This window comes from Astatotilapia calliptera, chromosome 4 (assembly GCF_900246225.1).
Source record: "Astatotilapia calliptera chromosome 4, fAstCal1.2, whole genome shotgun sequence".
In the NCBI taxonomy this organism is placed as follows: domain Eukaryota; kingdom Metazoa; phylum Chordata; class Actinopteri; order Cichliformes; family Cichlidae; genus Astatotilapia; species Astatotilapia calliptera.
The window spans coordinates 12,281,651-12,404,224 of record NC_039305.1 but is presented as its reverse complement, the minus strand read 5'-3'; the positions used below and the strand labels follow the sequence as shown (position 1 = coordinate 12,404,224).

Below are 122,574 nucleotides of genomic sequence, written 5' to 3'. Positions count from 1 at the left end.
AATGTCAACTACACAATACCTTATTGTTTGACACCAGCCTGTGGTGGCCCCCCCAGCGTGGCTTGTAGCATCAGGCAGTCTCTGTTTCGTCTGCTGCAGAACAGTTATAGAGATGGAGATAGAGCACCTGCCCTCGTGCCTGAGCACTGTTCCCAGCAGCTTGCTAATGTCAACCTGCCTGATACGCACAGCAGGGTGGGGGCTCCAAGACAGCAGCAATTTTCCACTGTATGCGAATGAGACTGGAGAGCAATCTGCTGGTCTAAGAGCCTCATAATCAGCACATCATTATCAGGAGGGGGTTGGTGCATGGGGTGGCAGCGGAGGAGAGAGGAAATAAAGGGAGGGAGCAATGGATGACACAAAATGAGCCTGTGGTAGCAATGAGACATTGTATTACATACGGGGGGGGGGGGGGGGGGGGGGGAATAGAGAATTTTAGAAGCATTAGAATAAAGGACAGTGAAGCAGATTCACAGCAAGACTATATAAAGCAGAGAGTACCACCTCTGTTTACACTTCAGCTGGGCTCTTTGAAAAGCAGCAGCGGGCTTTACTTAGCTCACCGTAGCTGGGATTTTCAGTTAGTGAGTATTAGTGCTGGTCTTCAAAACTCACAAAATCTAATGGGACACATACAGATATATTGTGACAGCTCTTTAAAGCTTACCTTGACCTGCATGCATTTTTCAGTGAGTTCAAAAGGAGCAAGGACAACAAAAGCTGATATCACAGCCCATATGTACTCTTCTCTGTTTCCAAAAGTGCCCACCATTTCTGTGTACTCAAACTTGCCTTTAATCCTTTGTCTGGTGATGGAGGAAGCATTCTGGTGGGCTGAGAATTCACAGATGGCAACAGCCTGCCATTCTTTTTGATCTCAGACTAATTCCTGAATCACATTTAATTGCTCAGGTGTTTTTGTTAGCTATTTCTTGTGCTATTCTTTAACGCCTTGGCTGCTTTTAACCTCACCATCAAGCCAGATTTAACTGGGACCAATGCAAAGTAAAGAGATTTACTGAGCGGCACCCATACCACTTTTAGACTGTGACCCAGTTTATTCTTCCTGCTTGGCAGTAAAAAAGAAAACATCCAAACAGAGCTATTTGGAAAAAGCTTTAGTTGCCATCAGGTAGTTTTGTAATCCGTGCTTTAGGTTTTAATGTGTCAACAATCAATCATAGCTGTCCAAATAGAAATCCCCTACCGCTTTTTGCCGCAAGGTGGCAATAGCGCACAGAGCACTTGGCCTGGCAATACTTGGCTCGGGTTGGGTGCACTGCTATAGTCTATGTGATGGGCAATTCATTTAAAAAATGACTGTCCTGTCAGAGGCCTTCCTTAATGGCAAACTCTGAGCAGCATATGGGTCTTTTTTTCTTTTCAGTGTTTAAGATGCAAAGAAATCTTGTTAACCTATATTTAGTCTATTCCCACTGTCAACAGCTCATACACAAAAGCACACGTACAAGCGAGTTAGTGTGAAACCTTACTGCCTGCCACCGGTCGCTAAAGTGCCTTGCTTAAGGACAGCTGTAGTGAGAATTGAGGCTGTTTAGAAAACAAATAAACAAATACCTGTTTTTTTATGTTGTTGTTGTTTGTTTATTTTAGTTAGGAGGGGCTAAAAACTGTCCATTGTATCACAAGAACTTGGGAGGCTGTGTGCAGTTTCGTCAGTCCCGTCATTCCCTGTTATTTATTTCACTGCTCTCTGTGATATATTCAGAGGCTATTCGGAGCAGTAAGAAGATGATGTCAATACTCTGTCTCGCACACTTGACAGCCGAGCAAATTCAATTGGACTGACTCCGCCTTGCTCATGCGGGACTTGTCCACAGGCTTTTCATACTACCGCGTGCCTATCTGATGCACGCCTGGTGCTCTCTGACGAAGTCTCCCCGTTCTCCTCCAGTCACTCAACCTCATCACCAGTGAGGAGCATTCTGACGCACAGGACCAACGGCAAACAGGACTCTTCCCGGGAGTGTGTGCCCACGGAGCAACATGTTCCCAGCGTGGAGACGGGGAAACCGCACCGGGAGCTCGACGGTACCACTGCGGACCATGACTACAGCTGGACGGACTGAACCGGTCGGACAGGTGTGGGTGTCCTGCTGGGTTCTGCTGCTGACGACTTGTGTCCTCGGCGCCAAGGCGCAAGGTAAGACGCGCAAGTCAGTGGTTTTTATTCACACCGGACTGCTGCTGTTAATAAAAGCAAAGAAGCGCGCAGGAAAGTCTGTGGGAGATGTAGGTATGTGACTAATGTCAGTCAAACAAAAACTGTGGCAAAACTGTGTGCGTTTTCAGTTGAAAAAGTCACATTTGTTACAGGACAACCACACTTCAATTCGTCACTCGTTAAATTAATTGCTTCAGACAACGCGTAAACTGTCGGGGTTTCTTCTCCACAACGTACCCCCACTGTGACCACGGGGCCACTCGACTGCTCCAAACGCTCAAGGAGAACCGCCTGGCTTCTCAAAAAGAAAAAGAAAGAATAAAAAAGTCGCTAATATTTAGAGTGTAATGTAGATATGTTTTGTCTTTGTGTCATAATAGCTGAAAAACACCAGGTGTCTGACTTAATATTCATGTCATAACGTGTTGTATTCCATGCTATAACTGCTTTACAATGTATTATTTATAAGATTAAGCCTCATAAAATCAATCGGTCCTGAAAACCTCAGAACATTTCACCGTTGCTGAAGTTTGATCTTCCCCATCCGCCTATAGGTAGTTCAGCAGATGCTGTTATTAACGTGCATGAATATGGCTTTGGGACAGTAATGCAAGGCCTTTGTTTGAAGGCTGTGCTGCTGTGCTGTGCCTCTTTTGGTCCTTTGTAGTCTCCCACTTAGAGAGTGTGTGAAAGTAACGGGCTTGACGCAAAATGAATCCATTACAAAATATGTGGTGTTCATTTCTTCCTTCCACAGTTAAAGATGTAAGGAGGCAGGGAGACTATATCTGCACTAATTAAACAATTACTGTGAACTGGTATGACTTCTCACTTTACATCTGTTCGTGGATGTCCTCTTGGCCAGTGAGAAGATAATGAGATCTATAGTAAAAACTAAATAAAGACAGAAAATCAGAGAGAGCATTTCCACCTTGCTTTCTAATTTCACAAATGGAAAAGCCAGTTATCACAAGAACGGAAGATAAGTTTCTAAATAATAAAATGTACTTTGTGGGCTCACTTGACTTTGAATTTCATTAGTAATCTGAGTATATTTGTATTGAATCGTGTTTAACCTTACTGTTGGAATTCAAACACAGGATCTTTTTTTGGACAGCAGGTCTCGCAGAAAGATTAATGTTTGACATACAGAGCCGTGAAGAATTTACTTCTATAGATCCCAAAGGATGAAGAAAGTCTTGTTTTGGAAGTTAGTTCATATGAGAAGTGGCTCTCCTATGCGCGCGCCATCTTATAATCACAATGCTCAGTGAATCAAAGTGCTAAAAGCAGCATAATCCCTTTGCTTGTTTGTCTTTGAACAGGTCGCATTGCTCTAAAGTGCTTCCAACCTTATCTGAAAAGAGTCTCAGGCGTCTCTTATTATGCAGAGCACAGTTCCTCTAACAGTTATTAGCATCCTTTTCTCAAACTAACATGCCTGGAGTCTGTGAGGATCTGTTGAGCGCTTCTAGGCTACTTGACAGGGCCATACCTTTTCTCCCCAAATGGACCTTTTTCTCATCTTTGCTGTTGGTATTCTGGCCCCTTGAATGTTCCCGGGTGTGCATTAGCATTGGTGAGAGATTCACTCTTCAGTCTGCCTACTCTTTCAATTGAGAAGGGCCTCCTCTATTGCGCACAATTGCTGCTTTTGGTTCTTTAGTGAAGATGCAGTCGCAGTCTTTGCAGGGGGTCATCTCAGCATCCAGAGAGGTCTTGTTTTTCTGAAGTTGGAAGCAGATCTCCTCCTCATGGGGAATCCTTGTTTGCAAATGAGTGGCAGTGCAACAGTGCCTCTGGATAAAGTTAGACATGCTGTAGTCATTCCCTGAGAGGGGAGAACCTCTGAGGATGTCATAAATTAGGTGACATAGATGCACGTGCTTTTCCCCAGGGAGCCATAGGTGGTGTGAACTTGTTTTTCAGCAAGTTCCTAGCAAGGCTCCAGCTGTGTTATAAAAGCTGGTTGCTTCAGTGCACAAGAGGATACATGATAGATCCATGGGGGAACCTTTCTACAGGCTGCTCTCAGCAAGCCATTTTAAGACTCATTTAGAGCCCCTCATCAAAATACCAAGTAAATTGATGTGAGTTTTTGTCTTCCCCTCTGTATCTCCTCATTTTCTCCTCAAAGCCCCTGCTGCTGAAATCTTTCTTGCAAGTGATTGTGTTTTTTATGTGCATCTTGTCGTGCATTTGTAAAAGTGTGTGTGTGCGTGTGTATGCTTAGTGGTGCTCATGTTCCTGTCTATTGAGCTTTAATCTAGATAGCAGCATTGACATTCTGCCAACCGGCAGCTGCTATAATTTTCTGGACGTACGTTATTATGCAGCTTGACAGCTGTCAGCCATTTCCAAATCTTTAAATCTTATGATAATCCACCATGCTTACAAAAAAAGCGTTTGTTTAAAACACTCTGAATCCTTGTGTGATTAAAACTCCCTGCTCTAATGCGGGCACCAGATCATAATTCATCTACATCAGTGACACACAACTACGCATGCATGCATGCAAAGTGCATCCACAGAAAGATACAAAAATCAATATGTACAAGATTACACAACTCCATCAAGAGAAATATAATACAGTTTTAATGGAATCAAAGTCATCTTCCCACAAAGACGGATGACAGACCTGTTCGTCTGCACCCACACATACAACCCTCCATCACAAATAATAGAAAGCTCAATCTGTTTCGCATGTAGCTCCATAACAGTAGACCTGCATAGTCCCATTGTTTCGACATTGGCCTCTGGCATCTGATTTTGTGATATGACAATAGATCATGAGATCTATCGGTGACAAAATCACAGCATATTCCAAAACCTGAAGCTCTTTGGATTGTGTTGGGAGTCCTATATGTGGCTTGGTGATTTGGGAGTGCTGTAACTTCTCAGCTGCCATTGTATAATTGCACGGTGTACATATTTATGACATATGTATCTCCCTGTTTGGTGAAATGCAGTTAATTAAACATGTTGACTGCTCCTGAGAGCTAACAGCTGCTGAAATTTGGACTAAATGCTTGTTTACTTCTCAATTTGGCTCATGCCAGGAGAGACCTGCTAGTGGCTTGCACAGCCTCAGGTGAAATGTGGCGGCAGCCTTACGACTTCCAAATCAAACAGCTGCCTTTTTTTTCTTGCCTTCATCTCTGTTTTTTTTTTTTTGTTTTTTTGGGTGGGGGTGCTTTTTGTTTCTGTTGCCACAGGAGGCTTTATCCTCCAAGATAGAACATATCACAGCTTAACTGGGGGGGGGGGAATGAAATGGTGCTTTCGAATGACTGAATGAAAAAGACAGACTTTTTTCCTTCTAAATTAAGGGTAATATTTTCCCCCAAAAAAGAAAAAAAGGAAATACAAATGCCTCAAATGGGTTTAAGTGTGACAAATGATTACAATCAAGTTTATTGTTGAAGAACAATGGGGCTGTTGTGCTGTCAACGCTTTTTAGCTTCAGGAAGCCTTTAATTGGCTCAGTCGAGCAGCAAAACTGTGTTTATAGTTCATAAAGGAAATGTAATCAAATTAACTTGTACTGCAGGGTTTTGGCATTCGCCCCTTGCCCAGTAATTGCCATTTGCCCAAAGGGCTATGGAAATGGCTATTTGCATGCAGGAAATAGTCTTATCTCCTTCCATGTGTGTGCTATGCTGATGTCTGCCTATCAGCATAGCAGAAATCAATACTTTCTATGAAGAATGAAGGTTTTTGGGTTTTTTTGCTTTTTTTTGCTTTGTGAATGTTTGGGACTTAGTGTGAGCCTGAGAATACAAGATGTGGAAGAACCTGTGGGATCTTCACTCAACAAAATTGTGTTATCCAGATTGATTCGTTACCCACAGAGAGTCCTTCTTGTCTTACTGAGTCAAAAATACAGTTTGGGCAAGGTATAGGGTACTCAAATTAAATTTTTCAATAATAACGGCATTGATCTGGAGGCAAGCTCTTCTTTTGGGGCCCATTTTAATCACATAGCTGAGAGTAGTTTCACTTCCATGTCTCCTTGTTTACAAATGAGACTTGGAGGGTGGAGTGCTGCAGGGGAAAACAGGCAAATTCTTCACATATTAATTCTCCTGGCTAAACGTCTAATCAATTTGACACAAGGCTGAAAGGCACCTCAACTATCAACAACAACAACAAAAAATGTCTCAAAAAAGGCCCTGAGCTGGGACGTAAGCTCAAAGAGGATGTGACCTTGAATGCTAAAGGGAGGGGAATGTGAAGGGGCACTTTTTGGTTAATTTGTGTAATATCATTTTGAAAAGGCAGCAGGATGTTGTGCATGCGTCTTCATCAAAGTATTATTGTAAGGAGCCATATGAAAGCCTTTAAAATTGTGTCAATACTTTTGTCCAGGGAAAAGAGAGATTGTACTTACCGACTATTCTTGGACCATACATCTGCCTTCAAGCCCCCAAGCTGTTCCATGTAAACATTTAAACAACACAAAGGCAACTCAAGGAAAACCATGGTGAGAAACAATGCTTTTTACAGCATAATGTGCTCACTGAATCTCTGCTCTCATCCAGCGTGCCCCTCCTGGGGACTGGTGAGTGTATTCTTGTGTTGTGAATAAAATGGCAAAAGAGACAAAGACATAGAGAAATGGAGGAAAAAAACTGTGGCGAGGCGGGGGTGGCGGGTACATTTTTTTCCTCCTGTCCTCATAAAAACAACTGGCGGTACAAGTATCTATTTTCTGTGTCCGTTCACATGAACGACTTCACATCTTGACATTCTGCTCCATTCTTGTCCTGACTTCAAACCAAGCCAATAACGGCGCTACTACCAGCTGTGAGTCCCTGCAGTAAGTGATGACATGAATAGGCACGCCGATATTGCTGTTAAACTTGGTACAGACACCCAGAGTCTGCTGAACAACAAGCTCCTCAACATATGAAGCTAAAGAGGTCCGAAAGAGTGTGTATATTCCTGTCTTTGCTTCCAGTGCATTTTTTTGTTTCCAATGAAAGCTGTGTTTTTCAGGTGATATAGGCACCTTTCCTTTTATTCTTCTTGCTTCGACCATGTATGAATGCAGGGTCAGTTGGTAGCTTTTAAGATTAGGCTTAAAACGTTTTTGTTTTTGATAAAGCGTATCCTCCCTAAGTTACACTACAGTAGGTCTAGATTATTGGGGGATTCCCAGGATGCATTGAGTGTTTCGTTTTCACTCACCTTTTCCCACTCTCTGTGTTTATACACCACTTTGCATTTAATCATTAGTTATTATTAATCTCTGGCTCTTTTCCGGAGGGGCAAATGGCTTCCCCTCCCTGAGTCTGACTCTGCTGGAGGTTTTTCCTGTTAAAAGGGAGTTTTTCTTTCCCACTGTCGACAAGGAGTTGGGGGGTGTCATTTGATTGTTGGAATTTTCTTTGTATTATTGTAGGGTCTTTACTTTGCAATATGAAGTGCTTTGAGGCAGCTGCTTTTGTGACTTGGGGCTATATAAATAAAAGTGAATTGAACTGGTTGGGCAGACTAGTCCAAGGCAAGGTTTTGTCTGTAAAGAAGGAGTCTCAGTGTTCCCCAATCGCAGGGCTGAGTTTGCTGCTCTGCTTCGCAGCAGTCTTACCAGACCCACTGGTGGGCTGAGAAAATGTATCTTCATGCCTTGTGCTCATTATTGATTAGGGCCAGAGCTGCTCCTCATTCGCCATTGTCCCGTTCTTTGACACATGGGATTTCACTTTGTGGCTGATTTTTCTTTTTTTCTTACACCTGCCATTTTGCACTTCTCCAAGATAGTAGGGAGCTCAACATCAGGTCCTCCCCCCTCCCCCCCCCCTCTCATGTCATGGCTTGACAGTACTCCACCTTCACTAAAAAACAAATGGTGTGCTAGAGAGTATCTCTCTTGCATCAGGGGTATCATTGCAGATGTTAAAGCATGGAACAGCCAAAGGCATCAACTGAGATAAATCTACAGAAACTCATACCTACCATCACATCCAGCAGAGCTTTTGTGTTTGTTGATAAGGAATTCTGAGCTGGTAGGCATGGCAGAGTGGAGCAGGTTGTCATTGTAGTATGACGGCACTTTAATGTACATATATCTTTGATCGGCGTCCTTGCCTGTGACATCAGCAGAGTGTCTCATAAGAAGTGTGATGGTGACAGGCACTGACAGTGGTACTGCTGGCTTCTTCTCTATGGCTTGTGTCACATCTGGATTCTCTTTTCTTGGCCCCTCAGTACAAGCCACAAAAGCGCTTCAGGTGCAAGACTAAAAGCATAAGAAGGGGTTCAACTTCAGATGAAAGCTGAGACAAATGCTGTTTACTCCTTTTAAGGAAGGTTGCATGTAGGTAGATATAGTCACACCTAAAATACAAACTTCAACGTGATCAAGTCCTGGATAAATATGTTTTTGCTGCCATTTTTCCTGAATATATTAAGTGATATTGTGTTTGACCATGTCCTTGATCATTGCTTTTTCATTTATCTGCCAAGGCAAGCAATGCCTGGTAAAACCTTACAGTACTTAATCAAAATACACACAATGAACAAAGCCTCCGGAAAAAAAGGTGGCCTGAGAGTTTGACTGTGTGAATGATACAAATTATGCAAGTGTACCGTACATACAAAATCAATACAGCCTGGCAGCTCCTATTGAAATTGGCAAATTGAGAAACTTGTGGTATTCATTCTTTTACATGCTTACAGGATTAATGGGCGCAGAGCCATGGAGAGCCAGTGTTTGACAATGAAGCATGAATCTGCCAATACGCAAATCGAGTTGGCCATGTGTTTCTGCCTGGAATGATTTAGGATCAGTTTGGGAGAGCTCCTCAGAGGTTAAGTGGGAAGTCTGTGGTGCACTGCACCTCTAAAAGCAACCAATACTGACAAGGATGAAAGAGATCCTGCGTAGATACATTTGCCTATTTATTTTAATTTCAAAGGCAGCTTGAAAGAGGAATCCAATAAAGTGTCTTTATTGCTTTAATGCATGTTAGCAGATGCACAAGCATGCACACGGCAAAAGTGTGCAAGTATGCTAATAACCAAACACATTTCCTTATTCAAACACATGCATTGACACAAATACATGTAGATTGTTTCATTATCGCTAAATAGAGCTTTCTCAAAAGACCAGTATTTGAATGCTACTTTCGGCACAACTAATGAAAGTGGGGCACAGCCATGGTGTCTCGTGTGAATAGACAAAATCAGAATCAGCTTTTTCAGTGTGAGGCGTCATGTTCTGATGGTCCTCTGTGCAAAATACTTTCCAATTTAACCTGTCTCATTGCCATGTCGCAGTCACTGCCAGCTGCAGTGAGGTGGAGGAGAAAGAGGAACAGAGAGAGAAATGAATATTACTAAGGATGTTGATGCTGGGTGGGGTATTGATGGAGGAAAGAAAGGAGAGCGCTGCATCAGTGGGGCAGAGATTGCTGTGGTGTACAGTAGCACAAATCCTAAATTCTGTGCAGATCCGACGGTAGCTAGGAAACAGCTGACAGTAAAATGGGGGGATCAAAGGGATTAGTGTGCCCAGTTTGAGCCCAAACAGTAACCCTTCCACTTCTCCTACTGCCAGCCTTTTTATACATTTACTGTTGTATTTCAGCACTTTACTCGGCTGATTAGACACAACCAATTTCTGGTTATCCCCCATGAGTCTAATTTTTTAATTTGGAATCACCCTTTTACACACTCTTTAGGTTTTGCGTACTCTCACAGACAGCTAATATTTATGAAAAGGTCACGGTTTCAATTTTAGATGAGGAGCAGGCTGAATGGACTCTTGCACACGCATGCACATGCACATCCGTAGACATAAACACACAAACAGAAAGAGGCTACACTAAAATACAAATGCCTACACGCAAGTAATCCAGACAAAACAAAGACATTGCATCTGAAGGAAAAGGATGCACATGTCAGACGCAATCAGTGCTGCCTTTTGTGATCTGAGTGAGATTTCCTGTCACTGGGGCTTGAGACGCAGCCTGTTTAATTCTGCAGGGGACTACCATATCCCAGATGCCTCGGTCACTGTCTCCTCTTGTCTCAAAGCCAGAGTGAAGTAGCTAAACAAATGGGCCCCAGTGTGCCCTATTGGGGACATGCACTGTACTGCACCAGCAGGTCTTCTGACAAAATTGGACGTCTGTCTCTACACTGGAGACTCTGCAACCTCTTGTATGCACTATGGGCTGAGACAGAGCTTCACTCAAGAGAGTAAAGCCAAATCAGATTTGCATCACATACGACACATATGATAGCTCAAAACTGATTTGTGATGCCCGAATTAACCGAAAGCATTACTGCAGCAACAAAAGAAGGGCTGGCTATTGTTGTCCCTCTTAGTGAGTAGATTGTACACGTGGAGGCCTCGGGCTACATTTCCACATCACTGTCCCCAAATCTTTTGTCAAACTGCTGGTCAAGCTGTTTGAATTTGTAAGTGGTGGTGGGGTGGGTGTGCTTTCAAAGAATAACTTCCTCATTCGGTGAAAAAAATGTTTGAGCACATATTTTATTGTAACAATACTGGACATGCTCCTTGCCTGTGGCACCTACAAAAATGGGGAAGTCAGCTGGATTGTATCAGTTAAATGAAGTTGCTCTGGCCAACATGGAATTCAGTAAGTAGTCTTGATTTCCATTTCTGTGATCACTCAAGGGGTTGTCATTATTAGATTAGTGAGCAAATTGTGAGAAGAAATGACCAGTCAAAAATGTGTTCTCTTAGTCTTTGTTACACCAATCTCCAGATGCTTTAGAATGAATATGCTTGCTCTGTTAGGGGAGGAAAGCTGCAACTTAATTGTCAAGCAAAGAAACAGAAAGGAACAAAGGTAGTGTAACAATAGGTTTGCATGATACATGAGTACAGGATGTAGAGCTGCTAGAACTGTATCCATCACTGTTGCACAGCAAGTACCTTTCTGCTTTTATGTTCCTTTGTGGGCTTTGCTCTTGATGTTCCAATTTTATTACTGAATGTTGCTTTATTACTGTGTATGTTAAAGTGGACCTAGTCTTGGCCTTACTGCATTAGTGAGAAATAGGGAAAAAGGAAAAAAAAGACATGATAAGGGAAACTACAGAGGGAACATTTACCCTACCAGCCTTCTTGCAAACAGACTGCAGAGCTGACATATGCAAACTCAAAGGGTGGCGGTGTTTAAAAGCTTTAATCACACCACTGCTCAGAGCCCAATGTGGCGTTCCTCGCTGCATCATTGAAAGCCTGTTTTATTTATGTTGTCCAGAGTGAAGTACAGTGGAGTAATGGGGGGTGTGGGGGGATGGGTGTGTGTGTGTGTGTGGGGGGGGGGGGGGGGGGTGCATTGTGCTGTTGATTTAAAGCAAGGTGGAGCAGAAACAATGGCCATGAAAAAAACATGGCAAGGCTGTGAGAAGCAGCCCACTTCCATCACTTAGGAATGCACAGTGCCCATAATGGTGCAAGAAAAAAATGCATGGGCGGCATACAGAAGAGCATCCGCAAATGAGTCTTCATGTAAACTTTATTTTATTTCAAAAAGTACAGTCGTGTCGGTCTAACCGGGAGAGCCGATTTTCCCAGCTAGTGCAGCGAAGGATCATGCGCTCATCATGTGCCCTATGTGGCGCATACAAGCCAATCAAGCCAAAGTGTGGAGTCTTTGAGCAAGCGTTTGAAGTTTTGTGCGAGCCTAATGCCTAATTGCTCTCATTAGCAGCCAGCGTTCACACAGTTATTCTGCACAATTAACCGGCTGCCACAAAGATGTCATGACGCAGAATATTGCGGTGGGTCAAGGGGAAAAAAAGGCTGTAATTAATTCTCACTTAAATTAATGATTTCATATTTCAAAGGCTTTTACAATAGCATTTTTTGGTGTGATTCCCTGAGGGAAAACCACTGAGTGGTTTTTTTTTGTGTCATCTGGAAGTGAGGAAGTGTGCATAGGTGATGGAAATCAGTAGCCATTGTTGTTTGACAGTAGGCACCTTTGCAGTGATTGCCTGTGTTATTAATTTGTGCGATGAGAGGAGGCAGGCTCCTCCAGCCTCTGATGGTTACGCACCGCATTAAAGAACTGCTGCTATGAATGACACTCAGGACTAATGAATATGAATACATTTATAAAAATAGGCACAGGCTCCCCTCTCATTGCAGATTGGGAGTGACAGTCACATTGGCTGGGCATGGTTGATGAGAGAGGGAACCGGTGCCCCTGGAGATGGAAGATGTTGCAGGGATCAGACAAACAGCCACACACACACACACACACACACAGGTGAATGCCCCGGCATGATCATACTTAAAAAGGCTCCAACATTTAAGAAAGACACGCTTGTCATTTCATTGTTATTTCACGATAGTGTTTACTCACTGGATGCAAACAAACCCATGTATCAAGCATCTCTCTACCTCGCTGTTATATCACTGAAATTATAATTATCACAGCATCCATCATAGCTTATGCCTCCATTTGTGCACGATGTCACTGCACAAAAGATCGGTTAATATTATGTGTGAAATATTGAGCAGTTGGGAGGCTTGAAAGAGGATTTCTTTTACTTTTGAAAATCCACAGGTGTTGCATTGTTAGCTTGTGATTTATGCTGCACAAACAACACATTTACATTGCCTGTCAACCAACTTATAGATTATATCCTGTGGAAACAAAGTGCAGCAATTTATTGTCATTACCGCACGATTCATTTCTTTGAGATTGACTTTGGGGACATGAAGATATGTTAATTTATCTCTCTGTGGTTTGGCATTTAAGCACAGTCATTACCGTACATGCCCATTAATAATGAACCACTGTTAACTCAACATGAGCGTTCATATTGCATCCAGTATATAAAGCAAGGAGAAAGGCTTTCAGTTCTGCACTTGGCTTTTTTGCTGCAGCTGCTTGAAGCAGATTTTTTTTTAATTCTCAGTATGAAATGTATTTTATTTTTCTTTTCATCACTATCAAAAGCTCTGTCTGTCAGTCTTCCCATCCTAAACACATAAGAGAAACTGAATAGTGTGTGCTTCCCTTTACACAGATGAGAGGTATGACAAACAAGGATATGCAAATGCTTTCATCTGTTTCACTTGGTTGGCAACTATTTTAATTGATTAATTGAAGATGTTTATTTGATTGGTTGCGGCTTAATAATTCAAGATGTTATCTGTCAAGCTGTTCAATTTAGATGCAACAGCGTGACTGTTTCCCCCTCATCAATAAGAGTTAATGTCCTTATTTTTTTCCATTTTTGAAGCACAGGCAGAACCGATTCCTCAAAGATTTGTGAAGGACTTTGATTGAGATAAGTAGGATATTCATTGCCATTGACAGACGTAACCTTGGTGAGTGTTCTTTGGCAAGCACTTGAGGAGCATGGCAGGCTTTCAGTGTCGGACACTGGGCATGACTGACATCATGGTGCTAACCTTGGGCCAGGTTCCTGTAGAGAAGTGGTTCAGTATTTAAGGCCCAGAAAAAACTCATTGAGCAACTGACTTAACTGGGTTAGACTGCACCAATGGATGCAAGCCATCAAGTTGAACTAATTAACAGCCAAAACAACCTTGGGAGCTGCAAACAACAGTGTAATTGCAGCATTTGCTCACCCTTCTACATTCATTCCCCAAATATTTTCTGCTGTATGTTTTAGGTGTTGTGCTACTCAGTTCATTCCTTTTTGCTCTTGAGCAACAGTTACTTCTTTCTGTTTCTCTCTCATCAGCTGAAATAAGGTTAGAAGTTCTTTTTCATCACATTCTTTCTGCTGAAAATTGGAGGATCATAACAGAAAGAAGAAAAAAAACAATATCTGTTGTCCCAGAAAAAAAACCACACACATTGGTTTGCAGGGTTGTAAAGAGAGCGAAGAAAAGAGCAGATGCAAAACCAATCTTAGAGAAATGCTCATCACTTAGGATGCCTACAACGACTCTGCTTATTGGGGCGACTCACTTATTTACTTGTTATTTCTATGTCGGCATGTCTGTGTTGATGGTACTGCCCTAGAAAGTGAATGTTTGTGCTTCTGAAACATGTTCACATAAATCAAAAACAGCAAAAAAGGAATTACTCAAAAGGGAGACTCATCAAATTCTGTCAGATTTGAACTCTCATACCACTGAGCCCCAGGGATTCTGTTTGATTTCCTCTCGATTCAGCAATGCTGCGATTTTCTTCTGAGGGTAGTTTGGCGTGAGCTGCTACTGGGGGTCAGGGGCCAATTCAGCCTTATTGAATAATAAATAAATAGAAATGTGTTCCGGTCGTAGCTGATCCCTGTTGTTTCTTCTCCTCTCGCTTCCCTGGGCGGATAGACAGCAGCTGGAGCCTTGTATTCTCTGTAATGGCCTGTATATATGCAGGGTTTCATATTTCAATCACCAGCACGGCAGTAGAAATTGGTGCTTTAGGATGAAGTTGAAATTGGAAAGTGGCTATCGTGTCTGCATGAGGAAACACATTTGAATCCCAGTGGAGAAGGTGCTTGGCAGCTGCATCTGGAACACAAGCGGACAAGTTCTTAGCATGGGGAGTTTAAGGTGGAGCCACAAGTGCTTCGGTTCCTCGCAAGCCATAGAAAAATCATTTTTCAGTGGAGATTGCTTCAGGGACACGTGATTTGAGGAAGTCTTTCATAATAGCACCATAATCAGTGATTCATCATTCAAAATGTTATTAAGCCATAAGTGATGTATTAGATTCTGATGATGTAGATGTACAATCACACCGTTAAATGCCACAGAGCTGTCTGTTCATGGCAATAAGATACATGTATTAATTTGTGCTTTAAATTTATTGGCTATAAAGTCATGTATGGAATGCTATGTGCATTTAAGAGATTTTAGTAGTTGTGCTGTGGCACCATCTGAAGAGATTTACCTTTTGCTGTCACTTATTTCTGTTCCTCACACACTCTCCTCTCTGCTACATTAACTGAATATTCATTATGTGGCTAATAGTGGAGCCTTTGAAGAGGAATGATCATATTTAATTTTCTCGCCTGAGAAGGAACAAGTCAGTGAGGAGAGAGCGTAGGAGAAGAGTGTATGGGAAAGATAAAGGCGAGGGAGAAGGAGAATTAGATCAAGCGATGAATGGAGCAGCACTGGGGCATTGAGTTTGGGACATATGGAGGGAGGTGAGATGAGTCTACAGATTACAATATGATTATGTCACCCTACCTGCCTGCATTAAATTGACCTACACCTGCATCTCATAACTTTCCTAACTCTTAATGCAAGTAGAGTGTATCAGGGTGCATTATTCTCTCACCTACAAGAGTCCCCTTGGAAGAAGGGGATCTTTCTCCTTTACTTTTTTTCTTTTACTCTTTGCAAGAGACGGATCAGATTATGAGAGGGGGGAAAAAAACCTCAACCAGTGGCCGCAGTGGTATTTCTTCGCTCCAGCAGCTTCGGTCCCCGGCTGTGTTTATCGCTTTATCGATTACCATCACAAGGCAGTAATTTGCCAGGACTTGCAGGGACATGATTAAAGATCCGCTAGCGATGCATGGTGGCTCAAGTTGGTGCCAGGGTGTCATGTTGATGAACACATGCTGACATACATACACGCGTACACACACACACACACACACACACTACTACATTGGTAAGCAGAGAGTACTTGAAGGAGGAGGTGTAGGGTGCATTGCTGTCATAGACATCAATGGCTTTAAATCTCCTGAGCTAACCTTTTAATGCTCTCAGATCCTTGTGGCTGGCTGGATAATTGATTGTGTTTGGTCTAATGGGATTAAGAGGCAGTAGTGGCCTTGGGCTGGACATAGTGGCAGTGATGGCAGCGTTGGTAGTGGATTGGAAGATGCTAGATAGGGGCATATAAAGTGAATGAAGTGTGGATGGAATTGAGGGAGCGATATCCTTCGAAGAGTGAGCATGTGAGGAAGAGAGGGAGACAGAAAGAGAGTGAGACAAAGAGGGGCAGGATGGAGACAGAAAAGCATCACTTTTGAAAAGGATTGAGAGAACAGAGAATAAAAAAAACAGGGTGTATAGATAGCTGCAGGTTTGCTTCTCAGTCCATCCCTAATTAGCTGTACGAGAAAACCAGGGAGCTGATGGTATCCCCAAGTGAAAAGCTTGTTAGCGTAAGAGATGCTATCTGCTGGCTATTGGTTTTGGCTGTGTTTTGCTCACTGGGTGACTCACTGGGTCTACGCTGTTCAGCAAGATGAAAGCAATGGGAAAATAAGAGCCAAGGTGGTGAGACCCATCCCCCTCTTATCACCTGGGACAAAGCCTGTCCCATCCTAACATATCAACAGCACTGTGCTTTCGCTTCATCCTTTACACCAGAGCTTGTTGGAGTGTGTCAGTTTGCTAGCCCCCTCTTTCTACTCTGAATTATTTTTAACTTTCCTTCACACTTGGGATGAGATAAAAGCACAAGTTTGTGTGGGAGAGTAGTCAGGGATGAGGCTGCAGTTAGTAAATTTTTGCTGGAGTTCTCCCTGACTTGTCGCTCAGTATATTGCAGCTGTTGTACTGTGTGTGGCCATATCATGAGCGCACATTAAGCAGCACGAAGCTGTCATCAGTGGGTTCATTTTTTCTTAAATACCTACCCTGTCTCTAGTACAAAACACGTGCGTCACCTCTTTCAAACTATGGCACATATACGTCAAGGCAGAACCTCACAGTAAAAAGGTTAACGGGGTCTGCCATTGCTGGATTGTTGGATCTATTCATAAGTCCAGCCAGCCAGACCATGCAACAGATCCAGGTTTTGTCTCCAGTGAATAGAGAGGCCGCTGCAGCCCACCGGCCCTTTATAGTGGGCCAGATTTCCACTTGGGCTCGGAATATGCCAGGTCAGGATAAATGTTGCCATTTTTACCAGCTTCCTCTGGCACGAGTAGTAATGCTGAAATGTGTCATTGTGTGCACGTGTCTATGTGTATGTCGGTGACAGTACAAGTGTTAGTTAATGAGAGGCAAACAGAGAGTGGAGAGCACAGCAGAGAACAAAGGGAGGGTATGAGAAAAGACAGATGATAAATCTGGTGTGCATAGAGTAGGCTGTATGTGTCTGCTCATGTTCTGGTAGGAATAAGAGAGATTATGAGTAACTGCACAGCACATGAAAAATCACCCTGCATGTTTGTGAGTTAGAGAAAATGTGTCACTCTGACCTGGCTCTGTGCTTATTCTTGTCAAGGAGACGACAGGTGATGGGTTGCTATGGTTACCCTGAGTAGGGGTAGGGTTGGAATGAATGTTTTTTTGTGCGATGCCCTCACAATTTCACGGTAAGAACTTTTTTTTACGCCTCACATGTTCTAGTTTTGTTTAGGTGATAAGGTGATATTGTAGCGCCATATGGGTGCAGCAGGTGTTACTAGTAGGTGTGTGCCAGTCTGTGCACATAGTGGGTGTTAGAAAGAGCTATCAGTCAGACCCTTTCTCGCTCCATAGAGACTTCCCAGAGAGCTGTGTTGCCCCTACAAGGGCCAGATGCTGCCTTGGTGAGCTCTGCTGCCCTCTTTCCTCTCTTCCCTCATTCCGCAGCCTGTTTCCCCCACAGCTCTAAATCTCTTTAATTCCATCATCTGTTGCCCATTGAGGGCAGCAATTTAGTCTTTACGCAGCATTTTAGTGTGCTATTAAAAAATCTGTGAGGTTGGTGGCCAGGCCCTCAAGCAGAGAGGTGGGCAGTCTTCAGTGTGTGTTTCTGCGCTCTAACCTCTGCACTGCTGTCTCCAGGGACACATTTAACCATAAAGATAGTATTGCAACAGCTCAGTCCGGACACATAGAATACATTACATCTCCTGCATCACCACTGCAGCCATGCCATGACTACAGTATGATTGTCTCCACATCATTCATGCATCCCGGTAACCACAGAGGCACAGCAAAAGTAGTTTTCAGGTGTTATTTTTCTTCTCTTTTGCATTTAATTGTCTTACATGTGTGAAAGTTAGTCACTGGACACAGTCTTTGAGCTCTATTATATGACATCTGACCTTAAACAAAATATGGGCAGGAAGGTTATAAGTATTGCTGCATGGATGCTAGTTTTATGCAATTTCCAACAATTCAGTGATTGGAAACGGTCTGTGCAGAGTTAATGACTTCCCTATCTCCCAGATGGAATGCAACACCCACACTCAAAACAATGACAGAACAATAACTTGCAAAATAATTGTCTCACAGTATTACCACTATGAATTGTTTACATCATTACAGCAACAGCACTATTGTCTAACCTGAAACTGCCCAAGCTTAATAAGCTGGCAGTATTGAGTCAGGGGTCTCCAGAGGTCAAATTTCACTGATTTGCTACAACTAATGGGGAGTTGGATGAACTGGTGTTGGTGCTCTGGCAAGCCACTCATCTTCTATGAGGTGAGAGAAAGGCTGTGTCCTTAGCAGACCTGACACTAAGAGTGATTGGCTTCTCTTAATCAGTGGAGTGCCTTGCAGCAGCAGGGAGTCCCTGTCCTTGGCGCACACCTAACCTGCCCCACTGCCCTGCTGCCCAACTCAATTTGTGACTTCCCTTGAGTAAGAGGGTGTTTGCAATTTCTCAGTCAAGTTTAACTACTGGAAGAGACAGCTATAATCCGAAATGCTAAAAATAAATATTTTATAGTGTGGTGGTTAACACGTTACCTGGGCAAGTGAAAGATCGCAGGTTTGATTCCAGCTGGAGATAAAAGTTGTCTTTGGGGTTCTATCAGGAAGGGCTTCCAGTGTAACACTCTATCAAAACCAAGCATGTGAAGCTAAAAGCTGTGGTGAACAGTAGCGTTTTTTTATTCGCTAAGACTTGATGCCATTTAGGCAGTTCATTCCACAAAAAGTCACCATGTGGTATCACAGCAGGTTTTTTTTTTGTTTGTTTTTACAGCACAATAATGCTACAATTAAGGATGCTAAAGATTTTTTTTTAAGTCACAAATCCCTATAAAAATAAATGCTGATGAAAAACAAAATAATAATAATGAAACAGAATAACAGAAATTATTGATGGAAAAGGAGCGGGCTGAATCTTTTCTTTATTACACCTCTATTATTTATATTGCATATTCTAAATGTCAATATTTTTAATAACAGATTTAATCAAAACAGAGAACAAAGGAAATGACAAATTAAGAATAAATAAATAAACAAAGGGAAAAAATGTTTCATAAACAGTGATAATTATTCTTAAATTTCATATTTGCTTACTCCTGGATATTATTAGATTTTTCCTATCTTAATTCCTTGTCAGAGCCATTCATCATTTTTTAAATTTAAGATCTCTTTTTATGATAATAAAATAATAATAACAATGATCTCATTCTATGTAATAGTACAATAGTCTTAGACATTTTTCAATATTTCATTGTTTATTTGAGCTTTCCAACATAATTTATGATCACTTATCCTGCTCAACATGATCCTTTTTGTTGTACTTTTTATTCTATTGCTTCCTTTTCAGTATTTGTTTTTGCTGTAATTTGTTAATAATTTGGTAAATTTGATCATTTATGAAAGTCAAACCAGTCCCAAACTTTCAGTTTGGCTTTCAGTTTGACTTTATTCACAAGCTTTTCCAAGATTTTTCCAGCATCATCAGCAAACAAAGTGAATTTTAACAATTTAAACATGTTATTTCTAAACAATATGCTATAAACAGTTTAGGACCCAGCACTGAAACATGTGGGAATCCACAAGTAGCCCTCAGTATACAATAGTCAAGGTTATTTATTTGTACAAAGTCATATGTATTGTCCGCGTAACTATTTAGCCAAGGATACGTACATTTATTTACATTTTTACTTACACAAATGTTTTATTAGGATTCGAAAACTGGGAAGATAACGATCAATGTTCATGTTGTTTGCTGGAAGCTAATTTCAGTACTAGTGATACCCAAGTTAAATTAAATAAATAAATAAAAACATAAATCGTATGAGACAAACTTCCACACACTAAGAAAATAGATTGAAAAATGTTTCATAAAAAACACTTTTTGTTCATACATACATTCATTTGATTATGTTTGTATGTGAAGTGACAAGTTTGTCCAATATTTAACATGAAAAATAAGTGGCATGCATTTCTGCCTGGAACAAAAAACTATAGATACATTTGCATGATATCATCCTCTTAATTTCTCACACGGTTGTGTAGTGTGACACTGATATACTCCTGCAGCTCCACTTACCAACGCCCCTGCGACCAAATGAAGGATCAGTGTCAAGTGACAAGAGCTAAACAGACCAGGCACTTTTATTGTGCCTCCATTCAGCTTCATTACCATTAAATGTAAACATGAATCATTATTTTACCATTTAAGGAGCATTTTTTTGTTTTGTTTTGTTTTTTTTCAGGAGTCTATGAGGCTGCGCTCCGAGGATAGCTGCAGAATATATTATACCATGTCGTATCTCCACAAATCTAACACACAAAAGATGTTTACTCCTCAGAAAAGCTTCATTCATCTGTTTGATGAGATTATTATCAGTAAATATTTCCTGTCTACTTGTTTACTCTGGTACATCATTGGCAGTACATTGCTCCCATTTGGAAATGTTTTCGACCCAGTATTTCACAGACAAACAATGGTGTTGTTTGCTGGCGAGGCAATGTCAGCACGTGTGATGTCATTGATACCCATTGTAACAAAGGAGACCGCGAAAACATCGATACAGGATTAGCTTCCCCACAATCAGGGATAGCCCAAGGACAGCAGAGATACATAGGCCTCCATAGTGTTTTGGGTTTGCTGACAGCTGTCTGTCCAAATGTCAGCAAGAGCAACAAATCTAATCCAAGGCCACATGGCACCTCAAACATACATCGACAGTGACAGTAAGGGGAGCAACAACATGTCCCCCCTCCCTTTCACTCCTGAAATGCTAGGTCCTGGATTACTCTTGGTGCGGCAGATCCTCTGAAGCCCTCTCACCCACCCAGTCAGCCTCAGAGGTGGATTAGAGTCCTGATAATCTGGCTGTGTGTGGTGACACATGTCAGCCATGGGATGTCTGCTGAGAGCAGTGAGGGTAAGTTAGAAATGGCTGGCTAATCCAGGATATACCACCCTGGAGTTTTTTTTCTCCTGTATTCCCACACCCTGGATGCGCAAAAACACACACGTACACACAGGTACGGAGGCATTTGGGCACACATATGCAGAAATTCCTGTGCTGGGCCTGTGGGCTTTCTTGACATTACCACCCTGACATTACCTCCTCAGCACAAATCCAGCCTGGGATTCCTGTCACATCCTTCCTTGGGCAAGACTCACATTTTCATTACGGCGGAGCCAGTGGCGCTGCACAACCTTTTTCTCCTCTCTTCCTCGTCTCTTCATCACCGTGTCAATCATCTCAGCGCTGTCACTCTACATCTGTCTCTGAACTAAGCTGTCTCAGAGTTAAGATCCAGACACACTTGAGAGACTGAGGCAGACGACTCACCCAGATGCGTCTCTCTTGAACTTGTACTAGTACTTCACTGCTTTCTGCCCCTCGACACTTCCCTAAGTTTTTTCTTTACCCATCTTTTTTTTCTTTTTTTCTTTTTTTTTTTTTTTACTGATCTAATTTGCAATATTTCCACATATTAGATGAAGCCTGTACACGCGGAACAGAGTACACATGGCCAGGGAATTGAGAAGTGCAAATAATTCCCTCATGTGGAAAGGCTGCAATTAACTGGGGATGTCAGCCTTTGTAAAATATAATTGAGTTCAGGACGAAATGAACGTCTCTAATCCGGCCGACAGAGCTCTGTCAATCAGTGTTCTTCGCATCCCCAAAACCAACTGTCATGCTTGTTTATATCTGTCTCTTACTGAGTTTTTGGACACTTACACTCTGGCAGCTGCCTCTCTTTAATGGATGGGTGACTGGGTGACTTTGTGCATGCCCCGTGGGAGCTGGATACTGCACTATAGGGAGACAGTGGACATCTGTTTTCTCTGCTTGGCTAGGAGATAGCATTGTGCACTCAGGCATGGTCTCAAACACCTGAGTGATTGAAGAAACGTTTTCCCCATTATTAAGCATAAATCAACTGATGCTATCATCAGAGGATATATCTATTAGCGTGGCATAGCTTCACATTGGTTCAAACATTCTTGACCATTTTGCTGTCTCTCTAGGCAACGGGCCTTTTTCACTCCTGTAGATACTGCTTGTGAATTGCCTTTCCCATCATCGCAGTCCTCTGTAAGGTATCTTCAAGACACCCTCCTGAAAATGTCAGCCATTTATACTCGAATATTATCTGTCATGGCGAAAAGACCAGCTGACCTTAAAGTGTCTGGATAAATGAGCCTACTTAAGCCCCTTTCAGTCATGCACTCCTTTTTCTGTTAATCTGATGGCATCTGAATATGTTGGCTTCATGTCTGAATGAGCACCCCGGTAACAGCAATCAAGGTAGTTCAAACCTAGTAATATTAATGTATCACACGAGCGAACCACATGCAGTCACAATAATGGATAGATTCAAGGAACATTGTGATTATATTTCTCTTGTGCCTTTTTTGAGTTTTATGTGTTCATCAAAAAATCAAAAAAAAAAAGCTTAATTTTGTTTAGTAAGAGATGTGGGATTATAATTAAAGTGTGTTGAATGATGAAAAATGATGTTCCGCATTTGTCCTGCGTCTTGGCACCCGCTTTTTGTCCAGTCTCACGCTTTTGGCAATTCTTTCTTGTGTACTATGGCTTTTTCCATCACTGTTGTGGGTATTTCTAAATAAAGCCTCGAGGAACATTCACAGCACTTTAATGTCACTTTAACACACTAATGAAGCTACCAGTGTAGCTGTTGCATATCTTGCCTTAAAATGGTTCTGACAACAATGCATTTTTTTTTCCATCTTCTGTATCACTTTCCCAACTGCCTCTTTTGTAGCAGCAGCTGCTTCAGGCTCTGATCTGTGGTCTTTTTCTAATCAAACTTCTTACTCAGAGTCAAAGGGTTAGGAACACGTCAGAGTCCAGTGTCACTCAAAACACGTCTGTATCTCTTTGTCGAGCATGTGTGTGTGTGTGTGTGTGTGTGTCTCAGAGCTGAGTTTTTGTGTGTCTAATAATTGCCTTTCAAGGGCCTCCTTAGTGATCCCTACAGATTCCCAACAGGCTCCCATGGAAATGGATTAATTACAGGGCATCTGACAAATGGCGGCCCACAGTTGTGGTGGCTTTGTAAACACTCTTGACTAATCAGCTGAAGACAGAGCATGGTCACTCTGGACAACCTCATCAACAGCTTGACACTGTAGTTGCTGCTAAAGGGCCCCAGGCAGAGATTAATTGTGCTGAACTCTCATTGCAGTTCTCTAACTGAGACTGTCATCTCAGCATTGTCGGTAAAAGATGGTTCTTCACCCCAGACACCTGTGAACTCTTTGTGATTGTGAAAAATCTATGTGGTCCTCTTCAAACCCTTTTATCTCTAGGGGTTCTAATCTCTAACAGATTTAGGATTGATTGTGTGCACCCGTTGTTTGACACGCCATGAATTTGCTTTGCTTATTAGAGGTGCTGTGTTAAACTTTAATTTTCTGCTTTGGGTTCGTTCACCATGTGAACGCTCTCGCTCTTTTAGCTTTCTTTGAGTAAGATTTTAGTTGATATTTTTATTCTAGCCCTTTTAAAACTCATGCCAAATGCATAATAATCTTCTTCTCTATGGTACATCCTGCAGTGTGTGTTATTATAAGAAACTGATGTTCACATACGCAACATAAATTGCTCTAAAATCTCTAATAACAAGCAGCCTTTGTGTTTGTTCCTGAAGACTATTCTGATTACTTTACAGTCTGTGATTGCACCTGCTCACTTACCATATGCTGGTTTTGAAACTGTTTACTTATCCAGTGCTTCAAAGTTAAGCAGTCAACTCTGAATATTCATTTAATGTATTCAATCAGCATTTTTTCTTTTTCTTTTTTCTTTTTTCTTTTTTTTGCTCAAATGCAAGAAAATGCCTGAAGCATCTTTTATGAATTTGAAATCATAGAATATAGCAGGAATACAGAGCAGTGCTCTGGTGTACCTGTAAGAACACCTTTGTAAGTGAGAAAATGTGTGACAAATGTGTGTTTGTGGAGGAAAGAGGAAAATGGATGAGACAAGGTTTGGTGGGGTGTGGGCATGCGTGATCCCCTTGACTGGAATCCAGATCCAGAGGCAGAGAGCACTGAGCCCTCAGTCAGCACATCACATAAAAGCAGCAGGCTTTGCAGGATTGCAAACTGAGAGTTTATTTTTTTCCTCATTTGTTTTCCTTCCTCTCAGTGAGGACAGGTTTTCTACCATTGTGAGCACACAAAAGAGTCTGCCATTATCACAGCCATAATCGACCATTACGGTTTCTCTCCCGCTAGAGTGCTCGTTAACTGCAGGACAAAAAGCCTCCAAAACAGACAGCGTGTCCTGGTGCAAACAACGGGGTGGTTCTTCGTGCCAGCTTAAACCAGCAGCTTGTAAATTGAATCCTGTGGCATACAGTCAAGTTTACAGTGTTCAGTGGAGCTTTGCCACTATCAACCAGCCAGCAGAGCCCCAAACTGACCCTCAGGCTCTACAACACCTGGCTCTTCCCTTGTTAATCACAGGCAAGGATCCAATCCAAACACTAATGTCTGTGTACTCATTGCATTACATGTCTAACTTAAACCACGGTTCTACATATTTTAGGCTTCGGAAACAGTTCTTGTGGTTCATGTCTAAAGGTTTGCAGTCCGTGTCGGCTGTGCTGCAATGCGCCTTTTCACGGGTTAGTCTAATTCACTGTGCTTCTCACCGTGTCTGTATCCATTTTCAGGTTTTTGTTCCCTTTGTCAAACCATATTATTGATGCTAATGGGCTTAGATGCCATACACAATCCAGACTGTCACCATCAGGATAAAAATAAAGGCCAGTTGAAGATGGAGAATGTGTTTTCATGTGTGCTTCTGCAGGTGTGTATTTGGAAGCAAACGTCTATCTGTGAGTGTGCGTGCATGCAACTTTACCTAGGCTTCGGGTGGCTCATTTTGAGACCTCACTTGCAACAAATACAGTCACATCAGAAAAATAGTATGCGACAGCAATCACTTTGCATTCTCAGACCTTAACAGATGGAGCGTGCTATACAGTGAAATAATCTCACTGGTGAATAGCACTGGTAAAATCAAGCCACCTTTGTGGGGGGAAGAGCAGAAAAGTAATAGAGAAAACAACATTTGGCACGCTTTGTTCGGAACTGCTGATTATGTTGATGGAATTAAGGTAGAGAGTTAATCTGTTTATTAAAGTAACCGTGCGATCCACTCATATCAAACACATCTTTCCATCACTCACTCTGCTTTCTACTCTTTAGCTGTCTTCCTCTTTAAATGAATTGTGGTCAAATGGGATTATGAGGGACTGGACCACATACGGCCTGTGCTGGTCCCTATCTCTGTTGGGGAATGTAATCCCACCCCCCACCCCCTTCTGCCCTGCCTCATTATCAGATGGCCAGCATTTGTAGCAGTATTATGCCAAATACTGGCACTATCAGCAATACAGCGAGGGGAACCTGGTACTTCATAAAGGGTTTTTTCAGTTAACTGTCTCCTTTCTCTTTTTTTAGCTCCCTCAAATTGTGGCTGACCGAGATGTTTGATATACTATATTTGGTGGACAGAAAGGACTTGCAAGGAGATTACAGTGAGGGAAGCAGAACAACAACAATGTACGGATTACAGGCAGGATTTGTGTGAGGAACACATGATATCCTCTCTCATCCCTTTATCAGATTGGCCGTGATGGAGTGGCAGTCGTGGCTGCATGGGACCAGGGAGGAGTAGGTTTGAATTCATTTGGACAGCGCTAGGATAAGGACAGAGAGTGATGAGTGAGGCTTGGTATTTAATAGAATATCATCTCACAGTCAAATGAGATGACTGCCTGCAAAGTCTAACCTCAAAAGCAATGTTAGAATAATCTTTTTTTATAAAGCGAGAATAAATTGCTTGTTGATCGGATAACCGCAGCAATTTATCTAATCTCACGTTACTGTGTTTTAGAACAAGCAAAGTGACTTTATGGGGGGGAGACAGTCCAGTCTTCAGAGTAATTGGTCATGTATAGCAAAGAAATGATTCAGGTGACATGTTCAAGCACACGGTATCAAATGCGCCCAGTCCTGAAAGCACGAAACACAGGAAACTCTTGTCTCCAGCGATTTGGTGAAACCCACTGTGAGTAATATAAGTATGTACATAAAAGCTCAGACTGAAAAAATGCCACAAAAGCAAACAGAAATATCATCTAAAAGAACACAAGGCATTGGATTTTTTAATATCAATCACATGTTTGTTGAATGTCTGACAATTCTCAACAAAGAGCATATTAGGATTTGAAGGAATTCATAATTGAATGGCCGGAAAATTCATTATATTCCAACCATGAAGCTGTATGCAAGTAAAGGCTAGTCAACAACATGCCCTTTTTCCAGCTGGCAATACTCACCAAGGGAGAATGAACAGATTTTGTAGAGCCCAGCTTTGACAGCATCCACCCATCACTAGTCAAGCTGACACACCTTCTCTCAGTGCTGTCCTCCCACACCTTTCTCTCCACTCCTTCCAGTTGTCTCATCTACATAGGGCCTTGCAATGCATGCAATTACTGTAAAGACACAACTTGCTAAGGTCGACTTTCTGCAGTATACTCCAGCTACAATGCAGAGAGGAGGATTCGGGAAAGTGATAGACAAATTAAAATGCATCGAAATGAAATACTGAGAAACAGAGAAGAGTGGAACTAAGACAGACAAAGAGTTTAGGAAAAATAGACTAAGCTGAATAGGAAAGGAATTAAAAAAAAGAAAACAGTCCTAACAAGAGGATGCCATGACAATTATAGGTAACAGAGCCCCTTACGTCAAAGTGGAACCCTATTTCTGGGAGCTGTCTATTCTCCTGAATATAAGACTGTAAATACCTTGTTTCTATCTTTCCCAGACGTCATTGTGACCACCAGTGTCACAATGAAAACCCTGATGAGGAGCACATGCAATTGCTCTCTCTTAATAAAATCTCACAGTTCCCATTACACTCCAGCACAATGGGCCTCTCGCCTGGCCGCTGATTGAGTTCCTGCTTTCTGGGAGCTATAATAGCAGCCGAGACATCCCCCCCCCCAACCCGTTTTACCCCACGTCCATGCTCCGTTTTCACCAGTCTTCATGGAGTTCTCTCTCATGCGAGGGTTTTACGTTTTAACACAAGTGAGATTTTATTCCTCAGTGATCACATCCTTCTTTTTCCCTCCCTGCCTATCTTCTCTTCCCCCTTCATGCATTATCTCTTCTCACAGTTTGGAAAATAAAAATTAAAAGCAAGCTGATTTCTTTGGTTCATTTTGATGTAATTGATAAGTGGCTACTTGTAGAGTGTAACCTGGCTTATTGAGGTGAGTCACACCTTTATCAGGACAGCCTTAGCAGCCGCAGGGACACTCTGTCAAGGAACACTTGATGATTATGAGAGATTTTGAGGAGGTTTGCTAGAAGAGTCACGAGGTGGAATGGATTCTTTTGCTGGGGAAAAGGGCAAAATAATTCTCAGAAGTAGGGTAGGTTGTGGGAAAGGGGATTTATTCAGCCTAATTGCACTCCTCTCTCTTGCAGTACTTTCGTCCTTAGCATTGAAGGAGAATTAAGCCAAAATTAGAAACAGTTTGCATGTACCAGTGGATGCTGACACTTTTCTCTGATTTCATTTTGATTTTCATTGCTGGAATGACTGCTCAGTTCCAGTGGTTAAAAACAATAAAACTTCAGCAGCAAGTACAAACTTTCACAGCTAATTAATAGCAAGTCTCGCAAAGACGGTGTCAAATATTAAGATGGCTTTGCCTAATGAAAGCAGAACTGTAAATGAGATGTAGTTTTATTTAAAATTATTTAGTCCATGCTGAACAGACTGTGACCTTATCTGACCTTTGCAACTTTTTAATGAGTGGTTTTGTTGTTGAAATGCAAAAGTGCTGGGAACAGTCTTGGTAATCACAAATTAAAGGATGAGCGTGAAACTCAGATTTATTAAAGTCTACTGACTCACATTGACTTTGAGGGCCTTCACAGCACAGCCCACATCCACTTTCTAGTGGATCAAAAAAGGTAATTTTCTTTTCCTTCTTGACTTATAATCAAAAGATGACATGAGCATATGCATAGCAGAATTATGCATGCGGAGACATACGTCCACACATTATGACCTGGTATATAAATACAGACACATCAGTAAATGGACAAACACACACAAACACACACAGGTGGTAGGTAACCCATTAGAGACCTTTTGATGAGCTGTTTTCAAGCTGTAAGCCAGGTAAACCAAGGCACCCCCTGCAGTTTTGTGATCCTAGGAAAGGTCAGCAGCTGGTGGCTTCACTCCTATTTACAACAGCCTTACTATGTGTATGTATGTGTATATATATATATATATATATATATATATATACACACCTTCAGGGTCATACGTCACATGAAAACCAAAATAATGAGGGTGGGGGAGGTTCAATTTGCCATGTTACAAGGAGACCTTAACTTCTGTCTCGCTGGCTTGCCCTGCGCTCTTCCTTCTGACGATGCTGTCTGTGTTGAGCGCTCAGTGGATCTGTGCTCGACAGTGCAGCCTAGGCGGAGTAGTCGAACGCAGATTCACTGAGCGCTCAACACAGACAGCATCGTCAGAAGGAAAGCTGATAAAATAAATTACAAATTTTGTATTGTTTGATACATATGCGTACCGAACCGAAAGCACTGTATCGAACGGTTCAATATCGATATTGCACCCCTAATGTATGTATATATATATATATATATGTATATATATATATATATATATATATATATATATATATATATATATATATATATATATATATATATATATATATATTACCGTATGTACCACCGGCAGATAGAGGAGGTGGCTGATATCCAGAAATCCTACCAGTGGCTGGACAAAGCTGGACTGAAAGACAGCACAGAGGCACTAATCATGGCAGCACAAGAACAAGCTCTGAGCACAAGATCCATAGAGGCTGGGGTCTATCACACCAGGCAAGACCCCAGGTGCAGGCTGTGTAAAGATGCCCCAGAGACAATCCAGCACATAACAGCAGGGTGCAAGATGCTAGCAGGCAAGGCATACATGGAACGCCATAACCAAGTGGCCGGCATAGTGTACAGGAACATCTGTGCCGAGTACAACCTGGAAGTCCCGAGGTCAAAATGGGAGATGCCCCCAAGGGTGGTGGAGAATGACCGAGCTAAGATCCTGTGGGACTTCCAGATACAGACGGACAAAATGGTGGTGGCTAACCAACCGGACATAGTGGTGGTAGACAAACAGAAGAAGACGGCCGTAGTGATCGATGTAGCGGTTCCGAATGACAGCAATATCAGGAAGAAGGAACACGAGAAGCTGGAGAAATACCAAGGGCTCAGAGAAGAGCTCGAGAGGATGTGGAGGGTGAAGGTAACGGTGGTCCCCGTGGTAATCGGAGCACTAGGTGCAGTGACTCCCAAGCTAGGCGAGTGGCTCCAGCAGATCCCAGGAACAACATCGGAGATCTCTGTCCAGAAGAGCGCAGTCCTGGGAACAGCTAAGATACTGCGCAGGACCCTCAAGCTCCCAGGCCTCTGGTAGAGGACCCGAGCTTGAAGGATAAACCGCCCGCAGGGGCGTGCTGGGTGTTTTACATATTACATATTACACATACATACCTATGCAGAATGGTTAGCAGATTTTTTTTAGAAACTGCATTTTTATAGACGGTATGATTTCTTGAAACCCCCTTTTTCCTCCAGACAGTTTTACAGATTTCTAAACTTGGATCAATACTGAAAGCAATAGAGGAAAGTTTATTTCTGGTACTGTCCAGTCTACTATATAGCCGAAGCAGTTTCATGTAGGTCAGAGCTTTCTTTGCAGCAGGCTTTGTTTCTCTCTGATACTCCCTGACTTGGCATCAGCTGCTTATGTCATATTAATTTCATATGGACTAGTAGATGGGCAATCTTTGATGTACTTTATATTGATTTTGCGTGTGTATCTGTGTGCCTGTGTGTATTACTTACATTTGATTCAGCTGACTGACTTGTCTATGTCTGAGGGGACTGATACCATGAAGATAAGGGTGTCAGATCAGTGGGCCGCCATGCTTTATTTCCCCCTCGACAAATTTACCAAAGTTTTCACGTCTCATCTTCACACCGTGGTGACAGCCCGACAGGAGGGGTCCAGCCAGACGCATGACAACGATAGGCAGCTCACGCTGACAATAATGCCACCGTTGCTCACGCTGAAGAGAGCCCGTCCCCTTTCATTCCATTGAGAAGGAATGCAGAGAGGGAGAGGGGGAAAGAAATTGAGTATTGGGAAAGAAGGGGGAGACAGACTGGCATCCAGTCAAGGCAAAAGACAGTTTTTTGATCTCCAGACGGTCTGCCAACACTATGGTAATCCTTCAGCAACACCCTTCTTCGGCTGTCAGATTGAAAAACACATGCGTGGATTATATAAACCAGGCTTGTGCACACATAGTCGACTTGTATATATGATAACACTTTTAGTAATAGATAAACAAGTACCAATGGAAATTAATTAATTATTATAATAATCAAATCTAAACACTGCACAACAAAAAAACAGGCATTGTTAATGATGACCAACTAAGCTTGGAGGTCTTTTAATTTTTATGAAGGTTGGAGATTTTAATTTGCTTTGAACACTGAGCTGGTTCTAGTAGGAGCAGTCAATGCACTGTTCTCCCAGGATGTCACTTAATGCTGTTTTGTTAGACGCCACCTGCATCTCTTTGGTACCTTGATGCATCAGCCGCTGCAATATTAGACACCAAGAGATTATGTTTATGATTATGATCATGTTTTATAGACCTCTCCTGTTGGTTTATCAACCAGGACTGGATGTCCACTTTGGATTCTTCTGTTTTGCACTTTGTCTCTTTTTTTATGCTTTGTTTCACCAGCAGATTTATTTCCTTTTCACTTAGTTTCACTGACTGTTTAAGTTTGGGCCATAGAAAGTATTCGGTTTAGGTATTTAAAAGTAATGGGTTCTTTTTTAGGGAGTTTACGGGACTCCTTCGTCACTAAAAACTAGGGTTTGCTTAGAAAAAGACTGATCGCTGTTACAATGCGCTTCTTTATAATAGTAACCCTGCACAATGAAAAATGACACATTGGGAGTGACAGACCATAACCCAGTAGCCATAACCCAGTGCATCGGGCAACATAACAAAAGGACACCGTGTGTTTAACTGAGACACGCCAGCTGCTTTGACAAAAGGTCATTGTTTTCCCCAGGAAGAAGAATGAGCAGGAGATTTGTTGTGTCTAAAATCACCTCATTTGCACATATGTACATGGAAGTGTTTGATGTCAGCAAAATACTCCTCAAATGTCTTCAAATGTCAATGTGGTTACTATTTCAGCACAGCTGTTTGTTTGCACCTAAAATCATTAGACATTTGCTTTTTGCCTTGTGCGATATGAGCAGAAAATATGTCAAACTCACTCCACTGGAAACCTGTCAAAAAATCATGACTGATTTATGTTATATGCACTATACTGAGACACATGCACACATTCATCGCGTTCAAATGCGGGTGTGTGGTTCGTCCAGATTAATGCTATTGCGTTCTTTTTTTGTTTTATATTGCGACTTTTTAATCCTGTTTCAAAGTGAGTTTAAATCTATGACTCTGGTGCGTATCACAATAACTCACAATTTTTTCAAAATTTAAACTTTAATTAAAACTGGAAATTAAATCTATTTCCAGCCTTCTGTAATACTTGAATTTGTTTTCAGAGTTTGAAATACATCCTGTGAAGTCTAGCTTACATTTATGGAATGTATTAGGCACGTTTGTATAAAAAAGGACCCAGTGAGTAAGCAATGACAGGAATGACATATTACACTTTAATTAAATACAAGTATATAGAAAAAAGTAGTGAAAAACCTGCATTTTTTTCTGATGAGTGCGGATAGGAATAGACAGAATAGCATAGCAAAGCAGAACCTGCTACTCAGTATATAAACATGACACTGTTTGGCTGATATGCATTAGAGTATATCAGAGTGGATTAGAGGAATGTGGAGGCAGGTTGGTGAGAAGAGATCACCTAGATTGAAAAGGGATTTCTAACACTTCTAAATGAGATATGGGCATGCATTGAGAGATAAGAAGCTGCATATGAAAATGGGTCAATTGTTCTGCAGGTTTAGATTGTGATTAAGAAGATTACATTCCTCCAGTGAGTAACAATAGCAAAGTCAGACAGCAGCCCAGTTGTTAGCCACTCTAACAGCCTGGCTGATCCCTATTCTGTCCTTTCACCAGAATTCTGAGTTTCATTTTTTTGAGTTATGGGACTTAAAGTCTTAGGTTCTGCTTGTCAGGCAGCAGATTTTCTGCTGAAACAGAACATAACAAAGCATGGTGTAATTTGACTCATTCCCAGACCAGAGGCTGTTTTGATGAAACAGTGCAGGAGTGTGTCTGATCCCACCACCTCATCCTCCATTTTTCAGAAAGGAATGATTAGACCAGGGCCACTTAAGCCAAAGTTAGTGGACTTCTATTGATTGATCAAACCTGGCCGTTCAGTCCTGAATAAAAGGGAGGGTTTCTGTCACACCCTAATGAAAGGGAGGCAAGGTTTGCAGCTGCCTTTGATCCTGAAGGGATTAAAACAGTCTTGCTTATACAAGTAGAAAGATCATGCCTGTCTGTTTCTCTGTCTATCTGATGCATTGCTGGGAAAGCTATACAGCTCTCTGCTGTAGAGAAGGCTATGAGGCTGGGTCAAGTCACGGTGGGGTCAAAAGATTGGAATCCCTGTGTGGCCAACTAAAAGACCACCTGCTATTTCCAAGCTTTGATCACTGGCATCATTCCTTATTATTATGACTTGTGTGTCTGCAAACAGTTGTCTTTGTAATGCATCACAAGCCTTTGACTGAAGGCAGGAGATCTGAGGATTTTGACAGTCTGTCTGTTTGCAACAAAGAAAGGAGGTTAGAATCAATAGAATCGTTTTGATATGCACGACATCTCCTTGGACGGCATTTTGAAGGAAGTCCTGAAAAACACTAATAAACTTGAAGCCACGCTTTTAATAATTAAAGCTGATTTTCTCTGAGAGAAAACATTTTTGAGCGAGCTGGTGAGGTGGAAGGCTTTGATACAGCCTAGAAGCATTCATAAAAGTTTCAGATGTAGAGAAAGTAATTGACATTTTTCACAAGTTGGCAGTCATAACCACATGTGCTTTGCCAAGTGGACCCTCAAGTTTGTGTGGTCAGTGTCTCTCTGCTTTCCTCTCTTACTCAAACAGACTGTGCACACACATACACGCGCTTTCTGTCCGGTGCATTTTCAGTTTGATCTGTTTTATGGATTTCTCTTGCAGCTCAGTTGAAAAATCCGATTAATTGAGCCATGCTGTGAAATATCTATCAGATGAGGATGCAGTCATTTTTCAGAGTGCGAACCATGCAGTATTCATATCTCCTTGACACACACAGTGCAAAATATAAACTGTTGGTAACATTTGATTTATGCACATATCTGTCTGATTTATCTGTACGGTAACTCGCATACACACGGTAAAGCATTCACTTTAAGTGATGAAGCATTCAACCAGGTTTTCAAGCCCTGGGGCAGTGGGATGCTTTGTAATATGTACAGTCACATGCTGCTCCACTGTTATCCGTGCACTTGTTGTACAGTATGCCCTTGAGAAGCACTGTTTGTACAGCCTTCCAGCTGCTCTGAGAATGATCCATTTATGTTAAATCTGGCCACCAGAGGGTTTTTGTGTGGCTATTTAATGTACACTCACTTTCCCCACATGCATGTTACCGGAAAGGGAGGTTGGATTTGTTAAACAGATGCTGCTGGCCGCTGGCAGACGCCGTAGCTCCCTGTGAACCTCCCTCCTTCTCTCGAGGATTGTTGTGTGCGAGAGAGTAAAAACAGAGTGGCATCAGAGGGAAACAGTCTCTTTATGATCAGTTCATCCTTTGCCTCCAACTACCTGATCGTTAGGCTGAAGATCAGGGAGCTGCATGAGACTTGATAACCGGATGCCTAGCAAAGGAAATCCTGACATTCTTGCCTATTTTGTTGAAGTTGCTGAACTCGTCAGTGTATTAGCAGGCATCAATGCATCAATAAATCAGCAATCACCCTGGGGGTTTTGACTTCTATAGATTCCTGCCACCCTGACACACTTTTATATACTCCATTTTATTCACTTTTAATGTGCTGGGTTGATGTATTTTATCGAGCTAGTTACTACAGAACATAAAGTAGGGATTACAACCTTGTGCATAAAAAAATCTGCCCCCGGAGAGAAATGGAAGCAATCTGTTTTTAATATACCCTTCTTTCTCATTCTCTGCAGCGTTTCTGCACTTCTGTCACTCAGCCTGCCATCCTTGTTGGCTGTGAATGTATGCAGAAACCGAGCAACATTGTTTTTATATCCCATTATCCAGAGAATTCGCCTGGCCTTCTCACCCCTCCAATACATCCTGCCACCACCCTATAATTTACTTTCTACCTGTTAAGACTTCCGGAAGCAGATGCTGTTATCTTCCTGGCTTTCAACAGCCTGTCACATCCACTACCTGCTTCCTTCTTCAAAAGCTGTCTCCCAATACCTCACTGTGTGCACTCCCCGCGGCTCCCGCTACCTGCTGGGAGTCACACCCGCTGATGTCAAACTTGGACAACTTTGGAGGAATAAAGAAGAACCAACACAAGGGTCAGGATGATGAAAGGAAGAACAGGACCTAGGAGTGGAAGACTGAAGGGCACAGTCATAACTACAGGTGTTATTTCTTTATTTTTGTTTTCCTGTTTTTTATCCAAAGCTGACTTTATTGATTTCTCTAACCTGAAACATAGCCACAGAAGAACCTTCCATCGTTCTATAGATTGGAATTGATTGCCTTGAGGCTCTCTTGTCCTGTAAATATTTGCAAAGCTTTATTGATTCCATTAACAGCTGGCTGCTGTTTGTGACAGTGGTATGGATGGTTGCTGTTGGTGAGACTAAACTAATTGTGGAAGGCCAGTTGGTTTTTTCGCAGTGCATTAACATCTTGTTTCACACGTGTAATGTTGCATATAGCCGGTTTTTGCGGAAAAGTGTGACACAAATGGTCACCTGCTTAATTTGTGAGCTCATTTTTAAAACAAACGATTGGAAGACATACAAGCTTACATTTTCTTTGTGCATATTATTCATCTTAAAAGAATGCCATAGTACGCTAGTTACTATCAGAAAAAATGTATGTTGTTATAAGGCATAAACCTTGGATGTAACCTCTTGTAGCTCAGTCTGTTGTTGATGTGATGGAAAGGAAGTGGGGACCCTCATGAGTTAAGGCAATTGTACTCTCACACCACTAGAAACCTATATGCAGCGCTCATATAGGGGTCCGTGATGAACCATACATATAAACAGTGGGTGTTTCATCCAATCTGAGGAAATGAAGGGCCGGGAGAGTGCTGCTTAAGAGCACAAGGGAGAGCGAAGTGGCCCACGCACTGCTGCTCTGTTAACCCGCATCTACTCAACCCCCACCCCCTGCATATTCTACTGTTGTCTCAGGAACACAAAGACTATTTTCAGGCAGCCAATCCTCAGCAGAGTGGCAAAATACAGTCCTGCATGGCCCTAAAAGCCTTCATGACTTTTTAATTGGTGGCTCAGGGCTCTACGTCCAGCGGTTGGAGAGTGGACCCCACTGCCAGAGCTTCACTTCTGGAAGGGATCAAATCTCCCCCGCTTGAGTCTTAGGCCTGTCAAAGCAGTCAGGCATAGAGGCAGTGGATGGGTGGCATCTGAAGGTGAGAGGGAGGGTGAGAGACAGGGTTGGCAGTGGAAAAGAGCAGTTTGCGGTTGAGAAGGGTGGATGATAGAAAGAAGCCAGGAGCGAATGTTTGTAAAGGAAGAAAGAATTTATGTGAAACTGCTGAGGGAAGGAATAGCCCTGCACCAAAATAGCAATTTCTGAGGTGAGAAAGAGTTTGTTCAGTGGAGTTGTATGAGAAAAGTTATGTGCGTGTGTAAACGTGTGTTTGTGTGTGCATGCTACATCCGACAGGGGCAACAGAACATTTGGAAGTGATGGATTGTTACAGCATACCAAACAGAGTAGGAAAGGTGGGTGGTGGATTTTATTGGAGAGCTGGAAAGGTTTTGTGATGAATAATAGTCATGAGTGAATTGGTCATTGTCAGAACCCTCCAGAGCCTATTGAATCAGCAAGGCTAGGGTTTTACAATGAGCTTCAGCCATGAAGATCGGACTGTTGGGTCGTAATAGATGGAAAGTGAGTTGATGGAGGCAGGAGGTACAATAGATGAGGCTAGCTCTCACTGCTGGAGCGGCATTTGTCTGTGGGGAAATGGGCCCCAGGAGAGACCAGTGAACCTCCCACATGCTGTGCAGAGATCAGAGAGCAATATGGATGTTTGTGATGGGCATCTGAAGGCACATGAACACATGCACACGCATGTGCACACAAAGCAGAGTATGGGTAGCTTGCTCATTGATAATGACTTGTTGACCCGCAGCTAATGATCCCTTTCATCTCAAAGCGGAGCATGATAGGCTTTGATCTGTCTGTCATTAAAGAGCTGTCGACTACTTGCACATCCCTTTAGTCTGATCAGCAATTCAAATATACATTAGCACCTTATAGAAAGATATGTACATACACGCACTGTCACAGCTTCTATACACTTACTGGACACTTTATTAGGTGCACCTTGCTAAAAGTGGGTTGGACCCCCAACACAGCATACCTTTTTCTCTTTTTCACACTATTCTGTATAAACACTTCAGACGGCTGTGTGGGAAAATCCCAGTAGATCAGCAGTTTCTGAACTGCTCAGGCCAGCCCACTAACAGCTATCCGATATTGAAAGTAATTTAAATCACCTTTGTTCCTCATTATGATGCTCGGTCTGAACTTAAACAGGTCGTCTTGAACATGTCTACAGTTTTCATGTCCAAATGCGTCCATGTGATTGGCTGAGCAGATATGATCTAAAACTCAAATGAAGGTGAACACTTCTAGTATTACTGCCACATCTCTCTCACACACACACAGACACACATGCAGTGAAGCACAAAAAGTCCTTGAATCCATGCTACTCATTAAAGCACTTCATTTACTCAATATGTTAAAAGAGCAATACTAAATAAAAAAACTGATGATTTATTAATATCCAGAGTTGTAATCCACAGCATTATATGTGTATTAAAGCGCATTACTTACCATGGCATGATAAGTTAAAGTGCTTCTAATAAAATTCTTAAGTCCCTACAGGCATTTCAAAGCAGCAGCAGATCTCTGTGCAGTATCTCCTCAGTGTCTCACTAATGGGACTGATGTAAATATGTTCATTTGCAAATCTTCTCTCCAATTTAGTGCTGCTCATATTGTAGATGAAGATTATCCAGGGATTATGAGGTTTGAAAAATGCACTATTTGATGTGTATTTATGCACGGCTTATAGATGTAGTAATATGGAATTAGGTCCCATCATGAGTGGAAAATATGAATGCAAAAAAAGTGTCACTCCTACCTCCCCCATCTGGCTCCCTGTCAGGTTGTCATTTAACGATATTCATTTCCAAAAGTGGAAATTTAACAGACGTTTATGATGCAAATCACAAGCTATAACTCTGTGTGGTGTGGAGGGCCACATTAAGCCTTCAAATCACTCATGCCTTTGCTTGGGCGCCAGTAACATTATGCCATATCTGCTTGATCGTCTGCACATATTTCAGTGTGCTATTGCAGCCAACAGCAGTCAATCCCTCCACTTTGTAGGTCCTTAGAGGCGGAGAAAGTTCAGAGAATTGCCAACATGATTTTTTTTACACTGGCGTGTTAAGAGCACTGGTGGGAACATTTCAATAACACAGCGTTGAAAAAAAAAAAGCTCACTGAATACATTAACCTGATGAAAGATGGTGTTGCTATTTAAATTTATGTAATTTCTAACGATAACCTTCAGGATATACATGACATTGTGTGAAGACTAAAATTGCTGTGGTTGTAATTCCTTTTTGTACATAAAGTGCTACTTGCATATGTATAAGACTGTGCCACAAATAGAGCTAACCTTGGTTTTTACTTTCAGAAATTTAAAACTTCCTAGCACCTTTCCACTCAACATTCCTTTGCATGGGAACTGGATATGTTGCAGTGCAGAGAGTTAAAGGTTTAGGATGGGACAGGCTGGATTCTGGTTCTTAATCTTTGCTGTTTTCCAAAATGGAAGAAAACATCCTTGCCAATATCACTGCAGCACTTGGAGCGATGTTGTGAGTGCGGGTTTAAGTGTATAATTAGAAAAACATCATCAGCCTCATATATTAGATAGCATTGTTGGCACCGGGCTCAAAGCTGTAGTTATGTTGTGAGTGTTATAAAAAAGCTATTGATTAAGGGGTATGGTTTTCCTGTGAGGTAGATTGCAATTTATAGATCAAAATGACACAGTCTTTTCAAGTAGAAATGCTGGCTTGTTGCATTAATCATGAGGAGAAGCGATGACAGGCATTTTTGAAGGAGATGGGTGGTAAGGTACAAAGATATGTGTGTGTGTGTGTGTGTGTGTAACAAATGCTGTATGTAATCAAATTTAGAGGACAGATATTCCGCTTTCTTACCTTAAATTACCTCAATTAAAATCACACCTTTAATCTTCTTGTGCGGTCTGTAAAAATTAAGCGTTTAATCATTATTCATTATTTTCACTCGCAAGCACGCACACATTTATAGTATTCACATAGGACGTTGTTATGCGCAGCAGTTTTAAGAAGGATTGTTTAAAGGATTGTCAAGAAGAGCGCGAAACAATTAGTATTTCTGACTGCGAATTTTTCCTGCTTTGTTCAAGTTGCACGCTTCCCACTCAGCACCCGTTACTGTATCGGGTAATTGAGATGAGCAATGTGGTGTGAAGTCATGTAAGAACCAGCCAAACGCTACCATTAGCATAATGTCAGTGCGTTCAGATCTTTGTCTGCCTGCTGGCGTAGTGCTGGCTGCCTGTCTTCAGACAGTGCCACAGAGCTGTGTTTCTCCTCTGTGTTCGCTCCTGCTTGAGGTGCGCGTGCACTTCAGAGAAAAGAACCGGCGAAGAGAACTGTGTTGATGTCTCAAAGGTCAGATGAGTGACCTGCATGGAGGCTGGCAGTTTTGAGTGGCCATCTGAAGGAACTCAAAATTGGGGGGGAGGGGTTAGCTGTCACACCACACAGAGAAGTACTTGGTGGTCTACAGCAGCTTGGATGTTGGAAGAAAATAATGGTCGTGGGCCTCTCTTTAATGTGTTCTGGGCAGGGAGTGATGTGACAAGCTCCGTTCTGTCAGCTCTTACATTCCAGAGGTCTCAATTAGGAACAGGGGCTCTGTGCTCCCACAGACTGCCTAGTAGGAGCACAGGGCACCCCGTGGGAGCATCTGGTACACGTCAGACTTACCAAAATTAGAAAACATGAAAACAAGCATGTATTCCACCTTCCATACACTCTCTGGCTCTTCTAATATAATATCTGTGACTCTTTCCCGTCAAAGACCCGTTATTGCTCACAAGTAATCGAGTCTGTTTGACCTATCGTAAGTGTGAGAAACTCCTAGTCCCTGAGTGGATTATGCATTCACACCAAAGAAGGTGTTTGTTCTCTGCAAAACAGGTAAATAAAGCATTGCCAACACTGATTGCTGTTCACTCCTAGGCTCAGCGGAAGGAAGGGAGACAGACAGGCAGGCCGTGTAAATGTAATGAAGGGAGATAATAATTCTTTTTTCTGTCAGCTGCTCTCTGCCATTAACATTTACTGCCAGCCCCTGCCATTCACTGCTTGGCGCCCATGCACTCTGCCACACTGATAAGAATCACAATCACCAGCTATTCCACGCGCATATATTATAATGGCAGGCACCGTGATACCTTGCACTTAGCAAAACACTATTAGCATGCCAGTTGCATCGCTCCCATTCAGAGGTTCAAAGGGTTTGGTTGGGGAGAAAAGCACGGATGGGACATGGCAGTTTGAGTCCACGCATGTAGCCTCATAAAAATTCTGGTGTCTTTATCTTAAAGACACACTGTCACAAGCGCGCGAGGTTGAGAATGTGAGCACACATTTTTATGCACAGGGACACACCTGTACACACGGGAGCGTGAGGGACAGAGGCGAACAAGTACCACACAGGTTTTCAGATTGTTAAGAGAGTGAGTCCAAAAGCGTACAAGTTTATCTGTATGTTAATGATGAGGGGAAATGGCCCAGATTTGTTTAACGCATCAAGCAATTAAATCAAGACTTGTCTAATAGCTGCATCTTTGCTGAGCTGCCCACGGGTCCCAAGATGGACAGGCAAGGCAGCATTGCAGGTGGATCTGATTATCTCTGTCTCAGTGCGTGTGAAATAATGTTTCCCCCACCATACCATCTACTAATTAGGATCTAATTATCCAGCCTAGTGTAAACAATCACAGCAGATGGCATTATGCACAGTATTAACTCTAATGACCCGGGGCCCTGTAGAATTCACATTTCAACGCACTTGCTTATTTTATTTATTTATTCCATTAGTCTTCGCCCTACTTTCTTTTTTTCAATTCACTTAGGCCTGTTTTCAACCTTCTCATTCCCCGAGAAAAGACTACCCCTCTTCCTGTTCCCAATGATGCTCTTACAGTCCTTTTTTTTCTTCTTGTATTTGCTCCTTGTTTCACTTACTGGCATTTATCTATTTCTCTGGGTTTATTTTTGAAAAATATCAATTAGATCTCACAAAGATCAAGTAAAAATGTGTACCTATTTCTGCCACCTACAACCACCTGCCTTCTCTCTAGTGGGTAGGAAAAAAAAGGGAAAGTCATAACGATACGTGTATGTGATCTTGCGCACAAAGGCTCACTTCTTCCCCCAAACTGTAGAGGCTGTCTGTCACAGCTGGGAAATAATACTGTGATGTCAGTCACACTACACCAGGTGGGAAGTCTGGATCATTTCCCATTGCACTGAACCCAAAAGAGTTCTCCAAACCTCACTTCCTTAAGACCAAAACAGTTTCATACATTTTGTCCTTTGAAAGGAAGAAATTGCCTTGTGTCTAGCGTACATTTCTATGATACATTGATTTGTTGGATGCAAGGCTATGTTCACAGCTCGCTGCTGCAGTGCATAAATCTTGTTTGAGTGCCACAAAGTCAGGGAGGATTCCCAGCTTTATCTTGTACAGCGCTATGACTATCCCTTCATGATTAAAGACACAACTTTCTTAAATCTAGCTACAGTTGTTCATCTGCGGTTTCCTCTACTGCTCATCGGACAAGGTTGAGCTGACTAGAGACTCAATGCTGCAGAGGGTGTGTAATGGTGGTTGTGGGTGTGCGAGGTCTCATTAATTGATGCCGGGCCTTGTGCCTATGCTCCTCTGCGTGCCGTGTTCTCTGCCAGGAGCTGGACTTGCTAATTAGGCTCCTGGATATCACAGACATGTCCCTCGGTACGCCATACAATATACTGCTAGTGACTCAGTAACACTGGTAAGGAAAGTGAGAGAGAGTGGGACTAAAGGATAGAGGATACAGAGTGAGGAGGGGTGCAAAGAGACATAAAAAGATGGAGAGACATCTTGGCAGAGAGCTCAGAAGGAAGGGACATGGAGAGTAAGAGTGTGTGAGAGATGACAACTGATGAGAGGCCAGGGAAAGAAAGTAGGAAAACGACTGTACTGGGAGAGATCAAGGCTGCCGAGACGGAGAGATAGTCACAACATGCAGAAAGGAAACTGTTATTGTGGGGAAAGGGGGGAGAAAAAAAAGAAAAGAAACTTAAGATGGGAAGAGAAAAAAGGAGGAGGAAATCAAAAAGAGGAAGATAGTTTGAGACAGGCAGAGCATAGCTGAGAGGTAGAGGAAAGCACTCAGCGGAGCAGTGAGGCAAACAGGGAAGAATTCCAAACAGAAAGGGTGTGTGCGTTTGAGTGTGTGTGTGACTGTGAATTTGTCCACGCTGCCGGCTGGAGTGTGTGTCCAGATAATTCAATCTGCTGCCCATTGACTGGCCTCCCGCTCCGTCTTCACTCCTAATTAAATCTCCATTTGTTGGCTGGATGCTACTGCTTCTAATTGTGTTGCTCTAGCCTCCTGTAGACACACAGGCACACCTCAACACACACACACACACACACGGGCCCTGCAGTGGGTAGGATCCCAGACACGTCACCGCGCTACATTACACCTCAATTAATCACATCAATTACACATCAATTAACCCATGGCAATCCACTAAACACAGCTGGGATGCAGGCAGCATTTCATCTGTAGCAACCTGAGGACTCTTTCTGCAACATCAAAGCAGGCGCTGCATCAAAAAGAAAAAAAAATTCAAAAATTCAGATCAACTTAACATGAAAAATCCATAGTCCCTTTTCATTTCCTCCTCCAAGCAGAGAGCATAATTATAGGAGTATATGAGCTTTAAATAGCATGTCACGGGTTCTATATTTCCACAGCATAAGATCTCATAGGGGGCTTGTTCATTCTGGATTGCGAACAAAAGAGCATAAGCAGGAGTTGTGGGTGGACATCAACCTATCAAATACCACATACAGATGTTGAACTATGGGCCATTTCCCTAAATGAAGGCTCTTCATCTCGTCTTCCTGTTTCAGGTCTGGCGTGCTTGCTTGACTTCTACTGTAATGGGTCACTTCACCTTGGTGCCTTGTGTTGGAGGACACACTCCTCAATCTTTTCATTGCTCTCCTCCCTACTATCACTTTCCTCATCTCATCATTTCTTTACACCAATTCTCAATGTGTCTTTGACATTATCATTAAGCACTGTGTTTCTTTTTACCATCTGTTTCAATGCCGCTCTCGCTTCCTTCTCTCTGTATTCTCCCACTCAATCGCTTGCTTAATTCTTCCTTTAGTGTCGGTCTGCTTTCTGACTCGACTAGGTGATAGAGTGTAAATCGACAAGGTACCTGCTGTCACGGTGACGCAACCTCACCTTCAGAACCAACCATGTTCCGAAGGGCAGGTGGGCGGGGTGGTGGTGATGGTGGGGGTGGGACGCTGAGGGGTATATACACTTTTTAGTGTGCGCTTATGTGACTTCTAAAGAGCTCTGTATCCTCACTCCAGCATTCTTATCTCAACTCGTGAAGCACCATGTTAAGACGATCTATTATACATGTGTGTCAGTGTTCTTCTGTATGTGCGAATTCATAAGGGAAGAGCTTCATCAGCTTTCAAAATGCTTTTAACCCCTCTCCATCAACCCCGCAACCCACACCCTTACACCATCCCATTACTAGGCCAAGGTCATAGCCATGACAGTTGCATAACCCCCATCAGAGGGTAACCATGGCCCATTTCGTATCTTAAGGTCCAATTCAAGAGCCTAAATGACAGCTCTAAATTTTCCAGTATGACATGATGCACCATGGGTGGACTGAAGGTGGGAAGTTATACACACATATACAGTATGAGTGCATTTGTGTTGAGCTTCCAAGATAGAGTGAGAAATGAATACAAATGGACCTTCAAAGGAAACAGGCACCGCTAACCACTATAGCTAAATATCAGAGATGCATTTGAGCCAAGTGCCAGCTAGGATGCTGTTACGTCGGCTCAAATGCAGGTGGCTGAGGATTAAACAGAGGTCAGAAGAGCTCCCTGCTGCTGGTGTGGAGCTGGGGTAAGAAGGTTAGGCAAAAAAAAAAAAGCTAGAGAATGAATATAAGACAAAAGCTGAATGTGAACACCGTTTGTGTGATTGCATGCCAGCATGGTGCAATGGGGAGCACAATGGCCTTTGGTTTATAAAGCTACCCCAGTGCCTGTGGTCTTTGTCTCACTGCCATTAAAATTCTGTGTATGCAGCGGGGGACCCGGCTGGAGCCATGCCACCATTCAACCTCAGCTGTCAGGTTAGAATAAGGTGTTTTTATATCTGTGGTGAATGGGCTGTGGTGGTGCAGACTGACTGTTAGGGGCAGCTGCTCTGCACAGCAGCCACATTATAAAAGCCCTCCTGGTCCTTCCATGCCAGTTTTCGGTCATCCATAGACCTGCTTGCTTCAGTTAGCTTTTACCTCTGGTCATAGTGGTGTAAGAATTGTTCCTCTATAAGGAATTTCCCCTAGCTTTCCATCTAGACATGAAACCTGCAGGTAACAATGTTGTGCACCTGCCAAACACTGCACTATCACTTCATGCTTCATAGGAAGGGAACTGTTCTCTGGTTAATTCCAGTCTCTGGAAGAAAAGAACTTTTCAGCTTCCTTAAACACTTATATTCTGCGATCCTCTGGAACAGGTTTGCATTAAGGACACTGACTTGTTTTCCATAGCGTCTCATCAGCCATGACCAACACGATGCTGCCCCCATTATTCTTCACTGTTGGGATGGTATCAAGCAGGTAATGAGCCTAGCCGGTAATGTGTCTGGTGTCCTCAGAATGTAACGTTAGGAACTGAGGCTAAAAAAGTTCTGGTTTTATCTGACCAGAGAATCTTGTTTATCACGTCCTGAGACTCCCTTAGGTAATCTTTTGCAACATCAAAGCTTGCTGTTATGTTTTTCAACAAGAAGAGACTTCATCTGTCTCCTCACACTACCATAAAAAAAACCAAAACCCCAAAATCAGTGCAGTGTTGTTTCTCCCACCTTCACACTGGACCTAAGAAGTAGATGTTGGGGTTCTTTGTCACCTCTCCTCCGAGGGTTCTTCCTTGATTACTCAGTTTAGCTTGGCCAAGTTCTGGGAAATATCATATATTCTACTGATGTCTTATGTTTAGGTCTTTTGAAGGCCACTCCTGGAATTTTTCACTGAAGCACAGAGAATCAAGCAAAAAAAATGAGAGATTGAAGTTAAATTTTATGCACATGCCAAACCCAAACCTAATTCACATCCTTTGTCATAGCAAGGGGTCTATAATGGTTTCCTGTGCTTTTTCTTTTAATGTTTTAAGAACGCTTTTAAAGTTCTCGTTGTCTTTCTGGGTGATTTGTGTGGAGTGATAAAAAAACAGATTGGGCATGAAGAAATTTTAGCATTGAGCTATAAGAAAGCTGAACACTTTCTGAATGCAGTGGATATAATATGTGTGTGCAAGTTAGGGCTGCCACAAACGATTATTTTGATAGTCGACTAGTCAGCGATTACTTTTGCGATTAGTCGACTAATCAGATCATCATCCATTGAACATACAGCATACAGCTTATTGCACCAGCAGCATCTGCTCTTATATAACTATCATTAGCTTTCAGCTTTAAGTGTTTAAGGTATGTGCTAACTAAAAATAAAGACAAGATGATAGTTTATTAAATTTTAATGACATTTGCAGATTGTTTCGGTGGAGTTTAATAAACTCCTTGCTATCTAAAATATAACAGGACACCGGAGTAAATTCTCCAGCATCTCACACTTCTGATGATCAGCTGTCTGCTTGACGTTAATTCAGCTGTGTAAAAACTATAACTTTAATCTCATCCAAACCGATTTACTCAGGAACAAATAAAACACTGAAAAAAGCCAAACAACATTTTGAAGTTATCTAAGTGACTCATATATCATGTTTAACCTGAGTAGCAAAAGACGGCGGTGGGTTTGAAAACGATCTGCCGGGAGTCCGTGTTCTCACGGCTCTAGTTAGCCTAGCCCCCGGCTAGCTATCGAGCTAGTGGGTAACAGACGTCTCAGAAAACGTCGGAGCGCTTTTGAAAATATGTGGTGTCTTGATAAACTGAGCAGATATTTGAGGTTTACACAGGTACATTCTCGCCTGAAAATATGTTAAACGTTTATTTTGTGACCCAGAAAGAATAATAAGAGTAATATTAAAACTAACCAGCTGCCGCCATTGTTGGAAACTAAGCAGGGCCGCGATGGGCCGCGCTATGAATTCTGGGACACAGTTTCTTCTTCTTCGGGGTTTAACGGCAGCTGGCATCCTTGGACATGCAGTGCTGCCATCTTCTGTTTCAGTCCATTATTACACTCTTAAATCCTACTACTGATTCCTGCGTCTTTTGTGATCTTACAAAGCTTCAAACGACGCGTCGACTATTAAATTAGTCGTCGACGATTTTGATAGTCGACGTAATCGTGACTAGTCGACTAATCGTGGCAGCCCTAGTGCAAGTCTATTATACTGTAGAATTTGCTCCACAAGGCCACAGTGGTTTAAAAAGAGATGACCCCTAAGAGAAATATTACCTGTGACACCAGAGTGTTGTAAGATATAATACACAGGTGCGGTACACTGACCCCCAAATCTTAAAGCTCTATTGTGCCTATCAAATGTGAAAACAAACAGAAAACCCGCACTCGCTGCTAAGTATTCTTTTTAGTATTCATTGCTGGGCAAGACGAACCTATTTAGACTAATGATGAGAAGTAGATCGTGCTGATATGTCAAAGCCAAAGCACATTTGTCTTGCTAAACAATAAAAATTAAGAAGAATACTTTTCATTGAGTCCTGACATGTGCACACTCTGTATTGACAGAACTTTGTGCTCCTGTAAGAGCATGCGTGTCAATTTTCGCATGCAAAGAAAAAGTTATCCTAACTTTGACTTATGCAATGACAGTGCATCTATTCACACTTGTGTATTTTTCTGCCATGAAAAAAAAAGAAACACACTTGAAAATGTAATCCTGCCATTGACACCACACATGCAGAGCCTACCACTGACACCAACATGGATCAGCAGCGTGTGTCCTCAGTGTTTCACTGTGAAGTTCAGAAAGCACAGTGAGGGAGAGAGAAATCCGCATCCGACAAGAGGTTCTCCACTGGAAACTCATTAGATCCCAGAGGCCAGTCTTCGGAGGAGCTGACCTTGTCTTCTGTCAGCATTAAGAACTGTTGGCGGTCACAGGTCATTTAAGTTCTTACAGAGTCTCAAAAAGAAGATCACTTCAGCTGGGTCTTGTGTGGATAGCAATCATTTCTTGGGGTACGTAGCAGAAATTCTGCACACTTATGTCATGCAAGACTTATTTCCTGTTCGTGCTGGCTTTGGTCCTGAAAATATACACTTTGCTCTAGATGTGAAATTGGTCACAAGTGCCACAGATAACGACTGTTCGGGGAGTCATTATTAGAGCTTGTGTGAATGTGTCATATGAGGCAGAAAAAATGTGAATGCATGAATGGTGCTGAAACAGGTAACTGCGGTGGTGATTACAGGGCACTCAATTCCGCAGTCCACAATTTCACAACAGTAAGTCGGTATTATGTATTGCCCCAGACGATCGATGTGTGAGTTTAGGTTTTGCATGTGCAGGTCTCTAATGGTGGCTTTTTGATAGAGCCATACCGCTAAGTGCACATAGCCACCAAAACCCCAAACCAGCTGGAAGTGGTTGGGTGTGTGTTTATTCAGCCATAAGTGTATGTTTTGGGATTTTCTGTGTGTGTATGTGCAGATATGTGTGTGTGTGTCAAGTACAAATGCATTTACTAGAGGACAGAATTATAGCAAAGCCACCACTCAGCAGCTAGTGTCTGGGGAAAAATAGGGACGGCTTCTCCATTTGGGCTCAGACAAAGATCAGTTTCAAGTGGCTGTTGGGTTTAACAGTGTTTGTTTTTGAAAAGTTCATGTAAGGGTGGTAGAAAGAATGGATTACCCAGGTAGTTTTATCAAAAAAAGAAGAAAAAAAATTGCAAGTTTTGATCTTTTTGTATGATAGAAAATGGACTAAGCTGCAGCTAAGCATAGTGTGTGATTTGTGGCAAGCATGATTGCCGACGTGAAACACAAAGGTGCATAGTCGTTCTTTTATTTTCTGTTTCAATCAGGTCCAATTTGCTGTATCCCCTTCTCTGCCCAGCGAAGGCTGCCCTCACGTTCACCCAGTTCCGCCACACCATCCTCTGCATTTACTGCCATAAATCTTGGCTGTGAACTTGCATATGGGTGCTGAGAGCAAGGGTGGCTCCAGTAATCAGCCATGAGAGTGACTCACCTAGTAGACACAGTACCAGGCATGCTCCAGGCCACAGCGGCATACTGCAGCTATTAATACAGACTTTAATTAGCCCGCCACAAACACTGGCACAATCAGCTCAGTGTCGCCCATGGCTCGTGAGGCAGACAGATCAATAGGTCTGATCATGCCTTTTTCATCAGCTCAAATGAAAGCACTTTGTCTCCAAGCTCAGCCCTGGACCTTGCATATCACCTTAAAGTCTTTTTGTGGCTGTACTGGCTGTGTGCAGTGTTGCGGATGAGGCCTGTATAATCTGGTTGCATTAGGGAACTATAAAGATAAATGAAGGGAGGCACAGAGTATAACTCATCCTGTCACAGAAAGGATTTTAAGACGGGGAAACTTTGTGTTTTCTAAAGCAGCCCCTATCACCCCTACCCCCCAACGCTTCCTAATTTCTCACTCTCTCCACCTCTAGCATGCTTGTTTTTCGCAGTATTTTTCTCCATCTGCTTTTGGCCTATTCCTCTTCCCCCTTCCCTCCATCTCCCTCTTCTTGCCTGTCTCCCTCCCCATCCTCTTTTACTGATGTAGAGGTATGGAAGTGTTCATTTACACTTCTTCTGCTGCACAAATTGCTCTTCTACCTCTATGCCAGCACATTTCAATTTGAAATAAAGGAGTAAGCTGCTTTCGCGGTAACAACTTATTCCGTGTGCTTTTTGGCAAGCTTTTCTGTTGACCTTCAAGTTCCCAATCAGTGCAGAAGAAAAATGGAAATAGCTTGTTCTGAGTCCTCTTTTTTTCCCTGTGAATTGCTCAAATTGTGTTGTGTCTCCTCGCAGAGGTTACTGAATCACTGCCATTTTTACTACCCTCACTCAGCTGCTTCGCTTTTTCCTTCTTTTTCTTCCTTTTTACTCATCTTTTCCTTTATGTTTTGTATGACTCAGTTTTCCTTCTTCTTCTTCTTCTCTTTCTTTTTCTAATAGATGATGTCCCACCTTATTTTAAGATGGAGCCTCCTCAAACCCAGGTTCACCTGGAGGGAAATCGCTTAGTACTTACTTGCATGGCTGAGGGCAGCTGGCCCCTGGAATTCAAATGGATCTACAATGGTACTGAGCTTACACGTTTCTCCTTGGAATACAGGTGAGGAATGCAACCTTGCTTGCCTGCAATAATTCTTTTTTTCCCTTATCTTAACCCTAAGTATCTTACTACATGAGGACATTTTAGAGGCATTTAATTGTAACTAATAGCACAATTGCTCATTTTTATTCATATTCCAAACTCATTTCTATGGATTTATTCAGGACTGATTTGGCTGCATATCTCCCTTGAAACATAGCATCTTGTGTTCAAGGGATTATCAAATTTATTCCGATTTGTATCTCACATTCAACATTCCGAGATGGTGTGTGCAGATAAATATTCTTTACTCTCCCCTCTCTTGCGGTTTGCTGAAACTATCACTGCCGTAATAAAATCAGACAATGCAAATTCTTTTTTATCAGCTTATATGGTGTGGATGGGCCACTTTGATCTGTGAGCTGTAGTATGCTTTTTCACTTATTTTGGAGATGTTCTGGACACCTCGTATTACATATTTCAGCCTCTAAACACAATGTTGAATTATTGGAACAACTCAGCGTGGTAAAAGAAGTGTTCACCCTGCGCTAACAAGTCCTCTGTGCATGTGTGCGTGTGTGCCCACTTCTACATGTACAGTATGCTTGTGTAGCATTATGCCTGCATGCGAGTTAACAGGTGACAGATGCAGTCCACAGTGGAAGTCACTTTCGATCCAATTTTAGCACAGTTTCCTAGACTCCACTCACAGTCATACCAAAACCCTAGACATGGACAGACACGCTAAGGTGGTAGTGTCTGATTGCTATCGCTGCCCCCCTCCCCACCATCCCTTCGCTGCCTGTTATACCTACCTTCTTTCACACATCCTCTCTCTCCCCTTCATCTTTTTCTTCTCTCCTTGTCTTTCCTAAGCATTTGGCTGCGCTCTCACGTGGCTTAGTCTCTGGGTCTGCCTTGCAGGCCAGCCCTCTGCTTGTTATTCTTCACCAGCCCTGATCAAAGAGGAGAACTGGAATCCATTTAATCAGACCCCCCACCCCCCCTTACCCCCCGAATTGCAGTGCAGGGGGGAACATGGCTGGGGTGGAAGCTACACTCCTAAGTGGCTGTAGCAAACGGGAGTAACTGCTTAGGTTATTTTGCTAGTATTTCACATGCACCATCTAACATGAATGCACATCAAGGGGGAGAGACGGAGCTGTGGATGGCCAGAACATGCGCTTGGTGCTTGTTTGATTCATCAGGCTGAAGATGGAGGAATCGCGTTTTGTGAGTCCTGCCAGTCAGGACCTGCGCTCTACATTAAAATTTCATTCTTCCTTCTCTGGTTTACTATCCACTGTCCAGGATTACATCAGCAGCAAATAACACTTCAAAGATGCGCTGTTATTTTCCTTTTTTTAGACCATTTATGTCTTATTACAAAGAGGAATGTCATTAAGGCACCGTTTCAGGTGCCCACTGAAACATGTCAATTAATTTAGCATCTTGAGTGTGGGTGATAATAGCAGCAAGATGACAAATGTTGCTGTCTGTCATGCTGATGATGACTAATTGCAGTTGTGTTGCGTGTGCCCATTAGGTACCTGATCCCCTCGCTGGACCGATCGCACGCTGGCCATTACCGCTGTATTGTGAGAAACCGAGTTGGTGCTATAATGCAGTGCAGCACTGAAGTGCAGGTTGCCTGTGAGTAAAGGATTCTTTCTATACATCCTCCATTCTGGCAGATTAAGGGCAAGACACTGTTTTTGTGAAAAGCTCGTCATGCACACTATGTGGATGAGTCACTTTGTTTTAAGGCGCTTAGCTTTTGAAAAAGGTACATAACATTAATGCTAATAATGGCAATTGTTTATTTCCATCCTTTTTGCTGGCAGGCATTTTCAGCATTTTCTGTTCTAGTATCTTTTCTCTGTCTCCCTCTTGTTAACTCACTTTTTATGTCTCCTAGATATGGGGGGTTTTGTGGAAGGTGAGAGGTCTCAAACTGTGTCCCAGGGCGAGGGTGCTCTAATCCGTGCACCACGTATACACAGTTTCCCCAGGCCCCAGATTACCTGGTTCAGAGATGGGCGTAAGATTCCCTCCAGCAGTCGCATGTAAGCCTCCATTCACCCCAATTTGATTGCTTTAGTTTAGACAAAGCATTTATGCATCTTACTTGTGTTTTTCTGTGCCTGTCTCAGAAAGTTCTCTCATATATGAGCTGTAGATGAATGCAGAGCTGTTGAAATAGAATATCTTTCACTTCAGAGAACTCTAAGAGGTTCAATACTGCTCACAGATTTTTTTTTTCCAATCCCCCCACACACCATGAGTGAAGTTGAGCAGAATAGTTGATGAACGAATGTTGGCACAGGCCTTGTGTTCATCATTGAATCGCCTCTCAGTGATAAAGCGGGTTATTATATTGGCCCTATTGACTTTGCAGGCAGAATGATTGAAGGGTAGAGATAGAGCAGGCAGCAGAGGAACCAATTAGACAAAATTGGACAAAAGGCCTCAATTGATGATAGGTTTGACTGACAGCACTCACCCCTGGTTAGATTTCTGTCTTGAAGGGTCTATGTGTGTGTGTGTGTGTGTGTGTGTGTGTGTGTGTGTGTGTGTGTGTGTGTGTGTGTGTGTGTGTGTGTGTGTGTGTGTGTGTTTGCATATCTTGCAGACATTTGTTATGTTTATGTATTTCAAACAGTTTTTAAATGATGATTTCATTTATTAAGGGGGAAAAGGCTATCCAAACATAACTGAAAAAGTATTTCCCCCCCTTGTTAAATCAATAATTCACTAACCACAAGCAGGCCTGATTACTGCCAGACCTACTAAATCAAGTAAAAGCTGTTTGACAAAGTGAAGTAGGTTAAAAGATCTCAAAAAACCACCATGCCACCAGTTCACCAACTGCCATCATTCTGGAAAGGGTTATAAAACCATTTCTAAGGCTTTGGGATTTCAGCAAACCACAGTGATCGCCATTATCCACAATTGGAGAACATTTGTAACAGTGGTCAACCTTCCTAGAAGTGGTAGGCCAACCAAAATTACTGCAAAAGCACATCAACAACTCATCCAGGAGGTCCCAAAAAAAAGACCGAGAACAACATCTAAAGAACTGCAGGCCTCACTCGCCTAATTTAAGGTTAGTGTTTATGATTCCACAGTAGAAAAAACAGTGGACAAAAATGGCATCATTAAGAGTTTCAAGATGAAAACCGTTGCTGACAAACACAAAGGCCCGTCTCACATTTGCAAAAAATGTCTTGATAATTTCCAGTACTTTTAGGAAAATACTCTGTGGACTATCAATACAGAACTATCTGGAAGGTTCGGGTTCTGATATGTCTAGTTTTAAACAAACATCATACCAGCAATCAAACATAGTGGTGGCAGCGTGGTGGTCTGAGGCTGCTTTGCAGCTTTAAGACCTGGACTTTAAGGCCTTTCCCTACTTGATGAAACTATGCATTCTGCTCTTTACCAGAAAATCTTGAAGGAGAACGTCTTAAGCTCTAGCGCACTTGGGTAGTGCAGCAGGACAAGAGGCCCACCTATGAATGGCTACAAAAAACAAAATAAATGTCAATCAAAGTCCAGACTTCAGTCAAATTTCGATGCTTTGGCATGACCTTAAACAGGCTGTTCATGCTTGAAAACCATCCACTGTTGTGGATTTAAAACAATTCTGCAAGGAAGAGTAGGACAAAAATCCTCCTCAGCGATCTCAAAGATTTATTGCCAGTTATCACAAATGCTTGACTGCAGTTCTTGCTGCCACAACCAGTTATTAGGTTCAGAGGACACATTTCACACAGGGACAGTTCCAATTGGAAACACATTTCCAAGTGCCGGTCTGTGTAGTGAATTTTTCTTTATTTATCTGTTTCTGTTTTTTGAATTATGTGGAAATATCCAATATTCCTTAATAAATACTGTGAAATTAATATCTGTTATCCAGAAAAGAGATGTAGGCTGTCTATAATGTCACAGAAAGCACCTCCTTATCTATGATCACCATCATGTCATAGCTGACATGAAGACATTTACCCTGGGCTGCATGTTGTTGGTTAAAGCATAGATTTGGTGAAAGTACTTTCTGAGTCCAGCTGTAAAAGTTGCAGTAGAAGCACTGAGGAATATTGTAAGAAAAATCTCAGTCCTTTCCATGAATGTCCAACCAATCCCAGAGCTAGTTATCGTGTTGTTTAGAGGTGAATCTTATTAGAAGCAAAGCAGTGAAACTTTGCACCGTGACAATGTGAGTCACTGACAGGATACTCTACATTTACCGCTTGTTTGCTCGCTTTGTGTCAGGCCACATTGATATTCACAGGTGTGTGTCTGTGTATCAATGTGCGTTTCTTTAAGTGTCTGTTGAATCTGTAAGAGCCTCAGCTCCTAATTGTCCAGGAGTCTGTCTGTTTATCCTGCACCGATCAGGTGGATGCTGGCAGATACAATGAGCCTAATCTGGCCCCATGCTTGGCGTCAGCTCTCATTTTCACCAAACCATCAGCCTAACCTACATTTAGTCATTCAAGAGGGTGCTGGGCCACAGCAGTGACAGAAAAGATTGGACTTGAAAACTGCACCTTTTACACATTCATGGTTTTTATATGTGTGTGTATTTTCTGAAAATTGTCATAAATACTACAAATGCAATTACCGTGAGAAAAATCCATTTTAAGTGCATAAATAACTACTCGAGCGGTTGTTAGATTTATTGTGAAATAGAGCCAATATTTGATATTTGCCTATATTTCAGTCCAAGAAATATACAAATTTAAAGAAATATACAAATTTAAAAAGTAAAGAAGAGAAACACCCATGACTGATGATGTTGCATAGTTTGTCAATCAGAAGGTATTCTCCCTCTTACGCTCGCTTCCCTCATTCAAAAAATAGGGAACGCCACAAATACAACAACCAGCCAAAATGGGACATCTAAAAATGAGTAATCCACTTGAAACAATAAAAACTCATTATTTTTTAAACTGCATTATCATATCATCTTATTTGAGTCCTTACTAAGCATAGATGTCACAACCAGCAAATGTTAAGGAAATATGTCTGAATCAACGGCTTTTTAACCAAATATCAACATCAGTATTGGTCGTGAGAGCCTAAACCTTACATACTACTTTACTGCTTTTTAACTTTCTTTTCAAATCTCCATCAACCAGGAAGAACTGCATAAAGATGAATCCTGATGTCTCTTGTATACCTCAAATATGTTGAAATCAAAGTTCATTAGTTGCACCAAGCTGTCTTAAACTATTAAGAGAAATAGCCAACAGCGTCAATAGCCAGCCAAGCAACTGCTTCCATGGACAAAACTCAGACTGGCCGCAAGTGTGTTTCTGTAGAAACCCTCTGGGATCTATAACAATTAAAATGACAGTGAACCCTTTAATGAAGTACTTTATATATTAAGCAGATAATAAAAAGCAAGACATGTTCTGAGTTATTTCCTAAACACACTGTGTATATTGTAGAGAGAAGTGCTCATAAAATTGTCTCTCTCTGCTTCTTTTCAGTGGTAATTTATGTGATATGTATGCGTATGTGTGTCAGTTTACCCTTCAGATTTATTGACTGTGTGAAACAACTACTCACTGGTTTAATGATTTGAGTGTTTCTGTGTGCTTGTTAATGTGTTTATGTGTGCGAATGTACGGTTTTGAGTTTGTTTGAGGATGAATTTTGCAATGTACAGCAGTTGGCTGAAATGAAATGGACTGGAAATTTCTACCACTCTTTGCACCTTTTAATTGGAAGCCAAATTGGTGGCCTTAATTTGGTGCAGCTGCACACTACCTAAAGGCAGTTTGTAGCTTTCTGAGACTAGGGTGATTGTTGCAGGAATTATTATTCACTAATGCACTGTCCTTAAAACTAATGCGTGTTTTTATTTGCATGGATACTCAGTGCCATCGCCCTGGACAACACGCTCGTCATCCTGTCCACCGTGGCCCCTGACGCAGGACGTTATTATGCCCAGGCAGTTAATGATAAAAACGGGGAGAACAAAACCAGTCAGCCCATCACTCTCACAGTGGAGAGTAAGTACTCACACGTGCGCATACATGTGTACATGCGTATACACAGGAAACAGACTTCTTCGCCCACAGAGTAAAGACACAGCAGGTTGTTTGTGTCAACATGTTGTTGCAGATGAAAATGTAGTTTTGGGTTGTGTTTTTTTTTTTAAATTTGTGTATTTCCTCTTGGCGCATCACTTAGATACACATTTTATTTAACACAGTGGCAACACAACAGGTTGCTCAGCCAAAAACAGTAGAAACAGAGATAGCGCCCTCTACTGACAGGTGCTTTCTTTATTTCCCGATTTCTCTTTCTAAAAAATACATGCTTATCATACTCATTACCTGCAGCATAATAGATGTCCTCTTATTCTCCAAGGCCTACTCCAACCTCTGGCTTCAATAGCGAATTACAATGTTTTAGGTGGAACTCCAGCAGGACCTCTGTGAAAAGGCAGAAAGGCCCCATGGAGTACAACTTTGGTTGAAATCCTCCTAACAAAAAAACCAAAAATGAATTCTGAAAATGACGCTGAGCACACAGGGAATGATTAAGCATACACACGCCTACATCAACACACAAATCAAAGCAGAAGGTCGGCCTCAATTATAAAACCCACATGTGCACAATTTCAAATAAAGTTCGGCATTGGCGGCAGAAGCATGGTTTTAAGTCAAATGATTATGTAGTTTAACTGAACCTGCCGCTTCCTTATCCTCCCACCTACTGTCACCGTTTCTTATCTAAACAAAGTCACACAAATGCTCGCGCCTCTTATTTACTTTCATCTCAACAACATCAGTCTTTCTTTGCCTACCTCGACGACCCAATTAAAGGAGTCACTCAGTGTATTTTTCTAGCTATCTGGACAGAATTCCACATGATAGTATCCACATGATAAAAGTCACCATAGGGTTAACAGTGGGATGTTAACTGTAATATTGAAAATTAAAAACTCTTTGTTCTGCGCACTTTTAATGGCAGCTTCCTTCTCGCGCCAGCATCTGCTCATCATATCTTTAATGCAGCATTTGTAATTCAGTGCTCAACACGCACGGTACAGCAATCCCCGGGGATCAGATATCACTGGATATCACCCAGTCTGACCTTGCAGATAACACCGTTGTAGTTTGCATCTGAAAGCCAATAAGTTTATTTAATTTTACAACTGCATTTGTTCGTTGTAGCAATTCTCTGGATAAAAGACTAAACAATATGCAGTAGAGGGAGCACCATCTTCCTAAGGGAGCATACAAATGAGACAGAGCTGGGTGTAATAGTGAAAGGCGAACTGGAGTCGGATAAAGCTCCATGCACGCAGACATTCAGGCATCCTTTTTAATATTCCTTAGATTGTGAAGTGCTCTGTAGTTGACTTGGATTTACAGTTGTTTTTAGATACAGACAGATGTAAACAGGGTGGCAACCTTAGTAGTGAGAATTTGCTATGCAAGTCACCGCATAAATTTTTGCATTACACACTTGAGGTATCCTCAACACTGGGAGTTCATGAACTGCAATGCATTAATTACCGTGTGCCGAGGAACCAGTCGTGTCTACTGGAAAATTAAATGAGTTCTTTGATAAGTCAAATGGAATCCCACTTTTTGCTGCGTTGTTGGCAAACACGGGCTACATTTCCAGCCAAATATGTGGGGCATTTCACTTAATTAAACAAAACTGTTCAATTTCCGTGTTTACACAGATTTGTAAAACATTTAGTAAAACTCAAATCGAAATTAAAGTGTTAACAGCCACTCTGTGTAAAGGCGAGTACTTCACACAACATGCCAATCATCACATTTTCAGCAGCTTCAGCATGACTCTGTCAAGAGTTCTATTTAATAAATCATTCATAAATTATATGTGATCTTGGTGATTTTCAGCTTTAAATCTTCTTTGTAGAAGATTAATATTAATGCTGTTTGAGTGACTCTTTTCCATCAGTTTCTTTCTTCTCATTTTTCACTTTCACACTTACTTGTCGACTGAAACCTATGCCAATCAAACCTTACGCAAAGTCTTGCTTGTTAATTAGTCGCAAAATTTACACGGATCTGCCAAATTCTGTAATCTCACAGAAGTATAGCCAGTAACTGCAGAACCAAGTAACTACGATTTTTCCTCACTAAGCTCTTGGACAAAGGCAAATAATTGTAGCATGTTTATTTCTTTTTGTGTGGTTTTTTTTTTTAGCTTTCTAGGGACTAAAAGGCAGCTATTATAGATGGATTGATTGGTCTTCATTATGCTGATTATTAATAATGTCAACAATGTATTCAAAATGATACTTGATACGTTGATGAAAGGATTTAATTAATAATACCAAGCCTTCAGACTGATGCAGTACCACCAATTCTATGTATTTACCAGTTAATCAATAGGTAATTTGTTGCCTAGAAATATAAAAGTAATTTTGAATAAGGTTCAAACGAGCAAAACATTTAACTGCTCATCTCGATCTCTCATCAAATTTCCGAGATGATGACTGCAAAACATTTCTATCTGTTCATTTCCGTCTGTCAAGCGTCCTACAAATGATTTTTGCTTTCTCTTTTGTGTGTGTGTGTGTGTGTGTGTGTGTGTGTGTGTGTGTGTGTGTGTGTGTGTGTGTGTGTGTGTGTGTGTGTGTGTGTGTGTGTGTGTGCTGCCATGAAGAAAATCTTTGGATATTTGGGAATTCTTTGGCGTTAAATTTAATTGTTTATTTTTGAAATGTTTAATTCGTTCTGAAGAAATGTCAGCAGCATGTTAATTTTGTGTTGTTTGTTGTTTCCTTCCATGTTATGTTCTGGAAAGAATTTGAAGATACTTGGATACTGCATTTTAATTTGTTTAATATATATATATATATATATATATATATATATATATATATATATATATATATATATATATATATAATTTTTTTTTTTTTTTTTTTTTTTTTTAGGTATTTATTTGACTGATGATCAAGAAACTATGCAGTAATCACATGGCGAGTAGAGTCAAAGTGGTAATAACTCACAGGTCTATTTTTAGTCAGTGTTTGTAGAGGAAGCATTGCTACAGTACTGTAGAGATTCTACAGGACTGAGCAAGAAAAGGTTGAGATTTATAATCGGGTGCTGCAAAATAACAACAACAATAATAAAAGCTTAATTAGAGCCCTTATTAACCTGAGATGGTCTCACATGGACATCCGGAAACAAACTTCAAAGCGATGCATGCACACAGCACACTGTAAATGTCCAATCACTCAGACATATACAAGTTCACAGGCCCATACCCGTACTCCGGGGAGGTGGGGGGAAAATGAGATCAGATTCAGAGAGAGATCACTGATTGAGGGCAGTGAATCGATGGTTGGCTGGAGGCTCTGTGAAACCCGTGAGTGATGGTGCCGCATTTAATCGCCTTTTCTGTTTGTCTCAATTATGTTACATAATGGCTTCTTAACACCTGGGCTAACACCATGCTCAGTAAATGCCGTGTGCACTAGAAAGAGGATCTAAAGTAAAGACAGGGGCGTTAATAGTTGGTTGATAGCATGCTGGCTACTTGGTTGTGATGGTGACAAATTGTCAGTCTCTGTGTAAGGATCTAGTCATGCTCAGTTGGCTATATCAGGCAGAGGCACAGGCTTAATCTGAGACTGGCATGCAATTTAAAGATTTCTTTCACTTTTGTGCGTTTCTGTGTGTGTGATAGATGTGGGAGGACCCGCAGACCCCATTGCCCCCTCCATCATCATCCCCCCAAAGAACACCAGTGTAACAGTCGGGAGAAACGAAGCTATCATGGAGTGTGTTGCCAATGCAAGGTAAATGTTCACAAAGAGACATGCAGATCCTGAGGAGGAGACTGCAAATACACACAGTCAGGCATTCACACATTATCAAAACACCACCACCTTCTCCCACCCCCGCATCTGATATTTTGTGATTTAAATGAATCTTGGAATCTTTTGTTTGAACATAATAAAAAGTGTTTTGCACATCTCTCATTTTGTACCTCTCCTCCATTCTTCCCTTTGATTCAGGGCTTCACTCTGTTCTTCCAATCTTGCACAATCCCGGTTCTGAAATCTGACTATTATCTCAAATTCAAAGACTTAATCAGAATGACAGATGTATCCCATTGCTCCCCCAGTGCTCTGTAACCTTGAAACAGAATATAAATCTATATTAAAAACCACGCTCTCGGTCTCTTGCTCTCTTTTTCTCTTTTTCATCTTTTTCTTTTTCAGGCCTCTTGTCAAAATGAGTATCACTTGGAGAAAAGACGGGGCAGTGGTCAATACAGGGATTCGCGATTTTGGCCGTAGATTGGTCATCAGCTTGCCTGCAGTTAGCGATAGTGGCTACTATGAGTGTGAAGCGTCACTTCGGAGCAGCAGTGTCCCCTCCGTCACGGCCGGGGCCTACCTGCATGTTCTTGGTAAACAACGTTACAACATACATTTTGACCCTACAGAAAGCAGCTTAGCCTAAATGATCAGTGCTAATCTTCAAGCTGAGATACTTTTCAGAGTCTCCATTCAAAGTTTATATTTCAGTATTAACGCTAATACTGTTATATAAAGTCGTGTAAATGCGCTATTGCCAGATGACGGTGATGATAAAAAGCACGCATTAGTTTTGTAGCTGTTTTTAAAGGCTATTAGCGAGCAATCACTTTTCTTCTTCGGAACAGAATATCCTCTGTTTGTAAAAGAGCCGCCGAGTCACATCAGCGCAGAAATGGAGAAGGTAGTGGATATCCCCTGTCAGGCTCGAGGTTTGTGGTGTTTTTTTTTCCACTATGCTCCTGCATGTGTGAAAGACTAAAAAAAGCAGTAAAAAAGAAAAGAAAATGGACTACAGGGTCACAGTGACCAGAGACAAAAAATAAGTAAATCCTTTCCTCCCTCTGCAGGCACACCACAGCCAGAGATAGTGTGGTATAAAGATGCAGTGCCCATCAGCCCGGTGAAGATCCCCAGGTACAGGGTGTTGGTAGGAGGCAGTCTACAGATCAACGGTCTCCTGCCAGATGACACAGGGATGTTTCAGTGCTTTGCTCGCAATCTAGCAGGAGAAATCCAGACAAACACCTACCTTGCCGTTACTAGTATGTCCCCCTTGAAATTTCTTTTCAAAGTTATCCACACGTCTGCTGATTCATTCTGTTTGTCTTTCAGCTCCTTCCTCTCTTCTCTTTCCTAATCCTCTCTTGTCCCACTCTCTGTCTTCCCTTTCTACACCCATCTATCTATATATCTCTTTGCAGTGACAGATTTGTCAGCCTTGGATGCTCGGGCAATTATTGCCTATTTTTGAATGAGAGAATGAGCAGGAGAAGCAGAGAGACAGAGGCGCCTTGTCAGATTCTCAGAGCTGTCTCTGAGAATGAGACTTGACAGCTGCCCCTTTTGTCAAGTTCATTAAGCTCTCAGCTGCTACCTGCTTTATTAGGGAGAAAGCTGTTTATGTCTCTCATTATCACCTCTGTCTTACCTGATTTTGCTTGAACCTATGCGTTTTTCTCTGTGTCTGTGCGTGTGTCTCATGTGCCTGACCCCTCCCCATCCAGGTATTGCTCCTAACATAACCGCTGGCCCCTCTGACAGTGCAGTGATTGACAGCATGTCAGTCATCCTACACTGTGAAACCTCGGGAGCCCCGCGGCCAGCCATCACCTGGCAGAAAGGTGCGTGGGCTAACAGCATGAGGTATTGGGGAGATTATTATGCTGCATTTTGACTCGTCAGTTAGACAAGAGCTATGAAAAAGATCCAGAATATATATTTTCTCCAAACAAGCTGTATTTCTTTACTGTTGCTGTGCTGCTTTCCCTTCTGTTTGTTTTCCCTGACATTTCTCCAATACTTTAATCTCTCTTGTTCTTTCCCCACACACCCCCCCTTTCTTTGTTCCCCGTCCTTTCTCCCATATCATCGATCACTTCCACCCTTCCCTGCAGGTGAACGTGTCTTGGCCAGTGGATCGGTCCAGCTGCCCAGGTTCACCCTGCTGGAATCGGGCAGCTTACTAATCAGCCCCTCCCACCTGTCTGACGCTGGAACATACACCTGCATGGCCAGTAACTCGAGGGGCATTGACGAGGCTTCAGCTGACCTGTTGGTCTGGGGTAAGCGTAACAGCAACTGGACACCCTCTGTAGAACAGAATAGAAGTTTTTTGGAGCACACCATAAGACTGTGTGATCTAAGCTATTTAAGCTATTCTATTTTAATCTCTCTCTTTATTTTTTACATTGTTCAACACTTGTATAACTTGCTGAAAATGATGAGACCTAGTCTAGACCTTTGGAATATGAGAAAAAATAAAAGGAGAAAATGTCTTTTTTGGTATTGTTATTATTAAATACATGACGTGTTAAATTCTAGAAGAATTACATGCTTTTTTTTCTCCTAGAGGTCATTGTCAAGACAGTTGGACTTGCACGTGAACTCATTTTTGTGACTAAATTCACATTACAAGTCTCTGTAACCTTGCAAAATACTTTGCCCACTGAAAATAGAATATAATTTATGCTATTTCAGAGAGATATTGAGTGAAAGATGAGACCAATTCCTGTAATCTCTGTTCGGTTCACTGATCAAACAGTCTCTGAATAACAGCCTTTGGGCATTTTCACAGCACGTACCCGCATCACTAAACCGCCACAAGACCAGAGTGTCATCAAAGGGACTAAGGCTGTTATGACCTGTGGTGTAACCCATGATCCCAGTGTCACTGTAAGGTAATCTTTTGGAATATGCTCTCTTTTCTTGTTGGTCTTACTCCTCATTCTTTTTATGTAAGTAAATGTTGTGCAATTAAGTAGCACTTTTCAAAAAGAGCAGTATATGTTCACTTACCAGTAACGTGCCCTTAGGATCACCTTGGATTTTAGTTTCTTGCCCAAGGACACTTTGGCTTATGGAGTTGACAGACATCATGTCAACAATGGGAACTGTAGACAACCTGTTCTACTACCTGAGCCAAGGCCATCCCATATTTTTTAATCACTCCCAGCCTTGCGAACAAGCTTGGGCATCAGTGTTGTACTTAATTAGTTTATGAAATCTGCATGAGATCTCATAGTGTTTATCCACCCTTAGAAGACTTCCTATGGGAAGCATTCGAAATGCTTGGAGTCAGATTTAGGAATTAGTCCATTGCCTTCCCTCATTCTTTAGACAGTCTTGAGCATGACAGAGTGTGTGTACAGGCATCTGTCTCAGAGGGAGTGAAATGATGTCTATGGAGCCCAGTGATTAGAGAGCCTGTCACCTGTGGGCCTACAACATTGATCAGATTGCAGGGTAAACAGATGAATATGTAAACAGAGTAATAACTTCAGACAGCGCCTTTAATTAAACGCAACACAGAGGAGATTAGCTGCAGAGCGTGAATAGTCGCTATTAATCACGGGAGCTCCTAATATTTGCATGTCTGCATGCATGTGCGCATGTAATGGGGGGTGTCCATATGTGTGGGTGGGTTAAATAACGAGGAGCGAAATCCGCGGATGATAAGTTGTGACACAGAGAGAGATTTTTCTGATCCAAACACTTTGCTGCCAGCTTTGTTGCGCTTTTCGTTGTTGCTAGCACCTTCTGTGTTTGGCGCATGAACTCATAAAGGGCAAACAAATTTGCTGTAACTGTAAAGTGTTAAAGTTTGCGTATGCGTGTGTCTGTTTTTTCGTGGGTAACATAGTTACGTTGTCACGCACGTGCTTTCAGACATGTGTGGGAGAAGAGCGGCACTGTGATTGACGTGAACACGTCCCCGCGTTTGCGTCTGGATCCTGACGGGACCCTGCACATCTCCCAAACGTGGTCGGGTGACATTGGAACATATACCTGCAGGGTGACCTCGGTGGGTGGCAATGACTCTCGCAGCGCCCACCTCCGAGTCAGGTTTGCATATTTACCCAATGTCTCCCCAGTCTTATCGTGCTGTTTTTAGTTGGTTTTTTTCCTCTGTGTTTTTTTTTTTTCTTTTACATGCAACCAGGACATGATGGATGGATGTTTCCTCCACTGTTGTGGTTTATCACTGCTCTCCTCTCTAATCCATCAAACCCCTCGAATATTTACAATGCCTCGCTCTCACTCTAACTGTTCAGCTCTGTTATTTTCTGCCTTCTTGTCTGATTCTATTTCTCTTATCACTTGTTCCCTCTCACCCACATTTACACGTACAGGCAGTTACCTCATGCTCCAGAAAACCCAGTAGCAGTTCTGAGTACCACTGAGAAGAGGGCCATCAACCTAACGTGGGCCCAGGCCTTCGATGGCAACAGCCCCCTTATCCGCTACATCCTGGAGGTCTCAGAAAACAGTGAGTTTTTCCACCAAGCACCTCTATCACCTTTAACCATGCACACCTAATGCAAACTCACAAATGTAATAGTTTTATTAGTAATTTCAAAAGTGATATTGCTAGTTTGTTCTCAAAGGGAACACTAATTTGCAATCCCTCCTATTATATTACATTTCAATTGTGTATCTAAAATTGGCAGTTGCACACTCTCATACATTCCTCAATCTGTATAACTCAATTGCCTCACTTGTGCGTTTCCTTACAAATGAACAGGGAGACCAAATTGTTTTGCTGTCCAATACTCTTATCTTCCTTTCACTTGATAAAATCAAAGAAGTGGGAATGTTTTCACCCACTGAGACTAAATTGCTCAACCATTTCTCATCGAAGCTCAGGCTAACTGAGTAGATGACAACTCATTATAAGGAAAATGAATCTGAGGATGCAGATGGGATCTGGGTTTTGGATAATTGAATTGCAATTTGATATTTAGAGGGACTTTATGCAAAATAAATTATTTGTCTCTTATCAGTAGCTGCACTATTATTACTGAAAAAATGAAACAGTGGTGTGCAGGGATAGTCAGAAATAACAATGAATTTAAATTTAAGTTCGCAAGTGGTGGAGAGAGGTTTTTTTTTTCTCAAGAGTCTTAATGACCTCACAAGGTCATTCATCATTCTCTAGCTACTGCTCACAGCTTTATCTTTATGTGTGTCCTCTCTATCTCAGATGCGCCTTGGACAGTGCTGCTGGCCAACATTGAGCCAGAGTCTACTGGGGTTACTGTTGGTGGCCTCATCCCGGCGCGTTCATACCAGTTCCGCCTGTGTGCCGTAAATGACGTGGGCAGAGGCCAGTTCAGCAAAGAGACTGACCGGTGGGTGCTGCACTTAGCTGTTATGCATCTGCTGAATGTTAAAAATATTGCTCGTAGACTGTGTTTTTTAATGTGTACACTGGCCGCGAGACAAGCGTTGCACTTTGGAGGGCTTTTACTGTTCTGGAACAAGCCGTTCTTCCCCGCTCGTCTTGGCAGTTCAATAGAAAATCCTGTGATTATTTCCTGTAAGTCCACTTTTTGGTCTTCATTCCTCTGGGAGTGAGGGAGAGATGAGCCGGCTTCAGGATGGGCCTTTTCAAGATAAAACTGTGAATGAGCTGAAATTGCGCTTTGTGAAGACTTGATGGGTGCGCTGACCCAGCTTCGTCTCGCTCCCTCCTATTAACTTCCTTTGCCATACTTCATGAGTAAAATACAGAGAGGCTTGAAAGTGGCAGAGCTCAACACAGACTCAAATCTCAAGTGAATTTTCTTGACTAGGAAGAAGAAGCTGTCATAAACATGCAGGCCCACCTCCGCGCACTCTCACACACATTCTTAGCTCATCACTATTCACCTATGCACACTACTGTCTGACCTTGCGCGCATCAACACAACCCATTGGATGTTTTTTTCTAACTGCAGAAAGACCCTCCTCAAACCACACACTTTCGCGGAGCCAAATTCCAGTGTGAATCTGCCCAGACAAGAATGCACCACAGGAGGGTGACTGAGCGTCAGTGAGTGCAGGGCTTTTCTGAGGCACACCTCTTTGATCCTAAACACTCTGCTTTATCTCCTCCAGAGCAGTGCTCCGGTGCACTGGGAAGAAATCAAGATGTCATCTTAAATTGACTTAAGGGAAAAGTCTGCCTGGATCTCTCTTTCTTGTTCTTTTATATCTTTCGCTCACTCGCCCTGTCTCTCCATTGTGCTGCTCCATTTTTTACCAAGGCCTCTTTGATCTTTTTTCATGCCACAGCAAGCTGTCCCTCTGCGGACAGTATTATAGAGAATATGTTTTGGACAAAGACACAGCAACACTTAACCCAACTTTCCTTTATGGTGTTCTGAAAAAAACACAAAAAGCTGTCTTTATTATGTTTTGATGTCTATGATGAAATGGAATAGAAATATGCAGAAACCCAGGATAATTAATGCACGGCTTCACTTTGTCTCTGCTTTTACCTCTCCTTTATTCTTTCTTTTCTCCTTGCTCCTCGCTGCAGACTAACTCTCCCCGAAGAACCTCCCAGCGCCCCCCCTCAGACAGTCATCGCAAGTGGCCGCACAAATCAGTCCATCATGATCCAATGGCAGCCACCCCCTGAGAGTCATCAAAATGGTCCACTCCAGGGCTACATCATCAGGTAAAAAGACCATGACAACCTGCCTGTTTCTCTCTCTCTCTTTTTTTTTATCCAGGGATAGGTGCCTGTCTGGCCCTGTGCCATTCAGATGCGATAATAACTGTTATGCCAGTCCCTTTTCTCCCTTTCCATTTTGCTTCATTCTTGCTCATTGTGTCTGTAGAATAATTGGTGCAAATTAAATACCTTCTTCTACATCCATCTGTTGTCACCTCTCTTTTTGTAGCCATTTTATAACTGCTCTGCATGATTTTTTTTTTCGTACTCTTACTGCTCTCAGTCCCTCGCTATTGGCAAAAAAATGCCAGTAAAATCCTAATATATATTTATTGTGTTCTGTCTACTCCCCGAAAGCCTTCGGTTGATCCAGAATGCTGGAGCATGAGGACTGACAGGGCTAGAAAGAGAGACCATTTTTCTCCCATTTTAGCTTGTCTTCATGTTGTCCTTGCTAAATCCAGAATCTGATTTAAAAACCTTTTTTCACATATAAAGTCTTGAATAGTCAGGCCCCATCTTATTCTAAAAACTATATCGCCTTGAAAAACCACTTCCCTCTCAGACTGCTGGTTTACTTCATATTCCCTAACACACTTGTGGATATTTGAAAGTAAAATGGGAGAGAGCCTTCATGTTTCAGGCCCCTCTTCTGTGGAACCAGCTCCCAGTTTGGATATAGGAGACATCCTCTCTTTTTTTAAGATTAGACTTAGGACTGGATCAGGTGAGCCTGAATGCTTCCAATAAGCCTAGGCTACTGTGGGGTTTCCATTATGGATTCAGTATTTCTTCTTCTTCTCACCTCTTTTCACTTTCTATTTGTTTATATAACACTTTGTGTTTAATTATTAGTTATTAATCTCCTTTTTTCCTCACCCCCAACTAGTCACAGCAGATGGCTGTCCCTCTCTGAGCATGGCTCTGCCAGAGGTTTCTTCCTTTTAAAAGTTTTTTTTTTTTTTCATTTCCACTGTCACCAAGTGCTTGGTCACAGGGTGGTCTGATTGTTTGGGTTTTCTCTCTATTATTGTAAGGTCTTTACAATGTAAAGTGCCTTGAGGCGACTGTTGTTGTGATTTGGTTGCTGTATAAATAAAACTGAACTGAATTGAATGGTCTGTGCGGTCCTTGTCTTTCTGTCTTTCTCTATCCTTCAATTACTCTGCTCTCAGGTACTGTCTGTCTGGGCTTCCAGTTGATTGTCAGATGAAAAACATCACAAACCCAGACCAAACAAGTTTGCTCCTGGAGGACCTCATCATCTGGACCAACTACGAGATTGAGGTGGCAGCGTACAATGGAGCAGGCCGGGGCACCTACAGCCACAAAGTCACTGAGTGGACTCTGCAAGGAGGTGAGAGTAGCAAACAGACAATATTATAGTAAAAGCAGGGCTCAAGTTAATCGTTGTCTGCAGGCATCACGCTGTGGGTTTCAAAGTTTCCCTTTTTACTTAAAATTAAGCTTGAAACGTGAAACTTGACACATTTATCTTTCTTTAATGTCAAATTAAGAGTTATCAATCATGCAATCATGTTTTCATTTTTTTATTTACCACTGAAATGGTGATGTGTACACATTTTAAAGAGTACAGCCACTACATTTTTTATTTCTGTTTCCTATCTTGAATCATAAATCAGCATTCAGCACAGAGCAGCAAAAAGGTCTGTAAAAGGCATGACAAGTCATAAGTAAGTGCTATTTTCCTTTCAACGCTGCTTATTTTTAGTCTTAATAAATGCTGCGATAAACACAGTATACAGCTATGAGCCCATAAGCGTCATCATATACTTCAGCCCAGGCTTTTACTTAACTTTTAGTTTGGGGTTTGAGATTTATCTAGATTCATTAATTTTGTCCTTGCTTATTTTTATCACATATCTCTGTATGGTTATGCATAACACATGCTTACTACCTTTTAAATATATATGTTTTTCTTTGAAAATGTGTGTCTTTTTTACTGAGTGCCCCATTAAAATGCATGCTGTTGTTCAGACTTTCATAGTTTCATAGTTTCCAGATTTTTGCATTTGTCCTTATTTTTTTTATTTTAGAATGTTTTTGTTTGTTTGTTTGTTTGTTGGTTGGCTGGTTGGTTGGTTGGTTGGTTTTTATTATAATAATAATACGTTATACAGTAGTGGCAGCAGGAACAGCGCTATGATTAGCACTGTTGCCTCACAACAAGGTCCAAAGAGGGTTGTAGTTTTGAATCGGCAACGTTTCTATGGGTAGTTTGCTTGTTCTCCTCATGTCTGCATAGGTTGTCTCCAGGGACTTAAACTTCCTCCTACAATCCAAAGACATGCAGTTAGTGAGATTAGGTTAACTGATTACAGACATCCCAGTCTCCATAAGTATAACCTTTATTTTGACAGCCCAAAGACTTTGGTTGTTTTTCTCAGCACAGATTTAATTGTTTCTGCATATAAACTATCGAGTGATGATGAGTGTCAGATATGTGACATATCTTTTGATTTTTGCAGAGAGAACCTGTCTCGGTTGGCTTCTTTTCTCATTGTACATGCTGAGTAGTGTAATTAGAACACATATTGTGAACTTTCCCCGGTGTCATACAGCTACATATTTCGACACGCCTACTGATTCCAACACCTTAGGCTTCTTGTTTCCCTGTCTGTTCAAAATCTTCAGAGGATAAAAGTCAAATTAGCAAAATCTGTTTTTGCCTTTGTGGCAGCAGATCTGAAGGGAACAAGCTTTTAGATATTTAGCTTTCGGAAATCTGGCTTCATATTTTTTCCAACGTGACGTTGTAACACAGTAACATGCTGACTTTTTGTAGATTCCAGCTTTTGTGTTAGCGTGTTGAAAGGTTAATCTGAGTTTTTACTTTAAGATTTAAAGATGTCATCATTGCTGCCAGTCAAGGTCAATCCATAGATGACAGTATGTCTAGAAATCTTCCTTCTATACTTTACCAAATGCCTTCTGATTCAGATGCACTGTGCTGACGTTGAATGTGATTTTAAATTCCTTTAACTTGTATATAAAGCTCTGACAGGCTTAACACATATCTCTGGATGCCTGTCGTGGTAAATCCATTACATGAACAGAGATCTCTGCACCATACTCAATAAATATTCCCTTGAGCATCCATAAGAAAACTGGGAGGGTTCACATTTCATCATATGTTCCATTTCCTGCTAAGAAACAGTTATCCAAGGAAAATTCAGAAGTTATTTTTGACTTCTTTGGATTTTACAGGCGCTCGGGTTTTTGCATTACTAGTCTGTTACACTCTTTTCAAGTCTAAATGTCAGGTAGCGTAAAAGAGAGTGAGAGCAGGCTCTTAGTTTGTTCCTATAGTATGGAAATAAATACACAGAGCTCTTGTGTCTGTCTTAGTTATGATTATAATTGCGCAGCTTCAGCAGCACATGCCTTTTGTTTATTTTAAGAAACACTGCTCTTCGAGTGCTTTCTCATTTCTCCCTCAGTTTCCTCTTTGCATTCTTCCATACATAGCCCTTTGTATAAATATTGTTCATTTGTGTAATGAGCCCTACATGTGTCTTTGAGATGAATACAAGCTGTCTCTTTGAACCCTTTGTTTTGTCTAACGACAAACTTTTATTTTGAAATGAGGGAATCTGTCTGGCACAACTAATCTTAAAACCTTGGAAATTTGTGCACACATTTTGTGTAATGTCTGATCAATTAGCCAGTTAATGATCGATTCCAGCTCAGAATCCGTTGCATCTGCAATTAAACAAATGTGTGGAGAAGCACAACCGTGCTGTGGCGAATTAGCAAAACTATGAAACCTGGAAAGTATAGCATATGTCGCAATTTTATTTCCCTTTTCTCTTCACTTGCAAAAAATGTAAAAATGGTTTCATCATCTGTGTCATTGTTAGTGAACACGAGCAGTGAACATGTTTGGCTGAGCTCTCGTTAATTGGATGTTTCCATCATTCGTGCCATTAAAGACAGAAGAGCAGAAGAGCAGGTTATGCTCTGAATTTCAATACAAGAGAATTAAGAAATGCACAAGGACAGGAGGACCAGTACCGGCCAGTCAGCTTCATTAATGTGCAACTCCCTGACTGTTTTCCGGTGTTACATCAGAGTGGCATGCTCGCTTCAAACAAACTGCTGCAGGGTTCACCTGGAAGCTGCCTGAGGCAACTGCTTTCACACCCGGTGTGATTGGCATGTTCTTACCTCCCCAAATGAGCAAAAATAAAAAATTCCCTGAGCCTGATTCTCACGCTCTAAATGAGGTTGGTCTGAAAGCGCCTCTTGAAGGCTTTTCCTTCCATGTCTCATCACTATTCCCATTTTTCTCTCTTCCTTTGCTTATCTGTCTGCCCCTCTCTCCCTCTACCTTAATCTTTCACTCTGCCTGCACCTCTTAATGTTTTTTTTTTACTTCCTCTGGATCAGTGCCCACTGTGCCACCAGGAAATGTACAAGCCGAGGCTGTCAACTCCACTACTGTGCGCTTTACCTGGACTGCCCCGAGCCCGCAGTTTATCAATGGAATCAACCAGGGATATAAGGTGAGCAGCTCCTTTCTGTAAACTGGTGCACTCTGGTGGTCAAGAAGGGCATTGTTGTTACAGTATACAAGCACTATCAGTCAGATTTTTTTTTAAACTCACTTGATAAATCCTAAAAAAATCTTTGGTACCCAAAATGTCCACAATAACATCTCCTGTTATTCAATTTCCAGCTTTTGGCCTGGGAACCAAGTCGGCCCAACGAAGTCGCTGTGGTTACAGTGCGCCCCAACTTTCAGGACAGCGTTCACATTGGCTATATAGCAGGCCTTAAAAGGTTCACAGAATACTACACTTCAGTATTATGCTTCACTACCCCGGGAGACGGTCCCCGCAGTCCGCCTCAGCGGTTACGCACACATGAGGATAGTATGTGTCCCTGTTCAGGAAGTTATGTTGGTATTTAAAGATCATTATGTGCCAGGCTGTTGTCCTACTCATACGCTATTTGTTTTTATTATGTTTTTATAGCCCCTGGTGCAGTGGGACACCTTAGTTTCACTGACATATTGGACACCTCTCTAAAAGTTAGTTGGAAGGAGCCACAAGAGAAAAATGGTATTCTCACAGGTAACCATTAAAGATGACTATATAACATGATTATGTCCCTTTGCGTTGTCCACTGTTTTAAGTCACCAAGACATAAAACTGAAATTACTGCGTAACTGTTTGGTAATTCCCCACCACTTTCAGGTTATCGCATCTCCTGGGAGGAGTTCAACAGGACAAATACCAGAGTAACCCATTATTTGCCCAACCTGACTCAGGAGTACAAGGTTACGGGGCTCACTCCTCTCACTACTTACACCATCCAGGTGGCAGCCATGACCTCCAAGGGCCAAGGCCAGCTCTCTGCTTCCACTATTTCCTCTGGTGTACCCCCAGGTCAGGCCTTTACTGAGTAGTTTAACGATTAGTACTCGGTAGACACTAGAATAGTAATTTTACTGAGCGGATTTCTGTTCAGCAACCTCTAAATTCTATGAACAATTCAATTACTACTATTCAAGTGTTCATTCAATTCTTTACTACAGAGCTACCTGGCCCTCCAACCAATTTAGCCATCTCCAACATCGGCCCCCGCTCTGTCACTCTCCAGTTCAAACCTGGTTATGATGGCAAAACATCCATTTCCCGTTGGCAGGTTGAAGCTCAGGTATGATTTAGTTAGACATTTTAAGATTATTGTATTTATCTTTATTTTCATGCTTAGGTTGAACTGTCATTTTTGTTTCATTTGTTCAGCTGCTGATACCACTCCATTTCCCTATGCATTTTAGATTGGTATAATTGGAGAGAATGAAGAGTGGCTAATGGTTCACCAGCTGGCTAATGAACCTGATGCTAGATCACTGGAGGTTCTGGACCTGAACCCTTATACTTACTACAGGTGAGTGCACACGCATCAAACCACTGCGCACCCTCCACACACAGAAACTGTCTCTCCTGTCTAATGTTAGATTAGGAATTATTTTAGCCTTTAACTCTGCTCATAAAAAGATCCTGTTCCCTTTTGCTACATTGACCGACTTTGTTTTTGGACATCATTAAAGCCCCATTTCATCAGACCTGTAACAGATCAGTTCTAATCTTCTGTATCATGATCAACACCAGTTTATCCACAATGTTATCCACAGTTATCTGGCTTCCTTTGTTGCAGGTTCCGAATGCGTCAGGTAAACATCGTGGGCACAAGTCCTCCAAGTCAGCCGTCCAGAAAGATCCAGACCCTGCAGGCCCCTCCAGACATCGCCCCAGCAAATGTCACCCTGCGCACAGCTAGTGAGACCAGCCTGTGGCTTCGCTGGGTGGTAAGCCACCCTTCATTTCACATTGGTCCCAATTCAGTTAGTCTGAAGTTTATTGAGTTTCATCAGATATTATTAGGTCAGGACTCAATTTTGGATATGTAGATTTTAGCATGTTTTTGCATGCACCATGTAAAGGCAATTTTTAAATTACTTTTTTTTCTTCTGGAAATGTTGGAAAGTATGGTTGGGATAAGACAGAATTGGGAAAATGCCCTTGGGTTGTTAAAATTATTAAGATAAGCTTTGTAAAAATCAGATTTTGGTGAAGGACATAAAAATTCATCCATCCATTTACATTTTACGGTCCCATAAAAATCGTGGGGAAAAAATCACATAATAAAAAGTTTGCAATAAAATGATTACTTTGACAGTTTAAAATAAATAAACCTGTTTTCAAAAGCCTTAGTTTAGAAACCTTTTTTATGTTGTTTTTTTTGCTTCTGCAAATTTGCTGCTCTTCTCTGGATTCTCTTATATGATGAATAAATAAAGGAGATGATATTTACGATGGTTCAGAAAGCCACATGCACTATGTCCTTGGTTATGGCTAATTTCTGTGTCAGCAAGGTTCTCTTTGCGTCACCGCGGTGTCAACTAAGCACCGAGACACAGAGACTCGTGGCATTCCTGCAGCTCCTTAAAAGGATTAAAAAAGGTAGATATACCAGCAAATAGGTGTCAGCTGGGTAATAGGCTCTACAAATTGATGACATAGCTCACTGATCGTGACCTCCTTTCACAAGCTGAGTGTTAAACTGTCGTAAAAATTTTGTGGCTCACTTCATGGCTGTGGCATAGAAGCATCTATGAATCAGGACTGCGCTAATTTAAAAACTACAGCTCCTTATGTTCAGTGCACTTAAGCACATGCAAACATCAATTGTTTGCAAGTGCTGGTGATAGCTACTATTCTCAAATAATTGATCTATGTTAATCTTATTAGTACTGACAGACAAAGTTAAGTGAAAGTGAAAGTGCACAACTCTGTTGCTTGTGAAGCTTGCACACAAGAATTTCACTCACATGTGCTGTACCAATGTACCTGCACATGTGATGTGACAATAAAAGTGATTTGATTTGATTTGATTGGAAGAATATTGTTGCATTTCAGTAATAATATATTTTTAAAAATCCGAAAAGCTATATTTATGCCCTGCTAAGCAACTACATTTTAATTGCTTTTCAAGACTTGTAGCCTAAATATGAACCTGTAGTTCCTGATTTAAAGTTCTACAGTTTTCTTAAAACATTATCGCATTTTAAAATCTAAGCTAATCCCTGCAATTCAAACGAATTCTTCTTGTTCTGGCAACACTTTGTACCTACTGTCAATTATGATGAAATTTCTATTGATCTTGCTTGAACTGTGGATATAAAAACAGCAACAACAAAAAATCATCTTAGCCTCTTCCAGAGTGGGAGTACAATGGCAATCCAGATCTGGTTGGGTATCGCATCCAGTACGCCAAAGCCGGAACTAAAGGGGGGGTCCTTTCTCACGTCATAATGGACCGCCTAGAGAGGGAGTTCACCATAGAGGACTTGGAAGAATGGACAGAGTATGAGGTCAGAGTTCAGGCCATCAACGGTATTGGCTCTGGACCATGGAGTCAGCCAGTCCACTGCAGGACAAGGGAGTCTGGTGAGAAAATAAATATCCTATGGCAACATAAATCACATAAATGTCATTGAAGTCTTTTAAATGTCCTCCTTTATCTTCTGCTGCAGTCCCCTCCAGCGGCCCCACCAATGTCTCAGCATTCGCCACCACCTCCAGCAGCATATTGGTGCGGTGGGGAGAGGTCCAAGAGACTGACCGCAATGGACTCATCTTGGGCTATAAGGTAACAGCTCTGACTGTTTGTCTGAAATTGAAACAGATTTCAGAGTAAAATTCATATAAATAATGTGCTTCTAAGTGCTAATACTCCTAAAGTCATTATGTAAAATATTCTGCATCTTTCAGGTTGTTTATAAGGAGAAGGACTCAGACACAGCTCCAGATTTCTGGACAGTAGAGGGAAACACCAGTCATAGTGTCCAGCTAACTGGTCTGGGCAAGTATGTGCTCTATGAGATCCAGGTATTAGCCTTCACACGAATCGGAGACGGAAGGTGCAGCTCACCGTCCATTCTAGAGAGGACTTTGGATGATGGTAAATTAACTTTTCCAAGCAACTTTAACCTTTCTGCTGTAGCTGAAGCTCTTCATGTTTCATCTCTAAACAAATGTAATATCAATAATGTTCTTTTTTCAAATGTATACATTTGCTTTTCTTAAATCACTGGATTTCTGTTATGTATGATATTCTTGCCTAATGATTTTTCATTTGCTGTGACAGTACCAGGCCCTCCAGTTGGCATCTTGTTCCCAGAAGTCAGAACCACCTCTGTTAGGCTTATCTGGCAACCTCCTGCACAGCCTAATGGAATTATACTGGGTGAGTTTACAATAAGCAGAACTTCTACTATAGACTTTGATAGCATTGGGAGAGAAAGTCAAGGCTGGTCAAGGCAGTGGAATTTTATTTTTATAACAGCTTTCAATATGTAGGAGTTATAAAGGGCAGTGAATGATATATTAAAGACATTAAGCAAAGGTATAAAAGACATAGAAGGCAATAAAAAGACACAAATTAATGGGATGTAAAATGAGTAAAATATACGAGAAGATGAAAATCAGTTAAAATAAAAAAGACAAATTAAACAGAAAAATAAAAACTTACAGCTCAGCTTCAGTTCTGGAGTGTCCCAAATTAAATTTCATAAAAATGAGGGGGGAAAAAGAGCCTTAAGTCTTAAGCCATGATTAAAAAAAAATTTTTTGACCAAGAGTGGAATTTCCCTTCAAATTTCCCCATCTCCTCTGGTTTGATTTTGCACTGGAGCCAATTTGTTCTTCTTGCTTATCCCTTTTTATGCCCGACTTTATTTTGATATGAGTTTGTCTTCTTAGCTTATCAGATCACATTCAGAAGAAACTCTTCAAATAGCAATGCTGCCACCGTAGATGTGCTGAGCCCCAGTGCACGACAGTACACAGCAGCAGGACTGAAACCAGAGATGGTTTATGTATTCCGGCTCACTGCTCAAACACGCAAGGGTTGGGGGGAGGCTGCTGAGGCTCTGGTGGTCACAACAGAGAAGAGAGGTTAGTGTAAAATGCTGCAGCTAAAATGTATTATTTAAATGATCCACCTCTAAATATTAAGGCTGAGAGGGACCGTGTGTGTCTGTCTGTGCCCTTTAGCTCGACCCCAGCCCACGAGCCGTCCCACAGTGCCTCAAGAGGAAGTCCAGGCTCGTAGAGTGCTGTTGTCATGGGAACCAGGCAGCGATGGCTTGTCCCCAGTTCGTTACTATACAGTCCAGTACAGAGAGCTTCCAGACAGCAACTGGACTGTTCACTCTGCATCAGTCAGTCATGAAACAAACTCCTATATAGTGGACAGGTAAACATAAAAGTCTGCTTTAATAACTGCATTACCCTTATTATTGTTAGTAGCTCTGTGTGACATATACATGCCTTCTTCTCTCCCTCAAGGTTAAAGCCATTTACTTCTTACCAGTTCCGTGTTAAAGCCACCAATGACATTGGAGACAGTGAATACTGTGAGGAGAGTGAAGCCATCACTACGCTACAGGATGGTAAGAATTTGTGACTAACCCAGCACGCACCACAGAGACATTATCTATTGATTTTTCCATTGAGTTTCTAACTGCAAAAGCATGCCTTTACATTTAAGCTTTGACTTTGAATTATCGCAGTGAATACTTTACGTCAACAGTATGTGTATTTACTGTCGAGCTGTTCTCCACCACACTGTTTGAACGCCGTATCGCTTTCCACAGCTATGCTGAACTGGTAACACAATGTTGTTGGTTTTTTATCTTTTCTAGCTCCAGACAAAGCACCAACAATATTGTCTGTTACACCCCACACCACCACCTCTGTACTGGTCAGATGGCAGGTAGGTTGGTAGCTTGAAAATGCTTTTCCTTTCTTTTATTTTGCAAAGGATAATAGAATAGAAACTAATATTAATTGGCCATCATTAATGTTGGACATTAAGCAGACTTCCTCTCCTCCTAGCCTCCTCCTGAGGACCATATAAATGGAGTCTTGTTGGGGTTCAGAGTCAGGTACAGGGAGCTACACTATGACAGAGTACGCAGCTTCACTGTCCGCACAGTCAACAGTCCCTCAACCAACTGGGCTGATCTTACTGGTGAGTTAGCTACTTTTTGAAAGCTTTTGCCTGTTATTTAAATACCTTCACTTTAGCATCACCGAATGCTGCAGGCGATCCAAAAAATATAAACAGAAATGCGCTCTTTGCCATTTTTCTAAACCCGCTTTTATTCCTCCCTATTTTCCTATTTAAACTCCAGCTCCCTACAGCGTCAGGAACTTGAGTGAATCCTCGCTCACCCAGTATGAACTCGATAGTAAGTCGCGTATCTCTCTTTATGCCCCTCTCTTCCATTACCCTCCATCTGTTTCCATGTCATCTGTGAAAGTTTATTTGCACAAAATATGCCATTTGTATACTAATTTACAGCAAGTGTGCCTTCCATCCTCCCACTCATCTGTAGCCACTAAGGGACCACCGCGGTTTCTTACTGTGTGCAAATGACTTTAATCTCTCCAAGCTTCCCTGTCATTATTTCAGCATGCGTTCTGTCTTTTTAATCACTGACAAATCTTCCACGTCCCCACAAGAACCTCATCTTTTTATCAGTATGCTTCTTAATTCTCACACTCCATTGTTCTGCCACGGGCATCACTGTGACTGTCTCTCACCGGAGTAACTTCTTATTACTCTTTCATCCTAACTGTTCTATTAAAATACTGCTATGGGTTCTCTGCTTGCAGATTTGAGTAAACACAAACGCTATGAGATTCGTCTCAGTGTGTATAATGCAGTGGGGGAGGGTCCTAGCAGTGCACCACAGGAAGTGTTTGTTGGAGAGGCGGGTATGTTTCTTTTCTCTCTGTGCAGCAAGTTTGCAAGACTACTTACCCTTTATCTTTATTCAATTTTTAGCAGTTATATCACATAATAGCTCAATTACTTAAATCCTGCCCTTATCTAGTCCCAACAGCCCCTCCGCAAAATGTGGTGGTCCAGTCCTCAACAGCAACACAGCTGGATGTTACTTGGGACCCACCTCCTCTGGATGCCCAGAATGGAGACATACAGGGCTACAAGGTATCAATAATGTGTATTTATGTCCATGTTTATATTTTTTCATTGAAAACCTTATGAATCCCAAACTCTGTCATTTTCTTTCCAGATCTATTTTTGGGAGTTTCAGCTCCAAAATGAGACAGAGCGCCTGCGTACCCTGTTCCTGCCAGAGCTTGGGGTGAAGCTTAAAAATCTGACAGGATACACCACCTACATGATCAGTGTGGCAGCCTTCAACGCTGCAGGGGATGGGCCCCGCTCCCTGCCCACCAGAGGGCGCACTCAGCAAGCAGGTGAGTCACGCAAAATCCAGACGTGGACAGAAAGATTACAGTGATCCTTCAAAAGACCAGAGGGATTTATCTTGCAGCATCGTGCTTTTTGCAGTCTTTGGATCTATATATCTTATTCCTCTTTATCTTTCGTTAATCCCCCCTCCCCCTGTCATCTGCACAACGAGACGGCTCATTATTTAACCACATCGCTCGGTGGATACATGGTTTTCAAAGCTTTTGAAGAGTAGAGCGATACAAAAGGTGTTTTCATATTGACTCATTGTGTTTCTATAGCTTTAAGACAAATAACATAAAAGCTTTCCCTCCTATTCAGCAGGAAACATTCTCACTGAACAGTTTAGTTTTGTCCTGTGAGATGTAGTATTAGAGATCTTTTTGGCACATCCTACTGGACAAGCCATGGGGGAAGCAGCCTAATGACAGCAGGGGAGAAAAGAATACAAAGTGCGGGGGGACACATGTAGATTAGTATTTTTTGGCTACAACTGCACAAAGATGTCTGTGTTTACGAGCTAGTGAAAGTCCCTCCTCTGCGATTTCTGCAGAGAATGGTTTACAGTGTATATTTCTCACGTCTCTCCCACCCCCTTGAAGGCTGTGACATTGGCAAGGGGTACAAAGTGCTGAGAACTTAAAAACACAGGCAGGAATTTTGGCTCCTCACACAACAGGGTACTGGGAAGTGAGCCAACACAAGCTTTTGTGATTTTTATGCAGAATTGTGTCTAAATCCTGACACTTAGCTGGATCTGGGTTGGTTCAGCACTCAAATTTCTCAAAGCTGTTGTTCAAGGTCACAGAATGAATTTTAGTGTCACTTCAGTGTCTTCTTTTGGGTTTGGGGGAATTAGTTGCCTATACTGCTGTGCAGGACTTTGTTTGGTCCTCTTTCACGGTACCCAAATTTTTGAATTACACGCAACATTTAATTTCTGCTGATTATTCTTTTTATTTATTTATTTTCTGAACTGTCCTAGTATTCAATTTCTGTGTTAATTTGCATAGCTTGTCTTTTATGAATTTGGCAAATGTTCTTCTTGGCTGTAGACACTAAGCACTGCCCATGGATTTCACTGATTTGCTGATCCAAAAACCAAAACTTTTTGTTGCCAGTGTAGCTTTGAAGGAAAAAGCACAAGTAACTAATAAAAAATGTTTTTAAAGAAAACTATTCATATTTACTTCACCGACATCTCTTGGTCAGTACTTTGCAGTGTTGTGACCAAGTCTTCATTGTATACATGGTTTCATCTCACGACTGTTATATTAACATCTCAACTTTTCCCACTTTCTTTGACAAAAGCGCCAAGTGCTCCGAGCTACGTGCACTTCAGCGAGTTGACCACCACTTCGGTCAACGTGTCCTGGGGAGAGCCGAAGCAGGCCAACGGCATCATTGAGGGCTACCGCCTGGTTTATGAGCCCTGCACTCCAGTTGATGGTGAGAAACTCCTGGAACCTAACAACTCTGCCATTGCTTGACATTCCTCAGCTTGCTTTTCTCACGCAGTGATTTACGACCTCAAGCCTCTTAACCATACTCTTTTTTTTGACCTGCGCTGCTTAAGCTTATGCTCTAATTTGTTACAGATGAGTGTAGGCCCTGCAGTAACATATATGGCATGGCTGATAAAATATGTTGGAGTGTTGTACAGTTTTTACCCTCAGTGAGAGCAACATGGTTAACAGCCAGCTAAATGCAGTTGCCTGAACCAGATTGTCGAGTAATTGGGAGCAGAGGTGGAACGCTGAGCTGCTGTGGTCCTGTGGCTATCTGCTAATCGACCAAGAGTTAAGCTAGATAAAGCAATAAATATATTTTCCTGGTCTCTGACAGTGAGTTTATCTGGTCTTGTGTGTGACTGTATGTCTGCGCTTATTCACAAAGCTTGGCTCTTTGTCGCTTGTAGAAAGCAGTATCTAGAGTCTTAGTGTTTCCTGTACAGACTCCTCTCCTCGCACTCCAGGTGTCAGTAAGATAGTGACAGTAGATGTGAAGGGCAGTGCTCCCCAGTGGATGAAGATCAAAGACCTGGCCGATGGTGTCACATACAACTTTCGCATCCGGGCCAAAACTCTCACTTACGGCCCCGAGGTTGAGGCCAACATCACCACTGGACCCGGAGAAGGTGGGATGCTATAGCTTTTCTTTATTACAGTGTCAGTAATCAAATCCTTTGAGGACTCCCTTGTCATTTTTTATCCACCGTTCTTGTTTTCTCAGGAGCTCCAGGCCCTCCAGGAGAACCCTTTATTTCTCGATATGGCACAGCTCTCACACTGCATTGGACAAGTGGCGATCAAGGCCGTGCACCCATCACGCGATACGTCATAGAGGCCAGACCATCTGGTGGGCCAATTACAAACATACATGTTGTTTGAGTTTTAATCTGTCCACCGTACACTTTAATTTTATTCACAGATTTTCTTATTTTGCCTTTAGATGAAGGATTGTGGGACATTCTCATCAAAGACATTCCCAGAGAAGTGACATCCTACACGCTTAATATGGACATGCTACGAGAAGGGGTCACCTACGACTTTCGAGTAATTGCCGTCAACGACTATGGCTACGGGTCCCCCAGTGCCCCGTCCCCTTCCATATCAGGTCGGTTGTAATATAAAATGAAGACTTACGCAGTGTTGTGCTAAATATCAGATATTAATATCTATTATTTTGGTTTCAGCCCAGAAAGTGTCTCCCTTCTATGAGGAGTGGTGGTTCTTGGTAGTCATTGCTCTTGTGGGACTCATCTTTATCCTCCTCCTTATTTTCATTCTCATCATCCGAGGCCAGAGTAAAAAGTATACCAAAAAAGCAGACTCAGGTATGAAACACACCTTAAACTCTGCTAATATCTCAGGCTCTCTCTCTGTTTGCAACCCAGGCAATCAAGTGGAATTTGTCTTCCTCTTAGACAGGTCTGCTGAGCGCTGCATTTTAATGACTGCAGCATCCAAAGTCTATCTTGTTAAACGGGAGCAAAAAGGCTCACACAGTTAGACAAATGGCCTTGATTTCCCTCCGTTGTTTGGCTGACAGGGGAAAGATGAGGGTTAATGTTATCAGTGAACAGCAGAAATTGGCAGATGAATAAATATTATTGTTCGTATTTTACTGCAGCAAGGATCAATACTGGAATAAATGGCTTGGCAGTGATTTAATGCTCAGGTCATTAGATAGACTGAGAGTAATTATTTAACAACAGCAAAGGTTGCTCCTGTATCACTGTATCAACAAGTCAATTATTTTCTTTAAACGCAAGGGTACGGTACAGGAAGTTAATCATTGTAAGTAGCCGTATTGTTGGTATTATTATTAATACATTATGACTGACACGCAAGAGTCGCATTAAACAGATGGGAGCAATGTTTGGGGGAGAAGTGAAAGTCAGGGCAAGCCTTCCTAATGCCTCCTACTACTGACTTTTTAGCTTAGCCAGTGTTCAGCATGGTGCCAAGGTTATCAGGGTTGGCCAGCTCAGACAAGGACTGTATGTGTGTGAGGACACAAAGATGACCTCTTAGTCCCTCCCAAACATTTCCCAGCTTTCCTAGCTGTGAACCTGTACTGCCAACTGGAGGCTGTTTTATCTGGAATCAGTATTAAACATTGGGCCTGACTAAGTGGTATTTACCTCAGCTTGTCCTGTACTTAAACAGCATTTTGACCTTTAGCAAGGTTTTGCAAATATAAATTAAGGAGAAACCATTAACAGAATGACCGTGCAAGTCTTTTTTTGTGTGTCAAAAATTGTGTTTTCCGAATACAGTGATAAAATAATCCAAGGTATTGAAATGTATTTTAGATTTGATTCATTTATTCCATTCCACAACCCACACAGTGTCATCCTCATACCCCCGTCCAGGCAACCACTCCAACTGCACGTCGCTGCCTCTGACGCACGGAGAGATGGTGCGGCTCGATGAGGGACGCTTCCCAGCCCTGGAGCTGAACAACCGACGCCTCTCTGTGAAGAACTCTTTTTGCCGTAAAAACGGCATCTATACCCGGTCAGTCAGCATCACCGTAAATACCTCCTGTGTGCATTATGACCGACGGTATTCAGCTGGCCACTGCTTTTAAAGCTTGCAAGCAGATATTCCATTTCTCAGATATATTGCTCTGTCAGTTTTGTCACGTTTCCTTTTCAAGTGTTTTTGTATTACTTACAATATATACAAGAATTAGTATTTGTTGTTGTGTGTTCCCCTCTTCCCTTAACAACAGTTCAACAGTTGCGAGTGAAAACAACTGAACCTTGAGGGCACCAGCTGGTGATTTGAGCCTCCTTCATCTCCTCTCATTGACATTCAGTGTTTGAGTGGTGCAAAAATACATATTGGGGGACAGCACAATACTGGCTAATTAACATTCAAAACCTCTTTGTCTGTTCATCAAAGCTTTAGGCAAGGACTGTCATGGATCGCGGGCTGCAGACCCAAATGCAGAGTTCTGAAACAGACTTTGTAAACAAAAAATGTAATTGTTATTCCAGGTAATCCAAAAGACAGCAGGAAATAACATAAAGAGGACTTATGAGACAGAACCGACTATTTATTTTTGGGCATGAGTGCAGAGGTTCTCTTACACGCAGTGCTACGCAGGCTATCACGACGCAGAATAATGTCAGCAGGACTTTGGTAGGCTGTGTCTTTGGTAATGATTATGCAAACATGAGATAAATAGAATTTCCCAAACGCTGCAGCATGATAAGCACGTGTGTAGACATAGGTCAGGGCTGGAGGAATGGTCAGTTGGTTGTGTTTGGGGGATGGTGCTTCAGCGTCTGCTTCTTGTCACAGCACTAAAATAGATGTTGTTTTTTTGCACATTAGTGTGCACATTGTGGTGGAATGTGTTAGGGGTGCACTAAAGGGCAGAGGAATCTGTTATTTTCTCCTTGACCAAGGAGGCCAAGGGGATCAAAGAGCCTTGAGTAGCTCCCTCTCTTTGAAGAGCTCCAAACTGGTACCGTACTGTTTGTTAATGATCTGTAGACTAAGGGAGGAAGAGCAGAAGAGCTCCCTGTGGGATATTTGAAAGGGTGAAGGAAAGAAGGATGAATTAGACAGATAAGGCGAGGGGGATAAATACAGTGCTCCTAAATAATTCAAAGCTCAGAATCTATTGCCCCTCCTCCCCTACACTCACATGGCTCCATCCTTTTTATGTCTGGTTCAACCTTGTCTTAATGTAGTTTTTTTTTTTCCACAGTCCACCCCCTCACGTCATCCCCTTTAACCCAGAGGAGATATCCCTTTGTTGTGTCAACCTTTTCATGGCCGTTGTCATGTTGTGTCTTCTAAGCCTGTTCTTGGCATTCCCGGTGATTTAGCGCCTGTGTGTACATATTAACTTTTTTTTTTTTGGAGAGGTTGTCAAGGTTGTCTTCTTTATGCCTTAATATTCCACTTGACATCACAGCATTTTATGCTTGTCTATTCTGCCCCCACATACATTTTCCATTTCAGATCATTTAAACATTTACTTTCATGCAGTGTCTAGTTTATGCAATTCGTTAGTCTCTTTTTCTGAAACCAACTGAGCAAACCCTTCTTTTAATGTATTAGCCTGAGATGCATACTGAGCCCACTGATGTAGCGCAGTGATGCGAGGGTAGTGGTCCAGTTTTGGCTTTCAGACCATCCAATTCAATCTCAGCAGACCTTGAACGCAGCAGTAGTCATTACAGCAGAAGGAGAAAAATAATTGTCTGCACAGATGTTTCTCTCTGCTTCACTTCATGGACTTAATGACTGGAGCCAAAAGAAGTTAAGGAGTTCTTTTTTTACTTGACTTGCATTCATACTGTATGAGAACTTCTTAATGCTCACAAAGCTCAAGTCCACGCTTAGTTACCCAGCTTTTCTGCAGGAAGTCTAAAACTCTGATTGAGTCGCTCTGTGTATTAATTCAGCTCTAATCGCCACAGAGTGCTTTCATGATCTTCATGATCTTTTTTCTTTTTTGCATAAATTCTGTTCATGAGGTTGGCACAAGTCCACTGCCAAACTTCCACAAACACTTTATAAGATTAGAAAAGAATAGCAAAAGTATAAGATCAATTCTAATCTCTGTCCTGCCTAATGTAGTGGCTTCCAGGAATGCACAAATAACCCATGCTGTGCTTGTCTGAATCATTTTTTTTCATAATCAATAAGTCTGTGCTGGATCTATTCATGTTGTTCCCACTGAACACCCTGTGGCTTCTGAAGCTTCATTTTTAGAACTGTTTTGGTGGCTTTCTTTAGTTGTCTCTGTGGTGTCAGTCACAGGATTGACACAGCTTTTTACTCCCGAATGAAAAAAAAAAAAAAGTGAGAGCTTAAGAAAATCAGTTCGGAGAATGCAATTATGATCAAAAGAAACTTCTTTTTTCTTATATAACATTAGCTCTTTATCATCTTCTTGCTTTTATAACTCTCTTTCTTAACTCTCTACTTTTCTTAATGTATTTTATTTCTTTTTTTTAAATTCAGCTCTCCTCCAAGACCAAGTCCTGGAAGTCTGCACTACTCAGATGAGGATGTCAGCACTAAGTATAATGACCTGATCCCAGCAGAAAGCAGCAGTCTGACTGAAAAACCCTCGGAGATATCTGACTCGCAGGTAAGCGCTGACCCAGGCTTACAGTCTATGCCCGACCCTGCGTCTGGAATAAGCAATGAACTTAAATTAAAAAGTCAAATTCAACTGTTTAAATTTCTCACAGAGAAAATCCTCAGGGCAAAGCTGTAACCTTTTTAAAGTTAAAAAAAAAAACTTCTCTGGTTCAACTTTCTGTTCTTTTGTTACATTTGGCAACTATCCTCTTGATAAACTCAATTCAGCTTGTCACAGTCACCGCTTTGCTCGATGCAGAAGCAAGACAGCTGTCTAATTATGAAGCAGCATTTGTGACGATAAATTAATGACATTCTGCAGCAATATCTGCCTCAAGTGGATCACCTCAAAATTAAATACCCTCTGTTAGCGTCGTGCAGGGATGGCTGACGTTTCTGGATCTTTTAATACTGATTTCTTTCATGGCAGGGGAATACACAGCCGGTTCCCGTGCCTCGCGTGTGCTGAAATATCTTCACAACTAATTAATTTTTGTCAAATAGAAATTGTTAATCTTGGCTTCCATGTCTCAGCTCGCAATATGATGAGTGTGTGCATAGAATAGTTTGGCCCAGTGAGGAGATGGGAGGCTTGAAGTGATGAGGGATGGTACCTACAACTGGCAGAGAAGCCGATTGTAGCAGATTCTGAACATTTGTCTTCCCACACCCGCGCTGTGTCTCCCTGGCCAATTTGTCTGGTACCTGCACAGGCAAAACATTGTTCATCCCAGTTTGAGAAAAAACAGATCTCTCAGGAGACGCAGGCTGGTGTTATTCTTTTCCTCTGCGTAGCCTCCCACTGTTTACCTGACACTTGTGCAAATAAATGGTGCTTCAACATCTGTTGAGCTACAGTGTCTCAATAGAGCAGTAGATGAGCAAGTGCTCATCAGGCACACAAATGTGCCAAATGTGTAATGCTTTCTGTGGGAGGCTTTTACTATTTTTTTATTTTAAACAAATACATGTAGCAGAATAACAAGAGGATTCACTCAGACAAGCTTTTGCCTGATGGTTTTGTGTTACAAGAAAAGGAGATTAATTCTGTAAACATTATCTTTCTCTAATTCTAGGACACACTTGTTTACATGTATCATGTTTGTACTCCATACAGCTATCGGTGAGCTTCTACATCTCAAAGATTCTCAATAAAAGTGATTATCTGGCCCATAGAAATGCACATGGATTCATAGATTTCCCATTGTCAATAGATATGTCCTGCTGTGCCGTGACTCAGTAGCTACTGTGTTGTTTGTCAACCAGCTGTACAATACTGGAAATAGAATTAGCCTTGATTTGAGACCATGAAAATGTAGCTGTCATTATACTCTGTAGTAAGCGTCGTAGCACGTGTTCTGCTTACTGTCCTCATTTTTTGCCAAAGTGACTTTGAACTGTTGACTGACAGGGCAGCGACAGCGAATACGAAATGGATCAGAGTCGGCAGAAGACCCACTCCTTTGTTAACCACTACATCAGCGACCCCACCTACTACAACTCCTGGCGGCGACAACAGAAGGGCGTCACTCGTCCACCGGCATACGGCTACTCCCAGCCCGAGCCCCTGGTGGAGCAAGAGTCACGACAACACCCACCACCCGTACCCCCCCTGCCCCCTCTTCCCCCTCTCCTCCCCCAGAGCGCCCAGTCACCACAGCCCCAGTGCCAAGGCCAGGGCACCCTCTTCAGGCCTAAGGGAAGCCGGACTCCCACCCCCTCCCTGCTGTCCTCCGACCCCCCCAGCCAGCACAGCACCCTGTACCGGCCCCCCAGCAGCCTCGGCTGTGCCGCTCAGGCACCTACCGCGGGCTTCTCCTCTTTTGTTTGACACACAGCTCTCCTTCCAATAACAACAGGACCCTGAGGACGAAACTTTGATTTTTGTTGTTGTTGGTTTATTTGTATTTTGCTCCTTTTCTTCTTCTTTTTTTTGATCTTTAGTTCTGTCTTACCGACAGAGTTGTTGCTCAATATTAAGCATTGCAGGCATCTTAAATAGTGCTTTCTCCTCTGTGAAGAGTGTATGTATGATTGTGCTGAGTGTGTATGGTTGGTCAATCTGTGTAATATGTATTTTATGAAAAGACAATCATTTGAAAGTTTTTGTGTTGCTTTAGCAAATTCATTTGAACGATCATCGATGTAAACAAGAGAGAACAGGACCTGAAGTTCTGAAAAAGAAATCCTTGTTTTCAAACCCCTGTATTATTGTTTAACATGAGAGCTTTATTGAAAACAACCACCTTAGAACCATATAAAGTATGGACCACTTGCATTGCTGAGACTGGACAATGGAAAAACTGACTCTTATGGAACAAGCGATGCCTAACAAAGGACAAAATGTTGTGAGAAAATGACTCTGAGTTGGAGAGAGGCACTTGCGGTCACTGTAGCCCTCAGCTGCCTTTAAGTTTCTCACTCTGCCTAATCATTGTTGGAAATGCATTGTGTATTTACTATATGTACTTGTCTCATCTTGTTTACCAGATATTTATATCAAGCAGCTTCAAGCTCAATATTTTCAGAGCATCACTAGTGAAAATGTTATGAATCACATTAAAGCATTGTGGCACCTTTATAGTAGTCTGAGGATGTTGATTGTGTGCTCATGTCAGTAGATATACAAGCAAAGGCAAGCTTTATAATGTGTATTTGTTTGCTTTAATGTTATTCACAGAAAATTACTAAGACCCAAAAGCACAAATCCCCTTGGTTCATTAGATACATACACTTATCGGCCGCTTTAGTAGGTACACTTGTTCAACTTCTCATTGAACTCGATCATCTAATCAGCCAGTCACATGGCAGCAACTCAGTGTATTTAGGCATGTAGATATGATCATGATTAAAGTTCAAAGAAAGCATCAGAATGAGGAAGAGAGGTGACATGTTTGTTGGTGTCAGGTGGGTTGAGTATTTCAAAAACTGCTGATCTACCTCATCAAAATTTAAAATAGAAGGTTCCAATGGTAGGGTCGGGATTTGGTGTAAACAACAATAAATATGGATCTATCCTGCCTCCTGCCTTTGTCTTAGGCGGGTGCAAAATGGTCTGTATTTATATAGCGCTTTACTAGTCCCTAAGGACCCCAAAGCGCTTTACACATCCAGCCATCCACACACTGGTGATGGCAAGCTACATTGTAACCACAGCCACCCTGGGGCGCACTGACAGAGGCAAGGCTGCCAGACACTGGCGCCACCGGGCCCTCTGACCACCACCAGTAGGCAACGGGTGAAGCGTCTTGCCCAAGGACACAACGACCGAGACTGTCCAAGCCGCGGCTCGAACCGGCAACCTTCCGATTACAAGGCAAACTCCCAACTCTTGAGCCCTGATCGCTCCATGGAATGAGGGGTACTTACTTGGCATATTTTGGGCCATTTTGTACCAATTGATCATTGTTTAAGGGCACAGCCAGGTTTACACACCATATCAGAAAGCTCATCTCAAACTGGTTTCTTGAACGCTACACTGCACTCAAATGACCTCCATAGTCACCAGATCTCAATCCAATACAGCAAATTTGGGATAGGTTAGAGTAGGAGATTCATATAATTGATGTACAGCTTAAAAATCTTCACCATCTGTGAGATGCTGTCAGGTTTGTATGGGCATCCAATGCATGTATTATTAACAAGCATATGAATCATTATATATTAATAGCTGTCAGTGAAAGAAAATAATAACTCATTTTGGTTAGTTTAAAAGAGAATGGAGAGTATCCATATCCACTAAGGGTTTCACAATGCAATAGATTTTACCTATAGCACAAAACCTTTACTTTTCAAAACTACCTCAAATTTTGGGGTGTTTCTTGATGTACTGGGAAGAAAACAGGAAATCAGTCACTTACAAAGATACAAAAGAGTAAATGATAATGTGCGGCAGGAGAAAAAAGTATGATGATGTGTGAAATCCGTCAGAATGGATTGTCACTTTTTTTGTTCATGTTACAAGGTGTGATTGCATTTATATAATTTCTGAATACATGATTCGTGTTACAGCTCATGGTACCATAGGCATATATTATAGTGAGAAATTTTCTAGGACATTTTTGCAAAGCTGTCTCTTTAGAAAAGGTGAATGGATATTGCTGTGCTGGAGTGTGACCTATAGTGTGCACACTAAAGCATTCAGTCTTCAAGGTCTAAAAATGTAATCTGTCCAATTTCCAGTGTGAACATCTCTGTGTACATCATTAAAAAAGAGAAAAAGGCAGAATAGCCATGTTAATGCTAACTCTTTAGAATAAAACATTCTATTTTGTAATGACCTTTTCCTCATAAATCATAATGAAATGGTGGAACACTGATGAAAATAATTACAGGATTTATGATTCTGACATAAAGAGAATTGGCAACAAACTCATTATAAAGGAAATCTAAACCATTTTAAAACCTGTAGAAATTAATTTTGCACAGACAGTCTTAAGTAGAGCATTTTGTATGATCTGGAATGCAAAGTCATTTTTAAGTGACACCTAATCCTACAGTGTACAAATGACCTGAATCTTAAACAAAACCATAATTGGGATGCAAAACAGCATGAGATACTGGGAAGAACTTGAAGAAGAACCTGATCCAGTGCAAGCATGCTGAAAATCTTAGGGATGGTTGGACAGGTAATCCCTTTATTTCAGGCCAGAAAACACTGATCTTAACCAAAGAACAGAAGGATCAGGCTCAAAGGTTTAGGGGTAAGGTGAAATCAGAAAACATCTTTCCACCATGGATATATTATATATAAATATGTAATTCTTCCGACTTGACTGAGCTCTTCACTCTAAGGAGATCACAGACAAATCTTCTGCTCACACACATTCAAGCCAAAGAGAGTGAGACAGAGACAGAAAGCGAGGCGCTCACGCAGATGGGGACAGAGAGCAGGAAAGAGATAGATCTGCAAATCTGGCACAGTTTTACATTTCAGTGAAACGTCTCCTCATGGGACTGACTTAAACAAAATTTGTCCTATTTCTGACTGTGTTTGTTGGAGTTCATAAGACCGCATTGGCAGCACAGTTAACTTGTCTGGTTGACTGGCGGGGGCCAAGTTATGGTGTGTGATAAAGAGAAAAATGAGAAGTTACAGCTTTCAAACTGTTTTAATGTGGGGGAGAGTTATTGTTAAACCAGAAGTCTTCTAGTTTATCTTATTTCACTCATAGATACAGTACACATAGTGCATTTCCTCTACATACACTTAGCTCAAGCCTCTTCTGCCAGATCAGTTAAAAACCTGAGGAGATGCTCCCCCAACTGTTTTCTTTTCACAACATTTCTCTGCAGTATGCAGAAATTTTTATGCACTAGTTCAATCAAGCAGAACTGCATAAACATTTGCCATTATACTTGCCCTTATATGTAGTGAACAGCTAAATTGATCTCAAACTGGGCAAAGTTATGTATTTTGGGGAGCGGTGACATGGCTAAATGGTCATCTTGCATCCAGTAGCTTCACAGCCACCCTACTCCAGTCTGCTAACACTATAAAGTTTAAATTGAACGTTTGAGAATGAGAGCAAAAAGCCAGATGATTTTAATTAACGTCAAACGACAGAAACGAGAACAACCGAGAATACCTAAAGAATGGGGTGGAGTGCAGCCCAGACAATATTGGATAAAAAATCATTTTCTGATGTTCCATTAGACAAGGATCAAAGATAGGTTAACTGGTGATTCTAAACGCACCGCAGGTGTGGATGTGAGAGTGTTATTATCTGTCTCTCTGCGTTGGCCTTGTGCTGGCAATCTGTCCAATGTGACCCTTTAGCCCAGTATGAGCTGCGATCCTAAGTGCGATAAAAGGTTCAGAAAATGGATAGAAAAAAGGAAATCACCTCCATTATTAAAGAAAATATGATTTTTTCTCCTTTATATCCACCTGGCAGTTGCTTAAAAAAGCTCACTTCATACAACTCCAAATGAAAAGGAAGAGTAGTACAGCATGAAATGTTAATAAAACAGAATGTGATGATTTCTAAATCAGAAAAACCCATAATTTACAACAGAAAACAGAACTCATATAAAATGTTTTAACTGAGACATATTACTGTTTTATCAATGATATTAGCTTCAAGTAATTAGATTAACTGGCAACAGTTTCACGGAAGTAAAGATGGGCTGAGGTTCAGCAGTTTACCCAATTCAAAACACTTTGAGAAATCACTGTCTTTGAACACAATTCAACGTGTCATCCACAAATGCAGGTTAGAGCTCTGTCACACAAAGAAGAAGCCATATGTGAGCATGATCCAGAAACACCATCTTCTCTGAGCCAAAGCTCGTGTAAATGGACTGAGGCAACGTGGAAAACTGTTCTGTGGTCAGGTAAATTGAAATTTGAAATTATTTTTTGAAAAACATGGACACTGTAACCTCTGGACAAAAGACAAGAATGAACATATGGCTTGTTAGTGGCACTCAATTCAAACCACGGGCTGCTGTTACAAGAAGATGGGATACTATAGAGTGTCTGTCCATGTTCTCAGCCATCCAGGTCACAGTAATGTAAGGAGCTTGGAAAGAAAAACAACTAGACTTCTTTAAGTTACTTGAAGATGTTTCACCTCTTATCTGAGAAGCTTCTTCAGTTTGGGTCACAGGTATGTGGCTCATGTGATGAGGCACATGATCAATAGTGGGTCAGCAACACTCCCACAAGGCTTAAATACCAAGGGAGTTTAAGTTTACTCTCATCATAAAAAGCCATATTCTCTCATCAGCTGGTGGGACAGATCGTCGGAAAAAAGCAAAGGCAGAAATAACTTTCAAATATTTGTAAAGGACGCCAGGACATGCAGTTAAATATGGAACATTGTGGTTTCAGAGAACAGCGTGGAGAGACAGACTTGCGTCACTACATACCTTGTGAAGTACGAAAGCGAATAGTCATGTCATTGGGTAGAATGACTTGTGTCCTTTAGCAATTATCAGCCATTTATGCATACCTTTCTCCTGAGGTAAAACCTGGGGTGCATATTTCTGCTTATTTGCATTACAGAAGGTACTAATGAGTGGACACTGACCGATGTCAGCTCATCAACCACAAGTTCAATACACAAGATCAATGCACAAGATCAAAGGGTTTGTTAACTCAATACAGTCTTTGCTGTTGTCAGAGAAAAATGTGTGGACGTGTAATAATTCTGACTAACATCCTTATTGGAACTGTAAAAGAAACGAAGGGCAAAGCTCACCTTTAAGCAGTTTGGCAATGTCACGCCTTCAAATCCCTCTGAAAACACCAGTCCCGTATAAATTTATCTTTGCCAATTTTTACTGATTTATTTAATACTTAAATCTTAAAACATGCAATGCTAGGCACTAAAACGATGACATCATTTCCCCTTTGACAAATGAACAAAGATATTCTCTACTCTTGCTCTCCGAAAATATCTAATAAGGCAAACGCAAATGAGTATTGTATAATACTAGAAAGGATATGAAGAATCATTTTAAAGAATGCACAACACTGCTTATTGATAAATGCTTATTACACCTTGGTATATAATAGCATCAATAAAAGGCTTAATATGTTCCTGGGTCTTTCAAGTACATTTTCTTGGTACATTAATTATTAAGTATTTAAACTGGCTAACCTATTTATATATTTATTATTAAAGATTTAATAAATTATCCTCGAGGTTTCCTTTGTGTCAGTGCGTCAAGGCAGTCTGAGTGGCCCCATGCTGGCACCCTGTGTCTTTAAGGACCCATGTAAAGAGGGCGTGTTCAAGCGCACTACCGCAGCAGGCGTTGTAGTGAGTTCATGCGCTTCAGAGTAGCAGCAGCGTTTGTAAGGATGTTGTGACAGCAGCTGTAATATTTCTCTAAAAAAAACCGCCACACTCACGGGTCCATGATCCGCGTTGTTTGGAGCAGAAAGAACTAATCTGAGCGCCTCACAGCTTGTTTCGTTTGATGAATGCACCCCCATTGTTGGTCTGCTGGGGGCCTAAAAGTGGAGCAGCACCCGGCTTTTATGAATGGGGATGCTCGGTAAGCGTGTGTACTTTAATATTTGTACTTGCACTTAACATAAAACTGATCTTCTGGGTTGTGTGTGCACTTCAAGGACGCGTTTTAAACCGACATTTTATCGGCCCGTTCACCTGCGCGCACGGGGCTGCTCATGCTTCTAGTCCGCTGGCCTATTATTGTTCTCCTGCTATTGACCCACCCAGAATCAGCGCTTTATTGTATATGATCGAATCTCGCTGATCGGCAGTGAGCGCAAGAGTGAATCAAATGCTGCGGAATTAGCGCTTATTTCTTTGTGTGTCTGTTGTTGAAAGAAACGAGCCATTTTGTCCTCTCAGAAACAAATTGAGTTTGTGTTTTTTGTTTGTTAGTTTATTTGGGGATGTTTTCAGGTTTAAGCGGATACACCATGTTTCCTTTTGTTTTAACCCCTGACTTTACTACAAACGACAACTCCCATAGGCCTGACTTTTAGAACACATGATAAACTTCAAAAATTCTCATAATTAGGCCAGTAACGTGTTTGATGGCTGTGCGTATTGGGGGTCCTTCATATTTTCTTAAAACACTTTGACTTGCTTCTGGGAACTAATTCTAGAGTGAGTGGAAGGTGATAGAAGGGCGTGATTTGGCACATTTCCTCGAAGTTGGAGGTGGCTTTGACTTGATCAGATAAGGCTGGGAAAGAAAGATACGTTATACAGTTTCTGCCTCCTTGGAGTGCACATTCACTTTGTCCAGGTCTTTGTACAGTTTTCCTGGTAAGGCTGGCACTTGATGAGGTCACTGACTGGTAGTGTGAGGTAATGGGCCTCAGGTCAGCGGGCTATCTCTCCATCACCCTGCACTGATAAGAACTTACAGCAATTGTCTGAAGAGGTGATGTTATCAGAGGTCTGTGCTTGTGAGGACGTTACGGTGGCTTTTAGGAAATTTGACCTGCCTTTTTCAAAATGTGCAAGGGCCTTTTATGAGATGTGAGGTTGTCTTGAAGTGGTGTGATGGATTCAGGTTGATGACACTACAAGCATGCAAGCATAGTTGACCAGATTTACATGTTTTAGGCTTTCTTTAGCCTATTTACTTTGTATTTTATACAAAGTGACAGGATTTTAAACCAGCCCGCACAAGCACAAGTTGTTGTTTCTTCTTCTTCTTCTACTTCTTCTACTTCTTCTTCTTCTTCTTCTTCTTCTTCTTCTTCTTCTTCTTCTTCTTCATCTTCTTCTTCTTCATCTTCTTCTTCTTCATCATCATCATCACTACAAAGTTGGTGTCTAATTGCCTGCAGGAGGTGGTTAGTGCCCGAAGGTGAAAGTTATCCTTCCCTCTTGTGTTGTTGGACACTGTGCCAAGCACCCTGTTATTATGCAAGGCACAGTGTAGACAGGATTTGTTGGCTCGTATCCTGGGAAGAGCAACCTGCTAATAAGTTTGTTTACAAGAGCAAGCAAAGTTGCTCACTTTTAATGTGGATATTCCAAAATACATCTGCGGTAATGCTGAAGGGAAACTCAGTTATTTGTGGCTACTGGCTAAATAGTCCTGCACCCATGTTTGCAGTTTGTGTGCTCATTTGAGGCTGTGTGTGTCCTGTCCAGCCCCTTCACATTCCAGGAAATACCAGTATAAACTGTTTTTTTTTTTTTTTTTTTTGTGTTTTCTTTTCTTTTCCCAGAATTCCTCTGAGGATGGTAGTAGGGAATATCTGGGTTACTTTGGAGAAGAGCCTTGGATTTGAACTTGTCTTTCAACACTTACACAGTAAAGATGTATTTTAGCCAGTTTGGCTTCTGACATATGGCAACTGTCATTAGTTTTCTGCCACTTACCTTTTTATTACCTTGTCCAAATATCAAATACTGAGAGTTTATCATATGACAGTGTGTGAATGCTGTGTCTGTTTGGGGGTTTTTTGCCTTTTGTTTGGCTGCATTGTGTTCTTGGCCTATCCTGCATGCTGCTTTGTTGCACTGTATGCTGGGGCCTGTTAGCAAGAGGTAAATGTTTGTTCTGTTTCCTTGTTACTGGATGCACGTATTGCATGGAGTTGATGTCATTGTACCAAAAGACAATGACAGGGACTTCTGTTTAAACTCCAAATGCTTTCAGAGATGTCCTCTTTCACTCTATTTGATTTGTTGTTTAGCATTTGTGTGACATTCATTGTCCATTACAATTGTGCCATAGATACACAAGCATATTTATTTTATTTAAAATAAGAAATAAAAAAAAATAAACCGAGTTCGTCCATGTCCCACCAGCCTGTGCTTTCCTTTGCTTGTCTGACCTCATAGTTATGGCACTGCAGCACTTTCAAACAGGAGTCTCCAAATCCTATTGCTTTTCTGATTTCTAAAATGTTTTCTGGTTTTCTTTCCATCAAGGAGAACAGATTTCTTCCCAAATGGTTCAAAATAGAACCTCATTCATCTTCTGCAGCTCTTAAAACACCAACCACACAGACAGCTGGGCCTGAGGCCAGAGCTGTCAACAGCTGTTGTGACTCAGCTACCTGGTGTTGTAAAGATCCGGTTGTGATCGTTTTCGAAAACGATTAAAGTCACCTGGACCTGACGCTCTCCATGTACTGATACATATTGCATTTGGAGTCTGCTTTTACACACACAATGTCCTACAGGCTTATTAAAACAGGGTGTCGATGGAGATATGAGCTGTTTGTTTGACTAGCTTGTCTGTAACACAGTATTATGGAGAAAAGCCTTGTTTACGTTATGAGTGATCAGGAAGGGCAGGCTGAGAAGATTTCCGGAGGGATGGGAGGGTTTACTGCCTAATTTTCTCCCTGCCCTTCCTGTGGATGTACCCTCCAACACGTGTCTTCATTAAACGGCTCCATCATGTGCAGCTATGTATGTCCAGCCTGTCCTTTTGGGAAGTTCTTGGCTAATTGCTTGTTTTGAAGAGACTGGTTTTCAGTGATGTGTCTCAGTGGTAATTAAGTTATGCTTTTGCAACTGTGTGCATCCACATTTTAAGAATGCTCAAATGTCTTCGTGCATACAGAAGGGGACAGTTGTTAATGACTTAAGACTGGTCGTTGATCTTGCAGATCCAGCTGGAACAGGATGGAAAAAGTTGGAAAGGTATTAGCTTAATGTTAAGTGTCTGTGAAGGTTCTCAGCCTGTCCTTTTGGGATGTTCTTGGCTTAATGTTAAGTGGTTGCCTCTGGCATGCTCACTCGTTGATATTGCCAGCGTGAACCTGCTTTCCGTCAATTCCCTGTAATTATTCCGAGACACTCTAAATGCCTCTAAATGCATGTTGTGCCTCCCACCCTCTGTTTGTATTTAGATAGCATGCCCAGTACACAAATGACGTTGGTGTCCAGCCATATTGGCTCCATTTTCAGTAGCGCAATAGTAACTTTTTATTCTGATCAGAGATGATAGCAGAGCTGGGATGGATAACATTGTTTGTCTATAAAAAGGCATTGTAGATCCATGAAAATAATGTTTATCAGCCTTGTTTAACCCAAAGAATACTTTTCATTCTTGAAGCGCAATGCAGCATTATTGTTTGCCATCCACTGATTGTGCCTGTAATAGAAGCTGTCAGTTTGATCACAGCAGAGGACGGAGAGAAAGAGATGCTGTGTCATGTCTGGAGGCTGTGTTGGCTGTAAATGTAAAAGAGACAAGTCATCCCCTCTTGGGTATCTGAGTTCAGCTGGTGCACGTCGAGCACGCCTGTTTTCTGCCACAAACCCTTTCAGTGACTGCCGAGGTGTCACCTTCTGTCCTGGTCTTCATCACTTTTCTTCCTTCCAGCTGGATGATTTGCTTTACTTGTAAATAGCTCCAACTTGAATAGTCTGCATGGTGAATACAGTGGCATTTTCAATTTTAAAGTGTTGCTTCGTGAATGTTGGTAGAGTTCCACGCTAGCCGCTTTCACCTCTTATGTTGAGAAAACGCCTACTAGCTTTGTCGTAAAATGAACAAATGTGTGTAAATAAGCAAAAACAAAACAGTTGTGCAGGAAACCGGCACACACTGGTGTCTGTCATGCAAACAGACCTAAGCCACAAGTCTGCAACCTAGCTAGCACATTCCCCACATGTCAAATATGAATATTTGTGGTAGAGCGTAACCCACTTCAGGCTAGTTTTAGTGATCATGGATTGTATATTGATCTGTCACCTCACTATATATCCTGATATTTCAAGAAAATTTGTGAGGATATTTATGATGATAAAGAAAAAAAGTATACATATAAATAAAAGATGTTTTCCATCCAATATTTTTCAATGGCACTACTGTCACACTTCCTAATTTTCAATCGAAACAAGGTGCCAGCAATGACAGCATCATTAGCATGCAACAGTCATGACACAGCATAAATTAAATATAAGCTAAACTTCTAAGTAAAAGTATAAAATAGCTGCTTAAAACTTTAGTATAACAAAACCTAAAGTCCATTGACCCAGAGCCTGCATAATATTGTCACATGAAGAAAAAAAAAAAAAAAAAAATGAATAGATATTTTCTACCTCTTGCTAAAAGCCCTGCTTTTCCATCATGTTACCGCATAATTTAATCCATCCAAGTAATTTCCATTCATCATTTGCTCTTCCTGTCATACGGCGCGCAACCAGCGAGTGCTAGCGATGCTTGATTGATTAGTTTGTTTATTTTTGCACATCGCCAGCTACTAGTATCTCCTCCTCCTGTGCCGTCCTAGTCTGTAACTCGTTTGTTGTTTCCACCTTTAGCAGGAAGAGTTTTCTCACATATTTTGCAAAGTGCTGCACTTTGCTGGAGGTTTTTGAGGTCGTTCTCTTTTTAGGTAACAAAATGTCATCGATTTGTAGCTCTTGTTCCCAAACGTGCTTCTCCTTGTTGTGCACATTAGGAAACGTAAACATATGATATTGCACTATATGACACTTTTATTTTATTTTTTACATGTCATGACGAAGGTCTTTATCAATACAAAACAAAAGCTGTAAAACTTGTGAAAATACAATTAAGTCCAAAATCTATGCATTTATTCAGTTTGCAAAGCCTTCCAGTGGGCGGATTGTTGGGCGGATTCTGGCCCGTGAGCTTTGTTCGGTTTACACGATGGTTTATCAATGCAATGTTATATTTTTAACACTCTTAAAAGTTCTTGTCAGTTTGTTCTTGCTGCTTCTCTCAAATATTCCCCTCACTGTCTATCTAAGGATAGAAACGGATTTGGTACTCAGCAACATGAATACCAATTCCAAAACCTACAGGCACTTTTATTAGCAGGAAGGCTCTAAAAACCTCTTGTTCTTTGATCCCTACAGAACGGTGTGCCCCACTGGGTGAGGTGTGACACTAACACAGCATATCTCCTAACAGCAGCTTGTGAGGTATTTGTGGTCACAGAAAAAAGAACAAAAAACCCCCCAGAAACAATTTTTTCTTCTGGTCCCTGTGTTATTTTTCAGACGAATTGAATGGTTGAGATGTTTTGTTAAACTCTCTGTGATTATTTATGTCTCTACATTCATCATTTTCTGGAAAATGGGTTGTCTTGGGGTGTGCGATTTCCTGATTTGACTGCATGTCCATTTGGGGCTGTCGTGCACTGAAGTTTCCCGGAGTGCTTGGTGATGTGCCCAATTGTCCTGTTTTGTTCAGCCATTGGTGTTTTTCTTTAAATATATAAACAAACAAACAAAACATATCAGGGCTTATTTAGTGTGATCGTGTCTGTTCTGAAATGTTTTAGCTTCCGTGCTATATAGGATCTGCATGGTGAAATGGGTGGCAGGGTGTAAACGTACCAAAGATACCCTCTCGGTCAACACGTCTGAAGCTGCAACACCACAAGCGAATGGCACGTCTAGTTGATTGCCCCAAATGGGCGATTTAAGCAACGGCTAAATTTGGCTTTAGCGTAAGAAAAAGGGCTTTATTTGTAATTTCTCATTAGAGCAGTGTGTTTTCTCATTGCTGTATTTATCTCAGAGGGCATCATCAGCTTGATGTCTGTTGTCCCCCGTTTGTTTGATTGAGAGATAATGTGATTTCCACTGTTTGTCCTTTGGCTGCTCCTTCCTAAATGAGATATTCAGGCCCACTAACTGAGCTGCATGGCAGATACCTATCTACTGGAGGCCATTTGTCTGCGTAATTAGTAGAGTATGTGTGTGAGAGTCTGTGCTAGCCTGTTACTGAGCAACTGTGTACCTCTTGGTGGTGTCGCACTTAAACATTTGGGAATAAATTAGGGTTTTCACAAGCAATCAGAATGTTTACAGATTGCTTGATAATTGGAGTATTTTTCAAGCAGAGCAGTTTTCACCCCTTTTTTTTCTTTTTTTTTCTTTTTTTTTTTAATTTCCACACAGATTTAGGGTGCATCATGTGGCTTTTCCTCCCCCTAATGTCAGTTCACCCTCTGGTCATTCGATTGTCCGTCCAGGTCAGTGACTTCAAATGATGTGCACAGCGAGTCTGAACCCCTCCCGTCTTCCAGACAGCAGAATGCACAGAGCACAAAGAAGGCGCATCAATACTTAGTTCCGGAAATGGCCCATAAGTCATGGTTGAGACTCGGTTTATGTGTCTGCAAGTGATCTCTTGTGTTTCGGTATTGATTGGCTTGGTGCGAGAATATTGACAAGAAGTGAGAAGTTATGCTCGTCTAAGGTTTGCTGTAAAAAAACTTACTGAATGCGGGTTAATTATCTCAGTGAATTTTGACTCGTAGGTTAAACTCGTAGCTATTTTTCTTTCCCCACTTCCTCCAGTGTGGCATTTGTTTATAGCTGTAAGAAATGACTGCAGGTTTAGTGAGGTTACTGTTTCATTTAGCGCGCTCCTTTTTGACCTCTTTAGTAGAAGTAAAACAGCTGATTTTTTTTCTTTTCTTTTGCTCTTTTTTTCCTGACTGAGAGATTTCCTTTTTTTTTTTTTTTTTTTTTTTTTTCTTCCCCTCCAGGTTTAGAACTACTCCATAGCCTAAATACATCTGGCAAAATGGGTTATAATACCGCTTATAAAAAAGAACAACATGAGATGACTGAAGAAGTGGAGTAGCACTCACAACTGTTTGGAAACATTCCAATGTACTCGTGGTTACTGCAGTATGTGTGCGTGCATGTACTGCTGCTTTTACCGAGCAGCTCACAAACACCACATCAAGGCAGGTCAGTCAACCTCATAATCTATACACATCAGTTTAGACAGCTCTAGCTTTCAAGAAGCTGTACTGTCAAACTGAAAAAATGCAGATGTGCTTCATTTGCTGTTCATCCCCGTTCCTGTCCCGCATTTTAGTGGGCTCTGTTGCAGTTAGATCATGAGTGTTGTGAAAGTTTGTTTATAAAGTCAATCCTCCCCCCTTCACCCCTGGTGCTGCGATCCAGCGGTTCCCACGCTAACTGCTGCCTTCTCAGGCCCTTTTCCACTCTCCATCTATATCTGCCACTCCCCCACCCCCTACTCGTGCGTGCATGCACTTCCGCAAATATGACAAAGCCATAAATATAGAAGGTCTTGGGTTGGATGTAAATGTGGAACTGCAGCGGTTTTTGTTTTTTGTTTTTTCTGGTACGATGTGGTTTGGAGCTGACAATGAGAAGTCTGTCTGGTGGTCTATAGCAAGTTTCTGTATCCATATCCCTGCGATGGGCACCATAGAGCTTTTCAGCTTGATCCTGGCCTAGAGGGTGATATAGAGGAGTGGGAGGGAGGTTTTCACCATCTCCGCTTTTTTGATCCAGTAGTTGTTTTGTTTTGTTTTTTTCTTTCCTGTGTTTGTGCCACCCAGGAGCAACTATTCAGGAAAGAAAAGGCTGTTATTTTGGCTGGGTGTGAATATTTGGCCTTCCCTGAAACAAATCAGAACAGGCAGCTACAAAAATAAACACATTTCAGCAAAAAGTGACTTTGTTTATGTATCTTGTTGAAATCATTTGGAGTTCATGGAACGTTTTGTCATCACAACTCGGCCTCTGGTTTATCGAGCTTGCTTGCTTTATTTATTTATTTATTTTTTTGTTGTTGTTTTTTTTCTACAGCACCGGAATATTTCTGAGTTTTAATCGATTTCCATTTTGGCCAATAGAAAGTAATAACACAAGGTGAGTGAGCACAGGCTATGGCTGACAGAAGGCCATACGTTGCATTTGAAGCCTGGAGCCGCCCGTAGCCTCTGACAGGAAACGCTGTCGCTTGCACGAGGGAGGGTGTTTCTATGGAAACCGAAGCAGGTGAAGGCATTAACAGGAAGCGGAGAAGAGACTCAGCTGGCAAAGACAGGGGGTGGAGACCGAAGAATGAGGTCAATGCATGCAAAAGCCTGCCACTTTAAACAGCTAAAATCTCTTCCAGCATAAACAGAAGTGACTTAAATATGTTTTAAAGGGCTTTCTTACAAGAAAGCTAAAGTCAAGGTTAAGTGTTCCTCTTCCTGTCTTAGGTTAAGTAAACAAAGAAAACGGCACTATGAGCAAGCTAGAGAGACGCACGCTCAAGCCGGCGAGGTAAACCTTTTCTTCAGACATGCTTATGCACAACCACAGAGATTTTCCATCCACAAGTCAGCTGTGCATGTGTTTTTGATGTCTTTGTGTGGAAACCGCTTGCACTTCACTTTGTGGGCCACCATGAGAGTGCTCTTTTCATGTGTATTTTATATAATTGGACTGATGGTTAATGAGACACCCTGCTCCTGCCCTCCAGTGCATCACCTGAGGAAACAGCGGTGTCTGGCTGGCTGCCTGTGGCGGGGTTTCCTCTGTCTGAGCTCTCAGTAACGTAGAAACACAATTTTGTCAGCTGTTATAAACCTCCGGGGGCTTAAACACCACTGCCTAAGATGGGGAATACATTGTGATTTCTTTGTTGCAATAATCCAGCTCTATAGTTAGATGACTGGGGTATCATTGTTTTTGATGCATGTATAATTGTCCTTTTGTCAGTAGAAGATAGTTTTCGGTCTTGCAGTGAAGTATACTTTGCAAAAAAAAAAAAGAAATCTGTGGCAGCTCTCAGTTATCTTGCCTTGATTCATGTTGGTCTGTGGTTGGTGTTTTCCTCTAAGTTATAGCGCTGTTTAAGTAAAATCCTGTGGTGGTCTACTTTTTTTGGGGGGTTTTTTCTGCAGCGTATTTTAGAGTTCATCTCACAGAGTTTGCTCGTCATTATAGACTCAATAATTGATAGCTTCAGCTCTTGCAATTAGTGGCAACATTTGGAATTCCTTCATGTTTTTTTTTTTTTTTTTTTTTTTTTTTTCTTAGAATTAAAGGGCTGAATGTTGACTTTCTTGGCAACATAATTTAAAATCTATACTTTAGCTGGACCATATAGATTCTTTCTTTTTGCTTTCTGCTGGTTTTGAGTCAAGTTACAATTTATTGTTTGAAATCAATTTGTGTGAGTGGACACACTTTGAAGTTTTTTTTTGTTTTGTTTTTTTGACTAAACAAACAATTTTGATTCGATTATGTCTGTTTCTAACTTATTGTGTGTTTTTCCAGGTTCCCTGGCTGATTGGATTTAAGGACCATCAATATTCATTCCAAGATTTCAAAGAAGGACTTTCCCAAAGATTCAGGTGATCTTTTTGCCACCCAGCTACCTCTTAGTGCACAACAATACCCCTGATCAGCCACCATGCCGATCTTAAAACAGCTAGTGTCGTCCTCCTCCCAGACAAAGCGTCGCTCCCGTATGGACCTGACCAGGGAGATGATCAGTGCTCCCCTGGGTGACTTTCGCCACACCATGCATGTAGGCCGCAGCGGTGATGCTTTTGGTGACACCTCCTTTCTCAGCACACGCTCAGGGGAACCCCCTCCCGAGTCCACATCCTTTCCTCGCTCTCCTCGGCCTGGACTCCTGTCACGCACCTTTAGGAGCAGCAAGCGCTCTCAGTCGGTGAACCGAGTGGACCAACAGAAAGATAGCGCCCTGGTGGTCCCCGGAGGATCACCCACCTATGTAAAAAATGCCATGTCCCTTCCCTTTCTCAATGATGAAGACGGAGGCGACAGCATGGTGACAAAGAGTTTGTCTTCAAGTCCGCTGAAGCTCCACAGCGACTTGGATGGGAGAGGTGCGGTTGCAGCTACTCGCGCTTTAGAGCTGGAAGAGCAAAGTTTTGGTGAGCTGACTGAGCTCCCAGAGAGCTCAATTCAGTACGGAGGTGGAATGAAGCATGCAGTGTCGGTTATGTCTTTCCACGTTGACCTGGGTCCGTCCATGCTGGGTGAAATCCTGGGTGTGATGGAGAAGGAGGATGATGATCTTGGCTACGAGGAGGGCAAGAGCAGCGAGGGCTGCACCTCGCCACTGCTTGGCGCCCATGGTGAGGAAGAGGTTTATGTAGAGGGTGAAAAAGATGAGGAGCATGTGGAGGCAAATGAAGAAGCAGAAGAGCTGCAGCACCAGGCATCTATGCATCTAGCCAGCTCTGTTGATCTGAGGCAGGAGGACGGAGGGCCTTACACTCCAGAGTACACTCCTGAGATACGCCCCAAACACTTGCAGCACCTAGACAGCTGCTCCATGTCCAGTTCTGGGTCTGCTGCTCTGGATGAGAAACCCAGCAGCCTGATCTTTGCAGGAGATACAGATAGCGCCACCTTCAGTGCCCCACCAGAGGAGGAGAGCAACTTTTCCTCTTTCTTGGAGGATGAAGATGATGAGATTCATGTATGAGAGTCTGGTGGAAGAAAAAAAAATAAGAATAAGCTGTGGAAGTGGTTTATGCGCAACTGGCAAGTCCTTTGACAGTGTGGATTTGCAGTTAAATGGGAAGACGATACTGTAGTCAGGAACTGTGCGAATGGCCCTTTGAAGAAGATGGAGGGTTCCTCCTTTAAAGGGCTACAAAGAAAGAGTGACTGCTCCTTTAGGATGTGCCCAAACTCTGTCTGTCAGAGAGCCTTACCCTCCACTCCCTTTCTGTCAATCTGTGACTCCCTTTTGAACACCGAGGGAACTGACATGGAAGGGAACACACTTTCTGAATATGGAACATTCCAGAAGTAAGCAGGGAGTAGTGGTTAGAAAGGAACTTTTGTAGGAAAAACACTTTCCACAAGTAAAACTCAGTTCAGCCTTTCTCTTTCCCTCTCTCTCCCCTCTCGCTTGATGTGTCACATGTGCTTTTTTCATTCGGTTCGCCTCTTTTCTTCACTCTGGCTGTGGGACGTCATGAGGCCTGAGCTAAACAGAAGGCCTCTGTCACAACAGGATCACTGGTGGGTGTCTTGTCACAATAAAGGGAGCTGTGGTTGTCACTGGTGTGTGAGGCCCTGCACTGAGCCTCTTTCATCTGAAGATATTATAGCAGTACCATAGATCTATCAGATTTCTTTCTCCCTTAGTATAACTTATGTATCTCAGGGTCTTTGTGACACTGTTTAAAGGGTACAATTTCCTGCTGTAAAGCTGGACCTCAAAGCCAACACCAAATTGTCTCCTTCACATAGACTCTGTGAATTGTAGAAAAGGAAGTAGAGCTAACGGAGATGCATTGGGCTGAACTAAATAGAAAGCAAGGTGTTACTACAGCAAACTGGAGGTGTGAGGAGTAGTGTAGCCCACTCTTAGTTGTCTTTTATATCTTTTCTGATGCAGTTTTCCTGATAATCTCCATTAATTAACACAAAGTGACTTTCCTTTAGTCGTGTCAAGTTCGAGTTGAAACCGAATAACCACTTCCTTCCTTTTTTTCGTTACATCCGAGCAACTGCAGCGGTGCAAGTGATCTGTGTAGAAGATTTTCATTACTCAAGGGGACTACCTATATGTGTAAACTATTTTCACCACTACGTACGAGTAGGGCTTTAGTGTATATGTGACGGATGAATTACGTGTACCAGGAGGCACAAGTAAATCAGACACTACTAGTATTTGGTGTTAAATACCTGCTGTTTTCTCTACCTTTGTTAGAAAGAAATCTTTACTGTGTTTGTTATGTCTGGAGAGTGGATTTAAAAAAAAATGAAAAATAAAAATAAACGGGGGGAAGAAAAGAGACAGCCAGCAATGGATGCAAGAGCATTAAGAAAAGATTGCTATTTTTGTGCAAGTTGCATAGTCGTTGCAGCTCGACTGCCTTTCTTGCATCATTAAAAGCCATGGCCAGAAAGTATTGAGGCTTAGTTGGGCTGATTGACTTCACTGCCTTAACTGAAACTGACAGATGTGCCAAATTATGATTTTTTTTTTCTTCTTCTTTTCTCTCTCTTTGCTTTTGGGAGAGTCTGCCACTTACATTTCACTTCCTTCTCTCTACCAGTATTCACTGTGTAAGTTTCAGCATGCAAATTAAGATAAGTGCTATAAGGTGTGATGTCCTGAAACTGAAGAGGTTGCATAACTGGATGTATATCACTCATGCACTACAAAATACACGCAAGTAAATCCAACTGTTAATTGGGTGCGAATGAGAAGTTGTTTGTGTTTTCTGTGTGATATTACACCATATTTTTGTCCCCACTGTATATTTACAGCCTCTTTTCTGTACTGCTCAAAATAACCTATATTTTTCAATAAAAGCTTGAATACTTTCACTGTTTCATATTTGATTGTTTGTTTTTATGTGAGTACATCAAAAAGCAGCGTGTGTTAAGTGCTATCCACTCAGCAGCATTAACAAAGGAATTCCTTGAGTGCCTCGTGTTTCCTGCCATTCACCATCTCTCCAAGCAGAGGAAGGAAGGAAGCAATTCAGACCTTATTGGCCTTAGTTGTACACTTTTCTTAAATATACAATAAAAAAAGAGTTTTGAGTAAAGCAGTGCATGTGGAGGAGAAAAGCATCTTAACTTAAAGGCTTAGTTTAAAAAATGTTTTGGTTAGTTTTTTTTTTTAAAGATCGTGCAGGTGTGAGAGGGGTGAAAGATGGATTCAGGGGGGAAAGTTTATCACCGAGGAGTGCTGCATTGACAAATAGCGAAGACGGGCAATTTCTCTTACCTTGGTGATTGGAGGATGGATGAGCTTTTTACTCACCTGAGACCGGGATCCTGCTCATCATCGCTGACTCAAAGCTGCTCTGTCACTTTTGATTTTAAAGGCAGTGCTTTGGCTTTTCCTGCCCTGGTGAGCCCCCTCGCAGCACGGGCAAAGTCCGGCGCGCTGTTTTGTTAACGCTCGCTGCAGACTGTTCAAGGTCTTATCCTGCATCCCTCTGCATTAAAACTGCATTCAGAAAGCAGCGCTCTGCTTCTCTTTGGTGTCTCATTTCGATTCTACTCTTTCATCTCCACTTCAGGGAATGTTTAATCTCTTTCCACTTAGAGTTTTTCATAGTCACATTATGCCAGTGTCCAATCTGCCAGAGGGCTAGAAAAAGTCATTATTCTTACACTTGTGGTAAAGCAGCCCATTTATATTGATTGTTGTGGTCAATACAAACCAGTAGTGGTATTGATCCTTCTTTTCTCTGCCTTTATAAAGTCATTATTCTTCTCTCAGATTGTTAGGATTTTTCTTTGAGAGAGACTAAATCTTCCCTGTGCACCACTTTGGCATTTGATTCTGAAAATCTCAATTTGAATTACTTCATATAACTGGGTTATATAAATGGGTGACAGTAAAGGGAAAATCGCATTGGAATGAAGTTTAGGGGTCACCAAGAACTACCTGAGTGTACCTTGCCACTGATTCCCCAAGACCCTGGAGCTCTACTGGACGTTGACGGATAATCGCTCATTTGACGTTTTCATGATGATGATAGTGACTCTATCTAGAGTCATTTCCAAAAAAGGAGTTGCAGCACACACCATCACATATGTTTAGCATAATTTTGATACTCATTGAGCCAGTAAGTAACTCTTTTATGGCTCGTGGATCAGAGCCTTTTTTTTTAAGCTTAAAATAGACAAATCACATTGGGATATAAATGTTCCATCATAGGTTAAAGGTGGATCTTTTTGAAGAGACCATTCTCTCACAGTGGACAGATGCACCTAAATGATGACAGGTTTAGGTCCGCACAGTATAATGGAGCCCCAGTTTCCCTTACTGTATGGGTCAAGGGCTCAGGTTTTTTTCCTTTAATTTGTTTCCCATCTGTTTTATTATTACGATACAGCTGCCTGCTGTAAGCCGAAAAGCTGTTATTTACTGCCATCTAATGGTTGTTCGAAACTCATGCAAAAATGGGTGTGTCAGGACAAGGGCTGGTTTGACTTTGAGGCTTGTAAATACCTGTGTGGCACTGTAAACCCAAGAACGTATTAGCTGATGTTGCTCTTGTTTTTAAAAATGCATTCAGAAACCAAAGTCCAAAAGGAAAACATTCAAATGAGTTTTCTTGTGGGTAATCTTTTGGACGTGAGCACAATTGTTTGTCCCACACTGGAGACTGCTGATTTGTTCAGGGGGCTCAAGCCACCTCCCTCCCCCATAGAAAATCATTGTAATTTGAGTCTTGCCTTGCAGCTGTTACCCTCTCTCAAGCGCCCATTATGCAGCTTTTCATCTGCTTCGGAGGCTGTCAAATGTCATTTCCCCTTCGCTTTCAACTTTCTTTGAAAGCTGTATTTTCTTACTTGGGCCACCAATGGGAGGCGCTCATTGCCTTTAGGTTTATTAGGTTAGGAGCCTCGGCCTGGACCCACAGCCCTTTTCCGCCAAATTCCATCAGCAGACTTGCAACTCTTCCAGGAGGCTGAAGGCATGCTGAAATCTGGAAAGTATTAAACAACCTGCTGGTGAAGGGGATTGAGGAAGGGAAGGTGGGGGGTGGCTAAAGGAGTAAGAGAGAGGGGAATCAAAAAAAAAATGGGGAGGTGGGGGAAAATAGGAACAGAATAAAAAATTGCTCATATACCGTCCTTTGCCTGTCTCTGCTACATTCCCCTCCCCCCAAAAAATCCAGACCACTCCCCAAGAAGCTACATATGCAACTTTTTTTTTCATATCTGCAGCAGTATTTCGCAATTCCTTTTTTTTTTTTTTTTAAATGGGTCATAAACAAACAGCCGTTTCTCCAGTATAGCTGTACTGTGGTGTGTGTGTGTGTGTGAGAGAGTGTGTGTGGAGATGTTTGCTGGAACACAAGTGGAAGGCTAGTGCCAGGGCTGAAAAGCCCCAACTGTGTGTTTGTGGTTGGTAGCGAGAATGAAAAAAAAAAAAACTGGATGCTATCCAGACATCCTTTCCCATGCTTTGATACGAACATCTGTGAGCAAATATATACACAATGTACAGAAGGGTGTGCTAAACTCTGCTGAGAAGATCTGCTTTTAAAAAAATGTATAGAATCGCAATCTTATTTATTATCATAAATACTTTTTTTTTTTTTTTTTAAGCTGAGTTGTCCCTTCAGGAGAGCGAGATGGAGCACTAGGGATATTGGCATTAACAGGAGCTGCTAACATAAACACTCCAGTACCCAGTACTGACCTCTTGACCTCTAAAACCTGGCTCTCCACGACCAGCAGCAGGAGACCACACACACGTGCTGGGGGGAGGAGTACAGAGGATGCAAAAAGTCTCTGGTGTTCTTGCTGTAAAGAGCTTCACATGCCTTAACTGAGGACTGTGAAAAATTAAACCATACTCCAGACATCTGTGTGGCTTTCCCACTCATGGATTTTTGCAGGTTTTTCAGAATGTAGGTATGGCTTCCCCATATGGAAAGGTTATTTGAAAGGAAGCTGCTTCTGTCTCTTTCGTTCTCCTCCTGTTGTTGTGCAATGAGCAGTTTCCGTTATAAATGTGGAGACTTTGTCACAGCCTCCTTGGACTGGGCTCAAATCTTCATGGTAAAAATGTGGTTTTTCCCCTTTAGCCGAACCACGTTTGCTGAAATCACTGTAGACGTAGCTCACTTGTTCACTATGTTTTATAACTGTTATAGCAATCAGTTGACAATCAAATAACTGGAACAATTTAACACAAGGATACGTGGTTAAATTTTTATTCTGCATCCAACATGTAGTACTTAAACTTCAACATGGAGGACTAATTTTTGCCATCAGGATGAAAAAAAAAATATGATTCAACCCTTCATTTTCCATGCTTTGCTTCTGTCTGTGTGGTACTGCCTTCACCCCATCTCATTCTGCTGCAGAGCACAGGTCCTGCAGCCGAGTGTGTCCCCAGGAGGTCTGGCCTAGTCTGCACTCATGCACCCATGACCACAATAGATAGAGCTGGAGGCTCTGCTGATCTCTACACTTATTTCTGCCAGAGGCCGCTTTCCTTCCAATGCCAGTCATCTACAGCTGGTTGAAACTGGAGGAAGGCGAGCACTCTGTATACCTCGGCTCCTGCACTCCTCCGGACACCCACACATTCGGTCTCTGTCAAATGTAAAGCTTTTGCACATAAAGTTTTGGACAGTTATTGGCAAAACAACACACATTTGCAATTCATCAGCTTCTTTAAATGTAAAGTTAATAGATTTAAATATATACATGTATATATACTGGGAACCTACGACTGATAAAACAAGCCTTCAGGTGTTGATCACACAGTGAGACTTGGCGCCATTTCTACTGAGGCACTGTGTCTACACAATGCACCCCTTGTTTGGTAGCGACAGCATGTCCACAGTGGGGCAAAAACTGACCTGGAAATTGAACACAAAGGGTCACTTCCTGTTGTCCAACTTTAAACTTTGACCTTCCGGCCCTTCTTTTTTCTCCTGACAATATGAGTAATAATTGTCCAGCTTTCACAGCGAGGGCAGAGAGAGCTGAAGGGCCAACAGAGATTGATGCCTGACGCTAATCTGGAAATAAATGGATCCTTTCATGCACCACATTTCATTCATTAAACATCTCTTCTATTCAACAATCTAAAGTTATTTTGAATATTTATTAGCCCGCATAAAGCACATTTATAAGCATCTAAGTAATTCCAGTCCGTCACATCAATCTCTGTACTTCAAAATTAAAGTCTGCATGAGCAGATTTTGATGTTTAATGTTTTTTTTTTCTCCCTTTTCGGCCAATGAAGTGGAAAAAAAATATGCAGCTCAATAGCTGTGGTATTGCTTCAAAAAATGTTTGATTTCCCAGCTAAGATGAAAGATATTTAAACTAATTCTCATTCACATCACTCGGTCGGATGGATGGGGATGTGTTCAGGCTTCTGTAGTTAGAAAACACAGAGCCCACTGTTCATTTCATACTGCTCTTACTAATATCAGCACTGGCAGGGGCAACCAGACAGACTTTCCATTACAGTCACAGCAATCACCTTCCTGTTTTCATGCGACTTTATACGCAAGCTCTACTTTTGCTTGTGGAAATACTGCCGCAACCTAAAGCCTCATTCGCTTTCCTCAAATCTCAGCAGCATTATAAATCAAGGCGTGCCTGGAGATAGAAAACAACACTAGGGTGAAGAATCCCAGAGCTCCATGTGTAGAGATGATTTTTAAAACACACTGTACTGGGTGTTGGTCCTCCATTTAACAACTTCGTCATCCAGTTTATGCACTACTCCCTTTGGCCATGGTCCCCTCAGGATTGAGCTGGAGAGGAGAGGGGGAAAACTTCAACAGATGCTGGATCTTTTTATCGTCTTACTGGCCAGGATTTAACTCTCCTCCTCCAAGTTCACATGGCCAATCAGAGCTGACAGCCCATAAACAGATGTATTGTGTGTACTAGTGTGTTCTCTGTTGGGTTGGGTTGACTTGAGTTTTTTTTTTTATTTTTTATGATTTGATCATTGAATTAGGCTTGGGTTACTTTTTACTTTGGTAAAGCAATTAAAGATGTGACTTTGAATTCAAAACAGGCATCATACTGACTCAGGAAGAGGATGTTATCTGAGTTCAGCATCCCGGAATAATGTGCATCATCTCTTGCACGCATTCAATTCACACATATACAATTTCTGCCTTATGCTGAATTACAGAAGTCACACAAAAACCTTAAGCAGCAGTGGCAAACATCCGCTACGATCCTACGGGCATTCATGCTATAAATGTAAATGCTGGATAAAAACCACTGTGCAATTATTTGATCTTTTAAACAACCTTAACATTCTCACATCTGTCATGAGACTTTTTTTCTTTATTTTTCTGGGAAGATTTAGCCTTGAAATTTAAATCGGCAGTGTTTATTTTAAACATAAACACTCAGCGTGACGCTTTGCATGTGATGTAGAGGCGTGTCTGGCTCTCAGCTCAAAAGATCCAGCTGAGCATGAGGCCATCTCCTAAAATTCCTGTATCAAACAACTGCCTTCTGGCAGAGTAGCTAGCATGGTAAAGCCTGGTTTAAGCTCCCTCCGCCCTCTCCATCTGTAGCTGTTTACTTTGATTGGCACCGCTCTGCAGTGCTCAAAGGAAGTTGTTCAGGATTCATCTCAAGCGAAACACTGGCTTTCGCACACCGCCATCCCAGGAAAAATCTCGTGTTGACAGCAAACGCATCAATCTTTATGTGAGTGGGACTTGTATATCTCTGTGTATTTAGGAATGGAAGAATGCTTATGTGGGTGTTTGACCGACTTGGTGAGCTATATGGATGAGAGTCATAAAGCGAATCAGAGCAGGGTGGATCAGATAGGGAGGGAATGGATCATTAATCTCTCCCCCACTCCTTTAAAAAAAAAATATATATATATATATATAAATATATATTTATGTATTCTCTTGGTGCATGATCCAGCTGTGTTGCAGCTTTAGGCCAGCAAGGAAGTGTTGGAGCAGGATACAGGGTGGAGGCAGGGTGAGGTCACACTGTTGTTGGACCTAGGCTGGACGGATGTCTGTGGGGAAAGAGGAGACACTTGGCTCAGTGTTGCAACTGTTTTCGATCGCACTGTTAATTGAACCGTTCATCAGAAATACTCAGACTCTTTCACACAGTACTCCACACAGAGCTGCCATTTTGAACACTATCAAACACTGACCCTCTCTTTCACATGTGGAGCCATGTACACACACATGTGCGTAGTGAAAGTGAGTCACCCACAGAGGCCCAGGCGTATTTAGAGACCGCTATGTGAGCGCCTGGCCCTGCATGCTTGGAATGCCTTGGGTGTGACCAGAGTGGCCATGTGTGTTTGCGTGTATGTGTTTGTGTATGTGTAGTAACGTTGCTCCAGCTGCCTGTCGTCTCCAGCTTGTCCCATCGGTTCTCACTTAAGGAGCAGAGCCAGCCAGACAGTGACTCAAGCAGACACACACACGCACACAGAGGATGAATTAGTCAATGGAAAGAGCTGTACACATTGTTTGGAATTTCCTGGTCACCAGAAATTTTGCTTGAAAACGATCCATGGGTCATTTTTAAACTTTCACTGATCTTCTCACATTGAACTTCACTGAAGTTGTATTCATTAATGGAAATGAAGGATATTTAACTGTAATTACTGGAAGTGATCGTGCGAGCGGAACAGTTTTCCAGTTTTCCATGAAGTTTCAAGTTATGCATTGCACAACGGTGATCCTCAGAGGTTGGCTAGCACTGCCTACTCCCTCCTCCCACAACCATGTGTGTAGTTTTTACAGACTTGAGATCTACAAACCTAACCATGACCTCAGAGAATTAAATATTCTCAGTGGAAAACCCCCGTATCCCCAAAGTGGCATTTCGGGCTTGTCAGCTGCATTGTATGTGTAGTTTTTCCATGTGTGAGTGTAAGAAAGAGCAAAAAGAGCGAGAGAAAAAAGAGATTTTGTTTGCAACTTCAAATACAGAACTATTTTCCACGAGCCTGCATCTCTCTGCTGTTGTTTATATAGTGAACATATGTTTGTACTTGTGGTATTTGTACAGCACACAAGTTATTAAAAAGACTGTCTTGCAGGAGCAGAGCTTATTTAACAAGGCTGAAGCTGCATTGTGGGCTCAGTGTAATGGGAGCCCAGGTAATTGTTTTGAAAGGGTAACTTTATAATGGAAAAATATAAAAACAAGCCCTGGCTTCAATTAAGCCTTTCCACCCCATCCCCCACAACCCCGAAAAAGTGAGGAGTTCCGTCCAAGCTGCCATGTATATTTTCTTCTCTGCCGTTCACCATTTGCCTGCTCCGTATAACCAAGTATGGGATTTAATGTAATTTTTCCGGCTGCACATTCGGAACCACAGTTTTGGGGTCATGGAAACTGCCTGAGTTTGCATTTTCAGTCATGCATTTCCATTTTTTATTGAATAAAATAAATGTTTTTTTAAAAATGGAAAGCTGAATCACTTTTCTTCACAGCTCTGCATCATTTTTCTTGACCACACCCTACTTTTAGTCTTTAAAGGGTAAAATTCATTTCTTAGAGGAACTCGAAAGAACAGATGTTTTGAAACTCTCAAATGGGTGTGGGGGGGGGGATAAGCTATGGTCTCATCTGGAATGCGTAAAGCACAACAATACATCCCACAGAGTGGGCGGGAACTGTTATGACTTAAATCCTCCCAGAGCAGTATAGGATGATGGTGTAGGCTGTATAGATCAAGATGTTCTTTCTGACTTTCTTCACATATTTGCAAGGCATACAGAGTTCAGGGAGAGGACATTATTTTTCTTTAAAGTAATCTTGTGGTTTCATTAAAACCTCATTAAAGGTTTGGCATATTGTGAATCTGTGTGTTGGCCATCAAAATAGTCCTGGAGAACAACACAGGGGCTATCCCGTGGATAGCCTGTAAGCTTTTCATGTCACATATTAATTCAATATTATGTTATGGTCTAAACTACTCACCACTAGTAAAACTATACTTTCAATTTCCAGCATAGATTGAATTGGTTGTGGAAAAACAGCACTGAAAATATCGATCCTACAGGGAGCCTATGTGGCAGCATAGGCTCAGGGCTGCTTTGAGATTATTGTAAGTTCCCAATACTCACCAAAGTCAAATTCAATATCTTGTACCCTGTTAAGATTTGGTCACAATTTCATTTCTTCCAACTTGTGGCCCCAAAGTAATAATTTTCCCACGCATAAACCAATATAGCAGTTTTATTTGATGTTAGAAAGATACAATAATCAGTAAACGACATAAACGCCTTCTTGATGTACTATTATAAAACAATTTATTATTATTGGCACAATTCACTCAAAGCTACAAATGTGAGCCTTCTGGTTAAAATGATAGGATTTGTCCATCCGGGACTTTAATTCAGAGAAAAATGACTAAAATACGTTTACATAAAATGACAGATGAACTGACCAGCAGACTGAGCGTTATCCTGGTAGCAAGTTCAAAGTGAGGCATATTGGGGTCAGGGAAGAAGTGAAAAAAATGCTAGACTGGCTGTGAGTTTGTTGATGTTTTTAAGTATGTGGATTGTATGTTTGTAGAACATGCTGATGCACTGAGGTGTCTGCCAGAGTTTATCAGGCCATCCTCACCTCCTCATTCACTCAACCACTGAGAGGAGCTGTCAGTGGGTTTGGCGCAGATATTCTATGAGTGGCTGCTCTGGGCTGCCGCCCAGACTGATGCAGACAGATGAACACACACATACACCATCTCCGCTTCAAGCCAGGCTTTACAGCAAGGCCACAGTTTCCTTTGGCCAGGCCACAGTCTCTAGGCTACCCAACACATATGTATGGGTATCACCGCATTCGCTAACATTCGATCAGACAGACTACTCTCTAAACCGAGACTGAACTGAGCACCATGTGCATTGTGGATTCCACTATCAAGTTTGGTTTCATGTTTCAGCAGGCATGACTCATAGCTTAGGCAGTGAATCTGATCTGGAGAGATACCTGTTTAACAGCATGCTGAGGATTGTATTCTTGAATTTTTTTCTTTTTCCTCATTTCTTCCACACAAGTTGATAGCTTGGCCTTTGTTAACTGTCCTATAAAGAGCTCTGCTGTTTTGTGTAAAGAATTCATTAAAAGTCACGGCCAAGAGTAAGGGTGTGTGAAACCTGTCTGATGAACTATGTAAACACATCTTCCTTCAGAAGTAAATGAACTCTAGTTTCTACACTGGTATATCACGGCATTTGACCTCAGAAGCAGTTCTGCGGATAATTCCTACAAAGCTGCAACAAATAGTGAGATAATAGCCAGTTAGATGCAACTTCTTCCAGGAAAACCCGATTTACAAAAGCTTCAAAAGTGCTGGCAGCATTTCAGGAAAGAAAATATTTCCTTCTAAGCACCTTTATTCTCATAAAATCTCAGTTGGCAGCTTGTGAAAGAAATGCTGCAATGTTAGCTGTCAAAGAAGGACAGCTACAGTTTCGAAAAGATAACACAGCAACTGGAATGAGTAAACTTCTGATAGCAAGTACACAGGAATTAGTTTCTTCTCTGAGAGTTGTAGTGGATTCTAGCTACAGATCTGCAGATCTCAGAGCAGTTGGATCATATGATCACGACTGCTTATTGCAACATATTTGATTGTAATTAAAAAAAATAGCAATAGAGCATGTCTGACGCAACTTAAATTCTTATCCACAGATATCAGAGCTGTGAGAACCGAGTAGAAAGGAGAGCAAAGCAATTCAAATTGAATTCTTTCATAGTTTTTATTGCTTCATTCTAAACCCCCGGAGGCCAGTCGCACTCTGATTCCAAGCAACAGTCTGTGTTACAGTCTTGCCTGTTGGGATGTGTGTCCTGATGACATCGACTCCAACAGGAAGCCAGGGGCTAATGATTACCACATGTTTAGGATCACTAGGGTGCCACAATATGGATTTTGTCATGCCGTATGTCTCTCATTTATTTGGTTGTTGATTCTTGATAGGGAAGGACAGAGCCTTTTCTAAAGGGAAGGAAACAACAGCCCTAATCACTTTTAAACATGGCCTGTTTTATCTGATTTAACACCCGGCCAATGGATCTCTTCAGCTCAGTTATGGGTCTTCCTGGAGTTTTGAAATTTAAAACAAAAGAGACGACAAGGGGTGTGTATTATAGAGCCTGGCCATATTTTCAACGTGCGTATTTAGGATCATTGTCAACATGCATTCTGCTGTTGGTGTCACTGGGTGTCAACACATTACCATGCAAACCTTTAACACAGGTCAACTTGTCGTTCCGTTTCAGCTCTTTCTGTCTATGGGATGTCATTTGATAGTCACTCAGCGGTGTAAAACATAAACAGCGAACACAGGGTAAGACCAGTTCAGCCCTGAGGGTTAAGAAACACAAGAAAGTGTCATGAACATCCTGGAAAACATAAACAGCATCTGTAAGAGGAATGTCACTGTCAGCGGATTCACATAGTATCATATGTTTGGAAATGAATCTCGATTAAAGCAGGCAACAGAACGAGCAGTGAAAATGAACAAAACGTTCTGTGAATAGTGCAGAAAAGCATCCAATGATTTCCAGCTGTGATGAGCCAAAGATGTGATTTTTTTTTTCCTTTTTCTTTTCCTCAACGTCCCATAGGTGGAGAGGCTTCCTTCATTCCTTCATATTCCCACATGTAAAATTATTAGCTGTCCCACTAATGTGTCCTCAAGGCAGCCAATTCATGGTCACATCCAAAACCAAACCCTAATCCCCAGTTGTGTCACTGTTCCTTCACTCATATGTTTCCTGTTGGAGATGAAGCAGCCCCAAAAGCCCCCTGGCCACTCCTGCAGGTGGAGACCAGTGCTGTAAAACTGGGTTGGGCTTGAGCTGAGGCTGAGTCATTTTTATCACAAAATAGCAAACTGTTCCAGTTAATCCAGCTCATCACAAGTCTAAACTTGAGTCTCAATATGTCTGCTTTGAGAATATAAGAACGAAAATGAAAGTAACATCATGAAAGAAAACGCAGAATGTGCTCACCTAGCTCTGAGATTAACACTGGATCCAGAAAATGGTAGGTAGGTAGGTAGGTAGGTAGGTAGGTAGTAGGTAGGTAGGTAGGGGAAATTGTTAAATACATGCAGATAAAGATGTCAGCAGCAATGCAAATAAAGTCATTCATACTGGGGATGCTGCATGTTGTGGTGAGGTTACTTTAATCTTGTATTAAAACTAAATACAAACCAAACAGTAGAGTCATTGTGACGCCTTTGTGGTTTGGTTTCAGGTCAGCTGTTTTGCCTGAAGTGAGTAGGTCTCACAAATAAGTGAGGTTTATTTAAGAGAATAAATCTGAGCATGCGCAGTAAATGGCCAAAAACCTTGCAATTTTGACATTTTAAACAGCCATCTAACATATCTCACTTTTAGTGAAAGTCTTAATTAAAAGGGTGTGCCAGTTTTAAACTCAGCTACGGCCGAGCCGCAATAACCTCGCACTGTTGTCGCTGGTTTTGAGCTGCTTCTGCCTGTTTGCTTTGTAATCACTCTCTACAAAAGGACGAGCCTTGTGTTTTGTTTTGGTTCTTTTTTGGGGTGGGGGTGGTGGGGGGTGTGGGGGGGGGGGTGATGGCTTTGGGTTTGCTATCAGCCATGTAACAGAGATCACAACTCAACAGGGTTACAGTTGAGTCATCACTGAGCGAACCAAGTAATCAGTCAAAGCGAGCAGCAGTAGCTTTTACAGCATTCCAGAGTATGTGAGGATTTTTTCTTCTTCTGTTGTAGTCCAAGTGTGTGTTTCACACTAAAATATTCATCACTAAAACATCAAACAGCCACATAAAAATTTCATTAGAAAACCAATTTTTGTCCGTTTTTATAAATATGATTAAAAATCCGACAGCTTCATTAATGAAATGTTTATTGCATTCTTATTAGAGGTTATTAAATCAAAAGTAAAGGGTGGGGCACATTAAGGCTCACTGCAATAATGCTTCATTTGCTAAGGAATGCATCACCTATACTGCATTAGGAGATTTCACAACAGCAGCAGCAACAATCTAACTTTATAATTCATGTCCTATTATTGTTTGAAGTTTTCTCTATTTTTAGTCAGATCCAGCGTTATCCTTCCTGCTCTGTATCCTCTTTATAAGTAACAAAACTGCATTGCCTGTGAATTCTCCCTGACCACAGACTAGTGTTACACCAGTGAGATTTGTAAGCTTCTCTCACACCTGCTCCAGCTGCACTGCCAGGTTCATCTTTTCCTCCTGCTTCTCCTGCTGCTGGCAAAGCCTGCCCCCACTGACCACTGCACCAATTACATCTTCATAAACAGTGGCACGTCCATCCAGTGGTCTGGGCGGTTGTCAAAGAGCTGTCTCTTTTTTTTTTCTTTTCTTTTTTGCCTCTCCAGCTCTGCCAGGACACACAGTGCTGCCTCACTGGGCATCCCACAGGGAGGCTGTACAGCAGCCCACAGTTCATCCCTTTGCGTGTTTACAAACACAGACCACAGGAATCCACCTGATGGGCCAAGAACAGCAAGGGAGAGGAAAGAGGGCAGGCACGCGCTGTGTTCTCTGACTGCAGCAGGTGATGACTATCACGTTTGGACTGTGATGGTTTCAAAGCAGCAGTGTGCGCTTGTTCTTTTATCGCTGTTTTCACTGCCATTCTTAATTTGGGTTTACAGCTCTGTCACTGTGAGGAAATGGCACGAGACCGCAGTGTAATGAGCGATACAGAACTCTGACGGGCTTTGATCTGCAATCTTAGTAACCCATCGATGGACCTCGAGTCAAGCCGTTCCATCAGTGTAGCATGACCAAAACACTGCACTGTTTTAATTCCCTTTGGCACTGGACAAACCCCCCTGTTTCTTCATAGACTTGGAGAGACAACACATGAGGCTCAGTTCACACAAACACACACACACAGGCATTCTGGGCCCCCAGAGCACCTCGCTGGTTCACGTGCAAACACACACATACACACACGTGTACACGTGTGTTTTATGACGATCAATGAGTTTTGTTTGCAATCAAATGCAACAAAGTCAAGAATCATGACTGTCATTGTACAAATAAGAAAATGAATGAGCACTGTGGATGTAATGAATGACTCATTAGATCATAAACCAACTCTACATAGTTTTATATCAGCAGGTTATGTTAATGTTTTGGAAAGTGTGGAATTCTGTTTGTGTGTCTGTGGAAGTCTTTAGGTTTGCTCAGCAGTGCCACAGGTTATACTACAGTCCTGTAGATTTCACTTTCGTTGATGGGCCTCCACGGGAGGAAAGAGAAAGAGAGAGACAGAGGGGGAAAAGAAAGGAGTAGGCCTCTGGTGACGTGCAGGGCCTGCAGGGCGGTGTTCAGGCGGAGAAAGACAGACTGGGGTGTGTGAGCTACATCTGGAATAGTATCTAGAGAGAGTCGCGAAGCAGAAGCAAGGTGATACTTTCCCAGCTCTTCTCTTCAGCTCGATCCGTTAAACGGAGAAAAAACTCCAACAACTTTTGATTGGCCTTTTTTTTGTAAGTGGGATTAATATATTTGTTTTTTCCATGCTCTTGTTATAGTCAGTGATCTCATTTTTCCCCCATTGAGTTTTACCCTCATACAGCAGGACTCGACCATGGATTTTACTTTTATGACGCAAAACCCGTTAAACCGTTTGAAGCTGTGACTTTGCCTGAGAGTCTCGCTCGTCTCTCCCAGTTTTAAAGTTAGGTGCTTTGTACTTGACATTACCAAACAGGGAAAGTTGTGGCTCGCGCATGGCGGTACTTTTCTGGAATGTTTTTCATAGAGATGGGTTGAGTTTGTTTTCCAGCAGCCTGCTCCCGATTAGTCGAGAAACCGTCTCCCTTACTCACACAGACAGCTGATTCATGGTCAGGTTTTTAGCCAACGACTTTTTTTTATGCAAACCCGTATTGCTTTCATCAGTTAGTTACGTCGTTTGGATATTTAAATAGATCGAAAGTTCAATACTTTGATTCACTTTGACAAAAATAGATTAATTTGTGCAGCTCGACGTTAAACTCGACATTAATTATTAACTTCGGGAAATAGTCAATGGTCCTCCCTTCTTCGCCCTGTGTTTGAATGTAAGGGAATACTTTCACATTGAGGTAAACATTGCGGTCGATGCATAAGTGAGGTAATGCCGCCCTCTGGCGTGGAGATAGGCTAGTGAACACACCTAGAAGAGAGTTGGTGTAATGGCAAATTCACGTGAAATGTCTTCTCTTTTCTGCAGACCTACTTGAAAAAAAAATGCTGCTCATCCTGCTTGGAGTGCTTATCTTGCACGTAATCATTCTCATTCTCCTCATCGTGTCGACAGCTGCCAGTGTAAGTTCTGTGAGACCTTTTGTCAACTTTTAAATTGCGAAAAATACAGAATGGAGCATGAGGATGTGATCTGAATAGACAAGGAGTTGTTTCAGTGATTGATTACTTTGTAATATTGCTACTGGACGTACAGCAGTAACAGGTTAAATGGTTCCGTGTTGTTGTGTTTATCAGGCCTGGTCTGTAGCTGACAACAGTGGCAAAGATCTATGGTACAAATGCTCAACAAACAATGGAGGTTACCATTGCCAACCATCCAGCAATGAAGGTTTGTTCATGTTTATAGAAAAACAAACAAAATGCAGCGTGCTTTGTTACTGAAAAGTGATGCACAAGTTAAATTTCATGCTATTCATCTCTTCTGTCTGCCTCCTAGACTGGATCCAAGCAGTGCAAGCTCTCATGATCCTGTCAGTGCTCTTCTGCTTCTTCTCCCTCATTGCGTTTTTATATCAGCTGTTCAGACTAGTTAAGGGCGGACGCTTCTTCTTCACTGCCATCTTCCAGATCTTAGCAAGTGAGTATGACTTCATCACATGCTGACAGTCACACCCTGAGAAGAAATGGGTGGAGTGGTGAGATCATCTACATTCATGCCAATTTCCTTCAGATTCCCCTCAACTCTCTTCTCATCTTTCCTAGGTGTGTTTGTGATGTGCGGGGCAATCATCTACACTGTGATGTGTCCAGATGATGGCACCCATACAAACTTCGGGTATGCGTATGTGCTGGCTTGGGTGGCTTTCCCTATGTGTCTCATGAGTGGCCTAATTTATATTGTCCTGAGGAAGAAAGAATGAAAGAATCAGGGGAGGAGAAATAAGGAAGGGTAGTTAGGAGGCCCTTTACTACAACAGCGCACTGTGCTTACTACCCACAGACCATAGACTGACATCCCAACAAAAGTGCATGTGTCACCAACACAAATTAATTTGTTTTTGTTGCTGTATTCAGTATCCATTATTTCTCTGAAAACATCACATCAGTTTTTTTTTCTTTCAACACCACAGCTGTGTTATCAGTGTGTGTTTGGAAATGCATTGGTGACATATTGATTTTTGATGCATGCTGGCACTTGATTTCAACAAATCCATCATCGGTGATGAGATGAATAACATTGCATTGCTTCAGTACAAAGATGTACATAGTGTCTGTGGTTTTTAGACATATTTATAACATTTTTTCATACATTGTGTACATAATGTTGTCAAGTTAACATTGTCATGCTCAATTATGTGATAGAGTTTGTGTCTTTCACAAGTCATGCAGCTGTGCCAAAGAGATGTCGCTTCAAAAGCCAGAATATCAAGCTTCTTATTTTTTTTAACATTGTTTTTATGTCTTAACTGTCAGATGCTTTGATCCATGTGCCTTACTTAATCTGTTTAATTCTTGAAGGAAGTAAGAAAACCCTCAAAATTGAAAATAAGTGTTAATACTCATGAAGTTTTGTTTCCTGACTTATCATTGTACTTGATATACCAAATAAAAATGTTTTGCATTTTGTAACCTAGTTTTAAAAATGGTGCTTTTTTTCTTTTCTTTTTTTTATTATTATGCTTGAACTGTATAGCCTACTTTGTGTTGCAAGTGTGTCATGTCCTGTGATTAATTTGCTTTTGTACAAACTCGAGTTTGCCTTTTTTTTTGTCAATATTCTAAATAAACCTTTTGAAAATAAATCTGCTTGTCGCTGAAAGGTTTAATCATGTGCACGCTTCACAGAAGTCCGTAGGATGGGCTATCTGCACTCTTTTAGTAGTATAGGGAATAGGAAATGGCACTATTGTGTCTTTACACCATATTTTTGTACCTCTTGGTGGCGCTATGACACACAAAACACGTAAATGCCTGCGAATAAGAGTTTTCACCATAGCCACAAACTACCGTGATAAATACTTTCACTATGTAAGCATGGTGCTACATTATATTTACATGGTGTGTGGCAAGAATGGTGCAGATTAAACGATCATGTAAATCAAAGGTTTTGAAAAGTTAGGAGTCTCTCTCTTGTTCATTCATAGAGTTGGAAGTAAACTCTATGGAGGTAAACTGCTGATCTGCAGTTTTTCATGTAGCTTTCATTTAATTTCCATTGATTGTCAAGTATGGGTGAAATGAGAACAAGCAATTTTATGAATGCAAATAGCTCCACCTGGCTACATTTCGAGGACGTGCTTATCAAATTCTGGAAACTTGGCACCATATGCAGACATTATTTCAGCAAAACAGCATAAATCAAAGATCCCACTAAAACGCGGTTAAGGAAAGAATGTCTCAACAGCATCTCTGAGGATAAACCAAAATAAAAAAAGGGGGAAAATACAAGAAAAATGTAATAGTGCAAAGTGCCTCAGAAAAAGACATTGATCTGTTTAGAATTTGCTTAGACAGTTTCTCCCCAGCATCATTTCTATTTAATGTGACATATTGAAAGCATACTAGTAGATTTACATATGCTATATCTTTTTTTAAAAATTCAATTTGGCTAAGAATAAGTTTAAGATTCTTTTTACTTATTAACATGATTTGACCATGTCAAATGATCAGTTATGATTTTATTTACTTTTGTTTGTTTGGGCAACACATTGCTTTATGATTAGTATTTTATTGTAGTCCTTATGAGCTGATAAGATAACATTACACTCTGATGATACTGAGGCACATAAAACAATTAAACAGCAATATATTTTTTGCTAATGATAAACAATTGTAATAAAGATTTTATTACTGATCAGTGATTCTGTTGTAGATTATTAAATACATACAGAGTTAATCTCATGAATGGATGTATTTTACCCCCAAGCCCACATTTTTTCCCTAAACCTTTTTTTTTTTTTTTTAAATGACATCAGAAACAGCAGTATGCGACATTACGTGATGGCAGAGCTTCAGTTCATCCTTTGTCATTTTTTTTTTTTTTTTTTCCCCTAAACCTAACCAAATAGCATTGCTTACTACATTAATTTAACGGTCTGAGTGCCATTTATTGATAAGCCAAAATATTAACAAATTATGTGATTGATCATCATTTTTATTGCTTTTTTCGTCTTCTTTCACCTGGTTGCTTCAAGGGGTCGCCACACTAACTGCCTGCCTCTGTCTCACCTTGTCTTTACTATCCACTGCATGTCTCCCCTCACTTTTTTATAAATCTTTTCTGTGGTCTTCCTCTGTTCCTGGTGTCTGACAGCTCCATCTTTAGCATCCTTTGTCCGATATAGCCACCATCTCAGCCTTGCCTCTCTAATTTTGTCTCAACATTTGTTTTTAAATTGTATGCTAACACAAAACTAAAGAGTA

The 122,574-nt window shown here is 41.7% G+C and overlaps 3 protein-coding genes across 6 annotated transcripts; all 3 read left to right on the top strand.

Moving 5' to 3' along the window:
- The first annotated feature begins 1,706 nt into the window (after positions 1–1,706).
- On the top strand, positions 1,707–86,859 carry LOC113020647 (protein sidekick-2-like). 4 transcript variants are annotated; one of them, XM_026164798.1, is made up of 45 exons: positions 1,707–2,167; positions 49,213–49,372; positions 50,898–51,004; positions 51,270–51,417; positions 55,244–55,377; positions 59,051–59,162; positions 59,589–59,779; positions 60,035–60,118; positions 60,257–60,451; positions 60,914–61,030; positions 61,304–61,471; positions 61,984–62,086; positions 63,075–63,251; positions 63,539–63,675; positions 64,390–64,537; positions 65,710–65,850; positions 67,023–67,204; positions 70,258–70,373; positions 70,547–70,742; positions 70,845–70,943; positions 71,067–71,258; positions 71,408–71,529; positions 71,654–71,763; positions 72,034–72,184; positions 73,589–73,826; positions 73,913–74,028; positions 74,151–74,340; positions 74,527–74,625; positions 75,141–75,335; positions 75,435–75,636; positions 75,729–75,832; positions 76,085–76,155; positions 76,278–76,413; positions 76,577–76,633; positions 77,061–77,162; positions 77,282–77,397; positions 77,483–77,669; positions 78,976–79,113; positions 79,640–79,801; positions 79,897–80,022; positions 80,116–80,280; positions 80,360–80,500; positions 81,542–81,686; positions 84,156–84,285; positions 85,690–86,859. In XM_026164798.1, exons 1-45 carry the CDS (start codon positions 2,011–2,013, stop codon positions 86,107–86,109), a joined length of 6,687 nt encoding a protein of 2,228 aa, XP_026020583.1. In that variant the 5' UTR covers positions 1,707–2,010; the 3' UTR covers positions 86,110–86,859. The 4 variants fall into 4 exon arrangements, with proteins under 4 accessions (XP_026020583.1, XP_026020580.1, XP_026020581.1 ...); XM_026164795.1 differs by having other exon boundaries at positions 81,518–81,686; XM_026164796.1 differs by having other exon boundaries at positions 79,619–79,801.
- A 5,146-nt stretch (positions 86,860–92,005) lies between these two features.
- cdc42ep4a (CDC42 effector protein (Rho GTPase binding) 4a) lies at positions 92,006–104,805 on the top strand. The gene is made up of 2 exons (XM_026164793.1): positions 92,006–92,285; positions 101,753–104,805. The coding sequence occupies exon 2, from the start codon at positions 101,889–101,891 to the stop codon at positions 102,933–102,935; it is 1,047 nt and encodes a 348-aa protein (XP_026020578.1). The 5' UTR covers positions 92,006–92,285; positions 101,753–101,888; the 3' UTR covers positions 102,936–104,805.
- Positions 104,806–118,299: 13,494 nt separating this feature from the next.
- On the top strand, positions 118,300–120,953 carry LOC113020015 (peripheral myelin protein 22-like). The gene is made up of 5 exons (XM_026163684.1): positions 118,300–118,448; positions 119,177–119,271; positions 119,446–119,539; positions 119,648–119,788; positions 119,914–120,953. The coding sequence occupies exons 2-5, from the start codon at positions 119,194–119,196 to the stop codon at positions 120,069–120,071; spliced, it is 471 nt and encodes a 156-aa protein (XP_026019469.1). The 5' UTR covers positions 118,300–118,448; positions 119,177–119,193; the 3' UTR covers positions 120,072–120,953.
- The last annotated feature ends 1,621 nt before the right edge of the window (positions 120,954–122,574 follow it).

Coding starts and splice junctions, on each gene's coding strand:
- cdc42ep4a (XM_026164793.1), top strand. CDS start 101,889: ATGCCGATCTTAAAACAGCTAGTGTCGTCCTCCTCCCAGACAAAGCGT.
- LOC113020015 (XM_026163684.1), top strand. CDS start 119,194: ATGCTGCTCATCCTGCTTGGAGTGCTTATCTTGCACGTAATCATTCTC. Junction 119,272..119,445: donor TCGTGTCGACAGCTGCCAGT/GTAAGTTCTGTG, acceptor TGTGTTTATCAG/GCCTGGTCTGTAGCTGACAA. Junction 119,789..119,913: donor CATCTTCCAGATCTTAGCAA/GTGAGTATGACT, acceptor CATCTTTCCTAG/GTGTGTTTGTGATGTGCGGG.
- LOC113020647 (XM_026164794.1), top strand. CDS start 2,011: ATGTTCCCAGCGTGGAGACGGGGAAACCGCACCGGGAGCTCGACGGTA. Junction 2,168..49,212: donor CCTCGGCGCCAAGGCGCAAG/GTAAGACGCGCA, acceptor TTTTTCTAATAG/ATGATGTCCCACCTTATTTT. Junction 60,452..60,913: donor CACCTACCTTGCCGTTACTA/GTATGTCCCCCT, acceptor CTCCCCATCCAG/GTATTGCTCCTAACATAACC.